Consider the following 110,963-nt stretch of genomic DNA (forward strand, 5'->3'; position numbering starts at 1 on the left):
GCTTTAAATAACGTCATGACTCTAGGGTTCCTAATGTCTTTTTTGAAAAAAAAAAAAAAAATCGTTTCATGTTTTGTATAATTTCCGGTTGTCAGTTGCCAAGACTGACAGATTGTCAGTGTAATCAAAACATAACCTGAATTCATCGCGTGTCACGATTGACACACAATTACTTCCGTTATGCCAACATAAACGCAAGAAAAGTTCACATTTTTGTTTAAAAAGTACTGCCAATAGATTTGATCATTTCTGTTCACGCGGTATTCAGACCTTAAGAATGAATAAGATGCCCTATTTTGAAGAATGCGAAAATGTAGGGTGACAAGGCGTGAAAAAAACAACTCTGTATTTATATAGGTATTTATAATGCAAGTCAGTCATAATGCACATTAATATTATGAGTTTAGCCGAATTTCACATAGACACGGATCTGCGGACTTTTAAGGACAATGACGACCAACAACAAGCTTAACTTAAGTGATATGGCGACAACACGTAAATATTAAAATACTCTGTTGATGATGAGGTTGATATGACTTAAGTCACCAGCTGCCACCGCGGCACTAGCACCAAACAGCTCCTTAAATATGAGATGTAGAAACTCTAAACTCGCCGTCCTTAAAAATCCAACTTGAGTGATCTTCCCACAGAAACGGAACGATGGAATATGTAGCACAAGTATTTGAGTAAATTAAAGAAATCACAACTATGTATGTAAATAGTAGACGATAACGTTAACTATTCTGTGACGAAAGTCTGATGTAATTAAAAAAAGTTATAAAATTACAACTAACTGTTTATATTACAATTTAATCTAAATTGTTCTCACAGCGAGCTATATTAGTGTATGAGCATATATACAAGTAACTAGAAGGCAACATCGCCGCGCCGAATTTACAAAAATAAAAAATTAAATAGTAGAAAAGCGGCAGCAACGTCACCCGACTTATTGTGCTAAGCAAACTTAAACAACTGAAAATTGCAGAAAGCAACAATATATATGGACGTTATACTTAGTATGAGTTCTTGTGTGTAGGTGTTCACGACTAACTTAATACATATACAAAAAAAAAATAAGTAGAACATAAATAATGAATATTTCAGAACATAAATAAAATATAAAAATATATAAATTTTGTAACTATTCACACAAGAGCGATTATTTGTCGAACAGAGTCGTTTCTATGTATGAAGTCGGCACGAAACCCTCCTCCAACTCCCCGTGCATCCTCCTGACCCGAGTCCACCCGTCTCCTTGGTCCTCCTCGATCAAGTGCAGCTCCTCGTCTTGCGCCATGGGTATACTACCCTCGCTAGTGGCTGCAGAAAAAAAATCGTCACCACAGAGAGCGATAAAGTGTGATTATCTACCTTCAAACGGATATAGCGCTTTACACACTCCCATCGGAGCCAGAAGGTCGGCCTCGTAATACTCGCTTTCCGGATCCGCCGTATGCCCGTCATACTGGTCAGGATCCGAGTCCACCCCTGGCAGAGACGTGTGCGACGTACCCAATCCACTTTCAGGACTGTTTGAACAACTATGTCAAAATGTAAAGTGACATATAAATAAAACAAACTAAGTCGAGGAATTTCGTGTGAATAACTACTACAAGCTAGCGGTGCTTTTCACATTCATTGACAAATTATATTAAATTGCACCATACACAGGTCATTGTTTTCACTAATACGATTATCGCGATTGGCGGCGCCGACTAAAACCGTCGGTTTTAGTCCGCGCCGTGTGAGTTAAGCAACGATTACACTTAAGTCCAACACCCACCCATGATTAAGCTGAGGCGTGCCCGGTGCGGACTGCTTATTATGATTAATAGTAGGATTAGTGACGCTGCTATCGCTCGCAGACCTGCTGAGGGACTCCTCTTCGGCCGCGCTTCCTCCAGAGTTCCGATGGTGTCGGGAGCCGTTGACCATCCGCGGCGAATTCGTCAACGAATTGTTCTGTCCGGATTGAATACCCTTGATGGCGTCCTCCAGGTAGCCCTGATACCTCTTGAGCTCGCCTTGGAGTTTGTCCAGTCTGTGGCTGCATTCGTTCAATTGACCTGGAATTATCGGATTGGTCAGTCGTTCGGAGAAGATTAATCGACACCGCAATTTCCTAATTAAAATTGTGGCGGGAAAACCGCTACGACTTGATTGGAGTACGTTTAGCGGCAGATGACTGTGATTGGGTTTCCGGTCTTTCTAAATGTTTGTGTTCATTGTAGTCTAGCAATTTAATGTTAATAAAATTATGTTGGCAACACTGGCGTTTTTTTTAAATTACGGTTAAATAACTGTCAAACATCATTATTTTAAAAATGAACTGCTGACTTGATGCCCAAATGACAAAAAATTACTAAAATTAAGTCTCTCGTTATACCGCGTCATCAGAAACAACTGATACTGTTGCCAAGCCTGGATTTTTAGTTGAAACTGGTATCATATTTTCTATTATTTCCGATTGTCAGCTATCAAGATTGACAGATTGTTGACATTTTTAATGTACAAAATGTATCCAAAACATAACCTAAATTTATCGCATGTCACGATTGACACATCTGTCAGACAATTACTTCCGTTATGCCAACATAAACGCAAGAAAAGTTCATATTTTTGTTTCGATTTGACAATCAGGCACACCACCACAAAATTTTAAAATGTCACCAACCTTGCAAAAATCACTAATAATATGTCACCCGTTATAAAAAAAGAAACTAGTAAAACTATTTTTCGATTTTTCTACGAAACTCGATGTTTTTCAAGTCCCCAGACGCCATTTCAAAATCAAAGTACGAGTGACAGCTTGTGACTTTTCAAAAGTGCGTAACAAACATGATGAGAAGATAGCCACTGCCGACTTGACGCCAAAAATTTCAATTTGACAATCAGGCATGCCATCACAAAATTTTAAACGTTACTTAAATTGACACAAAAACACTGAAATTAAGTCACTAGTTATTAAAAATGAAACTCACAGAATCAAATTTTACCATTTTTCTAGAAAATTGAATGTTCTTCCAAAACCCCCTTTTCAAAACAGGAATAATACGACTCTGGGCAAAGCCTGAATGATAGTAAGTGACTTTTCAAAAGCGCGTAATGAACGTGATGAAATGGCCGCTACTGACTTGGCCTCAAAAATTTCAATCCGACAATCAGGGATGCAATCACAATATTTTTAAATGTTACCAACCTCACAAAAATCACTAATAATATGTCACTCGTTATAAAAAAAAGAAACTCGTAGAACTATTTTTCGATTTTTCTACGAAACTCGATGTTTTTCAAGTCCCCAGACCCCATTTCAAAATCAAAGTCCGAGTGACAGCTTGTAAATTAAAATTGCGTAATAAACATGATGAGAAGATAGCCACTACCGACTTGGCGCCAAAAATTTCAATCTAACAATCAGGGATGCCATTACAAAATTTTAAAATGTTACTTAAATTGACAAAAAAAACACTGAAATTAAGTCACTAGTTATTAAAAATGGAACTCACAGAATCAAATTTTACTATTTTTCTACAAAATTGAGTATTCTTCCAAAGCCCCCTTTTTAAAACACGAATAATACGCCTCTGGGCAAACCCTGAATGATAGTTAGTGACTTTTCACAAAAGCGCGTAACGAACGTGATGAGATGGCCGCTACTGACTTGGCGCCAAAAATTTCAATCCGACAATCAGGGATGCCATCACAAAATTTGAAAATGTTACCAATCTATCAAAAATCACTAATAATATGTCGCTAGTTATAAAAAAAGAAACTCGTAGAACTATTTTTTGATTTTTCTACGAAACTCGATGTTTTTCAAGTCCCCATACCCCATTTCAAAATCAAAGTCCGAGTGACAGCTTGTAACTTTTCAAAAGTGCGTAACAAACATGATGAGAAGATAGCCACTGCCGACTTGGCGCAAAAAATTTCAATTTGACAATCAGGCATGCCATCACAAAATTTTAAAATGTTACTAAAATTGACAAAAAAACACCGAAATTAAGTCACTAGTTATTAAAAATGGAACGCACAGAATCAAATTTTACAATTTTTCTACACAATTGAATTTTCTTCCAAAGCCCCCCTTTTCAAAACACGAATAATACGCCTCTGGGCAAAGCCTGAATGATAGTTTGTGACTTTTCAGAAGCGCGTAACGAACGTGATGAGATGGCCGCCACTGACCTGGCGCCAAAAATTTCAATCTGACAATCAGGGATCCCATTACAAAGTTTTAAAATGTTGCCAATCTAACAAAAATCACTAATATGTCACTCGTTACAAAAATTAAACGCGTAGAACTATTTTTCGATTTTTCTACGAAACTCGATGTTTTTCAAGTCCCCAGACCCCATTTCAAAATCAAAGTCCGAGTGACAGCTTGTGACTTTTCAAAAGTGAGTAACAAATATGATGAAAAGATAGCCACTACAGACTTGGCGCCAAAAATTTCAATCTGACAATCAGGGATACCACTACAAAATTTTAAAATGTTACCAACCTACCAAAAATCACTAATAATATATCGCTAGTTATAAAAAAAAGAAACTCGTAGAACTATTTTTCGATTTTTCAACGAAACTCTATGTTTTTCAAGTCCCCAGACCCCATTTCAAAATCAAAGCCCGAGTGACAGCTTGCAACTTTTCAAAAGTGCGTAACAAACATGATGAGAAGATAGCCACTGCCGACTTGGCGCCAAAAATTTCAATTTGACAGTCAGGCATGCCATCACAAAATTTTAAAATGTTACTAAAATTGAAAAAAAAAAAACACTGAAATTAAGTCACTAGTAGTTAAAAATTGAACTCACAGAATCAAATTTTACAATTTTTCTACAAAATTGAATGTTCTTCCAAAGCTCCCTTTTCAAAACACGAATAATACGCCTCTGGGCAAAGCCTGAATGATAGTTTGCGACTTTTCAAAAGCGCGTAACGAACGTGACGAGATGGCCGCTACTGACTTGGCGCCAAAAATTTCAATCTAACAATCAGGGATGCCATTACAAAATTTTAAAATGTTACCAATCCAATATAAATCACTAATAATATGTCACTCGTTATATAAAAAAAAAAACTCGTAGAAATAGTTTTCGATTTTTCTACGAAATTCTATGTTTTTCAAGTCCCCAGACCCCATTTCAGAATCAAAGTCCGAGTGACAGCTTGTAACTTTTCAAAAGTGCGTAACAAACATGATGAGAAGATAGCCACTGCCGACTTGGCGCCAAAAATTTCAATTTGACAGTCAGGCATGCCATCACAAAATTTTAAAATGTTACTAAAATTGAAAAAAAAAAAAAACACTGAAATTAAGTCACTAGTAGTTAAAAATTGAACTCACAGAATCAAATTTTACAATTTTTCTACAAAATTGAATGTTCTTCCAAAGCTCCCTTTTCAAAACACGAATAATACGCCTCTGGGCAAAGCCTGAATGATAGTTTGCGACTTTTCAAAAGCGCGTAACGAACGTGACGAGATGGCCGCTACTGACTTGGCGCCAAAAATTTCAATCTAACAATCAGGGATGCCATTACAAAATTTTAAAATGTTACCAATCTAATATAAATCACTAATAATATGTCACTCGTTATATAAAAAAAAAACTCGTAGAAATAGTTTTCGATTTTTCTACGAAATTCTATGTTTTTCAAGTCCCCAGACCCCATTTCAGAATCAAAGTCCGAGTGACAGCTTGTAACTTTTCAAAAGTGCGTAACAAACATGATGAGAAGATAGCCACTGCCGACTTGGCGCCAAAAATTTCAATTTGACAATCACACATGCCATCACAAAGTTTTAAAATGTTACTAAAATTGACAAAAAAACACTGAAATTAAGTCACTAGTTATTAAGAATGGAACTCACAGAATCAAATTTTACAATTTTTCTACAAAATTGAATGTTCTACCAAAGCCCCCTTTTCAAAACACGAATAATACGCCTCTGGGCAAAGCCTGAATGATGGTTTGTGACTTTTCAAAAGCACGTTACGAACGCAATGAGATGGCCGCTACTGACTTGACGCCAAAAATTTCAATCTGACAATCAGGGATGCCATTACAAAATTTTAAAATGTTACCAATCTACCAAAAATCACTAATAATATGTCACTCGTTATAAAAAAAGAAACTCGTAGAACTATTTTTCGATTTTTCTACGAAACTCGATGTTTTTCAAGTCTACAGACCCCATTTCAAAATCAAAGTCCGAGTGACAGCTTGTGACTTTTCAAAAGTGAGTAACAAATATGATGAAAAGATAGCCACTACAGACTTGGCGCCAAAAATTTCAATCTGACAATCAGGGATACCACTACAAAATTTTAAAATGTTACCAATCTAACAAAAATCACTAATAATATGTCACTCGTTATATAAAAAAAAAACTCGTAGAAATATTTTTCAATTTTTCTACGAAATTCAATGTTTTTCAAGTCTCCAGACCCCGTTTCAAAATCAAAGTCCGAGTGACAGCTTGTAACTTAAAAGTGCATAACAAACATGATGAGAAGATAGCCACTACCGACTTGGCGCCAAAAATTTCAATTTGACAATCAGGCATGCCATCACAAAATTTTAAAATGTTACTTAAATTGACAAAAAAACACTGAAATTAAGTCACTAGTTATTAAAAATGGAACTCACAGAATCAAATTTTACTATTTTTCTACAAAATTGAGTATTCTTATAAAGCCCCCTTTTTAAAACACGAATAATACGCCTCTGGGCAAACCCTAAATGATAGTTAGTGACTTTTCTCAAAAGCGCGTAACGAACGTGATGAGATGGCCGCTACTAACTTGGCGCCAAAAATTTCAATCTGACAATCAGGGATGCCATTACAAAATTTTAAAATGTTACCAACCTAACAAAAATCACTAATAATATGTCACTCGTAATAGAAAAAAGAAACTCTTAGAACTATTTTTCGATTTTTCTACGAAATTCTATGTTTTTCAAGTCCCCAGATCCCATTTCAGAATCAAAGTCCGAGTGACAGCTTGTAACTTTTCAAGAGTGCGTAACAAACATGATGAGAAGATAGCCACTACCGACTTGGCGCCAAAAATTTCAATTTGACAATCAGGCATGCCATCACAAAATTTTAAAATGTTACTAAAATTGACAAAAACACTGAAATTAAGTCACTCTAGTTATTAAAAATGGAACTCACAGAATCAAATTTTACAATTTTTCTACAGAATTGAATGTTCTACCCTTTTCAAAACACGAATAATACACCTCTGGGCAAAGCCTGAATGATAGTGACTTTCCAAAAGCGCGTAACGAACGTGATGAGAGGGCCGCTACTGACTTGGTGCCAAAAATTTCGTTTTGACAATCAGGGATGCCATCACAAAATTCTAAAATGTTGCTAACCTGACAAAAATTACAAAAATTAAGTCACCCATGACAAAAAATGAAACTCGTAGAATCAATTTTGGACCAGCCATCTTCTCATCAAGCAAAATATCAATTTGACAGTCAGGGATGCCATCACAAAATTATTAAATGTTGCCGACTGGGAAAAAAAAAATCACTCGTTATCTTGCATTATCAATTTTACAATTTTCTATGGAACTAGATATTTTTCCAACGCCCCTATTTCAAAATGTGAATATTACGCCTCTGGTCAAAGTCCGAGTGACAACTTGTGACTTTTCAAAAGCACGTCCAAACGTGATGAAAAGATTGCCGCTACGGACTTGGCGCCAAAAAATTTCAATTTGACAATCAGATGTGCCATCATAAAATTTTAAGATGTTGCTAACCTAACAAAAAAAATCACTAAAATTAAGTCACTAGTTTCTAAAAATGAAACTCGTACAATTAAATTTAGCAGTTTTTCAACAAAACTTTTTATTTTTTTTCAATCCCTCTATTTCAAACTTCAAACAATACGCCTCTGGTCAAGCCCCAATGACAAAATGTGATTTTTCCAGAACACGCAACAAACGTGATGAGAAGATGGCCGCTGCAGACTTGGCAAGCAAAATTTCAATTTGACAGTCAGGCATGCCATCACAAAATTATTAAATGTTGCCGACTGAAAAAAAAAATTAAATCACTCGTTATCTTGCAGTATCAATTTTACAATTTTCTATGGAACTAGATATTTTTCCAACGCCCCCATTTCAAAATGTGAATAATACGCCTCTGGCAAAGTCCGAATGACAATTTATAACTTTTCAAAAGCACGTACCAAACCTGATGAGAAGATTGCCGCTACTGACTTGGCGCCAAAAACATTCAATTTGACAATCAGATGTGCCATCATAAAATTTTAAGATGTTGCCAACCTAACAAAAAAATCACTAATATTAAGTCACTAGTTATAAAAGATGAAACTCGTACAATCAAATTTAGTAGTTTTTTCAACAAAACTTTTTTTTTCAATCCCTCTATTTCAAACTTCAAATAATACGCCTCTGGTCAAGCCCGAATGATAAAATGTGATTTTTCCAAAATACGCAATAAACGTGATGAGAAGATGGCCGCTGCACATTTGGCACGCAAAATTTCAATTTGACAGTCAGGCATGCCATCACAAAATTATTAATTGTTACCGTCTGGGGAAAAAAAAAATCACTCGATATCTTGCAGTATCAATTTTACAATTTTCTATGAAACTAGATGTTTTTCCAACGCCCCCATTTCAAAATGTGAATAATACGCCTCTGGTCAAAGTCCGAGTGACAACTTGTGACTTTTCAAAAGCACGTACCAAACGTGATGAGAAGATTGCCGCTACTGACTTGGCACCAAAAAATTTCAATTTGACAACCAGATGTGCCATCATAAAATTTTAAGATGTTGCCAACCTAACAAAAAAATCACTAAAATTAAGTCACTAGTTATAAAAAATGAAACTCGTACAATTAAATTTAGTAGTTTTTCAACAAAACTTTTTATTTATTTTTTCAATCCCTCTATTTCAAACTTCAAATAATACGCCTCTGGTCAAGCCCGAATGACAAAATGTGATTTTTCCAGAACACGCAACAAATGTGATGAGAAGATGGCAGCTGCAGACTTGGGACGCAAAATTTCAATTTGACAGTCAGGCATGCCATCACAAAATTATTAAATGTTGCCGACTGGAAAAAAAAAATTAAGTCACTCGTTATCTTGCATTATCAATTTTACAATTTTCTATGGAACTAGATATTTTTCCAACGCCTCCATTTCAAAATGTGAATAATACGCCTCTGGCAAAGTCCGAATGACAATTTATAACTTTTCAAAAGCACGTACCAAACCTGATGAGAAGATTGCCGCTACTGACTTGGCGCCAAAAACATTCAATTTGACAATCAGATGTGCCATCATAAAATTTTAAGATGTTGCCAACCTAACAAAAAAATCACTAATATTAAGTCACTAGTTATAAAAGATGAAACTCGTACAATCAAATTTAGTAGTTTTTTCAACAAAACTTTTTTTTTTCAATCCCTCTATTTCAAACTTCAAATAATTAATACGCCTCTGGTCAAGCCCGAATGATAAAATGTGATTTTTCCAAAATACGCAATAAACGTGATGAGAAGATGGCCGCTGCACATTTGGCACGCAAAATTTCAATTTGACAGTCAGGCATGCCATCACAAAATTATTAATTGTTACCGTCTGGGGAAAAAAAAAATCACTCGATATCTTGCAGTATCAATTTTACAATTTTCTATGAAACTAGATGTTTTTCCAACGCCCCCATTTCAAAATGTGAATAATACGCCTCTGGTCAAGGTCCGAGTGACAACTTGTGACTTTTCAAAAGCACGTACCAAACGTGATGAGAAGATTGCCGCTACTGACTTGGCGCCAAAAAATTTCAATTTGACAATCAGATGTGCCATCATAAAATTTTAAGATGTTGCCAACCTAACAAAAAAAAAATCACTAAAATTAAGTCACTAGTTACAAAAAATGAAACTCGCACAATTAAGTTTAGTAACTTTTCAACTAAACTTTTAATTTTTTTTTTAATCCCTCTATTTCGAACTTCAAATAATACGCCTCTGGTCAAGCCCGAATGATAAAATGTGATTTTTCCAAAACACGCAACAAACGTGATGAGAAGATGGCCGCTGCACATTTGACACGCAAAATTTCAATTTGACAGTCAGGCATGCCATCACAAAATTATTAAATGTTGCCGACTGGAAAAAAAAATTAAATCACTCGTTATCTTGCATTATCAATTTTACAATTTTCTATGGAACTAGATGTTTTTCCAACGTCCCCATTTCAAAATGTGAATAATACGCCTCTGCTCAAAGTCCGAGTGACAACTTGTGACTTTTCAAAAGCACGTACCAAACGTGATGAGAAGATTGCCGCTACTGACTTGGCGCCAAAAAATTTCAATTTGACAACCAGATGTGCCATCATAAAATTTTAAGATGTTGCCAACCTAACAAAAAAATCACTAAAATTAAGTCACTAGTTATAAAAAATGAAACTCGTACAATTAAATTTAGTAGTTTTTCAACAAAACTTTTTATTTATTTTTTCAATCCCTCTATTTCAAACTTCAAATAATACGCCTCTGGTCAAGCCCGAATGACAAAATGTGATTTTTCCAGAACACGCAACAAACGTGATGAGAAGATGGCAGCTGCAGACTTGGCACGCAAAATTTCAATTTGACAGTCAGGTATGCCATCACAAAATTATTAAATGTTGCCGACTGGGAAAAAAAATTAAATCACTCGTTATCTTGCAGCATCAATTTTACAATTTTCAATGGAACTAGATGTTTTTCTAACGTCCCCATTTCAAAATGTGAATAATACGCCTCTGGTCAAAGTCCGAATGACAATTTATAACTTTTCAAAAGCACGTACCAAACGTGATGAGAAGATTGCCGCTACTGAGTTGGCGCCAAAAAATTTCAATTTGACAATCAGATGTGCCATCATAAAATTTTAAGATGTTGCCAACCTAACAAAAAAATCACTAAAATTAAGTCACTAGTTACAAAAAATGAAACTCGTACAATTAAGTTTAGTAACTTTTCAACTAAACTTTTTATTTTTTTTTAATCCCTCTATTTCAAACTTCAAATTATACGCCTCTCGTCAAGCCAGAATAACAAAATGTGATTTTTCCAAAACATGCAACAAACGTAATGAGAAGATGGCCGCTGCAGACTTGGCACGCAAAATTTCAATTTGACAGTCAGGTATGCCATCACAAAATTATTAAATGTTGCCGTCTGGGGAAAAAAAAATAAATCACTTGTTATCTTGCAGTATCAATTTTACAATTTTCTATGAAACTAGATGTTTTTCCAACGTCCCCATTTCAAAATGTGATTAATACGCCTCTGGTCAAAGTCCGAATGACAATTTATAACTTTTCAAAAGCACGTACCAAACCTGATGAGAAGATTGCCGCTAAAAAATTTCAATTTGACAATCAGATGTGCCATCATAAAATTTTAAGATGTTGCCAACCTAACAAAAAAAATCACTAATATTAAGTCACTAGTTATAAAAGATGAAACTCGTACAATCAAGTTTGGTAGCTTTTCAACAAAACTGTTTATTATTTTTTTCAATCCTTCTATTTTAAACTTCAAATAATACACCTCTGGTCAAGCCCGAATGATAAAATGTGATTTTTCCAGAACACGCAACAAACGTGATGAGCAGATGACAGCTGCACATTTGGCACGCAAAATTTCAATTTGACAGTCAGGCATGCCATCAAAAAATTATTAAATGTTGCGGACTGGAAAAAAAAATTAAATCATTCGTTATCTTGCAGCATCAATTTTACAATTTTCTATGGAACTAGATGTTTTTCCAACGTCCCCATTTCAAAATGTGATTAATACACCTCTGGTCAAAGTCCGAGTGACAACTTGTGACTTTTCAAAAGCACGTACCAAACGTGATGAGAAGATTGCCGCTACTGACTTGGCGCCAAAAAAATTCAATTTGACAATCAGATGTGCCACCATAAAATTTTAAAATGTTGCTAACCTAACAAAAAAATCACTAAAATTAAGTCACTAGTTACAAAAAATGAAACTCGCACAATTAAGTTTAGTAACTTTTCAACTAAACTTTTTATTTTTTTTTAATCCCTCTATTTCAAACTTCAAATAATACGCCTCTGGTCAAGCCCGAATGACAAAATGTGATTTTTCCAGAACACGCAACAAACGTGATGAAAAGATGGCAGCTGCACATTTGGCACGCAAAATTTCAATTTGACAGTCAGGCATGCCATCACAAAATTATTAAATGTTGCGGACTGGAAAAAAAAAATTAAATCATTCGTTATCTTGCAGCATCAATTTTACAATTTTCTATGGAACTAGATGTTTTTCCAACGTCCTCATTTCAAAATGTGATTAATACGCCTCTGGTCAAAGTCCGAGTGACAACTTGTGACTTTTCAAAAGCACGTACCAAACGTGATGAGAAGATTGCCGCTACTGACTTGGCGCCAAAAAATTTCAATTTGACAATCAGATGTGCCATCATAAAATTTTAAGATGTTGCCAACCTAACAAAAAAATCACTAAAATTAAGTCACTAGTTACAAAAAATGAAACTCGTACAATTAAGTTTATTAACTTTTCAACTGAACTTTTTATTTTTTTTTTAATCCCTCTATTTCAAACTTCAAATAATACGCCTCTGATCAAGCCCCAATGACAAAATGTGATTTTCCCAAAACACGCAACAAACGTGATGAGAAGATGGCCGCTGCACATTTGACACGCAAAATTTCAATTTGACAGTTAGGCATGCCATCACAAAATTATTAAGTGTTGCCGACTGGAAAAAAAAATAAATCACTCGTTATCTTGCATTATCAGTTTTACAATTTTCTATGGAACTAGATATTCTTCCAACGCCCCCATTTCAAAATGTGAACAATACGCCTCTGGTCAAAGTCCGAGTGACAACTTGTGACTTTTCAAAAGCACGTACCAAACGTGATGAGAAGATTGCCGCTACTGACTTGGCACCAAAAAATTTCAATTTGACAACCAGATGTGCCATCATAAAATTTTAAGATGTTGCCAACCTACCAAAAAATTACAAAAATTAAGTCACTAGTTATAAAGAATGAAACTCGTACAATTAAATTTAGTAGCTTGTCAACAAAACTTTTAATTTTTTTTTCAATCCCTCAATTTCAAACTTCAAATAATACGCCTCTGGTCAAGCCCGAATGACATAATGTGATGAGAAGATGGCAGCTGCAGACTTGGCACGCAAAATTTCAATTTGACAGTCAGGCATGCCATCACAAAATTATTAAATGTTGCCGACTGGAAAGAAAAAATAAATCACTCGTTATCTTGCAGTACCAATTTTACAATTTTCTATGGAACTAAATATTTTTCCAACACCCCCATTTCAAAATGTGAATAATACGCCTCTGCTCAAAGTCCGAGTGACAACTTGTGACTTTTCTAAAGCACGTACCAAATGTGATGAGAAGATTGCCGCTACTGACTTGGCGCCAAAAAATTTCAATTGGACAATCCACCATAAAATTTTAAAATGTTGCTAACCTAACAAAAAAATCACTAAAATTAAGTCACTAGTTATAAAAAAAATTATACCTAACTGGATATTTTTCAAAGCCCCCTTTTCATAACATGAATAATACGCCTCTGGTCACATTTTGAGTGACAGCTTGAAACGTGATAAAATTTCAATTTGACAATCAGGCATGCCATCATACAATTTTAACCACAAAATCACTAATATTAAGTCACTGGTTGTACAATTTTATGGAGCTGTCATTTTTCAAAAGTGCCAACCTAACCAGCACGCATCCCCTCCCTTACCTTCAATCGTCATCGGATCGCCCAACGCCGGATTCGCCTCGTACACCCCCTTCATCTTCATGAGCCCGTCTTTAGCGGCGGTTTCTTGAGCAACTTTGCTTTTGAGCTCTTCGACTTTCTGCATCAGCTTTTTCCGCCTCTGGTTGGGAGGTAAGTCGCTGAGGTCCTCCTTTCCGTCCGCAATTGCAGCGTTCTGTAACCACAACAGCCGACTTAAATTTTTCCCAAAGCTACTAAACGCCAACTCGCACATTTACAGCAAGTCTACGTCACATTCTGAGCAGAAAAAGGAAACGTTAACGACACTGTGTGGAGATGTTGTCTTTAAAATAGAGCACTCATTTAAATCCTTACGCAACAATTTCGTTTTCAGTTCAGTGACTTGCAACTTTCCCTTGAAAACAGGATCGTTGCAATGTGGGAACTCAAAGCGATAAAATTGCACACCCACGTGAATATTGATTGTCGTTTGGTTTGATGACACTTAAGTCAGTTTAAGTGTGGGAGTGTCGGCAACTTAAATTAGGTTAAGTGAAGTAAAGTAAAGCAAAGCAACATACCTTGATGGCCATACAGACTTCTGTAAGCTTCTGTACGCATGAAAACATAAAAGCATTAGCACATGCCCTTGTATGAAATGTGTTTACTCAACTTAAGTAATTACGTGGAAACGTAAGCTCGCGTGAAAAACAAAGCAAGGTTTCCACAGTTAAGCAAAAACCGAATTTCTGTGTCGGGTGTCATTGAAGGAGTGTAAGCTTTTAAAAACATGCGACGTTAAATCGCGATGTTATTATATTTACACATGAAACGTTAACATCCATGCATGTTTGTAATTAAGAAAATTACTTACTATAATAATGTAATGGTAACAAATAGCCCACACATCGAGGTCACCATCACCAAATAGAAGGATAACAATACAAAAGTGTTACAAAATGCATATAAAATAGAAATATAAAAAGAAATCGAACTTAAGTTAAGTAAAGAAAAAGTTGTTGCACAATAGTACGTGGTCTCGGTTGACATCTAGGTAAAAAGTCAATTTCTAAACCCAACCAAAGAAGCGTAAACTTCAATCGGGAGATAATTATACAAATTTTATGCAAAAAGACTAATCAGTGTTCAGAGTTTACTGTTTTCGGAAATTTAAAAAGATGCTGGAAAAAGACAATTTCACGCAGCTTAAGTGATCGGTTATAGCGAGTTTGGGCAATTACACGGATTTTAAGCCGATTTTTCTTTAGTTGAGTTGTCGTTCCATAACTTCAAGACGACACGAAAACATTTTACGTAAAATCTTTTCATTCCCAGTAATTATTTTCAAACAAAAACTTTCACTAAAACGTTAAAATAAATCACACGAATTACTTTCTTCCAACTAATGGAAATGGATCAACAAACAAAAGAATTTTCCCACGTAATTGAGCGCCAATAAACTGTGAACACGTCTTCATGCATTTCTACCAACGTCTAGACCAAAAAAACCCAACATACCCCTCTGCTTCCAAAAATGTGGAAAATCCCGGCCCGTTTCTTCATCGCTTTCCCCGTAATAGTCCCTTTCACTGTGTAACCACCTTCTTTCAACTTGCCACTAATTTGAATATTGTTAATATTATTAGCACTACCCGAATCACTACACCCCTTCGATAAATCTTCAAACGGAATATCGTCCGGCGGCAAAAACCCTGACTTATACCTCTCTATAACGAGCATAGTGTCCTGGAACAGAACCCAAATCACACCAGAAAAATCACCAAACGGCGCTACCAACCTCCTTCTCGTTAATAACGTCGGCGGCCTTCAAGATCCCGTCTAGGCATTTATTGATAATAGGAAACACGTTACGTTCGATATCTACAGAGCTACGTATAAAATTCTTTATGTTCTTGATCCTCTTCTCGTCGAGCTCCTGCAACTGCCGGAAGACCTCGGGTAGTCCAGATCTAAAGTGCTGCCGCTGCAGCTCGTTCGTCCTCTGCAGCTGCATGGCGTATTCGTTCTTCGCCGTATCACAAACTTGAGTTTTATATGCTAGATTCGCGCGCTGCTTCTCGACCTCGGCTCGGGATAAGTGCAGGTCGGCGTCGGCTTTTTGGAAGTTCTCGAGCGCTTTCTCGTTGTCGCGGAAGGCCTTGTCGTAGGCTTTCTTCGACCGCTGGAGGTTCTCGAGCTGGGTTTGGAGGGTCTGGGTGAGGCGGTTGCCCTCTTGGAGCTGTTTCTAAAATACGACATAAAATGTCAAATTTCGATCAAGAGGATAGGCAAACAGTGACGCCAACTGGTTTTTCGATGTCACCAGATATGGTGACTTTGGTGATTTTCGAAACCAAAATTCAGGTCAGGATCAGGTCAATTTGATGACGTCGTTTCAAAACTTGGCTTTGTAAAAGCTATTAAAATTTTTATAAAAATAACATGTGGTTTATGAATCCGCCTTGATTTTAATCGCAAGCATTGCACATCGTTAATAAGAAAAAATCTGTTTATATATCTGATTTTCACAAATTTTAAGGACCCCAAGTGTCCGTTTCTTAAAAGTGCAAAGGCCCTGACACGAAAAAGTCACGAGGGTAATAATTCTAAGGATCTCCAGTGTTTTTTTTCAAAGAATTTTTAATAATTCGAAGGATTTTCAATCATTCTACAGGTACTTGAAGACCCCTTGTGCATTTTTTTGATAATTCAAAAGACGCTCAAGGACCCTTGGTGTCATTTTTTAAGAATTTGTAAGAATTCAAAAGGATCTCTGGGTCCTTAGTGTCATTTTTAAGAATTTGTAAGAATGCTAAAGAACTTCTGGGTCCCTAGTGGCATTTTTAAAAAACTTGTAAGAATTCAAAAGAATGTCTGGGTTCCTAGTGTCATTTTTTAAGAATTTGTAAGAATTAAAAAGAATTTCCGGGTCCCTAGTGTCATTTTTTAAATGATTCTCTAGGATCTCGGGCACCCTTAGTGTCTAATAAAGAATTTGTAAGAACTTAAAACGGTCTCTGGGCGCCTAGTGTCATTTTTTGAGCATTTATAGGAATTCAAAAGAATTTCTGGGTACGTAGTATCATTTTTTTCAATGATTTCCGATGAACCCGAAGGCTGCTAGTGTCATTTTTTTAAAGAATTTATAAGAATACAAAAGAATCTCTGAGCCCCTAGTGTCATTTTTTAAGAACTTGTAAAAATTCAAAAGGATTTCTGGGTCCCTAGTGTCCATTTTTTAAGAACACATATATAAGAATTCTAGAATGTCTGCGATCTCAAGTGCCATTTTTTAAACGATTCTTAAATATTTAGGAAGCCCATAGTGTATGTTTTTAAAGAAGTTATAAGAATTCTAAATAATGTCGAAGGTCCATAGTGTCACTTTTTTTAAAGAATTTGTAAGAATTAAAAGGAATCTCTGGGTCTGTAGTGTAATTTTTTTTAAGATTTATTGGGATTCAAAAGGATCTCGGAGGCACCTAGTATCTTTTTTTAAAGAATTTTAAGAATTCAAGAGAATTTCGGAGGCCTCTGTCTTTTTTAAAGAATTTATAAGAATTCTAAAGAATGTCGGAGTCCCTAGTCTCATTTTTTTAATAATTCTCTAGGACCTCGGACACCACTGGTCTTGTTTTAAAGAATTTTTAAAAATTTAAAAGCATCTCTGGACCTCTCGTGTTATTTTTTCAATGATTTTCATTAATCTCGACGGCTCCTATTGTCATTTTTTCAATGATTCTCTAGGATTTCGGAGACCCTTTGTGTTTTTTTTAGAATATGTAGGAATTTAAGAGAATTTCCGGGTCCCTAATGTCATTTATTAAAGAACTTATAAAAATTCAAAAGGATCTCTGGGTCCCTAGTGTCATCTTTTAAAAATTTGTAGGAATTCAGAAAAATCTCTTTGCCCCTAGTGTAATTTTTTAAGAATTTGTAGGAATCCTAAAGATTTTCGGAAGTCCCTAGTGTCATTTTTTTAAAGAATTTGTAAGAATTCTAAAGAATTTCTGTGTCCTAGCGTCATTTTTCAATGATTTTTGTTGATTTCGGAGGCTCCTAATGTTATTTTTGAAGAATTTGTAAGGATCCAAAACAATCTCTAGGTCCCTAGTGTCATTTTTTCAATGATTCTGTAGGATCTCGGAGACTCTTAGTGTTAACTCAAAAGAATTTCTGGGTCCCTAGTGTCATTTTTTTCAATGATTATCGATGATCTCGGAGGCTCTTAGTGTCATTTTATTAAGAATTTGTAAGAATTAAAAGGAATCTCTGAGCCGCTACTGTCATTTTTTAAAAAGTTATATGAATTCTAAAGATCGAGTATCTGTGTTCTAGTGTCGTGATTTTTGTTGATCTCGGAGGCTCCTAGTGTCATTTTTTCAATGATTCTGTAGGATCTCGGGGAACCTTAGTGTTAATTCAAAGGAATTTCTGGGTCCCAAGTGTCTTTTTTAAGAATTTGTAGGAATTCTAAGGAATTTCTAGGTCCCTAGTGTCACATTTTTAAGAATTTGTAGGAATTCTAAAGAATTTCTGGGTCCCTAGTGTCATTTTTCAATAATTCTCGATGATCTCGGAGGCTCTTAGTGTCATTATTTAAAGAATTTATAAGAATTCAAAAGGATCTCTGGGTCCCTAGTGTCATTTTTTAAGAATTTGTAAGAATTCAAAAGGATCTCTGGATCCCTAGTGTCTTTTTAAGAATTTGTAAGAATGAAAAGGCACTCTGAGCCGCTACTGTCATTTTTTAAGAATTTGTAAAAATTCTAAAGAATCTCTAGATCCTTGTTGTCATTTTTTCAATGATTCTCTAGGATCTCGGAGAGCCTTAGTCTCTTTTTAAAGAATTTATGGGAATTTTAAAGAATGTCTAGGTCCCAAGTGTCTTTTTTAAGAATTTGTAGGAATTATAAAGAATTTCTAGGTCCCTAGTGTCAATTTTTAAGAATTTGTAGGAATTCTAAAAAATTTCTGGGTCCCTAGTGTCCATTTTTTAAGAATACATACATAAGAATTCTAGAATGTCTGGGATTTCAAGTGCCGTTTTTTAAATGATTCTTAAAAGATTTAGGAAGCTCCTAGTGTATGTTTTTAAAGAAGTTATAAGAATTCTAAATAATGTCGAAGGTCCCTAGTGTCATTTTTTTTTAAAGAATTTGTAAGAATTAAAAGGAATCTCTGGGTCTGTAGTGTAATTTTTTTAAAGATGTATAGGGATTCAAAAGGATCTCGGAGGCCCCTAGTATCTTTTTTTTTAAAGAATTTTAAGAATTCTAAAGAATGTCGGGGTCCCTAGTCTCATTTTTTTAATAATTCTGAAGAATCCTGAATCCTTGGTGTCTTTTTTTTTAAATTTGTGAGGATTTAAAATAATTTCTAGGTCCCTAGTGTCATTTTTTCAATGATTCTCTAGGATCTCGGGAACCCTTAGTGTCTAATAAAGAATTTGTAAGAACTCAAAACAATCTCTGAGCCCCTAATGTAATTTTTTAAGAAATTGTAGGAATTCCAAAGAATTTCTGGGTTCCAAGTATCATTTTTTAAGAATTTATAAGAATTCAAAAGAATCTTTGGGTTCCTAGTGTCATTTTTTCAAATTTTCTCTAGGACCTCGGAGACCACTGGTCTTTTTTTTTAAGAATTTTTAAAAATTTGAAAGGATCTCTGGACCTCTAGTGTCATTTTTTCAATGATTTTCATTAATCTCGGAGGCTCCTAGTGTCATTTTTTTCAATGATTCTCTAGGATTTCGGAGACTCTTTGTGTTTTTTTTTAGAATTTGCAAGAATTCAAGAGAATTTACGGGTCCCTAATGTCATTTTTAAAAGAATTTATAGGAATTCAAAAGGATCTCTGGGTCCCTACTGTCATCATTTAAGAATGTGTAGGAATTTAGAAAAATCTCTTTGCCCCTAGTGTCAGTTTTTATGAATTTGTAGGAATCTTAAAGATTTTCTGAAGTCCCTAGTGTCATTTTTAAGAATTTGTAAGAATTCAAAAGGATCTCTGGATTCCTTGTGTCATTTTTTTAGAATTTGTAAGAATTCTAAAGAATGTCTGAGTCCTAGCGTCATTTTTCAATGATTTTTGTTGATCTCGGAGGCTCCTAGTGTCATTTTTGAAGAATTTGTAAGGATTCAAAAGAATCTCTGGGTTCCTAGTGTCATTTTTTCAATGATTCTCTAGGGCCTCGGAGACCACTGGTCTTTATTAAAGAATTTTTAAAAATTTAAAAAGGATCTCTGGACCTCTAGTGTCATTTTTTCAATGATTCTCTAGGATTTCGGAGGCCCTTTGTGTTTTTTTTTGAATTTGTAGGAATTCAAGAGAATTTCCGGGTCCCTAATGTCATTTTTTAAAGAATTTATAAGAATTCAAAAGGATCTCTGGGTCCCCACTGTCATTTTTTAAGAATGTATAGGAATTTAGAAAAATCTCTTTGCCTCTAGTGTCATTTTTTAAAGAATTTGTAAGAATTCAAAATGATCTCTGGATCCCTTGTCATTTTTTTAGAATTTGTAAGAATTCTAAAGAATATCTGTGTCCTAGCGTCATTTTTCAATGATTTTTGTTGATCTCGGAGGCTCCTAGTGTCATTTTTGAAGAATTTGTAAGGATTCAAAACAATCTCTAGGTCCCTAGTGTCATTTTTTCAATGATTCTGTAGGATCTCGGAGAGTCTTAGTGTTAATTCTCAAGAATTTCTGGGTCCCAAGTGTCTTTTTTAAAAATTTGTAAGAATTAAAAGGAATATCTGGGTCCCTAGTGTCATTTTTTTTTCAATTATTTTCCATGATCTCGGAGGCTCTTAGTGTCATTTTTTAAAGAATTTGTAAGAATTCAAAAGGATCTCTGGGTCCAGTCTTTTTTAAAAAGTTATATGAATTCTAAAGAATGAATATCTGTGTCCTAATGTCATGATTTTTGTTGATCACGGAGGCTCCTAGTGTCATTTTTTCAATGATTCTCTAGGAATCTGGGAGACCCTTAGTGTTAATTCAAAGGAATTTCTGGGTCCCTAGTATCTTTTTTAAGAATTTGTAGGAATTCTAAAGAATTTCTGGGTCCCTAGTGTCATTTATCAACGATTCTCGATGATCTCGAAGGCTTTTAGTGTCATTGTTTAAATAATTTATAACAACTCAAAAGGATCTCTGGGTCCCTAGTGTAATTTTTTAAGAATTTGTAAGAATTCAAAGGAATTCTAAAGAATTTCTGGGTTCCAAGTATCATTTTTTAAGAATTTATAAGAATTCAAAAGAATTTTTGGGTTCCTAGTGTCATTTTTTCAAATATTCTCTACGACCTCGGAGACCACTGGTCTTTTTTTTTTAAAGAATTTTTAAAAATTTGAAAGGATCTCTGGACCTCTAGTGCCATTTTTTCAATGATTTTCATTAATCTCGGAGGCTCCTAGTGTCATTTTTTCAATGATTCTCTAGGATTTCGAAGACCCTTTGTGTTTTTTTTTACAATTTGCAGGAATTCAAGAGAATTTCCGGGTCCCTAATGTCATTTTTAAAAGAATTTATAAGAATTCAAAAGGATCTCTGGGTCCCTACTGTCATTTTTTAAGAATGTATAGGAATTTAGAAAAATTTCTTTGCCCCTAGTGTCATTTTTTAAGAATTTGTAGGAATCCTAAAGATTTTCGGAAGTCCCTAGTGTCATTTTTTTAAGAATTTGTAAGAATTCAAAAGGATCTCTGGATCCCTTGTGTCATTTTTTTAGAATTTGTAAGAATTCTAAAGAATGTCTGAGTCCTAGCGTCATTTTTCAATGATTTTTGTTGATCTCGGAGGCTCCTAGTGTCATTTTTGAAGAATTTGTAAGGATTCAAAAGAATCTCTGGGTTCCTAGTGTCATTTTTTCAATGATTCTCTAGGGCCTCGGAGACCACTGGTCTTTTTTAAAGAATTTTTAAAAATTTAAAAAGGATCTCTGGACCTCTAGTATCATTTTTTCAATGATTCTCTAGGATTTCGGAGGCCCTTTGTGTTTTTTTTTGAATTTGTAGGAATTCAAGAGAATTTCCGGGTCCCTAATGTCATTTTTTAAAGAATTTATAAGAATTCAAAAGGATCTCTGGGTCCCTACTGTCATTTTTTAAGAATGTATAGGAATTTAGAAAAATCTCTTTGCCTCTAGTGTCATTTTTTAAAGAATTTGTAAGAATTCAAAATGATCTCTGGATCCCTTGTCATTTTTTTTAGAATTTGTAAGAATTCTAAAGAATATCTGTGTCCTAGCGTCATTTTTCAATGATTTTTGTTGATCTCGGAAGCTCCTAGTGTCATTTTTGAAGAATTTGTAAGGATTCAAAACAATCTCTAGGTCCCTAGTGTCATTTTTTCAATGATTTTGTAGGATCTCGGAGAGTCTTAGTGTTAATTCACAAGAATTTCTGGGTCCCAAGTGTCTTTTTTAAAAACTTGTAAGAATTAAAAGGAATATCTAGGTCCCTAGTGTCATTTTTTCAATAATTTTCCATGATATCGGAGGCACTTAATGTCATTTTTTAAAGAATTTGTAAGAATTCAAAAGGATCTCTGGGTCCATAGTGTCTTTTTTGAGAATTTGTAAGAATTAAAAGGAATCTCTGGTTCCCTAGTGTCATTTTTTAAAAAGTTATATGAATTCTAAAGAATGAATATCTGTGTCCTAGTGTCATGATTTTTGTTGATCTCGGAGGCTCCTAGTGTCATTTTTCAATGATTCTCTAGGAATTTGGGAGACCCTTAGTGTTATTTCAAAGGAATTTCTGGGTCCCTAGTATCTTTTTTAAGAATTTGTAGGAATTCTAAAGAATTTCTGGGTCCCTAGTGTCATTTTTCAACGATTCTCGATGATTTCGGAGGCTTTTAGTGTCATTGTTTAAATAATTTATAACAACTCAAAAGGATCTCTGGGTCCCTAGTGTATTTTTTTAAGAATTTGTAAGAATTCAAAGGATCTCTGGATCCCTAGTGTTTTTTTAAAGAATTTGTAGGAATTCTAAAGAATTTCTATGTCCGAAGTGCACTTTTTCAATGATCCTCGACGATCTCGGAGGCTCTTAGTATCACTTTTTCAAAAATTTGTAAGTCTAAAGAATTTCTGGGTCCCTAGTGTCATTTTTTAAGAATTTATAAGAATTCAAAAGAATTCTGTGTCTCTAGTTGGTGTCATTTTTTTCAATGATCATCAAGGCGCTCGGAGACCCTAAGTGTCATTTCTTCAATCATTTTCGATAATCTCGGAGGCTCTTAGTGTCATTTTAAGAATTTGTAGGAATTCTAAAGAATTTCTGGGTCCCTAGTGTCATTTTTCAACGATTCTCGATGATTTTGGAGGCTTTTAGTGTCATTGTTTAAATAATGTATAACAACTCAAAAGGATCTCTGGGTCCCTAGTGTCATTTTTTAAGAATTTATAAGAATTCAAAAGAATTCTGTGTCTCTAGTTGGTGTCATTTTTTTCAATGATCATCAAGGCGCTCGGAGACCCTAAGTGTCATTTCTTCAATCATTTTCGATAATCTCGGAGGCTCTTAGTGTCATTTTAAGAATTTGTAGGAATTCTAAAGAATTTCTGGGTCCCTAGTGTCATTTTTCAACGATTCTCGATGATTTTGGAGGCTTTTAGTGTCATTGTTTAAATAATGTATAACAACTCAAAAGGATCTCTGGGTCCCTAGTGTAATTTTTTAAGAATTTGTAAGAATTCAAAGGATCTCTGAATCCCTAGTGTCTTTTTAAAGAATTTGTAGGAATTCTAAAGAATTTCTATGTCCGAAGTGTCACTTTTTTAATGATCCTCGACGATCTCGGAGGCTCTTAGTATCACCTTTTCAAAAATTTGTAAGGATTCTAAAGAATTTCTGGGTCCCTAGTGTCATTTTTTTAAGAATTTATAAGAATTCAAAAGAATTCTGTGTCTCTAGTTGGTGTCATTTTTTTCAATGATCATCAAGGCTCTCGGAGACCCAAAGTGTCATTTCTTCAATGATTTTTAGATAATCTCGGAGGCTCTTAGTGTCTTTTTAAGAATTTGTAGGAATTCTAAAGAATTTCTGGGTCCCTAGTGTCATTTTTCAACGATTCTCGATGATTTCGGAGGCTTTTAGTGTCATTATTTAAATAATTTATAACAACTCAAAAGGATCTCTGGGTCCCTAGTGTATTTTTTTAAGAATTTGTAAGAATTCAAAGGATCTCTGGATCCCTAGTGTCTTTTTAAAGAATTTGTAGGAATTCTAAAGAATTTCTATGTCCGAAGTGTCACTTTTTTAATGATCCTCGACGATCTCGGAGGCTCTTAGTATCACTTTTTCAAAAATTTGTAAGGATTCTAAAGAATTTCTGGGTCCCTAGTGTCATTTTTTAAGAATTTATAAGAACTCAAAAGAATTCTGTGTCCCTAGTTAGTGTAATTTTTTTCAATGATCATCAAGGCTCTCGGAGACCCTAAGTGTCATTTCTTCAATGATTTTCGATAATCTCGGAGGCTCTTAGTGTTTTTTTTTTAAGAATTTGTAGGAATTCTAAAGAATTTCTGGGTCACTAGTGTCATTTTTCAACGATTCTCGATGATTTTGGAGGCTTTTAGTGTCATTGTTTAAATAATGTATAACAACTCAAAAGGATCTCTGGGTCCCTAGTGTAATTTTTTAAGAATTTGTAAGAATTCAAAGGATCTCTGAATCCCTAGTATCTTTTTAAAGAATTTGTAGGAATTCTAAAGAATTTCTATGTCCGAAGTGTCACTTTTTTAATGATCCTCGACGATCTCGGAGGCTCTTAGTATCACCTTTTCAAAAATTTGTAAGGATTCTAAAGAATTTCTGGGTCCCTAATGTCATTTTTTAAGAATTTATAAGAATTCAAAAGAATTCTGTGTCTCTAGTTGGTGTAATTTTTTTCAATGATCATCAAGGCGCTCGGAGACCCTAAGTGTCATTTCTTCAATCATTTTCGATAATCTCGGAGGCTCTTAGTGTCATTTTAAGAATTTGTAGGAATTCCAAAGAATTTCTGGGTCCCTAGTGTCATTTTTCAACGATTCTCGATGATTTTGGAGGTTTTTAGTGTCATTGTTTAAATAATGTATAACAATTCAAAAGGATCTCTGGGTCCCTAGTGTAATTTTTTAAGAATTTGTAAGAATTCAAAGGATCTCTGAATCCCTAGTATCTTTTTAAAGAATTTGTAGGAATTCTAAAGAATTTCTATGTCCGAAGTGTCACTTTTTTAATGATCCTCGACGATCTCGGAGGCTCTTAGTATCACCTTTTCAAAAATTTGTAAGGATTCTAAAGAATTTCTGGGTCCCTAATGTCATTTTTTAAGAATTTATAAGAATTCAAAAGAATTCTGTGTCTCTAGTTGGTGTAATTTTTTTCAATGATCATCAAGGCGCTCGGAGACCCTAAGTGTCATTTCTTCAATCATTTTCGATAATCTCGGAGGCTCTTAGTGTCATTTTAAGAATTTGTAGGAATTCCAAAGAATTTCTGGGTCCCTAGTGTCATTTTTCAACGATTCTCGATGATTTTGGAGGCTTTTAGTGTCATTGTTTAAATAATGTATAACAACTCAAAAGGATCTCTGGGTCCCTAGTGTAATTTTTTAAGAATTTGTAAGAATTCAAAGGATCTCTGAATCCCTAGTGTCTTTTTAAAGAATTTGTAGGAATTCTAAAGAATTTCTATGTCCGAAGTGTCACTTTTTTAATGATCCTCGACGATCTCGGAGGCTCTTAGTATCACTTTTTCAAAAATTTGTAAGTCTAAAGAATTTCTGGGTCCCTAGTGTCATTTTTTAAGAATTTATAAGAATTCAAAAGAATTCTGTGTCTCTAGTTGGTGTCATTTTTTTCAATGATCATCAAGGCGCTCGGAGACCCTAAGTGTCATTTCTTCAATCATTTTCGATAATCTCGGAGGCTCTTAGTGTCATTTTAAAAATTTGTAGGAATTCTAAAGAATTTCTGGGTCCCTAGTGTCATTTTTCAACGATTCTCGATGATTTTGGAGGCTTTTAGTGTCATTGTTTAAATAATGTATAACAACTCAAAAGGATCTCTGGGTCCCTAGTGTAATTTTTTAAGCATTTGTAAAAATTGAAAAGAATCACTGAGGCCCTTAGTGTCACTTTTTTCCATGATTCTCAAGGATCTAGAGATCCCTAGTGTATTTTTTTTTTAAGAATTTGTGAAAACTCAAAAGAATCTCTGGGTTTCTGGGTCATTTTTTCAATGAGTCTCGAGGATCTTGGAAGCCCCTAGTGTCTTTTTTTAAAGAATTTGTAAAATCTTTAAAGAATCTCGGAGTTCCTTGGTGTCATTTTTTCAATAATTCTCAACGATATTGGAGGCCCCTAGTGTATTTTTTCTCTGGGGTTCCTAGTGTCATTTTTTCGACCATTTTCAAGGATTTCGGGGGTCCTTGGTGTTTTTTTTAAGAAATTATAAGAATTCAAAAGAATCTCTGGTGTCCCTAGTGTAATTTTTTTATAATTTCAAAGGATCTCGATGTTTTTTGTTTATAATTTATAGGGCCACTTTGTCTTTTTAATAAAAACGCGAAAAATCAAGGCGGCTCCAAGTTTTCTTGTTTATTTTTTAAGTAACTTTTTTTAATCATTTTAAAGATAGTGGGGGACTCTCTAGTGTCTCTTTTTGTCTTTTTAAAGACACAAATGTCAGTTTGATAATCAATTATGCCATCATAAAATTTTAAATATATTGCCAACATGACAAAAAAAAAACACACAAATGGGTCGGATTTCCCTAGCAAAATTTTGACATGACAAACAAATTTTTTTTTAGGTACCTAAAAAATCGCCAACAGACAGACACCGGAAATAGAAGACCCACTTTCCCATATTCTAGAACTAACGAAAAGAAAAAGTTGCACAATAATATCACACCATAAAAATGCATCTACTGATAACACACCCACATCCACACGTATTCAATTCGATCCCACATTTACACAACGCCACACACGATTTAAGCACTTTTTCAATCAAACCAACCAAATAATTTCACATTCTTTTCGTGCCACGCACGCTTAACTCTGATTCGTCACTGTCATAATTGGATGCATATGCACCATGTCAGTCACAAAAACCCGAATTTTTGCAACACCTGTTTCAAAACACCATTTTTCATTCAAATATCGTAATCTTATCAGACGCGAGGTATTAAACACGGATAAAGTGAAATCCCACTATTAAAATCTTTTATAGCTCGCTAACTAAACAAAGGTGCGGGGACGTCTTTTTTTAATACGATTAACACGGAGTGTCGCAGGGGTCCGACCCCGCTCAGTTATTCTTTCCGTCTTTCGCCAACGATCTACTCACTTTTCGTTCTTCTCGGATGTCTTTGACCAAAGCGTTCAATTCCTTTATAACGTTCGCTTGTAAGTTTTCAGCAACCACCTCATGTTGTCCCGCAAGGTCGTTGATTTCGTTCATTAGTATTTTGAACGCTTTACACGACGTGAACCTGAAAGAAACAAAGTCGCCGTTACTAAGACATCTAAAGGCATTTTCCATAAATCAGACCGTTTCAATTCCAACCTTGAAGGAATAATTATTACATACCTTCAGATATCTGTAATGTTGCAGTAGAACGAAATGAGTAATTGAGTACTTACTAAAGCCTTCCGAGTAATGGAAATGAATCAGTCGAGTGTAAAAATATACAAAAATACAGTTACGACAAAATGGTAACGATTATAGTTTTAAGAATGAAATTAGTAATTTGTTTCGCTAAACGCATCACGTGAGGGCCAAGAACCTCTTTATAGATTAAGATCGATGAATAAACAACCGAGAAAAAATAATCTAAGTAAGTAAATAAACACGAGGGACATTTTTCATAGAGCGATAACGTGTTGTGTAATCGGTCTACAACCAATTGTACCAATTATGACACAATCACGATGAGTGTTTTTTAGGAGTCGTTCGCTTTCTCCTCGAACCATACACCAACAATTAATATCGATGCAGTTATGGAAATAGAGCTATTAAAAGCGAAAGGAAAACGTGTGAAAATTTTTATGCAGCTCGACGGGGTCACGAATGCCGACCTTAAGTACCACTGGAATTCAACAAACATCTCGTTAAAAAATAATTAGAAAGATGCGGGTCTAAAACGCAAAATTTTTACTCGATTTACACGCCGAATAGTTGCGAACGCTATCGAAAATTCGTATTAACGTATTACTACTTACTGGTAGTCCTCTTCATCCTTTTTCTTCGGTTGGTAAGTCTTGACTAATCTCCTGAAATAAATAACTTGCGGTTAGTAACGGTAAACAAAATAAACCTCTTATTATAGCTAAATTGCCAGCTTCGACCGGTCAGACTTGGCTGAAAAGGAAAGCATTGGGTCTTTGTTCTGGCTAGACGGCATTGTCGGATTCACAATGCTGGGAGTCGGTATTCTGATCGAATGTTTTAGTGATTTTCTAACAGAGTTACAAACTCATTCCAGTTATGAGTAAACAAACAGGAATAACTGGTGAAGGGATAACAGTTTATCCTCGACATCAGGGAACTAATTACACGTCGTGGATATTTTATGGTTAATTAGTTGCATGTTATTCACAAAACCTAGCTAAAAACTGTAATTTTCTTGCAGGGACGATAATGATAATCAATACAATGTTAATCGATTCTGAGTACATCATACACGTCAGGAAATGTCAAATTATTATAATGTAAAAATAATTAAAGAGTGAAGTCCGTTGCACTCGATCTTCGGTGTCGAGTTTTTTGGATTTCTGTAATAAGTTTCTTCATTTACTTTTACAAAAAAAGAAGAGGTCGGTTTTTTCTACCGAAATATGGCATTCGTAAGTTATCTCCGCCTCTGGTGTCATACAATAGAATAAAACAACTTCATTGGGTAATGGGAAGGGTAGGCGGAGCTTACAACTTTTTTGTCACGAATCAGCTTTTTAAATCGTGTTTGAGGCGTTTTGTTTTTAACACAACTCATTGGAAATTAAGCTCCCCTTCCCGTTTTGCGATTACGCTTATTGTAAGCAGCTTCAAAAAGCAAATCCTCGTATAGAAATATTTATTTTCCATCTAAATTTCACCCTTTTTACACGACGAATCAAAAGGCTCACTATGGCGGGTAGGCGGAGCATTTTTAGAACTTGTTTCAAGTGTTTTGTTTACTTTTGAAATTACGCCCCGCCTCTCATTTCATGACGAATAAAGAAACTCATTTATGCCTAGAAGGGGCGAATAGGCGTAGCTTATTTGTTTAATGTTTTTCTCAGGATAGTATGACCTCAAGAAAAGGTTAATTAAAGCGGAGTCTCGGGTGGGTGGGCGGGCATCTCTTTCTATCAAAACAATCAACTGTTTCAAGAGTTTTATCTACAAAAATATCTCATTTCAAATTAAGCTCCGCCCCTTATTTTACGATGAATAAAGAAACTCATGAAGTCCAAGAAGGAGTGAGTGGGTGGAGCTTATCCGTTTAATGCGTTTCTCAGAATAGTCTGTTTTCAACAATGTTTTGTGTAACATAAATGTCAAAAGACAAATTTTCATACAAAAATATTTTAACTTCATGAAAGTTTCACCTTCGTTTCATGAAGAAAAAAAGATTCATTAAGGCGGAGGCTCGGGCGGGTGGGTGGGGCATCTTTTTTAGTCAAAATGCTCAGTTGTTGCCCGCAAAAACATCTCATTTCAAATTAAACTCCGCCTCTCATTTCACAATGAATAAAGAAACTCATTAATTCCAAGAAGGGGTGGATGGGTGGGGTTTATTTGTTTAATGTTTTTCTCAGAATAGTCTTCTTTTAACAAAATATTGCTTAAAATTAGATTCAAAAGACAATTTTTTCTACAAATGTTTTATCTGTATCTAGGTTTCGCCGTAGTTTCATGAGGAAGAAAAGGTTCATTAAGGCGGAGTCTCGGGCGGGTGGGCGGGGCATCGTTTTCCATCAAAATAATCAGGTGTTTCAAAAGAGTTTTGTCTACAAAAATATCTGATTTCAAATTAAACTCCGCCTCTCATTTCATGATGAATAAAGAAATTAATTTATTCCAAGAAGGGGTCGGTGGACCGGGTTTCTTTGTGGAATGTTTTTCTCAGAATAGTCTTCTTTCAACAAAATATTGCTTAAAACTAGTTTCAAAAGACTATTTTTTCTACAAATGTTTTATCTGTATCTAGGTTTCGCCGTAGTTTCATGAGGAAGAAAAGGTTCATTAAGGCGGAGTCTCGGGCGGGTGGGCGGGGCATCTTTTTCCATCAAAATAATCAGGTGTTTCAAAAGAGTTTTGTCTACAAAAATATCTGATTTCAAATTAAACTCCGCCTCTCATTTCATGATGAATAAAGAAATTAATTTATTCCAAGAAGGGCTCGGTGGACTGGGCTTCTTTGTGGAATGTTTTTCTCAGAATAGTCTTCTTTCAACAAAATATTGCTTAAAATTAGTTTCGAAAGACAATTTTTTCTACAAATGTTTTATCTGTATCTAGGTTTCGCCGTAGTTTCATGAGGAAGAAAAGGTTCATTAAGGCGGAGTCTCGGGCGGGTGGGCGGGGCATCGTTTTCCATCAAAATAATCAGGTGTTTCAAAAGAGTTTTGTCTACAAAAATATCTGATTTCAAATTAAACTCCGCCTCTCATTTCATGATGAATAAAGAAATTAATTTATTCCAAGAAGGGGTCGGTGGACCGGGTTTCTTTGTGGAATGTTTTTCTCAGAATAGTCTTCTTTCAACAAAATATTGCTTAAAACTAGTTTCAAAAGACTATTTTTTCTACAAATGTTTTATCTGTATCTAGGTTTCGCCGTAGTTTCATGAGGAAGAAAAGGTTCATTAAGGCGGAGTCTCGGGCGGGTGGGCGGGGCATCTTTTTCCATCAAAATAATCAGGTGTTTCAAAAGAGTTTTGTCTACAAAAATATCTGATTTCAAATTAAACTCCGCCTCTCATTTCATGATGAATAAAGAAATTAATTTATTCCAAGAAGGGCTCGGTGGACTGGGCTTCTTTGTGGAATGTTTTTCTCAGAATAGTCTTCTTTCAACAAAATATTGCTTAAAATTAGTTTCGAAAGACAATTTTTTCTACAAATGTTTTATCTGTATCTAGGTTTCGCCGTAGTTTCATGAGGAAGAAAAGGTTCATTAAGGGGGAGTCTCGGGCGGGTGGGCGGGGCATCGTTTTCCATCAAAATAATCAGGTGTTTCAAAAGAGTTTTGTCTACAAAAATATCTGATTTCAAATTAAACTCCGCCTCTCATTTCATGATGAATAAAGAAATTAATTTATTCCAAGAAGGGGTCGGTGGACCGGGTTTCTTTGTGGAATGTTTTTCTCAGAATAGTCTTCTTTCAACAAAATATTGCTTAAAACTAGTTTCAAAAGACTATTTTTTCTACAAATGTTTTATCTGTATCTAGGTTTCGCCGTAGTTTCATGAGGAAGAAAAGGTTCATTAAGGCGGAGTCTCGGGCGGGTGGGCGGGGCATCTTTTTCCATCAAAATAATCAGGTGTTTCAAAAGAGTTTTGTCTACAAAAATATCTGATTTCAAATTAAACTCCGCCTCTCATTTCATGATGAATAAAGAAATTAATTTATTCCAAGAAGGGCTCGGTGGACTGGGCTTCTTTGTGGAATGTTTTTCTCAGAATAGTCTTCTTTCAACAAAATATTGCTTAAAATTAGTTTCGAAAGACAATTTTTTCTACAAATGTTTTATCTGTATCTAGGTTTCGCCGTAGTTTCATGAGGAAGAAAAGGTTCATTAAGGCGGAGTCTCGGGCGGGTGGGCGGGGCATCGTTTTCCATCAAAATAATCAGGTGTTTCAAAAGAGTTTTGTCTACAAAAATATCTGATTTCAAATTAAACTCCGCCTCTCATTTCATGATGAATAAAGAAATTAATTTATTCCAAGAAGGGGTCGGTGGACCGGGTTTCTTTGTGGAATGTTTTTCTCAGAATAGTCTTCTTTCAACAAAATATTGCTTAAAACTAGTTTCAAAAGACTATTTTTTCTACAAATGTTTTATCTGTATCTAGGTTTCGCCGTAGTTTCATGAGGAAGAAAAGGTTCATTAAGGCGGAGTCTCGGGCGGGTGGGCGGGGCATCTTTTTCCATCAAAATAATCAGGTGTTTCAAAAGAGTTTTGTCTACAAAAATATCTGATTTCAAATTAAACTCCGCCTCTCATTTCATGATGAATAAAGAAATTAATTTATTCCAAGAAGGGCTCGGTGGACTGGGCTTCTTTGTGGAATGTTTTTCTCAGAATAGTCTTCTTTCAACAAAATATTGCTTAAAATTAGTTTCGAAAGACAATTTTTTCTACAAATGTTTTATCTGTATCTAGGTTTCGCCGTAGTTTCATGAGGAAGAAAAGGTTCATTAAGGCGGAGTCTCGGGCGGGTGGGCGGGGCATCGTTTTCCATCAAAATAATCAGGTGTTTCAAAAGAGTTTTGTCTACAAAAATATCTGATTTCAAATTAAACTCCGCCTCTCATTTCATGATGAATAAAGAAATTAATTTATTCCAAGAAGGGCTCGGTGGACTGGGCTTCTTTGTGTAATGTTTTTCTCAGAATAGTCTTCTTTCCACAAAATATTGCTTAAAACTAGTTTCAAAAGACTATTTTTTCTACAAATGTTTTATCTGTATCTAGGTTTCGTCGTAGTTTCATGAGGAAGAAAAGGTTCATTAAGGCGGAGTCTCGGGCGGGTGGGCGGGGTATCTTTTTCCATCAAAATAATCAGGTGTTTCAAAAGCGTTTTGTCTACAAAAATATCTGATTTCAAATTAAACTCCGCCTCTCATTTCATGATGAATAAAGAAATTAATTTATTCCAAGAAGGGCTCGGTGGACTGGGCTTCTTTGTGTAATGTTTTTCTCAGAATAGTCTTCTTTCAACAAAATATTGCTTAAAACTAGTTTCAAAAGACTATTTTTTCTACAAATGTTTTATCTGTATCTAGGTTTCGCCGTAGTTTCATGAGGAAGAAAAGGTTCATTAAGGCGGAGTCTCGGGCGGGTGGGCGGGGCATCTTTTTCCATCAAAATAATCAGGTGTTTCAAAAGAGTTTTGTCTACAAAAATATCTGATTTCAAATTAAACTCCGCCTCTCATTTCATGATGAATAAAGAAATTAATTTATTCCAAGAAGGGCTCGGTGGACTGGGCTTCTTTGTGGAATGTTTTTCTCAGAATAGTCTTCTTTCAACAAAATATTGCTTAAAATTAGTTTCGAAAGACAATTTTTTCTACAAATGTTTTATCTGTATCTAGGTTTCGCCGTAGTTTCATGAGGAAGAAAAGGTTCATTAAGGCGGAGTCTCGGGCGGGTGGGCGGGGCATCGTTTTCCATCAAAATAATCAGGTGTTTCAAAAGAGTTTTGTCTACAAAAATATCTGATTTCAAATTAAACTCCGCCTCTCATTTCATGATGAATAAAGAAATTAATTTATTCCAAGAAGGGGTCGGTGGACCGGGTTTCTTTGTGGAATGTTTTTCTCAGAATAGTCTTCTTTCAACAAAATATTGCTTAAAACTAGTTTCAAAAGACTATTTTTTCTACAAATGTTTTATCTGTATCTAGGTTTCGCCGTAGTTTCATGAGGAAGAAAAGGTTCATTAAGGCGGAGTCTCGGGCGGGTGGGCGGGGCATCTTTTTCCATCAAAATAATCAGGTGTTTCAAAAGAGTTTTGTCTACAAAAATATCTGATTTCAAATTAAACTCCGCCTCTCATTTCATGATGAATAAAGAAATTAATTTATTCCAAGAAGGGCTCGGTGGACTGGGCTTCTTTGTGGAATGTTTTTCTCAGAATAGTCTTCTTTCAACAAAATATTGCTTAAAATTAGTTTCGAAAGACAATTTTTTCTACAAATGTTTTATCTGTATCTAGGTTTCGCCGTAGTTTCATGAGGAAGAAAAGGTTCATTAAGGCGGAGTCTCGGGCGGGTGGGCGGGGCATCGTTTTCCATCAAAATAATCAGGTGTTTCAAAAGAGTTTTGTCTACAAAAATATCTGATTTCAAATTAAACTCCGCCTCTCATTTCATGATGAATAAAGAAATTAATTTATTCCAAGAAGGGCTCGGTGGACTGGGCTTCTTTGTGTAATGTTTTTCTCAGAATAGTCTTCTTTCCACAAAATATTGCTTAAAACTAGTTTCAAAAGACTATTTTTTCTACAAATGTTTTATCTGTATCTAGGTTTCGTCGTAGTTTCATGAGGAAGAAAAGGTTCATTAAGGCGGAGTCTCGGGCGGGTGGGCGGGGTATCTTTTTCCATCAAAATAATCAGGTGTTTCAAAAGCGTTTTGTCTACAAAAATATCTGATTTCAAATTAAACTCCGCCTCTCATTTCATGATGAATAAAGAAATTAATTTATTCCAAGAAGGGCTCGGTGGACTGGGCTTCTTTGTGTAATGTTTTTCTCAGAATAGTCTTCTTTCAACAAAATATTGCTTAAAACTAGTTTCAAAAGACTATTTTTTCTACAAATGTTTTATCTGTATCTAGGTTTCGCCGTAGTTTCATGAGGAAGAAAAGGTTCATTAAGGCGGAGTCTCGGGCGGGTGGGCGGGGCATCTTTTTCCATCAAAATAATCAGGTGTTTCAAAAGAGTTTTGTCTAAAAAAATATCTGATTTCAAATTAAACTCCGCCTCTCATTTCATGATGAATAAAGAAATTAATTTATTCCAAGAAGGGCTCGGTGGACCGGGTTTCTTTGTGTAATGTTTTTCTCAGAATAGTCTTCTTTCAACAAAATATTGTTTAAAATTAGATTCAAAAGACAATTTTTTCTACAAATGTTTTATCTGTATCTAGGTTTCGCCGTAGTTTCATGAGGAAGAAAAGGTTCATTAAGGTGGAGTCTCGGGCGGGTGGGCGGGGCATCTTTTTCCATCAAAATAATCAGGTGTTTCAAAAGAGTTTTGTCTACAAAAATATCTGATTTCAAATTAAACTCCGCCTCTCATTTCATGATGAATAAAGAAATTAATTTATTCCAAGAAGGGATCGGTGGACTGGGCTTCTTTGTGGAATGTTTTTCTCAGAATAGTCTTCTTTCAACAAAATATTGCTTAAAATTAGTTTCAGAAGACAATTTTTTCTACAAATATTTTATCTGTATCTAGGTTTCGCCGTAGTTTCATGAGGAAGAAAAGGTTCATTAAGGAGGAGTCTCGAGCGGGTGGGCGGGGCATCTTTTTCCAAGGTGGCCCATAGACTGTCAATTTTAAAATAATTATGACACAATTTCGGAGGCACCAATAAGTATCGTGTTGTTGAAAGAAAATTATAACCCCATTAAGAGAAAGAAACCTTGATTAATTAAGCCCCACCCACCCGCCCTTCTCAATTGTGACGAATTTTTCATTTGCTGTCAGATCGAGGGGCGGAGTTTAATTGCAAAATTCATATTTGTTTGATTCTATAAAAAGATTATTAAGGAATCTCTAGGGTCCTGAGTATCTTTTTTAAGATGATTATGAAGGAATCTCGAAGGCCACAAGTCTATTTTAAATGATTTTGACACAATCTCGAGGGGTAAGTGTGTCAATTTTGAATAATTATGACACAATTTGAAGGCCACGTGTGTCAGTTTTAAATTATTATGACATAATTTCGGGGCCCCAATGCTGTAAGTATCGTGTTGTGGAAAGAAAATTAAAACCACATTAAGAGAAAGAAACCTTGACTAATTAAGCCCCACCCACCCGCCCTTCTCAATTGTGACGAATTTTTCATTTGTTGCCAGACCGAGGGGCGGAGTTTAATTGCAAAATTCATATTTGTTTGATTCTATAAAAAGATTATTAAGGAATCTCTGGGGTCCTGAGTATCTTTTTTAAGATGATTATGAAGGAATCTCGAGGGCCACAAGTCTATTTTAAATGATTTTGACACAATCTCGAGGGGTAAGTGTGTCAATTTTGAATAATTATGACACAATTTGAAGGCCACGTATGTCAGTTTTAAATTATTCTGACACAATTTCGGGGCCCCAATGCTTTAAGTATCGTGTTGGTGAAAGAAAATTATAACCACATTAAGAGAAAGAAACCTTGATTAATTAAGCCCCACCCACCCGCCCTCTTCCATTGTGAGGAACTTTTCATTTGTTGTTAGATCGAGGGGCGGAGTTTAATTGCAAAATTCATATTTGTTTGATTCTATAAAAAGATTATTAAGGAATCTCTGGGGTCCTGAGTATCTTTTTTAAGATGATTATGAAGGAATCTCGAAGGCCACAAGTCTATTTTAAATGATTTTGACACAATCTCGAGGGGTAAGTGTGTCAATTTTGAATAATTATGACACAATTTGAAGGCCACGTGTGTCAGTTTTAAATTATTATGACACAATTTCGGGGCCCCAATGCTGTAAGTATCGTGTTGTGGAAAGAAAATTAAAACCACATTAAGAGAAAGAAACCTTGACTAATTAAGCCCCACCCACCCGCCCTTCTCAATTGTGACGAATTTTTCATTTGTTGTCAGATCGAGGGGCGGAGTTTAATTGCAAAATTCATATTTATTTGATTCTATAAAAAGATTACTAAGGAATCTCTGGAGTCCTGAGTATCTCTTTTAAGATGATTATGAAGGAATCTCGAAGGCCACAAGTCTATTTTAAATGATTTTGACACAATCTCGAGGGGTAAGTGTGTCAATTTTGAATAATTATGACACAATTTTGAAGCTCACGTGTGTCAGTTTTAAATAATTGACACAATTTCGGGCCCCAATGCTTTAAGTATCGTGTTGTTGAACGAAAAATATAACCATATTAAGAGAAAGAAATCTAGATTAATTAAGCCCCACCCACTCGCCCTTCTCAATTGTGACGAATTTTTCATTTGTTGTCAGATCGAGGGGCGGAGTTTAATTGCAAAATTCATATTTGTTTGATTCTATAAAAAGATTATTAAGGAATCTCTGGGGTCCTGAGTATCTTTTTTAAGATGATTATGAAAGAATCTGGAAGGCCACAAGTCTATTTTAAATGATTTTGACACAATTTGAAGGCCACGTGTGTCGGTTTTAAATTATTATGACACAATTTCGGGCCCCAATGCTTTAAGTATCCTGTAGTATCTCTAGTAGTTTATCAATAACAGTGCTTAAAAGAAAAATCAAGTGTTTTTTTTGCTACCTCGAAATATTTTCCATATTCAACTCATGGAGGCGGAGATATGGGGCCGGTGGGCGGAGCATAATCGCGTATTGTTAAGTCAACATGTCCAAGGATAATCGACAATTTAAGAATGTTTTAGGATTTTTTTACATAAATATGTTGTTTACATCTACTTTCCATTTTTCGTCACAGGGCCAATAAAAACTAAGTAAGGTAAGAATCGGGCGGGTGGGCGGGGCACCTACATAAATATGTCTACGATTCCAACGGTAACGTTTTTAGAACAGATTTAGAATCACGTGATAATGACAACCCTGTATTCACATTGATTTGAATAAAATTGCATGACTTCACGCTGCTCACCTGTAATGCATATTTACACCGGATGTCGCAGTTTTTCGAAAATTAATTCAGTGTCAGTTGAGTTTTGTTTGTGAATTTAACACCGATTACCGGCTACATTATAATTATTCTCAACCATACATGGTTCTTTGAATTAATAGCCTAGATTGTATGATTCAATTTACCATATTTAGATACGGTGTCTTAGATTGTGACAGCGCTGTAGGCCATTTATTTTCAATTATGTATACACTCACAGAATTATTTTATTCGAAAATTGTATCGATATATTTTTCTGAAAGACAAGTGAGCGTAGGCCAAAAACCATAATTAACATGTTGGCTGCCTTAAATATTTCCTGAATAATTTTCCAATTGCTTTACGTAGGACGCATTTATCGATACAAGTGTCATTTCCGCGTCTACGAGTTCTTGCAACTGAACCAATAGTGGTTTCCTGAAGTGTCATTTTGCAGTGCAGTACACTAATTTTAAAATCTGTGATATCACGTCCATTACATCACTGTTATTAAACTGTACCTATTTTCCTCCCACCACAAACCACATCCCATAAACTCTTTTATTTCCTAAACAATATTTTTGTCAGTGTTTTCATGCTAGCGTACCTTATAATCAAACAAAAATTTAACTGGCCTCCGGATATTTCTATATTTCCTCTGACTTCGTAGACGACTCCGCATCGAAATTGTTCCAACTAGTAACAAAACGAAATTTTCCCACTCACCTCCACGCCACTATAAAATGCATTTTAGTGTTATTACCTCCTCTAACCTTGACGACGTATTCGCAGGTCATGTTTTACAACATTTTCATGGAACATAGAACAAAAGTGAAGTTCCAAGCCGACGACGGCGACCGTTGCCAGTTTTAGTAGTCGCTCGGGTTGGTGTTGGTATGTTATGCAGCCGTACGTAGGCGCCAACGGTCGCTGATCTTTTATAAATCCGGCGTAGCAAGTTTGCGAAATGTCCCAGCTTTTCCCCACACTTCAAAATGTAATGCGACGGCTTACATACACGTGACGTAACGCCAAAACATGCTTGTCATGGAATTTGTCGAATACGGAAACCTTGAAAGTTACTGAGTTTGAGTGAATCCGCCCGAGCGGCGCTCGAGGGCCGTTGCCGCAAACCAGAGGTTCCCAACAATTTTAAATATACAATAAATTATTATCCGTACATATCAAGAAGTCTTGCAATTAGCATTTGATGAACCTCAAAAAGTTACCGTTGGAATTGTGGAATTATTTATGTAAATGCCCCGCCCACCCGCCCAATTCTTACCTTACTTAGTTTTTATTGGTGGTGCGACGAAAAATGGAAAGTCGAGGTAAACAACATATTTATGTAAAAAAGTATTCTAAGACATTCGTAAAGTATTGGTTCTTGGAAACGTAAGACTTAAAAAGTACAGTGTATATGCTCCGCCCCTCGACTCCAGAACTCCGCCTTCATGAGTTAAGCATGGAAAATATTTCTACACAGAAAAAAAAAGCCTTAAAAGTTACTTATTCGTCGCAAAACAAAGGCTGTATAATGTAGATTTTAAGTAATATTTTGAACACATTTTAGGTTTAGTAATTATTGTGATAGAAACAAATGACCCGCCAACCCACCCACTCGTAAACTCCGCCCCAATAATCCGAGAGTGAAGTTTATATGCATATGAATTTTCTGTAGAAGAAATTACCTTTAAATCTTGTGTTAAATAATTCATTACTGAAAACAGACCAATCTGAAAAAAATATTTAACGAATAAGCCCCCCCCCCCCCCCCACTCACCTCCTTTCAGCCTAAATGAAGATTTTTTGTAGAAATACCTAGATTTTGAAGACGTTTTAATTACCTATTCATTGAAAATGAGTGATTTTAAGAAAAAAATAAATAAATAAATAAAAAAAAATAAAAAAAAAAGTCCGTTTATTGATTACTATAGAAAAAAATGCCCCGCCCACCCGCCCTAGACTCCGCCTTAATGAACTGTTTCATTTGTCATAAGCAGAAGAGAACAGTTTAAATGCCAACCAATTATTTTTGTAAAGAAATTATCTTATAAATCGTTATTTTTAGTAACGTATTTTGGAAAACAAACTATTCTGATAAAAACCTTTAACAAATAAGTCCCGCCCACACACCCCTGCTCATGAGTTTCGCTCATCAAACTCATGAAGAATGAAAAGGATCCATAAGGCACAGTAATCAACAAACAGGCACACATTTTTTCTTAAAATTATCAATTTTCAATGAACAGTACTTAAATCGTGTTCAAAATATACAAAAAATCGTCATCTGAAAATTAAGCTCCGCCTCTGGTTTCACGATTAATAAACAAACTCATTTAGGTTAGAAGAGATGAGTGGGCGGGGCTAATTCGTTTAATGTTTTCCTCAGAATAGTCTGCTTTCAGAAAAGAATGATTTAAAATAAGTTTCAAAGGTAATTACTTCAACAGAAATATTTCAGCCGCATCGAAGCTTCGCTGGCCCTGAGTTCAAGAGGAATAAGAAGGATCGTTAAGGCGGAGCCAGGGCGGGTGGGCGGGGCATCTTTTTTCTACCACATGAATCAATAAACAGGCACATTTTTTTTTTAAATCATAAATTTTCAATTAACAGTACTTAAATCGTGTTAAGCTCCGCCTTTAGTTTCATGATTAATAAACAAACTCATTTAGGCTAGAAGAGATGAGTGGGCGAGGATAATTTGTTTAATGTTTTCCTCAGAATAGTTTTCTTTCGGAAAATAATTATCTAAAATAAGTTTCAAAGGTAATTACTTCAACAGAAATATTTCAGCCGCATCGAAGCTTCGCTAGCCCTGAGCTCAAGAGGAATAAGAAGGATCTTTAAGGCGGAGTCAGGGCGGGTGGGCGGGGCATCTTTTTTCAACCACATGAATCAATAAACAGGCACACCTTTTTTTTTAAATCATGAATTTTCAATCAATAGTACTTAAATCGTGTTAAGCTCCGCCTTTAGTTTCACGATTAATAAACAAACTCATTTAGGCTAGAAGAGAAGAGTGGCCGGGGATAATTTGTTTAATATTTTCCTCAAAATAGTTTTCTTTCGGAAAATAATTATCTAAAATAAGTTTCAAAGGTAATTACTTCAACAGAAATATTTCAGCCGCATCGAAGCTTCGCTGGCCCTGAGTTCAAGAGGAATAAGAAGGACCGTTAAGGCGGAGCCAGGGCGGGGCATCTTTTTTCTGCCACATGAATCAATAAACAGGCACATTTTTTTTTTTAAATCATAAATTTTCAATTAACAGTACTTAAATCGTGTTAAGCTCCGCCTTTAGTTTCATGATTAATAAACAAACTCATTTAGGCTAGAAGAGATGAGTGGGCGAGGATAATTTGTTTAATGTTTTCCTCAGAATAGTTTTCTTTCGGAAAATAATTATCTAAAATAAGTTTCAAAGGTAATTACTTCAACAGAAATATTTCAGCCGCATCGAAGCTTCGCTAGCCCTGAGCTCAAGAGGAATAAGAAGGATCTTTAAGGCGGAGTCGGGGCGGGTGGGCGGGGCATCTTTTTTCAACCACATGAATCAATAAACAGGCACACCTTTTTTTTTAAATCATGAATTTTCAATCAATAGTACTTAAATCGTGTTAAGCTCCGCCTTTAGTTTCACGATTAATAAACAAACTCATTTAGGCTAGAAGAGAAGAGTGGCCGGGGATAATTTGTTTAATATTTTCCTCAAAATAGTTTTCTTTCGGAAAATAATTATCTAAAATAAGTTTCAAAGGTAATTACTTCAACAGAAATATTTCAGCCGCATCGAAGCTTCGCTGGCCCTGAGTTCAAGAGGAATAAGAAGGACCGTTAAGGCGGAGCCAGGGCGGGGCATCTTTTTTCTGCCACATGAATCAATAAACAGGCACACCTTTTTTTTAAATCATAAATTTTCAATTAACAGTACTTAAATCGTGTTAAGCTCCGCCTTTAGTTTCACGATTAATAAACAAACTCATTTAGGCTAGAAGAGATGAGTGGGCGAGGATAATTTGTTTAATGTTTTCCTCAGAATAGTTTTCTTTCGGAAAATAATAATCTAAAATAAGTTTCAAAGGTAATTACTTCAACAGAAATATTTCAGCCGCATCGAAGCTTCGCTAGCCCTGAGTTCAAGAGGAATAAGAAGGATCGTTAAGGCGGAGTCAGGGCGGGTGGGCGGGGCATCTTTTTTCTACCACATGAATCAATAAACAGGCACACCTTTTTTTTTTTAATCATAAATTTTTAATTAACATTACTTAAATCGTGTTAAGCTCCGCCTTTAGTTTCACGATTAATAAACAAACTCATTTAGGCTAGAAGAGATGAGTGACCGGCGATAATTTGTTAAATGTTTTCCTCAGAATAGTTTTCTTTCGGAAAATAATTATTTAAAATAAGTTTCAAAGGTAATTTACTTCAACAGAAATATTTCAGCCGCATCGAAGCTTCGCTAGCCCTGAGTTCAAGAGGAATAAGAAGGATCGTTAAGGCGGAGTTAGGGCTGGTGGGCGGGGCATCTTTTTTCTACCCCACGAATCAATAAACGGGCACACTTTTTTCTTAAAATCATCAATTTTCAATGCGCAGGTACTTAAAAAAGCCTCATTTGTAAGTGGGCTCCGCCTGTATTTTGAACACGTATCAAGTACCTGTTAATAATTTTGAAAATATTGAAAATTGATAATTTTACGGAAAAAGGTGTGCCAGTTTATTAATTAGTGTGGTAGAAAAAAGATGCTCCACCCACCCGCCCGCCTTAGACTCCGCCATAATGAACTGTTTTATTTGTTCAAAGTCCAAAGCAAAGTTTAAATGCAAACCAATTATTTTTGTAAAAGAAATTGTCTTTTAAAGCGTATTTTTGGTATGTATTTTGGACAACAAACTATTATGATAACAACCTTTAAGAAATAAGCCCCGCCCACACACCCCTGCTCATTTAAATGAGTTTCTTATTAATCGTGAAAGGAGAGGAGGAGCTTACATTCAAATGAGGATTTTTTGTGGGAATTCCTAGATTTTGAACACGTTTTAAGTACCTACCTGTTCATTGAAAATGGATGATTGTAAAAAGATCAAGAAGGCGGAGCTTCGGACGGGTGGGTGGGGAATCTTTTTTCTACTACAGTAATCAATAAACAGGCTTTCTTTTTCTTTCACGATGAATAAACAAAGTCATTTGGGCTAATGGTGAGTGGGCGGAGCTAATTTGTTTAATGTTTTTCTCAGAATAGTTCGCTCAGAAAATAATTATTTAAAATAAGTTTAACAGGCAATTTCTTGTACAAAAATATTTCAGTTGCATCTAAGCTTCGCTCACCCTGAAATCATGAGGCATAAAAAGGATCATCGAGGCGGAGTTCAGGGCGGGTGGGCGGGGCATCCATTTTCTACCACATGAATCAATAAACGGGCACACCTTTTTTCTTAAAATCATCAATTTTCAATAAAAAATACTTAAATCGTGTTCAAAATATACAAAAAAAAACATTATTTGAAATTACGCTCCGCCTTTGCCTTCACCATTAATAAACAAACACATTTAGGCTAGAAGAGATGAGTGGGCGGGGCTAATTCATTTAATGTTTTCTCAGAACAGAAAAGAATTATTTAAATTTAGTTTCCAAGGTAGTAATTTTTCAACAGAAATATTTCAGCTGCATTTAAGTTTCGCTCGCCCTGAGCTCATGAGGAATAAGAGGGATCGTTAAGGCGGGGTTAGGGCGGGTGGGCGGGGCATCTTTTTTGTACCACGTGAATCAATAAACGGGCTCACCTTTTTTTCTTAAAATCATCAATTTTCAATGAGGTACCTAAAACGTGTTCAAAATATAAACATTTCCAGACAAAATCTTTTTCTTTAAGTGGGCTTTGCCTATATTTAAAATACGTGTCAAGTACCTGTTAATAAATTTGAAAATCTTGAAAATTCATGATTTTAAGGAAAAAAGTGTGCCCGTTTATTGATTAGTGTGGTAGAAAAAAAAAGCCCCACCCACCCGCCCGCCCTAGACTCCACCTTAATGAACTGTTTTATTTGTTCCAAGTACAGAGCAAAGTTTAAATGCAAACCAATTATTTTAGTAAAAGAAATTGTCTTTTAAAGCATATTTTTAGTATGTATTTTGGACAACAAACTATTATGATAACAACCTTTAAGAAATAAGCCCCGCCCACACACCCCTGCTCATTTAAATGAACTTCTTATTAATCGTGAAAGGAGAGGAGGAGCTTACATTCAAATGAGGATTTTTTGTGGGAATTCCTAGATTTTGAACACGTTTTAAGTACCTACCTGTTCATTGAAAATGGATGATTGTAAAAAGAAAAGGTTTGTCCGTTTATTGACTCATTTTGTACAAAAAAGATGTCCCGCCCACCCGCCCGAACTCACGAGGGATAAAAAAATCAAGAAGGCGGAGCTTCGGACGAGTGGGTGGGGCATCCTTTTTCTACTACAGTAATCAATAAATGGGCTTTCTTTTTTTTTTCTGGAAGCTCCGCCTTTGGTTTCACGATGAATAAACAAAATCATTTAGGCTAAAGGTGAGTGGGCGGAGCTAATTCGTTTAATGTTTTTCTCAGAATAGTTCGCTTTCAGAAAATAATTATTTAAAATAAGTTTAACAGGCAATAAAAAGTACTTAAATTGTGTTCAAAATATACAAAAAAAATCATCATTTGAAATTAAGCTCCGCCTTTGCCTTCAGCATTAATAAACAAACTCATTTACGCTAGAAGAAATGAGTGGGCGGGGCTAATTCATTTAATGTTTTCTCAGAACTGTCTGCTTTCAGAAAAGAATTATTTAAAATAAGTTTCCAAGGTAATAATTCTTCAACAGAAATATTTCAGCTGCATTTAAGTTTCGCTCGCCCTGAGCTCATGAGGAATAAGAAGGTTCATTAAGGCGGAGTTAGGGCGGGTGGGCGGGGCATCTTTTTTCTACCCCACGAATCAATAAACGGGCACACTTTTTTGTTAAAATCATCAATTTTCAATACGCAGGTACTTAAAAAATCCTCATTTGTAAGTGGACTCCGCCTGTATTTTGAACAAGTTTCAAGTACCTGTTAATAATTTTGAAAATATTGAAAATTGATGATTTTACGGAAAAAGGTGTGCCCGTTTATTAATTAGTGTGGTAGAAAAAACATGCCCCACCCACCCGCCCGCCCTAAACTACGCCTTAATAAACGGTTTTATTTGTCACAAGCAAGAGAAGAGTGGGCGGAGCTAATTCGTTTAATTTCTCAGAATAATTCGCTTTCAGAAAATTATTATCATTTAAAGTAAGTTTCAAAGGTAATTTCTTCAATAAAAATATTTCAGCTGCATATTTCAGGATCATTAAGGCGGAGTTGGGGCGGGTGGGCGGGGCATCTTTTTTCAATAAGTTTTCAATGCGCAGGTATTTAAAAAACCCTCATTTGTAAATGGACTCCGCCTATATTTTGAACACGTTTCAATTACCTGTTAATTATTTTGAAAATATTGAAAATTGATGTTTTTAAGAAAAAGAAGTGTGTTGATTAATTGATTACTGTCGTAGAAAAAAAATGCCCCACCCACCCGCCCTAGACTCCGCCTTAATGATACTTTTCATTCGTCATGAGCTGAGGGCAAAGCTTACATGCAAACAAATTATTATTTAATTTGCATTTATTTATTTATTTAGTAGTATTTGTTCATTGCAAATTGATGATTTTCAGAAAAAACAATGTGGCCGTTTATTGCTCATCGTGAAAGAAAAACATGCCCTGCCCACCCGCCCTTAACTCCGCCTTGATGATCCTTTCATCCTTCATTAGGTCAAGGAGCGCGAAACTTACCTACAAATGAAATATTTCTCTAGAAGAAATTGCCTTTGGAACTCATTTTGAATACATAATTTATTACTGAAAATACGACTATTCAAACAAAAACATCAAACCTTCTAGGCTAAATGAGTGTTTACTTATCCTGAAACGATAGGCGGGGCTTAATTTCTAATGAACTATTTTTGCGGGAAAAACACCTGAAAATGTTCCAGAATCCTGATTATTGCGAGTTTATAGCATATAAAAAAAAATATTGTATTATATGTGACGAGAGGCGGAGTTTACTTAAAATAAGATATTTCAGTGGAAAAGTTATGTCGATTTTCTTTTTTTTTGTGAAAATGAATGAAGAAACCAAATTCTGAGAATCAAAAATGAATAGACACAATGTTGTTGTATGGTAGGGATTCTGGTTGACATTTTGGCGCGAATATTTGAAAAAGTTTGGGAACCACTGCTGCAAAAAATACACCCGAACCGCATCAATGGAACCTCGTGGTGCCCCCACACCTAACCCAAAAATAGCGCCTTCGACATAAATATTTTCAATGGAGTTCAAATTCAAGTGCTCAAACGTAATCGTCCTCTAGTACCTCTACGACTCCCAGATTTGTAAACACACAATCACGACCTAACATTTAACGAGAGGTCACGGTTAAATTCCTAATTCTTACCTCAATTTCGCTGCGTATTCGTACTCTATCGTCGCCCTATCCTTAACAAAATGCCCGTACTTCTCCAAAAAATCGATTCCTTTCAACGTGTGAGCCGACAAATTGTCGTACTGGTCCTGCAACAAGAAAAACATCCTTTAGCGCGTTCTATTTCTAGATCCAGTTTAAAAAGGAAGTGAACATCATTAGCGATTTGTAGCACACGCTGTGAATTATCAAGTGAATTCGTTCAAAATTCTCCTCGACGGAGAAAATGAGGAAAGCGTTTTCTAAAAAATCGGGGAAAACTGGCGTTCGTAGTGGAAGTAAGTAAGACGAAGGTTGGAGTCAGCCGAAGGCGATAAACAAACTAGTTGCAGCACACCTAGTTTGAATCTTTGATTGAATTATGTATTCGTGTTTGGTTCACGATTTACGCCGAATTTGCGGTCAAGATTAGACAAAGATTGATTCGAAGTTCGGGGGTTTTCGCAACAATGGAACAGTGCGGGGTTTCGAAATGGTCGTTGGCACGTGTGGCTTGAAAAGTCGTTGCGGGCCGAAAAAATCTTAACGATGTTTTAATGAAAAGTCATTTTAGAGGAATTCGGTGTGCTCGTAGTCGCACAGAAAAAGCGGCGAAAGGTCGAGATGATTTCATTGGATTTTTGACCGGACTTCGGGGGCGAGGGAAGTTCTGTCGAAATAACCTATAAACATTAAAAAAAAAAAACGTTTGAATTTTCAATCTTCAGTTTTCCGTTTTTCAACTTTTGTCAGTTTAGTTTTTACTTTTACAGGTTTTGTTTTGAAATTTCTCCAGTTAAATTTTCGAATTTACGGTTTGTTGTTTTTTTGGTTTTTCAGTTTCTAGATTTTTAATTTTCCGTTTTTTCAATTTTACGTTCTCATTTTTGAATTTTTCATTTTCCGACTTGCAATTTTTCAGTTTTAGAACTTTGTGATTTTTCACTTTGTCTTTTTTTGAATGTTTCAATTTTTTAATTTTTCAAATTTTGAATTTACAGTCCTTCAGTTACTCGATTTTTTTAAATGTTTGTTTTTCCAATTCGTTTCTTCAATTCTACCTTTTTGCAATTTTTGAATTTTCCTAATTTTCGTTCTCCATTTTTAGGATTTTCAGTTTTATCCATTTTTATTTTTCGATTTGTAATTTTTTGAGTTTTAGATTTTTCAAGTTTCGAATGTTTTGATTTTTTAAATTTTCGAGTTTTCAATTTTAAATTTTCATTTTTCAGCTTTCGAATTTTTCAGTTTTTCGTTTCTTCAAGTTTACGATTTTCCAATTTTTTGATATTTCAATTTTTCCATTTTTCGAGTAATCAATTTTATAGGCTGCGATTGTTCACCTTTTGAATTGTTAATTTTTTTTTTCTCAATTTTTCGTTTCTTCAGTTTTACGGTCTCATTTTTGAATTTTTCAGATTTTCGATTGGCAATTTTTCAGCTTTGGTATTTTTAGATTTTTCAGTTTGTTGATTTTTAAAAATTTTTAAAACAAGAAATTGATAAATAAAAACGCCAATTCGTTTCTTCAATTCCACCTTTTTGAAATTTTTGAATTTTCCAAATTTTCGTTCTGCAATTTTTAGGGTTTGCAACTTTGAATGTTTCCATTTCTCAACTTTTGAATTTTTCAGTTTTCCATTTCTTCAAGTTTACGATTTTGCGATTTTCTGATATTTCTATTTTCCGTTTTTTTCAATTTTTGTTCTTTTGTGTTTCCATTTATGGATTTTTATCTCTTCTATTTTAAGATTTTACAATTTTTCAACTTTCCAACTTGGTGATTTTTCAATTTTCTTGACTTGAAAGATTGAAGAGACGGAAATTTTAAAACTTCAGAAAGTTAAAAAGCGAAAAATCAAAAAATATAAGCATTCAAAAATCGAAAAATTAACTTTTCGCTTTTTAGATTTTTCGACTTATAACTTTTGAATTTTACGATTTTCGCAATTTGACAATTGCGTTACTTTTCGATTTTACATTTCAGAATTTTAAAATTTTTCGATTTATTTTTTCGAGTTTTCGGCTTTTCGATCTGCAATTTCTCAGTTTTGCAGTTTCTTTGTTTTTCAAATTCTTGGTTTAAATTTTTCGAATTTTCCTGTTTTCAATTGTGAATTTTTCAATTTTTTTGTTTTACAATTTTACTATTTTGCAGTTTTTGGACTTTTAAATTTTAGAATTTAAAAATATTTGGGGTTTTTCGGTTTTCCAAGTTTTCGTTCCTTTGAATCGATCGATTTGCAACTTCTTGATTTCGAATTTTCGAGTTTTCAAATTCAAAATTTTTTATTTTTCAAGTGTTGAATTCTGCAATTTTTCGTTTCTTCAATTTGAAGACTACGTTATTTTTCGATCTTTACACTTCGAAATTTTTAAATTTTTTGAGTTTTCGATTTGTAGCTTTTGTAGAGTTTTCAATTTTAAATTTTCGAATTTTGTTATTTTTGGAACATTTATTTGTTGGAGTTTTCATCTTTTCGTTTCTCCAAGTTTTCGATCTGCAAATTTTCCGGTTTCGTAGTTCTTTTACTTATCAATTTCTTGTTTTTCCAATTTTCCTGTTTCAAACTTTAAATTTTTCAAGTTTTCATTTCTTCAATTTAACTATTTTGCAGTTTTTGGACTTTTAAAATTTTGAATTGTTAAATTTTTCCATTTTTTTTACTTTTTTTCACGATTGTGCACTTTTTCGATTCTTGAATTTTACGACTTTTAGATTTTTGAAAAATATCGATTTTGTATTGATCGATTTGCAACTCTTCAATTTCGGAACTTTTGGAATCTTTATTTAATTGTTGAATTTTGTGAATTTTGGAAATTTACAAGTCAAGAAAATTGAAAAATAAAAACATTCAAAAGTTGAAAAACTAAAATACCCAGAAAAATCGAAAAAATGAAAAAGTTAAAATTGGAAATCAGGAAAAAATTAGATTTAGATTAGACACTCTTTAAATTGAAGCATATATTTTTTTTTAATAATAATTATAGCGAAAAAACGGATGTAGTGTAAAAGCTAATAAAAAAGAACATTAAGCAAAAAAAACGAATATTAGAGGAAACTTCGATTTTTCAGGTTTTCGATTGTTCAGGTCAAAAAAATTGAAAAATCGAAAAGCTGAAAGGTAGGAAAATTGTAAAATTTATAAACTCAAAAAATGAAAAATTGAAAGATTCAAAAGTTCAAGATTGATAACTCAAGAAATGTAAAATCGAAAAAAAAAACACAAATTGAGAAAACGATTTTTCAATTTTTCGTTCCTTCAATCGTTTGTTTTGCAAGTTCTCGATTTCGACTTTTCGAGTTTGTTTTTCCAATTCGTTTCTTCAATTCTACCTTTTTGCAATTTTTGAATTTTCCAAATTTTCGTTCTGCAATTTTTTTAGGATCTTCAGTTTTATCCATTTTTATTTTCTTATTTTTCGATGTTTTGATTTTTCAAACTTTCGAGTTTTCAATTTTAAATTTTCTTTCGAATTTTTCAGTTTTTCGTTTCTCCAGGTTTACGATTTTCCAATTTTTTGATATTTCAATTTTTCCATTTTTCGAGTAATCAATTTTATAGATTGCGATTGATCACCTTTTGAATTGTTAATTTTTTTTTCTCAATTTTTCGTTTTTTCAGTTTTACGGTCTCATTTTTTAATTTTTCAGATTTTCGATTAGCAATTTTTCAGCTTTGGTACTTTTAGATTTTTCAGTTTGTCGATTTTTAAAAATCTTTGTTTTACCAATTCGTTTCTTCAATTCCACCTTTTTGAAATTTTTGAATTTTCCAAATTTTCGTTCTGCAATTTTTTGGATTTTCAGTTTCTCGATTTTTATTTTCCTATTTTTCGATTTTTCAATTTTTGGGGTTTTCAACTTTGAATGTTTTCATTTTTCAACTTTTGAATTATTCAGTTTTTCATTTCTTCAAGTTAACGATTTTGCAATTTTCTGATTTTTCAATTTTTCGTTTTTTTCAATTTTTTTTCTTTTGTGTTTCCATTTATGGATTTTTATCTCTTCTATTTTTAGATTTTACAATTTTCCAACTTTCCAACTTGGTGATTTTTCAATTTTCTTGACTTGAAAGATTGAAGAGACGGAAATTTCAAAACTTCAGAAAGTCAAAAAGCGAAAAATCAAAAAATATAAGCATTCAAAAATCGAAAAATTAATTTTTCGCTTTTTAGATTTTTCGACTTTTAACTTTTGAATTTTTCAATTTTACGATGTTCGCAATGTGACAATTGCGTTACTTTTCGATTTTACACTTCAGAATTTTAAAATTTTTCGAATATTTATTTTTTCGAGTTTTCGGCTTTTCGATCTGCAATTTCTCAGTTTTGCAGTTTCTTTGTTTTTCAAATTCTTGGTTTAAATTTTTCGAATTTTCCTGTTTTCAACTTTTAATTTTTACGATTGTGCAATTTTTTGATTTTTTTGTTTTACAATTTTACTATTTTGCAGTTTTTGGACTTTTAAATTTTAAAATTTAAAAATGTTTCGGGTTTTTCGGTTTTTCAAGTTACCTCGAATCGATTGATTTGCAACTTCTTGATTTCGAATTTTCGAGTTTTCAAATTCAAAATTTTCGATTTTTCAAGTGTTGAATTCTCCAATTTTACGATTTTGCAATTTTCCGTTTCGTCAATTTGAAGACTGCGTTATTTTTCGATCTTTACACATTATTTGCAATTTTTCAGTTTTACAATTTTTAGATTTCCAAAAATCGATTTGTAGCTTTCCAATTTCCATATTTCGAGTTTTCAATTTTAAATTTTCGAATTTTGTAATTTTTGGAACTTTTATTTTCATCTTTTCATTTCTCCAGGTTTTCGATCTGCAATTTTTTCAGTTTCGTAGTTTTTTTATTTATCAATTTCTTGGTTTAACTTTTTTTCAATTTTTCATTTCTTCAACTGTTACGATTGTGTAGTTTTTTGAGTTTTTGGTTTTACAATTTAACTATTTTGCAATTTTTGGACTTTTAAATTTTTGAATTGTTAAATTTTTCGATTTTTTTTACTTTTTTTTTCACGATTGTGCACTTTTTCGATTCTTGAATTTTACGACTTTTAGATTTTTGAAAAATAGCTATTTGGTATTATCGATATGCAACTCTTTAAATTCGGAATTTTTTGAATTTTTATTTAGTTTTTGAATTTTGCGATTTTTGCTTTTTTCGATGTTAAGATTTTTTTATATTTTTCGAATTTTAACAAGTCAAGAAACTTGAAAAATAGAAACATTCAAAAGTTGAAATACCGAAAATTGTAAAATCGAAAAGTTCAAAATTCGAAAAACTAAAATAAACTAAAAATCGAAAAAATGAAAAAGTTAAAATTGGAAATCTGGAAAAAATTAGATTTAGATTAGACACTCTTTAAATTGAAGCATATATATTTTTTTTAATAATAAATATAGCGAAAAAACGGATGTAGTGTAAAAGCTAATAAAAAAGAACATTAAGCAAAAGAAAAAACGAATATTAGAGGAAACTTCGATTTTTCAGGTTTTCGATTGTTCAAGTCAAGAAAAATGAAAAATCGAAAAGCTGAAAGGTAGGAAAATTGTAAAATTTATAAACTCAAAAAATGAAAAATTGAAAGATTCAAAAGTTCAAGATTGATAACTCAAGAAATTCAAAATCGAAAAAAAAACAGAAATTGAGAAAACGTCAAGTTTTTGACTTTTCGTTCCTTCAGTTTTTTGACTTGCAGTTTTCCAGACTTAACATTGTACGATTTATATTTAATTGAGGGACAAAATTTAATTTGACAAAACGCTAACATTTCATTAGTATACAAGAAATAGATGAAGTATCTCCTGAAATACTTTACAACTGAATCACACATCACCAGAACACATTTCCCAGATAAGTAATTCAACGAAACCCGGCGACGGAACTCGACATTTCTGAGTGAAATCGCGCATCCGTCGCTAATAATAAATGAAGTAATTTGAAGTACAATTAATCAAAACGAAGAAATTGCTCTTCACAATTCACAAATTGTAAAAAAAAACTAAACGATGAGAAACTTTCGATGTTCAATTCAACAACACAACCCGAGGAGAAAGTCGAGGTTTTTTTCAAGCCGAGAAAAAATCCGCCGACGTAATTAACGTAATGTGACAACCGAAGAGTGAACGCAAAGTGAACGAATTTAACACTAATTATGCAAATTAAAAAGCGGAATCTGAAACCGCCGACTATATAAAAAAGCAATAGACACGTTGTCCTTTAAATTAATTTTCCGCTCGCCCTTTTCGTTCTGGCTAATCACGCATTCCAAATATTGACCACAAACATCGAGAACGTCCGTTCAACCATAATTTTGATTAGCTCTCTCGGGTTTTATTAAAAACCGATAATCCACAACGCGCGCAGCCCGACGGAATCGTCGATATCGCCCCATAAACCCGGCTTTATGGAAAGTCGGTGCCAGGCAAAATTCCAGTACTGTCTCCCGGAAAATCTGCCCCCTTCACAATAATATCAGATTATTTACGCCTTACGGTCGCGGATTTACCGTAAACCGAGTACAAAGCGCGATTAAATCTCATGCGTGAACATCGGTGCGAATATGTGACAGGTGTCGTGCGTTTACCTTAAATCACTTTCTACGTAAAACTGTCGCAACCGTGTGGGTGCAAGTAAAAGCACTTCCACACTTTCTTCGAAATAATTCAATTACGCCAGGTTGTTTTAAAAACGCGAGTTGTGCAAACCGCCTTATTATGCAAATGTTCACAATAAAGCCGCAACTACTTGATAACGCTACTTTGTGTCGAAACACTTTTCCAATTTCAATTTCACTATCTTTTGTTGTTTACTTTTCAATCACTGACCCCTGTATTCCATTTTTGCATAAACGAGTTCATTGCCGCCGAGGAAAGTATTACAATGGTGATGGGAATTCGACGGTTAGATTAGAACCATCAGATCTACAGCACCTAGGATTGTTCGTTGTGACAGGTCGCGAAGAATTTTAACTCGGTTGTGGAGCGTTGAGGAATGTGCCCATGGAAATGGGTTTTCATTATGCGGAACGCATCGATTCGACGATTGATCTGCATGATGGAACGTTCATTGTTTTCTTATAGTCATTACGAGATGTTTATGGGTTAATAGGCAAGTCTAATATTGATCAGTAAACAATCACCGACGGGTTACCAGTCGAGTCGGCCCGGTTCGATATCTCCAATTAATAAACTAGGTAATGTAAAGAAAAATGTTGCTCGTTGCTGGTAATCGCGCTAATTATAGCTCAAATTAATGTGAGCTGCCTCAGGTCTTTTAAATCATTATTTCATAACAGCGCTATTTCTTGTTACGATAAAATGCAAATATTGTTCGATAAGTGTTTGAAAGTAAATTTGCTTCGTGGCGGTCCTAATTGGAGATGTTTTTGCTTTTAAGGTTGGATTTGGCCTTCTTTTTTTGGTCGCAGGATTTATCTCAATCAATTAGCTAAAGATCCGAAATTTGACTCCTGAGAAGTAACGTGATATTGATTAGATATCGAGACGTGGAATATCAAATGGCATAAGCAAACTGTCGTCGTATTTCAAGAGCGATTTTGTCTTCGATTTTCGTTAGAAAAATGGTTGCGTTATATAATATGTCTGTTTTTATTGTTATACACAATGCGTGAAAATAATGCATTAAGACATTTATGAACACATTAGAAATTTCATGTTCCGCTTCCTCTAATATTCGTTTTTTCTTTTTCTTAATGTTCTTAATCTCTTATTTCCCTTTCACACTATATCCTTGATTTTTCTCTCTAAAATTGGTCGAAAGTTATACATCGTACATAAACTACAATTTAAAACCCATTTACAATGTACAATTTTGAAGTGACGTCATCACATTAGTAGTGGGGATGATTAGACAAATTTTGGTTAGCGTTTTACCATGTTTTATATTCCTAACATAAATATAAAATTTGACAACAATCGGCCCAGTAGTTTCGGAGATTATCTGTCTAATAAAAATCGGGGACGGCAGACAGACGGACAAACAGACAGACAGACAAACGGAAACGGGAAATAAAACCGAAAAATTGTTAATCTAAATTGTAAAGGTCCTATTTTCCATTTCTAGATACACATTTTAATTTTTCCATTTAAAAATCTCTCGAAATTCTCATTTTTTAATTTTTCGTTTATTCAATTTAGCGATTAAATGATTTTCCGATTTTTTCAGCTTCTCAAATTTTCAATTTTTTGACAAAATCGTAAAACCAGAAAATCGAAGCCTCAAAATCGAGTAGTCGAAAAATCGCAAAATTGAAGAAGCAAACATTTCAAAAATTAAAAGTTTAAAAATTGGTAACTTTAAAATCAAAATCTGAAAAATACCAAATCGAAAATTTACAGGTTCTATTTTTCCATTTCTAGACATTTTAATTTTTCGAATTTACAATTTCATCTTCATTATTTTATTTTTTCGATTTTGCAATTTTTCTAGTTTTAAATGTTTAAATTTTTTTATTTTTCGTTTTTTAAATTAATAGATTTTACATTTTCCCGATATTTCAGTTTGTTTTTTTCAATTTTCTTGCTTGAAAAATCAAAAAACTGGAAAATCGAAATCTCAAAGTTGAGAAATAGAAAAATTGTAAATCGAAAATTTACAAATTCTATTTTTCCATTTATAGACATTTTAATTTTTCGATTTTACAAATTCTCCATAATTATTTAATTTTTTAGATTTTTCAATTTTTCGTTTTTTAAATTTATAGATTATTCAATTTCCCGATATTTCAGCTTCTGGTATTTTCAATTTTCTTACTCGAAAAATCAAAAAACTGGAAAATTGGACTCTCAAAATCGCAAAAATGTAGAACAAAAATCGAAAAATTGAAATTTCAAAAATTACAAAATTGTAAAACGAAGAAAGGAAAAAGCGAAAATTTCAAAAATTCAAGAGTTTCAAAATTGGAAGATTGTGAAAATTGAAAATCGCAAAATTCCAAAATCAAAATTCGAAAAATTGCAAAATTGCAAAAATCTCCTTTTCAGCTTCTCGTTTTTTCATTTTCTTGATTAAAAAAATTAAAAAAACTGGAAAACCGAAACCTGAAGTTGAGAAATCGAAAAATCACGAAAGTGTGAAATGAAACGAAAAATCGAAGCATTTAAATGCGAAAACTCGAAATCGAGAAGTTGCAAATCGAATAACTGAAGAAACGAAAAACTGAAAAATCGTACAATGTTAAAACTTAAAATTGCAAAAATTTCTTTTTCAGCTTCCGGTTTCTTCAATTTTCTTGCTTGAAAAATCAAAAAACTGGAAAATCGAAGTCTCAAAGTTGAGAAATCGAAAAATCGCACAATTGTAGAACAAAAATCGAAAAATCGAAAATTCGAAAAATTGAAAATTCGAAAAATTACAAAATTGAAGAACGAAAAAGCGAAAATTTCAAAAATTCAAAACTTTAAAATTAAAATACGAAAAATTGCAAATCGAAAATTTACAAATTCTATTTTTTCATTTCTAGATATTTTAATTTTTCGATTTTACAAATTCTCCATATTTTGTTTTCGATTTTTCAATTTTTCGTTGTTTAAATTTGAAGATTTTACAATTTCCCGATATTTCAGCTTCTGGTTTTTTCATTTTTTTTGCTCGAAAAATCAAAAATCTGGAAAATCGAAGTCTCAAAGGTGAGAAATCAAAAAATCGCAAAATTGTAGAAGAAAAATCGAAAAATCGCAAAATTGTAGAACAAAAATCGAAAAATTGAAAATTCGAAAAATTACAAAATTGCAAAATTGGAGCACGAAAAAGCGAAAATTTCAAAAATTCAAAAGTTTGAAAATCGAAAACTTTAAAATTAAAATTCGAAAAATTGAGAATCGATGATTTACAAATTCTTCATAATTATTTTATTTTTTCGTTTTTTAAATTTTTCGTCTTTTAAATTGATAGATTTTACAATTTCCCCATATTTCAGCTTCTGGGTTTTTTGAGAAATCGAAAAATTACAAAATTGTAGAACAAAAATCGAAAAATTGAAAATTCGAAAAATTAGAAAATTGCAAAATTGAACGAAAAAGCGAAAATTTGCAAATTGATAATTTACAAATTCTATTTTTTCATTTATAGACATTTTAATTCTTCGATTTTACAAATTCTCCATGATTATTTTATTTTTTCGATTTTTCAACTTTTGAATGAATCAATTTTTCAAATTTTCGTTTTTTAAATTTATAGATAATGCAATTTCTCGATATTTCAGCTTGTTTTTTTCTTAATTTACTTACTCGAAAAATAAAAAAACTGGAAAATCGGACTCTCAAAATCACGAAATTGTAAAACTGAAGAAACGAAAAAGCGAAAATTTCAAAAATTCGAAAGTTAAAAATGGAAAAATTGTGAAATTGAAAAATCGGAGTCTCAAAGTTGGGAAATCGAAAAATCGCAAAATTATAGAAGATAAATCGAAAATTAGATATTCGGAAAATATAAAATTGTAAAACTGAAGAAACGAAAAGGCGAACATTTGAAAAATTCAAGAGTTTAAAAACGGAAAAATTGTGAAATTGAAAAATCGGAAAATTCCAAAATTTTTCAACTTTTGAATGTTTCAATTTTTCATTTTTTAAATTTATAGTTTTTATAATTTTCCGATATTTCAACTTCTCGTTTTTTCAATGTTCTTGCTTGAAAAATAAAAAGAAGTGGAAAATCGAAGTCTCAAAGTTGAGATATCTAAAAAATCAAATTCGAAAAAGTACAAAATTATAAAATTTCAAAAATTCAAGCGTTTCAAAATTGAAAAATCGTAAAATTCCAAAATAAAAATTCAAAAAATTGCAAAATTGAAACATTTAAATGAGAAAACTCGAAAAATCGACATCGAGAAGCAAATCGAAGAACTGAAAGAACAGAAAATTGAAAAATCGTATAATGTTAAAGCCGAAAAATTGCAAAAACTGGAAAATCAAAGTCTCAAAATTGAGAAATCGAAAAATCGCTAAATTGTAGAACAAAAATCGAAAAATTGAAAAATCGCAAAATTCCAAAATGAAATTGTCAAAAAATTTCAAAATTGGACATTTAAATGTGAAAACTCGAAAAATGGAAATCGAGAAGTTGCAAATCGAATAACTGAAGAAATAGAAAACTGAAAAATTGCAAGTCTCCTTTTCAGCTTCTCGTTTTTCAATTTTCTTGCTTGAAAAATCAAAAAACTGGAAAATCGAAGTCTCAAGGCTGAGAAATCGAAAAATCGCCAAATTGTAGAACAAAAATCGAAAATTTCAAAAATTCAAGAGTTTAAAAATGGAAAAATTCTGAAATTGAAAAATTGCAAAATTCCAAAATACAATTGTCAAATAATTTCAAAATTGAAACATTTAAATGTGAAAACTCGAAAAATGGAAATCGAGAAGTTGCAAATCGAATAACTGAAGAAATAGAAAACTGAAAAATTGCAAAAATCCCCTTTCCAGCTTCTCGTTTTTTCAATTTTCTTGGTTGAAAAATGAAAAAACTGGAAAATCGAAGCCTCAAAGTTGAGAAATCGAAAAATCGCCAAATTGTAGAACAAAAATCGAAAATTTCAAAAATTCAAGAGTTTAAAAATGGAAAAATTCTGAAATTGAAAAATTGCAAAATTCCAAAATGAAATTGTCAAAAAATTTCAAAATAGAAACATTTAAATGTGAAAACTCGAAAAATGGAAATCGAGAAGTTGCAAATCGAATAACTGAAGAAATAGAAAACTGAAAAATTGCAAAAATCTCCTTTTCAGCTTCTCGTTTTTTCAATGTTCTTGCTTGAAAAATAAAAAGAACTCGAAAATCGAAGTCTCAAATTTGAGATATCTAAAAAATCAAATTCGAAACAGTACAAAACTATAAAATTTCAAAAATTCAAGCGTTTCAAAATTGAAAATTTGTGAAATTGAAAAATCGTAAAATTCCAAAATAAACATTCAAAAATTGCAAAATTGAAACATTTAAATGAGAAAACTCGAAAAATCGTCATCGAGAAGCAAATCGAAGAACTGAAGGAACAGAAAATTGAAAAATCGTATAATGTTAAAGCCAAAAAATTGCAAAAACTGGAAAATCAAGTCTCAAAATTGAGAAATCGAAAAATCGAAAAATTGTAGAACAAAAATCGAAAAATTGAAAATTCGAAAAATTACAAAATGGAAAACTTCTGAAATTGAAAAATCGCAAGATTCCAAAATGAAACTATCAAAAAATTTCAAAATTAAACATTTAAATGTGAAAACTCGAAAAACGGAAATCGAGAAGTTGCAAATCGAATAACTGAAGAAATAGAAAACTGAAATATTGCAAAAATCTCCTTTTCGGCTTCTCGTTTTCCAGTTTTCTTGCTTGAAAAATCAAAAGAACTGGAAAATCGAAGTCTCGAATTTGAGATATCTAAAAAATCAAATTCGAAAAAGTACAAAATTATAAAATTGCAAAAATTCAAGAGTTTCAAAATTGAAAAATTGTGAAATTGAAAAATCGTAAAATTCCAAAATAAACATTAAAAAAATTGCAAAATTGAAACATTTGAATGAGAAAACTCGAAAAATCAACATCGAGAAGCAAATCGAAGAACTGAAGGAACAGAAAATTGAAAAATCGTATAATGTTAAAGCCGAAAAATTGCAAAAACTGGAAAATCAAAGTCTCAAAATTGAGAAATCGAAAAATCGCTAAATTGTAGAACAAAAATCGAAAAATTGAAAATTCGAAAAATTACAAAATGGAAAACTGAAATTGAAAATTCGAAAAATTACAAAATGGAAAACTTCTGAAATTGAAAAATCGCAAGATTCCAAAATGAAATTTGCAAAAAATTTCAAAATAGAAACATTTAAATGTGAAAACTCGAAAAACGGAAATCGAGAAGTTGCAAATCGAATAACTGAAGAAATAGAAAACTGAAATATTGCAAAAATCTCCTTTTCAGCTTCTCGTTTTTCAGTTTTCTTGCTTGAAAAATCAAAAGAACTGGAAAATCGAAGTCTCAAATTTGAGATATCTAAAAAATCGAATTCGAAAAAGTACAAAATTATAAAATTTCAAAAATTCAAGAGTTTCAAAATTGAAAAATTGTGAAATTTTTGAGAAGTTAGTTGCAAATCGAATAGCTGAAAAAACGGAAAAACGGAAAATTGTACAATGTTATTAGAACTGAAAAACTGCAAAAATCTCCGTTTCAAATTCTCGTTGTTTCGATTTTCTTGTTTGAAAAATCAAAAAACTGGAAACTCGAAGCCTTAAAGAAAAATTCCAAAATTGTGAAAATTGAAGAAACGAAAAATCGAAAATTTCAAAAATTCAAGAGTTTAAAAATGGAAAAATTGGAAAATTCCAAAATGAAATTGTCAAAAAAATGCAAAATTGAAACATTTAAATATTTATGTGTCAAAGATGTAACAGCTACTAAATCTCCACTCGAACGGAAAACCAAAAAATAAATATTTGTGTAAATAAATCATCTCCGACATTTTCACTGTTTGCGAAATCCCACTTTAACACAAATAAATAAACCCGCTCGAACATAAACATGCGTCTTTTATGACTTTATTATCCCGAAACCGAAAACCTTCACTCGACCCAGACCAAACCCATGATCTGCAGCGAAGGTAAATAATGCAACCAAAACAAACCCATTAACTCCGATAATTGGGTGTTTATTACGCAAAAAATCCCCACAATGGCGCCACTTTAACGTTTTCCCACATCTGGAAACCTCAAACCAAACCATGAATTAACTCGAAAACGCAGCGAAATGAATCACGTATTTTCTCAAACCTTTCCACAGATGAATCAAACCCAATATAGTACAAAACCTCTCAATGAAGCCTTTTGCAAGTCAACCTTGAAGTGTAAACAATCGTTTAGAAAAAGCCTCACCAACAACAAAGCACTCTTTCATAAAAACCACATCAGACCCGACAAACCCATGGTGGAATGAATCACCGAATCCGCGCTTCTGCTACCTTTGACACCATCGAGACTTTATTTTTAGAGCCTGTTCGTGGCAACAAGACCTGTTTTTGTCAGGAAAAGGCAGACTGCGTTTTGCAATCGCCCATTTCGGTGGGTTTCGAAGGCTGATGCACGCGAATGAAAGTCGCTACGAAACCTGTACTTCTCATTTGAATATTCCATAGATTGAATGGACCTTAAAATGGTAGAGTAGTAATGGTGCTGACAATGAAATGTCAACTGGCGACGCATAAATTTAGAATACCTCAACGCGATTATTGTTATTGATTGAGCGAATGTTTGGATTCGGGATCGTGTGCTGGAATTCCGAGGGGTTAATGGTTGAAGGCCGGAAACTACCTGGAGTTTTGTCAACGAAGGTCAGAGTCGCCTTCGACCTTTTGCAGGAGGCTTTGTCTTGTTTCCAAGAGGAATTCTTCGCGCGGCTGAGAGCGGCATTCTGAACGACCGGCTCAAAGAAAAATAAAGCTTCTGGCTTTTGCAGGATGGCGTTTTAAGTCTTGTTGGATTAGCCCGGTTTCGGAATACATTTGTCTTTAAAATGGGCGTAAAATTGGAAGAACGCCAGAAATCCACAGAATTCAATAAAAAGGAATTTTTTACCCTACTTTGATAAGGAATTTGTTTTGAATGATATCGTAGACAAGTACACAAATATTAAATAAATTCGTCTGATATTGCATTCCAATTTCTTATCAGTCAAAACCAATACGAAAATAGATAACCAGATAGAATCGTGGGGTTTTATTATCTTAAAAATCGACTGCATAACAAATGTTCTTGTTGACCTCTTTGGCAAATAAGTCGATAGTTTCAAAATCGCAGCCACTCAACGAGAAATAAAAAAGATAGAAAAAAATTCTGGCCTGAATTATTTTTGCTATTTACAGCAATTTTTCGATTTTTTAAATTTTAAAATTTTCCTCAAGAATTTTTCCTCCCATTTTCCAAGATCAGTTGGACGCACGTCAAACTTCGTATTTTCTTGACGTTTATAACAGCTTGTAGAATACGAAAAGAGCGGCTTGTATATCTGTTTTGGGAAGAGAATTTTCAAAATGATCGAATTTCAAGTTTTTTTTTCAAGTTTCCGCATTTATCGCGAGCTAATGAAAAACTATTTTGACAAACTTTAATGACATTTGGAATTATTTCCAAACATACAGCGTGTTCCATTTAATTAACACATAGCTACACACCAAAGTCGTATTTTTTGAAAGGAACACCGTGTATATTTTCATACAAAATGTATATTCTCTTTGAGAAAAGTAAAATCTGCATTTATTTATTTATTTATTAACTATTGAAAAAATATTTCAGTGAATCTTTACCGAATTTTTAATTATTTTCAAATGTAGTGTGTTTCATTGAACAGCTACACACTAAAGCTGTATGTATTTTTCAATGAAACATCCGATATATTTTTATATATTAGCAGCCTTTATAGAAACAGGGAAAACCCTCGTTTATACTGAGCTGTTGAGAAAACATTTTGGCCAAGTTTAATAGAACTGAAAATTATTTTCAAATATACAGTGTGTTTCATTTAACAATGTGTTTCAATGAAACACCCTGTATCTTTTAATAGATTTTTATTCTTCATGAAAAAAGGAAAATTCGTATTTATCGTGAGCTCTTGATGAAAGTTGTTTCAACAGAACTTCCCTTGCTCCTGAGGTAGAATGAAAAAATAAATAAATAAACACCCAATCAGATTTAGGAATTCAACTGGTTACTACAGAAATTTGCAAACCTTTTAAATTTAACAAGGTTTTACAAGATTAATAGAGCTAAAATCAGTCTTATCTTAACAAGTACTAGCCCCGCCCACCCGCCCCTTATTTTCTCAGAGGATGCCATTTGTCAAAGTAAGTCCTATCTTAACAAGTACTAGCCCCGCCCACCCGCCCCCTATTTTCTCAGAGGATATGTCATTTGCCAAAATAAATCTTATCTTAGCAAGTACTGGCCCCGTTCATCTGCCCTCTATTTTCTTAAAAGTATGTAATTTGCCAAAATGCTAGTATTTGCCACGATAACACTGATTTTGGCAAATGGCATACCCTCTAAGAAAATACAGGGCGGGTGGGCGGGGCTAGTCTTCACAAAGACAAAACTAATTTTGGCAAATGATATATCCTCTGAGAAAATAAGGGGTGGGTGGGCGGGGCTAGTACTTGCTAAGATAAAACTGATTTTGGCAAATGCCATATCCTCTAAGAAATAGAGGGAGGGTGGGCGGAGCTAGTCCATGCTACGATAAGACTAATTTGGGCAAATGACATATCCTGTGAGAAAATAGGAGGGAAATTCAAAAAAATATGTATGCAATGATAAATCACAAGTAAAAACTCATATCAAGCTTAACCGAATTTAGAATTATTTTCAAATATACAGTGTGTTTCATTCAACAGCTACACATTAAAAATGTATTTTTTCAACGAAACATCCTATATATTTTTATTATATTTGCAGGGAAAATCCTCGCTTATCGTGAGCTATTGAGAAAATATTATGGCGAGTTTAACAGAACTGAAAATTATTTTCAAATATACAGTGTGTTTCAATTAATAGCTACAAACCAACGTGTTTTTTTCAATGTAACACCCTATATATTTTTATTCTTTATGAAAAAACAAAAATCCGTATTTATCGTGGCTATTGAAAAAATATTTTCACAAACTTTAATGACATTTGAAATTATTTCCAAACATACAGCGTGTTTCATTTAATTTAATACATAGCTACACACTAAAGTCGCATTTTTTTGAATGGAACACCGTGTATATTTTCATACAAAATGTATATTCCCTTTGAGAAAAGTAAATTCAGCATTTATTTATCTACTATTGAAAAAATATTTCGGCGAAAGCTGTATTTTTTTCAATGAAATATCCTATATATTTTTATATATGTGCAGCCTTTGTAGAAACAGGGAAAACCCTCGTTTATTGTGAGCTATTGAGAAAACATTTTGGCGAAGTTTAATAGAATTGAAAATTATTTTCAAATATACAGTGTTTCAATGAACAGCTACACACCAACGTGATTTTTTTTTTTCAATGTAGCACCCTACATATTTTCAGATTTTTATTCTTTATGAAAAAATTGGTCGAAAGTTGTTTCAACAGAACTTCCCTCGCCCCTGAAGTAGAATGAAACATAAAAAATAAACACCCAATCAGATTTAGGAATTTAACTAGTTACTACGGAAATTTGCAATTTAACACCTTTTAAATTTAACAAGTTCTTACAAGATTAATAGAGCCATAATCAGTCTTATGTAAGCAAGTACTAGCCCCGCCCACCCGCCCCCTGTTTTCTCAGAGGGTATGTTATTTGCCAAAATAAGTCTTATCTTAGCAAGTACTAGCCCCGCCCACCCGCCCTCTATTTTCATTAAAGCTATGTAATTTGCCAAAGTGTTTGTATTTACCAAGATAAGACTGATTTTGGCAAAATGCATAATCCTCTGAGAAAATAGGGGGCGGGTGGGCGGGGTAGCACTTGCTAAGATAAAACTGATTTTGGCAAATGCCATACCCTCTAAGAAAATACAGGGAGGGTGGGCGGGGCTAGTCCTTGCTATGACAGGACTAATTTAGGTACATGTCACATCCTCTAAGCAAATAGGAGGCAAATCTAAAAAATATGAATGCAATCTTAAATCACAAGTCATCATATTTTGCACATTTTGGGTAGAATTTTTTCGGCAAAATTTTGAGCTGCCGTCATCCATGTTTTGGAGGGGGCAAGTATATATATTTTGATTAAAAATTTGTTATGCTTATCATAACTTTAAAATATTTGCAAGATTTCAAAGCATTCAGTTTTGCAGATTCAAAATTAAATTGCAAAATTTTTGATTTGTTTTTTCCAAAAATCTGGAAGTTTCGGGTAAAAACTCAAGACGGAGTCAAACTACATGTGTAGGACTATGTTATTTTATACAATTTAAAACCGTTTACTATGTACGATTTTGAAGTGACGTTATCACGTTATTGGTGGTGTTTTTGTTTTCAATGTAACACCCTATATATTTTTACAGATTTTTATTCTTTATGAAAAAACGAAAATCCGTGTTAATCCTTTGAGCTCGTGGAAAAATATTTTGGCGAAGATGTTTTAGCGAAGCTTAACTGAATTTAGAGTTATTTTCAAATGTACAGTGTGTTTCATTCAACAGCTATACTTTTTTCAATTAAACATCTTATATATTTTTATATATTTGCAGCCCTTATAGAAACAGGGAAAACTCTCGTTTATCATGAGCTATTGAGAAAACATTCTGGCGAAGTTTTAATAGAATCGAAAATTATTTTCAAATATACAGCGTGTTTCAATTAATAGCTACATACTAACGTGATTTTTTTTCAATGTAGCACTCTATGTATTTTTTCAATTTTTATTTTTTATAAAAAAAGGAAAATTCGTATTTATCGTGAGCTACTGAAAACATTGGTCGAAAGTTGTTTCAACAGAACTTCCCTCGCTCCTGAAGTAGAATGAAACATAAAAAATAAATCCCCAATCCGATTTAGGAATTTAACTCGTTACAATGGAAATTTGCAATTCAACACGTTTTAAATTTAACAAGTTTTTACAGATTAATAGAGCCAAAATCAGTCTTATCTTAGCAACTGCTATTATTGTAAAATATACATTGTGTTTCAATTAATAGCTACACACCAGCACTGTTTTTTTTTATTATTGTAACACCCTATAATTTTTTTTCAGATTTTTATTCTTTGTGAAAAAAAATCCGGATTTATCGTCAGCTGGTGACCCCATATTTTAGCAAAATTTAGTAATATCTGGAATAATTTTCAACATACAATGTGTTCCTTTTAATTGCTACACACCAAACTCGATTATTTTAATGGAACACCGTGTATATTTTTACAAAAAATGTATATTCTTTATGAGAAAAATAAAGTCCGCATTTATCGGGAGCTATTGAAAAATATTTTAGCCAAGTTTAACAGAATTTAGAATGATTTTCAAATGTACAGTGTCTTTTATTCAAATACACCAAAGGTGATTTTTTTCCAATGAAATATCCTATATAATTTTTGAGATTTGCAATCTTTATAAAAACAAGTAACAAAACCTCGTTTATCATGAGCTACTGAAGAAAGGTTTTTTCAAAGTTATTGAGAATTGAGAATTATTGTAAAATATACATTGTGTTTCAATTAATAGCTATACACCAGCACTGTTTTTTTTTTTTAATTATTGTAACACCCTATAAATTTTTTTCAGATTTTTATTCTTTGTGAAAAAAAATCCGGATTTATCGTCAGCTGGTGACCACATATTTTAGCAAAATTTAGTAATATCTGGAATAATTTTCAACATACAATGTGTTCCTTTTAATTGCTACACACCAAACTCGATTATTTTAATGGAACACCGTGTATATTTTTACAAAAAATTTATATTCTTTGTGAGAAAAATAAAATCGGCATTTATCGAGAGCTATTGGAAAATATTTTAGCCAAGTTTAACAGAATTTAGAATTATTTTCAAATGTACAGTGTCTTTTATTCAAATACACCAAAGGTGATTTTTTTCCAATGAAATATCCTATAGAATTTTTGAGATTTGCAATGTTTATAAAAACAAGGAAAAAACTCGTTTATCGTGAGCTACTGAAGAAAGGTTTTTTCAAAGTTATTGAGAATTGAGAATTATTGTAAAATATACATTGTGTTTCAATTAATAGCTACACACCAGAACTGTTTTTTTTTTGATTATTGTAACACCCTATAAATTTTTTTAAGATTTTTATTCTTTGTGAAAAAAAATCCGGATTTATCGTCAGCTGGTGACCACATATTTTAGCAAAATTTAGTAATATCTGGAATAATTTTCAACATACAAAATGTTCCTTTTAATTGCTACACTCCAAAGTCGATTAATTTAATGGAACACCGTGTATATTTTTACAAAAAATTTATATTCTTTATGAGAAAAATAAAATCCGCATTTATCGGGAGCTATTGAAAAATATTTTAGCCAAGTTTAACAGAATTTAGAATTATTTTCAAATGTACAGCGTGTTTCATCCAATATCAACACACCAAAGTTGTATTTTTTTCAATGAAACATTCTGTATATTTTTTTCATAATTGCAATCTATACACCATTTTTGTTTTTTTAAATATTATTTTTGACATTTCCAAATAAATAAATTCACCTGGGATGCATAGTTTCGGAGATAATTAAATAGCGAAATTGGTTACATTATTAGGGGAAAAAAACATATTTGGTGAACGATGGAAACTTTTTGATCATCTCATCTTCCAAACACCGAGCTTCAAATTCACCGAATTCGTAGTACAATGACAAACATGCCTGAATCATTACATTAACACCACGATAATAACTTTACACCATTCGCAAAAAATGTAAACATCTAATCTCCACATACACACTATCCACCTTATCACTCTGATAAAATCCACTACCAAATAAAACTCCGGACTGCATTATCAGTTGCAACATATCACCATCACACCAAACTTTTCCTCGATCCATCAAACCCAACCTGCTCCCTTCGCTCCCCCAAATTAAACAAACCACACAATTGAGCTATCAAAACACACAAAGCCTATAAATAAATCAAACCCGCCGTAATGTCAGTCTGTAAAACAGTCAGTCAATTCAATCCATAAAATTGCTCCAACCAGACGTTTGTCTGACCGTGACCTCCGAGTTCTGTGACCCACAAACTCTTACCCACGAAGAATTCAGCATTCCGCGTCAACTGCCTGCAAAAGTCACTTACACGCAGGTGTTTCATATCATTAAACATCCGATTTAGCGAGATTTCTTGAAATTTTACCAGATGCAACAACAACGAAATGAAACACTAGTATGCACTATCAGCTTTTATAGTGACAGTTAACCTAATGACCTATGACTTGGACACAGTGAACGAGTTGAGTGACACTAGAAGGAAGTAGTGTGAGCTTCCAATTCACTGTTTCGCAGGCGTCTATTAATATCCGATCCTTCCGCCACAATGGTGGTTAGTGTTTAAAATAAACACCTTGTGTGTAATGGAACTGCCACCAGACGAGGTTGCTCTCCAACGTTTTTATGGCATAATTCATTAACCGAACGAGTTGGGTGGTTAAGTGGAAGAGTGTAAAGCTACTGGATTGAGTAAATATTTAGACAAGACGTAAAGGAAATTCGAAGTTGGATTATTAAATCTGGTTGGATGATCAAAGAGGCGAGGAAATCGCGTAATTGTGGAGTTTTCACGTCACACCATCGAAATTGCGTTCCAAAATTAAGTTAAACCTGATTTATTTTAAGCGTGTTACATGTTCCGTGAGAACAGCATCAATCAAAGATTTCACTCGAACTCACTTTTTCTTGTTTTTTTTCAAGCGAATCGCACGTTTTGATGAAAATGTTAGTTTTCGATAAACATCCAAGCGCTACTTTGATAAACTTCGGAAGTTTTGACGGTTTTAAAAAAATTATATATGTATAATCGCATTCCTAGCAAAGTCACTTTTTCCAACTATAATTGTACCAGCTCATTGCTATACGTATCAATCACGGTAATAGCACCGGTTATCTAATTTATTACGAGTCAGTTTTCATAAAAGGTATGCAAGGATATCGGAATATGCAAATCACTATGAGAATACATACGATTAAAGTTAATTGGCGCCTAGAAGAACCACGTTTTTTGTGTAAGAATGATTTTTTGTTGTTCGTAACATTATCGCAGTGTCGCAACCAAAAAACAACATTATAATTGTTAATGTCGTCCCAGTTATCGATAAACGCATGGAACTGCAATAAACGTTGGTAATTGTTTCAAAAAAATAGTAGTTTTGAAAATCGGACATACAGACGGAAACCGAAAAAAACCGGTGAAAGTCTTCTGACTCAGCACCGTCGTAACTAATAAAAATAATTAACCAATGACTAACTAATGCAATGAAACGTGCATAATATTGTCTTCCGAGTATCAGCTATGCAACGTCAGTGTGATTTATGAAAATAGTCCTACGGTATATTTTTCTTTTACACTCAATTAACGTTCGGTTCGCTATTTCAAACCAGACGCTTCCCGTCGAAAAAACCCCATCAATCCCACTTAAAAGGGCTTCGAATCCACCCCTCGCTCCGAATAATTGGATTGTAAAAGTTTCCTTCCACCTGCATGTAAAACTGCACAATAAATCAACTCCAGCCGGAAAGGATCATGTTGCTTTACATTTATTATCTCCTTACTCAAGGATTCCGCTTGAGCCCGTGATTCTTCTCCGACTTAGTCAACGATATTAAAACCGCGTGGGTGCACGCAAATCAACTCTTTTATTATTCTTTCGTCCTTGTTTTTGTTTATCTAGACCTCGTACGCTCTTATCTTCGTATCTCATCCTTCCACTGATAGTCGTACCCACGCTTTTGATGCATTTGAGGAATCGACCGGATGGTTCAGCTAGACCAGAGTGCATTTTCTGGGGTCAATGGTCATGTACCACGCCTTTGCTTTGCACAGAAATGGATGCTAATTCGAGTTACCACCGAGAATTGCGACGTTGAAGGTTGATTCCCACATTACGTGAGAGTTTATGTCTTCCAGTTCAAATGTCGAGGAAACCGCGTTTTTAATTTTCGTGTTATGTGGATTCTGGTTGTCATGATGTTTGGAATGGTAATTTTTTGGTGAATTGAGCGGAGTTGGGCCGGAGGGAGACGAGTTTGTGTAATCGATAGCCACGGTTTAAGAGTTGAGTTTGGTCGTTTCTGTAGTAGCAGAAATACAAACAAATTTCAAACGGGGATGTTGGAAAAGGGGGATGGATCGGGTTATTTTTAGGTTGGAAACTGAAAGAAGTTTGTTGGTTTCGATTGGGATTTTATTCATTTCGATTCGGTGGCATCCAGAACTGTTTCATTAGTTAGATTCGACTCTAATCACGACTAATTTCTAATTAATTAGATTGTTCCCAGTACCTCGACGAGCTTTCAGGCTTTCCCTACGTTCTTTACAAAAAATTGGTACTGGAGAAATTAGCAAAATTAGTCGTAATCTCGATAGATCAATTAATAACAAGACATTAGTAAAAGTAATTTACTCCAACTGAACCAAATGCAAGACTTGGCTCTAATTACGGCTGATTTCTGCCGACTTAATTAATTAATTCATTACAATTTGGGATATAACAATGTTCGCAATCATTTCTTCGACAAGTTTTCACGTTCTTTAAAAAAACTGAATAATGAAATTAGCAAAATTTGTCGTAATTAATTGGTGCTTACGAAATATTCGACCAAAGACAAGATTTGACTCACGCCTAATTTATAACTAATTAATGAATTAATTAAAATGTCGGTTGTGACCGCGTTTGTTATAATTTTTTTTGTCCTTTAATTACGTACTAATTTCTACTTAATTAATTGATTACCGAGTGGATGAAGAATGGATATTAGTGAAATTAGCAAAATTTACGATAACTAATATCCCTGCCATATTATTTAATAAATAATTAAGTTTAATTAAAATTTAAGCGGCAACGGAAGATTCGTTGACGCTAGTAAAAATAATACAGTCTAAACACAACCAAATATAGTATTTGACTTTAATTAAGGCTAATTTCGACTACTTAATTAATTAAAATGTGGGTTGTGACGCCGTTTGTTGTAATTTCTCGACGCGTTTTCACAATTTCTCTATGTTCTTAAAAACAAATTGGTCCTAGAGAAATTAGCAAAATTAATTGCAATTAGTATGAATACATATAATAAATGATTAAATACACACTGAAAATCAAACGAGCACAAAAATTTACGGTAATCAGTGTCTATTCTACACAAAAAAATAATTTACTCTAATTCAATCGAAATGAAGACTTGCCTCTAACTACTGCTGATTTCTACCCAATTAATTAATTACAATTTCGGTTATAACGATGTTTTTCCTTCGTTTCTTGTCACATTTTCGGTATTTCTCCACGTTTTTTACAAAAATTACGAACAAAATTAGTCGTAATTGACTGAATTTAACAAAAAATAGAACATTTCGATATTTTAAAATTACGTTTTCATCTCAAACAAGTAAAATTCACTACAATTACAACTACAAGATTTCTTAGAAACGTTCTTAGGAGAATTTAGTAAAATTAGTCATAAGAATTCAAATCTGAATTTAGTTTAAATGGTTTCCGTGATTTCTTAGACGAATTGCTTTGAAAAAAATGTAAATAATACTTGAAACTTGTGCACTAGAAGTTTCAACCATTTTTCGACCACCTTCGAAAATTACCAGCAGATTTTTTTTGTTTTTTAATTACATACTAATTTCTACTTAATTCATTAATTCCCGAGTGGATGAAGAATGGATATTAGTGAAATTAGCAAAATTTACGATAATTAATATCCGTTCCATATTATTTAATAAATAATTAAGTAAATAAAATTTAAGCAGCAACGGAAGATTCGTTGACACTAATAAAAATAATACAGTCTAAACAAAACCAAATATAATATTTGACTCTAATTAAGGCTAATTTCGACTACTTAATTAATTAAAATGTGGGTTGTGACGCCGTTTGTTGTAATTTTTCGACGCGTTTTCAGAATTTCTCTACGTTCTTAAAAACAAATTGGTCCTAGAGAAATTAGCAAAATTAATTGTAATTATTGTAATTAGTATGAATACATGTAATAAATGATTAAATACACACTGAAAACAAACGAGCACAAAAATTTACGGTAATCAGTGTCTATTTTACACAAAAAAATAATTTACTCTAATTCAATCGAAATGAAGACTTGCCTCTAACTACTACTAATTTCTTCCCAATTAATTAATTACAATTTCGGTTATAACGATGTTTTTCCTTCGCTTCTTGGCACATTTTCGGCATTTCTCCACGTTTTTTACAAAAATGACTAACAAAATTAGCAAAATTAGTCGCAATTGACTGAATTTAACAAAAAATTGAACATCTCAATATTTTAAAATTACGTTTTCATCTCAAACAAGTAAAATTTACTACAATTACAACTACAAGATTTCTTAGAAACGTTAGGAGAATTTAGTAAAATTGGACGTAAGAAACCAAATCTGAATTTAGTTTAAATGGTTTCCGTGATTTCTTAAACGAATTACTTTGAAAAAAATGCAAATAATACTTGAAACTTGTGCACTAGAAGTTTCAACCATTTTTCGACCACCTTCGACAATTACCAAGAGATTTTTTTGTCCTTTAATTACGTACTAATTTCTACTTAATTAATTAATTACCGATTGGATGAAGAATGGATATTAGTGAAATTAGCAAAATTTACGATAATTAATATCCGTTCCATATTAGTTAATAAATAATTAAGTAAATAAAATTTAAGCAGTAACGGAAGATTCGTTGACGCTAGTAAAAATAATACAGTCTAAACACAACTAAACATAATATTTGACTCTAATTAAGGTTAATTTCGACTACTTAATCAATTAAAATGTGGGTTGTGACGCCATTAGTTGTAATGTCTCGACGCGTTTTCAGAATTTTTCTACGTTCTTAAAAACAAATTGGTCCTACAGAAATTAGCAAAATTAATTGTAATTAGTATGAATACATATAATAAATGATTAAATACACACTGAAAATCAAACGAGCACAAAAATTTACGGCAATCAGTGTCTATTCTACACAAAAAAATAATTTACTCTAATTCAATCAAAATGAAGACTTGCCTCTAACTACTGCCGATTTCTACCCAATTAATTAATTACAATTTCGGTTATAACGATGTTTTTCCTTCGTTTCTTGTCACATTTTCGGTATTTCTCCACGTTTTTTACAAAAATGACTAAAAAAATTAGCAAAATTATTCGTAATTGACTGAATTCAACCAAAAATAGAACATCTCGATATTTTAAAATTACGTTTTCATCTCAAACAAGTAAAATTCACTACAATTACAACTACAAGATTTCTTTGAAACGTTCTCAAGGGAATTTAGTAAAATTAGTCATAAGAAACCAAATCTGAATTTAGCTTAAATGGTTTCCGTGATTTCTTAAACCAATTACTTTGAAAAAAATGTAAATAATACTTGAAACTTGTGCACTAGAAGTTTCAACCATTTTTCGACCACCTTCGACAATTACCAAGAGATTTTTTTGTCCTTTAATTACGTACTAATTTCTACTTAATTAATTAATTACCGATTGGATGAAGAATGGATATTAGTGAAATTAGCAAAATTTACGATAATTAATATCCGTTCCATATTAGTTAATAAATAATTAAGTAAATAAAATTTAAGCAGTAACGGAAGATTCGTTGACGCTAGTAAAAATAATACAGTCTAAACACAACTAAACATAATATTTGACTCTAATTAAGGTTAATTTCGACTACTTAATCAATTAAAATGTGGGTTGTGACGCCATTAGTTGTAATGTCTCGACGCGTTTTCAGAATTTTTCTACGTTCTTAAAAACAAATTGGTCCTACAGAAATTAGCAAAATTAATTGCAATTAGTATGAATACATATAATAAATGTTTAAATACACACTGAAAATCAAACGAACACAAAAATTTGCGGTAATCAGTGTCTATTCTACACAAAAAAATAATTTACTCTAATTCAATCGAAATGAAGACTTGCCTCTAACTACTGCTGATTTCTACCCAATTAATTAATTACAATTTCGGTTATAACGATGTTTTTCCTTCGTTTCTTGTCACATTTTCGGTATTTCTCCACGTTTTTTACAAAAATGACCAACAAAATTAGCAAAATTAGTCGTAATTGACTGAATTTAACAAAAAATAGAACATCTCGATATTTTAAAATCGCGTTTTCAACTCAAACTAGTAAAATTCACTACAATTACAACTACAAGATTTCTTAGAAACGTTCTTAGGAGAATTTAGTAAAATTAGTCATAAGAAACCAAATCTGAATTTAGTTTAAATGGTTTCCGTTATTTTTAAACGAATTATTTTGAAAACAATGTAAATAATACTTGAAACTTGTACACTAGATAGAAGTTTCAACCATTTTTCGACCACCTTCGAAAATTACCAAGAGATTTTTTTGTCCTTTAATTACGTACTAATTTCTACTTAATTAATTAATTACCGAGTGGATGATGAATGGATATTAGTGAAATTAGCAAAATTTACGATAATTAATATCCGTTCCATTTTATTTAATAATTAAGTAATTAAAATTTAAGCAGCAACGGAAGATTCGTTGACGCTAGTAAAAATAATACAGTCTTAACACAACCAAATATAATTTTTGACTGTAATTAAGGCTAATTTCGACTACGTAATTAATTAAAATGTGGGTTGTGACGCCGTTTGTTGTAATGTCTCGACGCGTTTTCAGCATTTCTCTACGTTCTTAAAAACAAATTGGTCCTAGAGAAATTAGCAAAATTAATTGCAATTAGTATGAATACATATAATAAATGATTAAATACACACTGAAAATCAAACGAACACAAAAATTTACGGTAATCAGTGTCTATTCTACACAAAAAAATAATTTACTCTAATTCAATCGAAATGAAGATTTGTCTGTAACTACTGCTAATTTCTACCTAATTAATTAATTACAATTTCGGTTATAACGATGTTTTTCCTTCGTTTCTTGTCACATTTTCGGTATTTCTCCAGGTTTTTTAACAAAAATGACTAACAAAATCAGCAAAATTAGTCGTAATTGACTGAATTTAACAAAAAATAGAACATTTCGATATTTTAAAATCACGTTTTCATCTCAAACAAGTAAAATTCACTACAATTACAACTACAAGATTTCTTAGAAACGTTCTTAGGAGAATTTAGTAAAATTAGTCATAAGAAACCAAATTCTGAATTTAGTTTAAATGGTTTCCGTGATTTCTTAAACGCATTACTTTGAAAAAAATGTAAATAATACTCGAAACTTGTGCACTAGAAGTTTCAACCATTTTTCGACCACCTTCGAAAATTACCGAGATTTTTTTTGTCCTTAAATTTCGTACTAATTTCTACTTAATTAATTAATTACCGAGTGGATGAAGAATGGATATTAGTGAAATTGGCAAAATTTACGATAATTAATATCCGTTCCATATTATTTAATAAATAATTAAGTAATTAAAATTTAAGCAGCAACGGAAGATTCGTTGACGCTAATAAAAATAATACAGTCTAAACAAAACCAAATATAATATTTGACTCTAATTAAGGCTAATTTCGACTACTTAATTAATTAAAATGTGGGTTGTGACGCCGTTTGTTGTAATTTCTCGACGCGTTTTCACAATTTCTCTACGTTCTTAAAAACAAATTGGTCCTAGAGAAATTAGCAAAATTAATTGTAATTAGTATGAATACATATAATAAATGATTAAATACACACTGATAATCAAACGAGCACAAAAATTTACGGTAAACAGTGTCTATTCTACACAAAAAAATAATTTACTCTAATTCAATCAAAATGAAGACTTGCCTCTAACTACTGCTGATTTCTACCCAACTAATTAATTACAATTTCGGTTATAACGATGCTTTTCCTTCGTTTCTTGTCATATTTTCGGTAGTTCTCCACGTTTTTAACAAAAATGACTAACAAAATTAGTCATAATTAACTGAATTTAACAAAAAATAGAACATTTCGATATTTTAAAATTACGTTTTCATCTCAAACTAGTAAAATTCACTACAATTACAACCACAAGATTTCTTAGAAACGTTCTTAGGAGAATTTAGTAAAATTAGTCATAAGACACCAAATCTGAATTTAGTTTAAATGGTTTCCGTTATTTCTTAAACGAATTACTTTGAAAAAAATGTAAATAATACTTGAAATTTGTGCACTAGAAGTTTCAACCATTTTTCGACCACCTTCGACAATTACCAAGAGATTTTTTTGCACTTTAATTACGTACTAATTTCTACTTCATTAATTAATTACCGAGTGGATGAAAAATGGATATTAGGGAAATTAGCAAATTAACGATAATTAATATCCGTTCCATATTAAGTTTAGTTAAAATTTAAGCGGCAACGGAAGATTCGTTGACGCTAGTAAAAATAATACAGTCTAAACACAACCAAATATAATATTTGACTCTAATTAAGGCTAATTTCGACTACTTAATTAATGAAAATGTGGGTTGTGACGCCGTTTGTTGTAATTTCTCGACGCGTTTTCAGAACTTCTCTACGTTCTCAAAAAACAAGTTGGTCCTAGAAAAATTAGCAAAATTAATTGTAATTAGTATGAATTAATATAATAATTAATAACATACACACTGAATATCAAACGAGCACGACAATTTACGTTAATCAGTGTCTATTCTACATTAAAAAATAATTTACTCTAATTCAATCAAAATGAAGACTTGCCTCTAACTACTGCTAATTTCTACCTAATTAATTGATTACAATTTAGGTTATAACGATGTTTTTCATTAGTTTCTTGTACAGATTTTCGGTATTTCTTCACATTCTTTAAAAAATGAGTAATAAAATTAGCAAAATTAGTCGTAATTAATTGAAATTAAAAAAAATTAGGGCGACCTGGGTTAATTAAAATTACATTTTCTTCTCAAACAAGTAAAATTTACTATAATTAGTGTCTATTTTCTAATTGTGATTAATTTTGGCAAACACAAACCAACCACATTTTCAATTATTCTGCAATTCCAATCCAGTTCGACTCGATCGAAACGTCCAGCAATAACGAGCGATTTTGCTTTGACGTAAATCGTTAAAATTAGCGTACGGCCTTGTAGGAAACTACTGACCTTGCGATAATTTTCTACGAAATTACCATTTTCGACATTTTCACGATATCCAACAAAAAATCGTATTCGGGGTCACACGGGGGTGCTCACGCCCGCGCTATTTCAGCAATTCAACAACGACATCAGAAAAGTGACCCATTGAAAGTCAAGACGACACCGACACGCTAGGTTAGCTCGTGTGAAACAAACATGTTTTTAAACGAGGATCGTATTCAGCATAGTGGATTGTAATGCACACGTGTTAAATCTTGCAATACTGCGGAATAACGTGGAATCCATAACACGATTAGTCATCGGGTAAAATCTTACGAATTAACTTAAATGTGATAAAAATAACTGGAGAATGAATAAGAATTTGGGTTCCGTTTTCATACATTAACAAAAAATTGTTGATGAGACATCATCACCATATCAGGAATTACGATATAAACATTCGCTTGTCAGAACAGTGATTTATGTTTATATTTTGGTTTTTCACCAAACTCGGAGCCAACTGTGAGTCAAAATTTTTTCGACCGTACACAAAAACCTCCGAAACACGTTTTTTGTAAGTTGGAGCTCTCCTTAAACACTCTCCCATAAATTTAAATTTACGTCCGGAACAAGTTCCCGACACACGACCCTGTAATTACGAAACTGTTACACCCTCCGCCATAACTCGTTAACATCTGGACTGTTTTAAAGACGCATGTTCATGCTAGAGAAACATTGAATAGATGGGAAACATGCACGTGCCGCACCGTTGCTCCCGTCGGGTTAAATTTCTGCTTTTTTGAAAGAATTGTGTATTGATCGTGGACAAGCAACGCCGGATTGTCATAGGTAGGAGGAAAAAGGCAGACGTGACATGTCTTGCATTTTTCGCGTCTTTTGTGGAAGTGATTCATTCGTCAGAAGTGTACGGCTTTCGAGTATCAATCTGTTATCGTGTGCGGTGTGGAAACGTTCGGTGATGTACGATGTCCGAGGGAGTTGGAAATTTTTCTAATTACTGGAGGTTTTATCGCGGGAGGAAATGGGAAATCGGCATGGACTAAATTACTCATGGGTTTTGCAGTCCGTGTGAGTTTGTTCCAGATTACGCAAAAAATTTAGTATATGTATAATGTATATATTTCTCCCAAAACTATCACAATCGCAAATATTTACAGCTTGCACAAACTGTGAAAATCAACATTTACATCGAACAGTGCGATTTTGTCAACAAAGAAACAAGAAAATTTGAATTTTGTTCCATTTGGAGGCGGTTTTTTGATTAATGCTGTGCTCATGAGACATGTGACATTTTAACCCCAACGGAAAATCACAGTTCTAACAGCAAAAAACACGTTTATGTTTGCTTAAAAACCAAAAAGAACTGCAACCTCGCCAAAAAGTGAACAGAGAATTTAAATAAACGAAATTTTCGGAGTCAAACGAATCCAAAAATTTCAAGATTTTAAACTGGTGTAAAATTAAATGTGTACTTCAATCACTTTTAACTACGCATTTTCAGAATGTCAATGTATGCAGCAAAAATAATATACATATATACATTTTTACGAACAAGAGTAGACAAAACTTTGAGCTGACGTCATCCATTTTTTGGGAGGGTACAATAGACAAATTTTGGTTCAAGTTTTACCATCTGCACGATAATCCTCAAGTACACATAAATTTCAAATAATGTAGGATCACGTAGGCCTTTACGTTTAGCTAGTATTTGTTAAAATAAGATTGATTTTGGTAAATTACTGAACAATATTAAGAGTAATCACTGGAATGAAGAGGGGGTGGGCGGGGTTATTGCTTGAATATAAAGGATTCGCTAAGAAAAAGTTAAACTTAGCCCCGCCCACCCGCCCGTTCTCTCATTTTTTTCTTCAGAAATAAGAAATAAATGTTATAGCAAATAAAAAGTGGTAAATGATATATCCTCTAAGAAAATAAGGGCGGGTGGGCGAAGTTAGTACTTGTTAAGATAAGATTGATTTTGGTAAATGACATATCTTCTAAGAAAAAAAAGGGTGTGTGGGCGGGGCTAAAACTTGCCAAGGTAGGACTGAACAATATTAAGAGTAGCCACTGGAACGAGGAAGGGGTGGGTGGGTAGTGCTACTGCTTACTCATGAAACTAGAAAAAAGCTAAATTTAGCCCCACCCACCTTCTTTCTCCATTTCACCGACTTATTTTATTTAGTGTAAAGTGGAAATTGAAAAATAACAGTATTGTATTGTAATGATAAGTAAATTTTGGATAGAAAGTATTCGGAAAAATTTTGAGATGACGTCATCAATTTTTTGGGGGGAATAAAAACATATTTTGATTAAAAATTTTCCACGCTTACAATAGCTTTAAAACGTCCGCAAGTTGTCAATATTCAGTTTTTTGATTTAGTGAATTTGACTGATTCATTAATTTTTTTGAGTGACCTGTATAAGCAGATCTAAAAAATGAGGATATTAATTTGATCAATTAAAAATTAATTTATTTTTCTAGTTTTTTGATGTTTCATTATTTAGATTTTGCAATTTTTTGCACTTTCACGAATTTGCAATTTTAATATGAGTGATTTTAGCAAATGACACCCCTTCAGAAAAATAGAGGGAGGGTGGGCGGGCCTAGTACTTGCTAGGATAACACTAATTTTGGCAAATGACATACCCCCTAAGAAAATACAGGGCGGGTGGGCGGGGCTGGCACTTGCCAATTTAAGACTAATTTTGGCAAATGATATACCGTCTGTGCGAATAGAGGGCGGGTGTGCGGGGCTAGGTAAACTCTGCTCCGCCCACCTTTTTTCTCTGTTTCATTGTCTTATTTTAGTTTCTGTAAAAAGGGAATTGTATTCTATTTTGACAAGTGGCAGAATATAAGATTTAATTTTTTTGTTAAAATAAGATTGATTTTGGTAAATGACTGAACAATATTAAGAGTAATCACTGGAATGAAGAGGGGGTGGGTGGGCGGGGCTATTGCTTGATAATAAAGGATTCGCTAATTCCGCCCACCCACCCGTTCTCACTTTTTTCTTCAGAAATAAAAAATAAATGTTATAGCAAATAAGAAGTGGTAAATGATATATCCTCTAAGAAAATAAGGGCGGGTGGGCGAGGGTAGTACTTGTCAAGATAAGATTGATTTTGGTAAATCACATATCTTGTAAGAAAAAAAGGGGTGGGTGGGCGGGGCTAAAACTTGCTAAGGTAGGACTGAACAATATTAAGAGTAGCCACTGGAACGAAGAAGGGGTGGGTGGGTGGTTCTACTGCTTGCTCATGACTTATTTTATTTAGTGTAAAATGGAAATTAAAAAATAACAGTATTGTATTCCCAAAATTTTCTGGGAAAATGGAGTGAGCCGTTCCTGATTTAATCAATAAAATAAATTGACTCATTCATTAATCTGGCCACCTGTTTAACTAAATCGAAAAAATATTAATGCAATGATAAATAAATTTTGGGTAGAATTTATTCGGCAAAATTTTGACATGACGTCATTAACTTTCTGGGAGGTTATAAACAGATATAGTTTGATTAAAAATTTACCATGCTTACAATAACTTTAAAACGTCTGCAAAATTTCAAAGTATTCAGTTCAATTGTTGATTTATTCAATAAAATAAATTGACTGATTGATTAATTTCTTTGAGTGACCCTGTATAAGCAAATCTAAAAAATGAGGTTCTTGATTTGATTAATAAAAAATTGGTCGAAGGCTATTAGTTTGTATAATAAATCCAGATGTTGAAAAAAGTTATAAAATTTGCTTTTATGATTTTCGTTTGTGATAAATAAAAACCAGAGGCATAAATAACACGCCTTGTCCGTCAGCAGTAGGTAATAGCAATCTAAAGCCCAAGTGTTTATTTATGTTTATACATCGAAAGAATGTCACGTAAGAACAGGCAAAATTTTCAACTTTTGATTAAAGTTTTACCATCTACACGATAATCCTCAAGTATACAAAAATTTCAAAAAATTTAGGATCACGTACACCGAATGTCCTGAACATGCTCTCTGCGCTCGCATTATACACGTGCTACTCTCCAGATAAAATCAGTTCTAAAATTCGCCCAAAAAATAGAGACAAATAAAAAAAATTTGCACTTGTTTACATCGAACTTTCCTGATTTTTAATATACTACTCCAGAAATATGAGAATGGCAACAAAATTTATTAAATTAGGACATTACATTAACATTTTTGGATGACGTCACCAAATCTTTGCAGGAGATAACCGCAATGACTGGTACAATCAGCACCAAAACAAATTTTCGTTTAACCATGGCAACAAAGGTCCAAAACAAGTCATTAAACAAGAAATGAAGTAAAAGTTCATTTAAAAGCAACTGATAAATCGGCGCACGAGGACGTAAACAATATAATTACTTTGTGTCTTGAAAACTCGATTAAACCTGCCTTCGCAACAAAGCCCACACCACAACGCACAAATCTCGAAAGTATGCTACCATTGAAAAAATTTAAAACCTTGCGAAGTCGAAACAATGAAGAAAGTTGACGTTTATCTGCACTAACACGACACGCACATTAACATTTCTCTTGTTTGTTTTTTTCCGTTTGGTTTCGCCACAGGCTGTGTTAAGCATCGTGGTGCACCCTTAAGGAATGACTAAACCCCCTTAACCTTATCAATTATTTACCCGGTGAGTCACCAAAACAATGACCCAACCTGCGCGCTGCACCCCGGTCGGAGGCGGCTGTGACCCCTCATTCCGCCAATTTCCGCCAACTTTGCCAATCGCCGCCAATTTGCAACAAATAGCTGCGAACGACTGCATAACAGCACAATAATTCGCTTTCTATTCATGTCTGCGTTACACAATTAACGTAAACGTCCACACAAGCGGGCGCTGATGGTACATGGAAGGTGGATGGTACACGGCCACCTGAGATCCACGACCAAAATGACACACCTGCGACTGGTTCTCACCTGAGACCTGAGTCACGCAGGTTGGAGGATGACCGTTTTGGTCCAACCGCGAACTGGTTGACCGTTTTCCTCCGGGGAAAAAATTCGCCTCACCAGATGGTCGCGCGGATGGTTTTCCCGGACGTGGGGCTTTGTCTGCCGGGACGAGGGACGGTTTTATCGCGAAAGTGGTTCGATGGGCGACGGTGGGCGATCGGGGTCGCAGGAGCGATGGTTTGGAGGACTTACCCAGAGCTCGGTGCCCCAGTTCATGCTGTCGGTTGCGGTCGTCATTAATCCAACAATGGAACACTCAACAACACATTAAACAATTTACTTTTAACCGACACTGGTATTTTTCAACCGTCACTACCCAACATGGCTGTTTTACTAAAGACAGTTCGCTGCGATGTCTGGACTGGAGGAATGAGTGGAGTGAGGCGGGAGCGAGACGGAGGGAGGTGAAAATGACGTGATTGGCGGCGAAGCGATGCAAGCGCCAGCTGCTGGCGAGTAGCAGAAGCTACGTGAAGATTTCTACATCGGGAATAAAATTGAGCTTTTCTATCGCTGCCCCCAAGAAGCTAAATTAACAATATTGTTGTCACTATTTTAAAAATGTGAATTTAAAGATTGTCAGTGATCATTACAATGTCTCTGGGATTGAAACATCCTTTACGTGCTCGCTGCGCTCACATTTTTTTTAAGTAATAAGTGTGAGATTTATTATTACGATAAAATCTAGACAGCTTCGCTGCACACTTTCTAGGGCATTCTCAAAAAAATCCACAAGCCCCTCCCAAGATTCTTGGGCATTCTCAGAGAGACTAGAGCCCTGCGTGAATCTAGGGCATTCTAAAAAAACATAAGGGACCCTCAAGTTTTTTAGACATTCTCAAAGAGACTCTAGGACCTTCAGTGATTCTAAGGCATTCTCAAAAAAAATCCACAAGCCCCCCCAAGATTCTTAGGCATTCTCAGGGAGACTAGAGCCTTCCATGAATCTAGGGCATTCTCAAAAAAAACACAAGGGATCCTCAATTTTCTTGGGCATTCCCAAAGACAAAATAGGGCCTTCCGTGATTCTTGCGCATTCTCAAAAAAGACACTAGGGCTGTCCATGATTCTAGGGCATTCTCAAAATAAACCACAAAGGGCGCTCAAGATTCTTGGGCATTCTCAAAAAATTGGTCTAAAGAGTTTAGACAGTACTTCCCTCGCTGTCGGAAACTTGACGACTGCATGCCTATTGTGTTTTTTTTTCTCATTACATTTTTGTAGTGGGAATTTAAAAAAAAATGTGATGACGTCATCAACATTTTTGCAAGGACACGTATATCAGTTGGGATAGATGTAGTGTAATACTAAGAATAAAATTATTGTATTCCCACATTTTCGGGAAAATGAATTGGGTCGTTTTGAATATTGATTTCTTATAATCAATAAAATAACGAAACAATTTACTCAGGTATACGGCGCCTTTTTTTGAACCACCTCTTAAGAAAATCTAAAAAATATGAATGGAATGATATATCACAAGTACAAACTCATCATATTTTTTGCATTTTAGATAGGATTTAATCAGCAAAATTTAAGGGTGACGTCATCAATTTTTTTAGGAGGGATGAACAAATACATTTTGAACAAAAGTTTACCATGCTTATAATAACTTTAAAATATTCCCAAGATTTCAAAGCATTCGGTTTTGTAATTCCTGATTAAATCGATAAAATAAATTCACGCTTTCATTAATTTTTTTGAGTCACCCTGCATATGCAAATCAAAAAATATGAATGGAATGATAAATCACAAGTACAGACTCATCATATTTTGTACAATTTAGATACGATTTATTCGGCAAACTTTTGAGCTGACGTCATCAGTTTTTTGTAGAAGATAACCAAATATATTTTGACTAAAAATTTATTATGCTCTTTATAACCTTAAAACATCTGCAAGATTTCAAAGCATTTGGTTTTGTAGTTCCTGATTAAATCAATAAAATAAATTTACGCATTCATTAATTTTTTTGAGTCACCCTGTATATGCAAATCGAAAAAATTTGAATGGAATGATAAATCACAAGAAGAGACTCACCATATTTTGTACATTTTAGATAGGATTTATTCAGCAAAATTTTGTGGTGACGTCATAAATTTTTTAGGGAGGACGACCAAATACATTTTGATCAAAAATTTACCATGCTTATGATAATTTTAAAATATCTTCAAGATTTCGAAGCATTCGGTTTTGTAGTTCCTGAGTAAATCAGTAAAATAAATTTACGCTTTCATTTATTTTTTTGAATCACCCTGTATGTGCAAATCCAAAAAATATGAATAGAGTGATAGATCACAAGTACAGACTGATCATATTTTGTACATTTTAGATATGATTTATTCGGCAAATTTTCGAGCTGACGTCATCAAGTTTTTGGAGGGGATAAGAAAATATATTTTGACTAAACATTTATTATGCTCTTTATAACCTTAAAACATCTGCAAGATGTCAGAGCATTCCGTTTTGTAGTTCCTGATTAAATCAATAAAATATATTTACGCATTCATTAATTTTTTTGAGTCACTCTGTATATGCAAATCCAAAAAATATGAATGTCATGATAAATGACAAGTACAGACTCATCATATTTTGTAGATTTTTGATATGATTTATTCGGCAAACTTTCGAGCTGACGTCATCAAGTTTTTGGAGGGGATAAGCAAATATATTTTGACTAAACATTTATTATGCTCTTTATGACCTTAAAACATCTGCAAGATTTCAGAGCATTCGGTTGTGTAGTTCCTGATTAAATCAATAAAATATATTTACGCATTCATTAATTTTTTTGAGTCACCCTGTATATGCAAATCCAAAAAATATGAATGGAGTGATAAATTACAAGTACAGACTCATCATATTTTTACAGTTTAGATAGGATTTATTCGGCAAACTTTCGAGCTGACGTCATCAATTTTTTGGAGGGGATAAGCAAATATATTTTGACTAAACATTTATTATGCTCTTTATAACCTTAAAACATCTGCAAGATTTCAAAGCATTCGGTTTTGTAGTTTCTGAGTAAATCAGTAAAATAAATTTACGCATTCATTAATTTTTTTGAGTCACCCTGTATATGCAAATCCAAAAAATATGAATGGAGTGATAGATCACAAGTACAGACTCATCATATTTTGTACATTTTAGATATGATTTATTCCACAAACTTTTGAGCTGAGGTCATCAAGTTTTTGGAGGGGATAAGCAAATATTTTTTGACTAAAAATTTATTATGCTCTTTATAGCCTTAAAACATCTGCAACATTTCAAAGCATTCTGGTTAGCAGATTAAAAATTAAATTTCAAAATGTTGTTTTATAATTTTGATTTTTTTCCCAAAAATCTGGACGTTTCGGGTGAAAAGTCGATTCAGAGTTGTAAACTACATGTGTAGGACTATGTTATTTTATACAATTGAAAACCCATTTACTATGTACAATTTTGAAGTGACGTCATCGCATTAGTGGTGGGGATGATTAGACAAATTTTGGTTAGCGTTTTACCATCTACATGATATTCTTAATATAAGTACAAAATTTCACAACAATCGGTCGAGTACTTTCGGAGATTATCTGTCTAATAAAAATCCGGGACGGCAGACGGACAGACGGACAGACGGACGGACAGACGGACGGACAGACGGACGGACAGACGGACGGACAGACGGACAGACGGACAGACGGACATACAGACGGAAATGGGAGACCTATTTCTTCGTTTTCTAGGGGTCATGAAAGATCGAGAAAACGTAAAACTAGAGAGTCGACCGACGGACTCGATTACAATACTTCCTTTGCTTACGCTCGGGAAGTAAAAAGGACAGATTCTTGGGCATTCTCAAAAAAAAAGATACTAAGGGTCTCCGAAATTTTTTTAGCATTTTTAAAAAAGTCACAAAGCTTCCCCAAGATTCTCGGGCATTTTCAAAAAAGACACAGATTCTTGGGCATTCTGATAAAAAGCTATAAGGCGCCTCCAAGATTCTTGGGCAGACACCAGGACCCTCCATTATTGTAGGACATTCACAAAAACACACATTTTCGAAGAGACACTAGGGCCTTCCGTGATTCTTGGGCATTCTCAAAAAAGACACTAAGGCCCTTCTTGTTTCTAGGGCATTCTCAAAAAAATCCACAAGGCCCCCCCAAGATTCTAGGGCATTCTCAGCGAGACTAGAGCCCTCCGTGAATCTAGGGGATTCTAAAAAAAACATAAGGGACCCTTAAGTTTTTTAGACATTTTCAAAGAGACTCTATGACCTTCAGTGATTCTAGAGCGTTCTCAAAAAAAGCCGCTAGGGGTTCCCCCAATTCTTGGGCATTCTCAGGGAGACTAGAGCCTTCCATGAATCTAGGGCATTCTCAAAAAAACCACAAGGGATCCTCAACTTTCTTGAGCATTCTTAAAGAGACACTACGGCCTTCCGTGATTCTTGGGTATTCTCAAAACAGACACTAGGGCTGTCCATGATTCTAGAGCATTCTCAAAATAAGCTAGAAGGGGCTCTTAAGAATCTTGGGCATTTTCAAAAAAGACACAGATACTGGGCATTCTGTGAAATAGCTACAAGCCGCCTCCAAGATTCTTGGGCATTCTCAAAGACACCAGGGTGCTTCATGATTCTAGGGTATTCTAAAAAACACATTTTCAAAGAGACACTAGGGCCTTCCGTGATTCTTGGGCATTCTCAAAAAAAACACTAAGGCCCTTCTTGTTTCTAGGGCATTCTCAAAAAAATCCACAAGGCCCCCCCAAGATTCTTGGGCATTCTCAGAGAGACTAGAGCCCTCCGTGAATCTAGGGTATTCTAAAAAAAACATAAGGAACCCTCAAGTTTTTTAGACATTCTCAAAGAGACTTTAGGACCTTCAGTGATTCTAGAGCATTCTCGAAAAAAGCCACTAGGGGTCCCCACAATTCTTGGGCATTCTCAGGGAGACTCGAGTCTTCCATGAATCTAGGGCATTCTCAAAAAAACCACAAGGGATCCCCAATTTTCTTGGGCATTCTCAAAGAGACACTAGGGCCTTCCATGATCCTAGGGCATTCTCAAAATAAGCTACAAGCGGCGCTCAAGATTTTTGGGCATTCTCAAGAAAAGACAGATTCTTGGGCATTGTCAAAAAAAAAGATACTAAGGGTCTCCGAAATTTTTTTGGCATTTTTAAAAAAGTCACAAAGCTTCCCCAAGATTCTTGGGCATTTTCAAAAAATACACAGATTCTGGGCATTCTGTTAAATAGCTACAAGGTGCCTCCAAGATTTTTGGGCATTCTCAAAGACGCCAGGACCCTTCATGATTCTAGGGCATTCTAAAAAAACACATTTTCAAAGAGACACTAGGGCCTTCCGTGATTTTTGGGCATTCTCAAAGAAGAAACTAGAGCATTTTCAAAAAATCTACAAGGGCCCTCCGATATTCTTGGGCATTCTCAGAAACACTAGAGCGTGAATCTAGTGCATTCTCAAAAATGCCACAAGGGGTCTCAAGATTCTTGAGCATTCTCTATGACACAAGGGCCCTCCGTGATTCTTGGGCATTCCCAGAGAGACTAGAGCCCTCCGCGGAAAAATAAAGGCGAAAAATCAAGTATAAGATGCGAGCACAGCGAGCACGTACAGGTGCAATTAAAAAAAAATTTTTATTGGTGTCCCTGAGAAGCTAAATTATTAAGAACAACCTTGTTATTGAAACATATTGAAAATGCTCGCTACGCTCGCCCTTTAGAAGTTGATGTTGATCAGAATAATTTTCCTCCATAGAGAGAACTCGAAAATTATTATACAGTAGACGCCGCTTAATATGATCACGGTTAATGTTATCAACCGCTTAGTGTGATCAAAATGGCTTGGAACGGCCCCATGTAATACCAATGCATTACAGTTTTTTCGTTTATTGTGATCAGTATTTCGCCTTATTGTGATCAATCTCGCAATTTTTATACAAGCGGGAATTGCTTTTTACTTCCCGAGCGTAAGCAAAGGAAGTATTGTAATCGAGTCCGTCGGCCGACTCTCTACTTTTACGTTTTCTCGATCTTTCATGACCCCTAGAAGACGAAGAAATAGGTCTCCCATTTCCGTCTGTCTGTCCGTCTGTCCGTCTGTCCGTCTGTCCGTCTGTCCGTCCGTCTGTCCGTCTGTCCGTCTGTCCGTCTGTTGTCCCGGATTTTTATTAGACAGATAATCTCCGAAAGTACTCGACCGATTGTTGTGAAATTTTGTACTTATATTAAGAATATCATGTAGATGGTAAAACGCTAACCAAAATTTGTCTAATCATCCCCACCACTAATGCGATGACGTCACTTCAAAATTGTACATAGTAAATGGGTTTTCAATTGTATAAAATAACATAGTCCTACACATGTAGTTTACAACTCTAAATCGACTTTTCACCCGAAACGTCCAGATTTTTGAAAAAAAAATCAAAATTATAAAACAACATTTTGAAATTTAATTTTTAATCTGCTAACCAGAATGCTTTGAAATGTTGCAGATGTTTTAAGGCTATAAAGAGCATAATAAATCTTTAGTCAAAAAATATTTGCTTATCCCCTCCAAAAACTTGATGACGTCAGCTCAAAAGTTTGTGGAATAAATCATATCTAAAATGTACAAAATATGATGAGTCTGTACTTGTGATCTATCACTCCATTCATATTTTTTGGATTTGCATATACAGGGTGACTCAAAAAAATTAATGAATGCGTAAATATATTTTATTGATTTAATCAGGAACTACAAAACCGAATGCTCTGAAATCTTGCAGATGTTTTAAGGTCATAAAGAGCATAATAAATGTTTAGTCAAAATATATTTGCTTATCCCCTCCAAAGACTTGATGACGTCAGCTCGAAAGTTTGCCGAATAAATCATATCTAAAATGTACAAAATATGATGAGGCTGTACTTGTCATTTATCACTCCATTCATATTTTTTGGATTTGCATATACAAAGTGACTCAAAAAAATTAATGAATGCGTAAATATATTTTATTGATTTAATCAGGAACTACAAAACGGAATGCTCTGACATCTTGCAGATGTTTTAAGGTTATAAAGAGCATAATAAATGTTTAGTCAAAATATATTTGCTTATCCCCTCCAAAAACTTGATGACGTCAGCTCGAAAATTTGCCGAATAAATCATATCTAAAATGTACAAAATATGATCAGTCTGTACTTGTGATCTATCACTCCATTAATATTTTTTGGATTTGCATATACAGGGTGATTCAAGAAAATAAATGAAAGCGTAAATTTATTTTACTGATTTACTCAGGAACTACAAAACCGAATGCTTCGAAATCTTGAAGATATTTTAAAATTATCATAAGCATGGTAAATTTTTGATCAAAACGTATTTGGTCTGCCCCCCTAAAAAATTTATGACGTCACCACAAAATTTTGCTCAATAAATCCTATCTAAAATGTACAAAATATGGTGAGTCTCTTCTTGTGATTTATCATTCCATTCAAATTTTTTCGATTTGAATATACAGGGTGACTCAAAAAAATTAATGAATGCGTAAATTTATTTTATTGATTTAATCAGGAACTACAAAACCGAATGCTTTGAAATCTTGCAGATGTTTTAAGGTTATAAAGAACATAATAAATTTTTAGTCAAAATATATTTGGTTATCTTCTACAAAAAACTGATGACGTCAGCTCAAAAGTTTGCCGAATAAATCGTATCTAAAATGTACAAAATATGATGAGTCTGTACTTGTGATTTATCATTCCATTCATATTTTTGATTTGCATATGCAGGGTGACTCAAAAAAATTAATGAAGGCGTGAATTTATTTTATCGATTTAACCAGGAATTACAAAACCGAATGCTTTGAAATCTTGGGAATATTTTAAAGTTATTATAAGCATGGTAAACTTTTGTTCAAAATGTATTTGTTCATCCCTCCTAAAAAAATTGATGACGTCACCCTTAAATTTTGCTGAATAAATTCTATCTAAAATGCAAAAATTATGATGAGTTTGTACTTGTGATTTATCATTCCATTCATATTTTTTAGATTTTCTTAAGAGGTGGTTCAAAAAAATTAATGAAGTCAATTTATTTTATTGATTAAATTAAAGGCAACACTTATTATTAGTATTACACCCCAACCAACCCAATTTGGTAGACACAAAATTTGTTAAAGGAAAAATTCGGTTGAAACATAAGGGTAGCACGCTTATTTAACATTACAGACCTGCATTTGTTTTATGCGCTCACTTGGTTCCGCGAATGTGAAATAGACATATTTATAATCAACCAATTGTGAATTTCACCGTCAAGAATTAAAATAAAACCCAATGTTTTATATAATAAGCGGAAGTCGAAGCAATAAAACCGATGGTCGTTTTGTTTACAGTTTCTCTGTTTGACTCTCACGTATGCTGTTACGCCTGTCATCTTAAATTAAGAATGTTTATACATACACGATTTTCAGTTGCCTCTGATACGTATACGTGAGTAAATTGTTTCGTTATTTTATTGATTATTACAAATCAATATTCAAAACGACCCAATTCATTTTCCCGAAAATTTGAGAATATAATAATTTTATTCTTAGTATTACACTACATCTATCCCAATTGATATACGTGTCCTTGCAAAAATGTTGATGACGTCATCGCAATTTTTTTTTAAATTCCCACTACAAAAATGTAATGAGAAAAAAAACACAATAGCCATGCAGTCGTCAAGTTTCCGACAGCGAGGGAAGTACTGTCTAAACTCTTTAGACCAATTTTTTTTTGGTTTATTTATTAAAAAAAAATAACAGCTTGTTTTATTAATAATAATACACAACGATTAAGGGGACTTGTTAGACGAGGTATAATATTTTTTTGGTTTTTTGTATGAAAAAATGATATTAATATAGATGTATCATAGATCAAACTGCAGCTTTTTTCATATTGTAGAGCGCAGAGACCAGTTCAATCAATTAAAAAAATATGGCTGAGAAATATCGTAAAAAAGCACCATTGTATGTTTTCTTTTCAAGTTTTTTGAGTCATAACCATCATAGAATCGCTTGAAAATTCACACATGGACAAAGCATCACTTTTTACAGGCCGCAGAGGCATTAAATGTTTGTTAGTGGTACTATTTGTTTAAATAGTAATGTGTTTATATAAAAATATACCACAAATTAATGCAAAATACATCGAATAATTTTAACAGGAATATCAGAGGAAAATTAATGATCTATTGGTTAGCACAGTTTTTAACAAAAACTAACAATTATTGAAAAAAATGGGTATCAATTCGACAGATTTTGAGCCGTTAGTTCAGTACTTTGCCGATAGGAGCGCAACTAAAATTTACGGAAGCGACTTTCCAGGTAAAACCCTTATCGCCTGCTCTACCATAAGCTGATTGTTAGAGTTCTCGGCTGATTTTTCTAATTTATGGCAAGGAACTCAGTTTTATAACAAGCTGCCAGGACCGGCCCTAGTAATCTATTGTTAAGGAAATTAACTTTTATGCAATGAGTTACTATCATAAAACCGAATTAAAACTGGGGAACTATAATATTTTTACTCCAATCAGGATCCTGAATTCAATACACATGATTACTAAAAATTCATTGTAATATTATTGTTAATATATGTTTTGCTTAAACTAATTAATAAAACTAATAAACATATTTATAATAATATTAAAAAATATATAAAATACAGCTTTTGTTTAACACGTATAAGTAGCTAAGTGTATCTACTACTTATCCCAGAAAGGAGGTGTTTTAAAAAAGCCCTACGCCCAGTAACTTCTCCCTTCATTGTTTACTCGAAAAAAGTGCTCGTATATGTTTTCATTTGCCGAGAGATCATTTTCAAAATATATTTATAATAAAAATATGCAAGTCTTTGTGATGAAAAATGTACTCCTAATAAATTATTAAAGTACATAAAAAAATAGAAACAAATTTTATTTATTTTAAAAAAATCTCTCGCAAAGGCGGGTTCCTCTTTCTTCTTGAATCAATTATTTCGGGCAATAATGCGGCAAAGTAAAATCTGCCAAGTTTATCTGCCATCTTTTTACATATTTCTTCGTTTTTTTTTTATATTAGTTCCTTTGGGTGTCCACACAACAAAATAAACTTGTAAAATACCCGTAACAAGCATTTGTCCCTGGACTTGAAAGTAGTAATCATGATTTTTTTTTTTAATTTCAATTCTCTGTCTGTCAGTGTACAAAATTTGATTATTTTTTTCTAACCGCTTCTTCGGGAGACAAATCTTGCGATTTTGAAGGGCATTTGATTTCGACTAATGCACTCCTATCCTCTAGAACCCTGTCGGGACTAGCAGCCAAGTAAGGAAATTGTTTTGAAATAAAGAAGCCACACCGTTCAGTTTTTATATTTTTATTTATTTCAAAACACTTGACAGCTTTTTCCTCACTTTGCTGTCCATAGTATGTATGACTATTACCCCGACCTTGAAAGTTCCGTCAGATTTGATCCGCATTCGGTATTCAACGATTGTATATCGCGTTTCACGTGATCAATCACGAAAAAGCAAAATTTAGCATTAGAAAAAAAGTATTGGAAATTAAAAATGAAACAAGTAGGTACACCTATAAATAAATACAGAGAGATCGAAAAAAAAATTAGTCAAAGTTGGCCATGCACGAAAAGGCGTTTGTCTTAGTTTAAAATAATTTTTGATTAATCGTCACGTTGACAAAAGTAATTTGCACTGTTATCAAACGAAATTAAAGCTTTTTTGTTATTAGAATCTTCAGAAATCGGATAAATTTTAGACAAAATTGGAAAACGGTGATTTTAATTCATTCTTATGTGTTTTAAAAGTAGGCGTCATAATTCTAATCTCTAAACTGTCAATTTGACATTTAATAAAAAAAATTAAATTACCCTACCACCGTGATTACGACAAACGGCTTGTCGTGCATGACCTACTTCGATTAATTTCTTTTTCGATCTCGCGGTATTATTAGATAGGTTTTTAATTTTTGGTACCCACATTAGACCTGGAAAATAATCAGCTAATAATAAGTGTTTTTCTCATCTTTTCTCTGTCAATTTGTTGCACAACATAAGTCCTCATCAAAATATTGTTAAATTCATAACAGATTTATTTGGATTTGTTAGGTTATGTTGTCACTAACTGGCGGATAACGTTTTAACTGACAGTTTGAACTGTCAGTTAATTTATCAGGCACTTTGACCACCAGTTTTGAGCTAGCGGGTAATGATAAACAGGTTAACTGACAGACAAGCTTTAACTGCCAGTTACTTTAACTTAACTGCGCATTGATAAACCGGCCCTAAATGTACTGTACAACACAGACTCCACAGTTTTAGCTATTGCTGTAGTTGATCTAAGTTTGTAAATACGTCCAAAATTTGAAGCCGTAACCCTAATTTCTCTTTGTTTTGCCCAAATGTGCCTGTTGCCTAGTGTCTATTTCAATTTGGTCTAAATTCAAAGATAATTTTCTCAAAAAACCTCTTTGGCTATCACAAATGTTTCTACATCGATGTCAGAATTATCTAAAAAATATTTAAACCATAATCGCAGCCGGAACCAGCATACGTACATTTTTTACGACATATTTTTTTTACGAACACTTGGTCTAAGACGAGCTTGTTTCATAGACGAACAATATTTTTTTGTTATTAAACCAGGACCGTTTAAATCACTATATATTTACTTATCCCCTCTAAAAATTGATGACGTCACCTCAAAATTTCGCTGAATAAATCCTATCTAAAATGTACAAAATATGATGAGTCTCTTCTTGTAATTTATCATCCCACTCATATTTTTTGGATTCGGATATACAGGGTGACTCAAAAAATTTAATGAATGCGCAAATTTAGTTTATTGATTTAATCAGGAACTACAAAACCGAATGCTTTGAAATCTAATGTAAAAAAAAACATAATAGGAATGCGGTCGTCACGTTTCCGATAGCGAGGGAAGTACTTTCTAAACTCTTTAGACCAATTTTTTTGATTTTCCCATTTTTCTATTTCTCAATTTTTCAATGTTTCAGTTTGGGATTTTTTCACTGTTTCGATTCTTTAATTTTCCTTCCATTTTTAGGTTTTTCAATATCTCAGCTTTGGAATTTTGCAATATTTCGTTTCTTCAATTTTTCAAATTTTTGATATTGTGTTTTCTCGGTTTTTAAATTTTTCGATATTTTAATTTTTCAGTTTTTAAAGTTTTAGGTTTTTAGATTTCTCACTATCTCGACTTTTCATGATTTTTCAATTTGTCGAGTTTTTAAATTTTAGATTTTTTGTTTTCTTTGATATTTTGAGTTCTCGATCATTCGATTTTCTGAGTTTTCAGGCTTAGATTTTTTTTATTGTTCAATTCTTGGATTTTTAAAATTATTGTTGTTTAAATTTTCCTATTTATCAACTTACTGGGATTTCAATGTTTTGATTTTTTGATTGTTCAATTTCTCGATTTTTTGAATTTTTAGTTTTTGATACGATTTTTTTTTTCAAAAATTTTCAGTTTTTCAATTTATTAACATTACGATACTTCAGTTTTGCTCGATTTCGATTTCTCAATTTTTGGACATATTACTGTTGGGATTTTTTAATTTATCGATTCTTCGTTTTCTCGATTTTTCATATTTTCGGTTTCTCGAATTTCTTCATTGTTCGATTTCTCAATTTTCCGATGTTTCAGTTTTACGATTTTAAATTTTTTTCATTTTTCAGTTTTCAATTTTTGACGTTTCTAAATTTTTCGATTTCTCAATTTTTCGATTAACTGATTTTTTGATTTTCCCATTTCTCTATTTCTCGATTTTTCAATTCTTTCTTCAATTGTGATTTTTCAATTTTTCGATTTCTGCATTTTTCAATGTTTCAGTTTTGGATTTTTTCACTTTTCCGATTCTTCAATTTTCTTTCCATTTTTCAGTTTTTCAAGATTTCAGTTTTGAATTTTTTCACTTTTTCGACTTTTCAATTTTCCTTCCATTTTTCAGTTTTTCAGTATTTCAGTTCTGGGATTTTGCAATGTTTCAATTCAATTTTTCCATTTTTTGATGTTTCAATTTCTCGGTTTTTCAATTTTTCGATAGGTATTTTAATTTTTCAATTTTTAAGTTCTAGATTTTCCCTTATTTTTTTTGTTTTCCTTGATGTTTTGATTTCTCGATTATTCGATTTTTCAAGTTCTCGGTTCAGATTTTTTGGTTTTCCAATTCTTCGACTTTTAAATTGTTTAATTTTTAGATTGTTCAATTTCTCGATTTATAGATTTTTCAATTTTTCGGTTTACCGATTTTTTTCATCTAAAAAGTTTCAATTTTTCAATTATTAAGTTTTCGATTTTTCACTTTTGATGTAATTTGAAAACGGTATCATTTAGGCGAATAAACTAATAGACGGGCTTGATAAGCCTTGTTTGCTCTACAGTGTCTAAATTGTGTTTGAATAATATAATAATTATCTCGAATATTAAAATTAATATGTTAAAAGAATACGAGAAATGATTATTCTGTGCTGAAGGTATGTTGTGGGCCGCCTGTCATAAATAAAATGGCGCCCAATTCAAACTTCTCTCGTCTAACGTTCCCCCTTAAACTTTTTCGATGGACCAGACCAGTAGATTTTCTTCGGATGTTTCTGGTTTAGGACTCAACAGCCAAAGCACTTCATACTTCTGTTACACGAAAATCTACTCATATACTTGTAGTATACGAATCCATTTTCAGTTTTTTCACTAAACGTTCAAATTTTCGCAAAAATATTTAAATCAAACTAATTTCTACGTGACATTCTTGAAATGTATAAATTTAAATAAACACTTGAGCCTCTTCAGATTGCTATTACCTGATGCTGAACGACAAGAGTGTTATTTATGTCTCTGGTTTTTACATTACAGAGATTATCACAAAACGAAAATCGTAAAATCAAATTGACCCTTTTCCTGTAAGCAAAGTGAGTAGACATTATATAAATTCCAATGATACAGAGTGAGACAACATCGCGCAGGCGAAGTCAGATTTTTGGAGCGCCAAGTTAAAATTAAGCAATGAGCGATAGATTACGCATGTGTAGCTGGTTGCATTCTGTCAAAGAGGTTTGTTGTCACAGGCCTTTGCTCTGCTGCCGGAGTGCCGGATACGTGGTTTTGAACATGCGTGCGCACGGAAAGTCACTATGGAAGTTTTACGATCTTACAGGAAAAGGGTCAATTGTTAAATTATGTAGGTATTTTAAAGAGCTGGATTTAGTCACTGAAATGAAGAGAGGAAAAAAAGCTAAAATAGGAATTAAATTTCTAGTTTGACAAGGGGTAGAATCTAATTTTTATTATTATTAAAACAAAATAAAAAGTAACACTTGTCCTTTTTTCTTAATATACATAGCCATCTTTTCACAATAAGAAACTTAAAACATGGTTAAAATGGTACATTGTTGTAAGGAAATACGGATTTTGCAATTATGGAGCGGAGCCTAATTGCAAAATCGATATTTCCTTAGACAAATTTTCAATTTTAAACATGTTTTAAGTTTCGTGTTGTCGAAATAAGTCTACACATATTAAGAAAACCAAGGGAAAATGTAGCCCCGCCCACCCGCCCTGTCTCAATTGTGATGATTTTTTTTATTCGCAGTGAAGCAAGAGGGCGGAGTTTAACTGCAAAATATTTATTTCTTTACAAGAAATTAAAAACATGTTTTTGAGTATCGTGTCGTTCAAAGAATTGTATGTATATTAAGAAAAACAAGCAAAATATAAACCCCGCCCACCCACCCCATCTCAATTGTGATGACTTTTTTATTCTTACAAACTTAAAACACGTTTAAAATGGTAAATGTTGAATTTGCAATTATGCTCCGCCCCTAGGGCTGCCAATGAATGAAAACTTCAGTACTATGTAGATCGAGCCAGGTATGGGTGGGGTTTAATTTTTTCTTAATATACATAGCATTCTTTGACCAACACGATACTGAAAAACATGTTTTTATAATAACTCGTAGAAAAATAAGGATTTTGCAGTTAAGCCCCGCCCCCTTGATTCACGACGAATAAAAAAATCATCACAATTGAGACAGGGCGGGTGGGCGGGCTTTCATTTTGCCTGTATTTTTCTTAACATACATGGCCATATTTCACAACAAGAAACTTAAAACATGGTTAAAATGGTACATTTTTGCAAGGAAAAGGAAATCGATATTTCCGTATACAAATTTAAAATTTTAAACATATTTTAAGTTTCATGTTGTGAAAAGAAATCTACACATATTAAAACAAAAAGACAAAATGTAAGCCCGCCCACCCGCCCTATCTCAATTGTGATGATTTTTTTTATTCGCAGTGAAGCAAGAGGGCGGAGTTTAACTGCAAAATATTTATTTTTTTACAAGAAATTGAAAACATGTTTTTGAGTTTCGTGTGATTCAAAGGATTCGATGTATACATTAAGAAAAAAAGACAAAATGTAAGCCCGCCCACCCACCCCATCTCAATTGTGATGATTTTTTATTCATAGAAACTTAAAACACGTTTAAATTGATAAATGTGGATTTTGCAATTAAGCTCCACCCCTAGGTTTGCCAGCGAATGAAAACTTCATTACTATTTAGATCAGGGCAGGTATGGGTGGGGCTTCACATTTGGTTTTAATATTTTCTTAAGATACATGGTATCTATGAATAACATGATACTCAAAAACATGTTTTTAATTTCTCATAGAGAAATAAGGATTTTGCAGTTAAGCCCCGCCCCCTTGATTCACGACGAATAAAAAAATCATCACAATAGAGACAGGGCGGGTGGGCGGGCTTTCATTTTGCAGTTAAGCTCCGCCCTCGTGCTTCACTGCGAATAAAAAAATCATTCCCTGTCTCAATTGTGATGATTTTTTTATTCGCAGTGAAGCAAGAGGGCGGAGCTTAACTGCAAAATACTTATTTCTTTAAAGAAATTGAAAACATGTTTTTGAGTATCGTGTGATTCAAAGGATTCGATGTACACATTAAGAAAAAAAGACAAAATGTAAGCCCGCCCACCCACCCCATCTCAGTTGTGATGATTTCTTATTCATAGAAACTTAAAACACGTTTAAAATGGTATATGTGGATTTTGCAATTAAGCTCCACCCCTAGATCTGCCAGCGAATGAAAACTTCATTACTATTTAGATCAGGGCAGGTATGGGTGGGGCTTAACATTTGGTTTTAATATTTTCTTAATATACATGGTATCTATGAATAACATGATACTCAAAAACATGTTCTTAATTTCTCATAGAGAAATAAGGATTTTGCAGTTAAGCCCCGCCCCTTTGATTCACGACGAACAAAAAAATCATCACAATTGAGACAGGGCGGGTGGGCGGGCTTTCATTTTGCCTTTTTTTCCTTAATATTTATATATATATTTTCACAACAAGAAACTTAAAACATGGTTAAAATGGTACATTTTAGCAAGGAAAAGGTAATTGATATTTCCGTATAAAATAAAAAATAAATACAAATTTTCCATTTTAAACATGTTTTAAGTTTCATGTGGTGAAAAGAAGTCTACACACATTAAAACAAAAAGACAAAATGTACCCCGCCCACCAGCCCTGCCTCAATTGTGATGATTTTTTTTATTCGCACTGAAGCATGAGGGCGGAGTTTAACTGCAAAATATTTATTTCTTCACAAGAAATTAAAAACATGTTTTTGAGTATCGTGTCATTCAAAGAATTTTATGTATATTAAAAAAAAAGGAAACATATTAGCCCCGCCCACCCACCCCATCTCAATTGTGATGATTTTTTATTGTTACAAACTTAAAGCACGTTTAAAATGGTAAATGTGGATTTTGCAATTAGGCTCCGCCCCCAGGTCTGCCAGCGAATGAAAACTTCATTACTATTTTAGATCAAACCAGGTATGGGTGGGGTTTAAATTTTTCTTAATATACATAGCATTCTTTGACCAACACGATACTGAAAAACATGTTTTTATGATAACTCGTAGAGAAATAAGGATTTTGCAGTTAAGCCCCGCCCCCTTGATTCACGACGATTAAAAAAATCATCACAATAGAGACAGGGCGGGTGGGCGGGCTTTCATTTTGCAATTAAGCTCCGCCCTCTTGCTTCACTGCGAATAAAAAAAATCATTCCCTGTCTCAATTGTGATGATTTTTTATTCATAGAAACTTAAAACACGTTTAAAATGGTAAATGTGGATTTTGCAATTAAGCTCCACCCCTTGGCTCACGACGAATAAAAACATCATCACAATTGAGACAGGGTGGGTGGGCGGGGCTTATATTTTGTCTTTTTTTCTTAATATGTGTAGATTTATTTCGACAACAAGAAACTTAAAACATGTCTAAAATGGTAATAATCAACTTAAATCCTGCACTTAATACTTACTTAAAAACCTGCACAATAAGCAGTTTTTTTTTATTTATATAGAAATAATAATAATAATAATAATAATACATATGGAAATGTTCCTTACGTAGTGGACAAACGCCTAAACACGTCAAAATTGACACAGTCCAAACCAGGAAAACGTCTTTCTGGTACAACTTGATTTACAAAAACCCTCCAATTTGTTATAGTTTGGCGACGGAAGTTACTTAAAAATTGATTGCTGTATCGCAACAAATGCTGAACTGCATGCCACTAACTACAGAGAATAGTTTCAATGGATCAGTCAATCTCTTCTAAACCAATAACAAAAATTAAGAAGCCAGTAACAAATTTTAATAACAAGTTTTCACAACAAAGATAATAATAAACCGTTTAAGCTTTTTGCCAACTAATTTTGGCACGTGGCCAAGTTCTATCTGATCGAACTGTGACAAATTAAGCACTTCTTCTGCATTAGAATCAATTAAACTAATAAAAAATTAGTCGAAGGCTTGTAGCCTTCTTTGAAAAATTATTAAATTTTACCATGCTTCGATAACCCTAAAATCTTTCAAAACCCAGTTGTAAAATGTCGTTACACCAATTTAAAATCAGCTAAATAATAATTTTTCTAAAAATCTGGATTTATTGTACTTAAGGGGCGAGGGAAGTTCTGTCGAAAGTTTCGATATTACAATTTTTCGTTTTTCATTTTCTTTCATTTTTCAGTGTTTCGGTTTCATAATTTTCGTCTTTCCAACTTTAATTTTTCAATTTCTCCACTCCAAAATTTTTAGTTTTTGTTAAAAATTTGCAAATTTTCTACATATCAATTTTTCATTTTTTGATTTTTCCAGTTCTTGATGTTTATTTTTCATTGTCAGGATTTTTTTATTTTCGTTCTCGATTTTATATCAGAATTTTTGTTTTTCATTTCCCTTATTTTTTCAAAATTTCTATCAGACTTGTAATTTTTCGTTTATTCAGTTTTTCAAATCTCAAAATTTGATTTTCCTGGATTGTTCAATTTTTGGTTTCAATTTGTCCGATTTCTTAAATTTTTAATACATAAATATTTGGATTTTACAATACCATTTTTCGATTTTGAACTTCGATTTTTAAGTTTTTCGTTTCTTCTATTTTTTTAAGTTCTTGATTTCCAGTTTTTAGATTTTTCAAAGTTTTGATTTTATTCTTTCTCGTTTTTTTATTTTGATTTTTCAATTTCACAATTTTGCTATTTTCCATTTTTTTGATTCGAAAGTTTGAGAAATTGAAAAATGAAAAATCGAAAAATTAAAAAATCTGAAACAAGTGGAAAACCGGAAAATCGCAAAATCGATGAAGTTGAAAATCAAAAAACTAAAATTCAAGAAATTTAAAAATAAAAAAAATCGGAAAATTGGAAAACCCAAAAATTGCAAAATCGATAAACTGGAACACTGAAAGATTAAAAAGTTGAAAAATCAAATATCGAGAGCTGAAAAATTAAAAATCGTAAAATTGAAAAAGTGTTATCATTTTAAAAATTATGATTACATATTCAAAATGAAAACTAGAAAAATCGCAAATCAAAATTGAAAAATCTAAAAATTGAAAGTTTTTTCTATTCTTTATCAACATAAAATCCAACTATCGTTATTCAGATAAAATAAGAATAAAGGAACAAAATGGAATAGGGAAGGGTGGGCGGGGCTACTGTTACTTTGTTTTAAATCTTAGATTCTGCCGCTTGTCAAAATAGAATACAATTCCCTTTTTACAGTAACTAAAATAAGACAATGAAATAGAGAAAAAAGGTGGGCGGAGCAGAGTTTACTTTTTTCTAAAGCGTCTTATAAGTAAACACTAGCCCCGCCCACTCACACTTTCTTTATTCCAGTGACTATTCTTAATACTGTTCAGTCGTATCTTAGCAAGTAGTAGCCCCGCCCACCCGCCCTCTGTTCTCATAGACGGTATATCATTTGCCAAAATTAGTCTTAACTTGGCAAGTGCTAGCCCCGCCCACCCGCCCTCTATTTTTCTGAAGGTGTCATTTGCTAAAATCACTCTTATCTCAGCAAACAAACAAAAATAAAAACCTAAAAAATTGAAAATTGGTAAAACTGCAAAAAATTGCAAAATCTAAATAATGAAACATCAAAAAGTTGGAAAATCGAAAAACTAGCAAAATTAATTAATTTTTAATTGATCAAATTAAAGACCTCATTTTTTAGATCTGCTTATACAGAGTCACTCAAAAAAATTAATGAATCAGTCAATTAATTTTATTCAGTAAGCATGGTAAATTGTTAATCAAAATATGTTTTATATTCCCCCCAAAAAATTGATGACGTCACTCAAAATTTTTCCGAGTACATTCTACCCAAAATGTATTTATCATTACAATACAATACTGTTATTATTCAATTTCCATTGTACAATACAAAAAATAAGTCAATGAAATGGAGAAGGAAGGTGGGCAGGGCTAAATTCAGCTTTTTTCTAGTTAGCCCCGCCCACCCACCCCCATCTTCGTTCCAGTGACTATTCTTAATTTTTTTTTCTTAGAAAATATGTAATTTACTAAAATCAATTTTACCTTAACAAGTACTAGCCCCTCCCACCCACCCGTTTATTTTATTAGAGGGTATGTCATTTGCCAATTTCAGCCTTATCTTGGCAAGCACTAGCTAAGTACCTGCTAAGATAAGAGTGATTTTGGCAAATGACATATCTTCTGAGAAAATACAGGGTGGGTGGGCGGGGCTAGTATTTGCTAAGATAAAACTGATTTTGGCAGATGAGATACCCTCTAAGAAAAGAGAGGGTGGGTGGGCGGGGCTAGTACCTGCTAAGATAAAAGTGATTTTGGCAAATGACATACCCTCTAAGTAAAGAAAGGGTGGATGGGCGGGGCTAAGTTTAAGTTTTTCCTACGGAACCTTAGTATTGTTTAGTCATTTACCAAAATCAATCTTATCTTAACAAGTATTAGCCCCGCCCACCCGCCCTCTATTTTCTTCGGGGGTATGCAATTTGCCACAATCAGTTTTATCTTAACAAGTACTATACTGCACCAAGCCAAGGTCATATACGTGTCCTTGCAAAAATGTTGAAATTTTCCATCTTCTTCTTGTACATTTCAATATTCATTCAAACATTACTTCACAAAAGTTATAACACCGAACTAACTATAAGTAATTTGTTTATTTTTGGGTTTTAAATTATTAATGAATTTGCTAAAGCACCCCGCTTTGTTAAAGTTTACAAGCGATAATTAAACATTAGCGAGTTTTATAAAGTTTATTTATTATTCACACTGTAAGCACAGAACAAAAAGTGTGACACTTATTTATCTTTAAAAAAAGTTATAGGTTATACTTATTACTGTCATCTCAGTTCAGTCGAGAAAACAAGACAAAAAACGCATTGAAATGTCAAGTCGCGTCTGAATAAGTTCCATCCTTGTAATACGCTTTGCATCCTCGCACGTCCCAAATGGACTTTTCTTGTTATAATATACATAAAACGACTTTAGTTGATAATTATTTGAAATGCGAGATTTATTTATGCGGTTCGTCTGTAGTAGGTATGGATTTTCTAGACAGTGTCATTAATAAAATGAAACCAATATAAAAGGTGTACATTTTTTATTAAACCGTGACAACGATAACAATACATCACATAAAACATGTCTCAGAATAAATTTTCTGATGTAAAGATACATATATAAAGTGAAAATTGGCATAGTATATAGGTACATTAAAAAATGGTGTAGGATTACCAAGTTTGAGCAGTGTGATTAAATATTACGACGGGTCACAATTATGGTATAATTAACACCGAAAATTCACATTGTCGACGTTCAGTGGTGCCAACTCAAAGCCAACTCTGACTCAAAACGTTAATCACACTCTTGAATTACAAATGCGTTTCAAGGAAAAACTTTCCACTGACCATTCGTTAAGAGTCGCTGATTTGGCTTCGATTTTCGCTGGTACCCTATAAAAAACAATCCTTATTTTAATTATCGCAGACGTCATACTCACGTGCACCCGAAGATCCTTTCCCTGATGAGCAACCCAAAATTCTTCCGAAACATCCTGTTCATGAAACAATATAAAATGAAATTGATGGCCCCGCTGACCAGCGCTAGAATATCCATCACAGCCCCGTACTGTTGGTAACAATCCAGGAACAAATTCTTCCCTTTGATACCAATAAAGAAGGCAAAAATTCCCTGTGGAAACTCAGTTATGAGAAACAAAACCAAAACCGCGATTAACATCTTCGTAGTGCGTTCCGCTCGGCGCTCCGTCTTCAAAGGTTTCGTCGCTTTAGAGTGACCATCTTCCCTGAAGACGTAGCAGACGTAGCTGCGTAGCACTTGCTTGCGTCGTTTAGCGATGAAGAGGGTGCGAATGAGCCAGGAACTTATGACGGTGAGGATACAACAAGGAAGTAGTTTGATGAAGACGGCGTAGATCCAGAAGTTGATTTTGAGTAGAGTCTTGTCAGTTCTGAAGGTCTCGCTAAGATCGGTGTGGTAGAGGGTATACTTGGTGGTGTTTTCAATGATGGGTTCACTGGTGATGGAAATAGTGACGTAGGTGGGAGTGCACAGGATTAAAGGAAGAATGGTACTGATGGTAATGCCAAGAGTGCACCTGGAGTGGGAGCAGAAGATGTGTTGTCGGGCAGGGTAGCTACAATTCACAGTTAAAAAATCACCCTTGTGGATTTCTTTAACTATACCGTAAGGCTAAAAATCTCCACACTGCTAACATCAGTGTTAAGCAAATTGACGTTGTGTGAAGAGTTTGGGCGAAGTGGATATGGAACAAGATGTAGATGGCCCCCAGAAGAGGAAAGTCGAGGTTTTTGGGCAACACTATATAGTAGTAGTAGACGTAAGGGACATATTCCAGCATTACTAACACGTCTGTTACGGCTAAAGCCGTCAAGATTCGGTTAATCGGTGCGTTGATCATCTCCTTCTGGCTTAAAACAATCACGTTTAGAATGTTGGCAATACTTCCAAGGATGCAGACAGTCAGTGCGATGAACGGGTGGTAAGTTCGGGCGTAGGTTTCGGCGTAGTAGCGCAAGGTGTCGCCACAGTCGACGTTCTCATTGGTTAGATTATCCCCTTCTAGGTGATTTTCGTTACTCTTGTTAATATAATGTAGAAAAATTTGGATGTCGATTTCGCTGACGTTGTGGGTGGTGTTGACAAGATAGCCACGAATTATAGTCATTACTTGTTGAAGCGCACTCTTCTTAGAAAGTGCCGCCATTTTGTGTCCCACCTTCGCACAAGTTTCAAAAATTGTAGTGTCTACGTGTTTTTTATAAATCGAAGCTTCTAAAAATAAACCACAACAAAACCACCAAAAAAACTGTGTTCGGCCTAAGAGAATAACGAAATAGAAAAAAAACAATAAGATAAACAAACCCTGATGAACTAAATAAAACTGTCTAATAACGTCAACAAAGAAAATTATTAAATAACAACCTGAAATTACCTCCAAGCGCTGCAGAAAAAACGGTGCGTGAATTCGAGCGCACGAGGATAAAATCCGAGCTTTCGGGGCAAAAGTCGCGAACTTACTGACAATTTCTGTGCTTTGGTTTGTGGACAGACTGAGCGCATGTCTCGTAAAATCGCGTCTAATAAAATCACAGATTTGTTGGTTTTTTGTTTATTAAATTGATTTGCGTATTAATGAGTTCCGTTTCCTGAAGTTATTGCAGTTTCCGTTGTTTGGTTTAATTACTCGGAGAAAAAATCTGCTTCATTATTTTTTGTGCGTTGCATAAGCAATATTTATGTGAGCTTTTAATACCGGGAGCTTTTAAAGTCTTTAATTAGGGGAACGTGCCATTAAGGGTATGTACCTAATGCATTTTTTGTGATTAAGATCATACGTTATATTTCAATAAATGTGTAGATTTAGTTAGAACAAAGAAGTTCACCGGAAATGCTTACCTATACTGAAATTTGTCTCTTAACTTAATGAAGGAAATTCCAGCCTGAAATAACAGAGAAACAATGTATTACATCTGCCTTCGTTATATTTTATTTAATTATTGAAATTACTGCTTCTAAGAAACGACGCAGTTTCATGTTTAATTGCAAAATTGCAATTGCATCACTAACTACCATTTAATTGAAATTTTATGAACTTGTTTTATTATTTCTTCAGTTACTGTAATTAAGTGATGTAATAACGTAATATTAATTTCGTCCTTTGTCCACGATTTATAGAATTGAATTTTGAAAATGGTCGAAAATGGTTTAAATTGACAAATTTTGTTTTTACTCGGTTTGAAATACAAATTTTTTTCAACCTCTTGTCGCGAAAAGAAAACTACGTGTATTAAGAAAAAAAAGGCAAAATATAAATCCCGCCCACCCACCCCTGTCTCATTTGTGGCGTTTTTTTCATATTCATCGTGAGTCGGGGGGCGGAGTTTAATAGTAAAATCGAAAATATGATAATACTTAAACCATGTTTTCGTAATTTCTTGTACACAAATATGAACTTTGCATTTAAGCTCCGCCCTCGGCTTGACAACGAATGAAAAATGCATTACAACTGAGATTAGGGCGGGTGGGTGGGGCTCTTTTTTCCCTTAATATATAATACTTCTACTTAAAACATGTTTAAAATGGTAAGTTTTTGTCGAGAAACATCGATTTTGCAATTAAGCTCCACCCCTCGGTCTGACAACAAATGAAAAATTTGTCACGATTGTGGTTGGGGCGGGCGGGCGGGGTTAATATTGTCTCTTTTTTTTCTTAATGTAAGTAGGTTTTACTTTCACGACAAGAAACTGAGAATGTGTAATAAATAAAAAAAGAAAAAGAGTAAGCCCCACCCACTCACCCGCATGTCGATTGTGATGATTTTCTCATTAGTTGTCAAACCGAGGGGCGGAGCAAAAGTGCAAGTTGCTCATTTCTGTGCAGGAATTACTAATAAGTACTAAAACATGTTTTAAGTACTATCATATTGTTAAATAGACTATTTTGAGAAAAAAGCGGGTGAATCCTTCCATCGTGATAAGTTGAGAAATCGAAAAATCGCAAATTTTAAGGGTCAAAAATTGAAAAATTTAATAAAAAAGTTGAAAAATTGTAACACTCAAATATCGGAAAGTTGAAAAATCGAGACACAGAGAAGTCGAAAAATCGTCAAGTCAAAAATTTTAAAACCTGAAAAATCGAAAAATTATAAAATCCCAAATCTGAAATATCGAAAAATAGATACATCCATAAACCGAAAAATAGCAAAATCAAAAGAAAAATTAAAAAATCGAAAAATTGAAAAAACTGAAAAATCGAGAAATCAAGAACTGGAAAACTCGAGAATTGGGAAAACTAACAAATCGAAAAATCTAAAAGTCGAAAAATCAAAAAACTGAAAAATCGTAAAACTAAAATAACGGAAAATTGAGAAATCGAAAAATCGAGAAACTGAAAATTTTAAAAGTCAAGAAATGAGGAAATAAAAAAATAGAAAAATCTTAAAAATTGAGAAATCGAAAAATTGCAAATTTAGAAACGCCAACAGTTTAAAAATTGAAAAATCGAAATATTGAAGAATCAAAAAGTTGAAAAATTGTAAAACTGAAATATCGGAAAATTCCAAAATAGAGGAAAAAAATTTAAGGATCGAAAAATTGAAAACCCCACTGAAACATTAAAAAACTGAAAAATGGAAAACTTGAAAACTGAAAAATCGAGAAGTCGAAAACTGGAGGAATGGGAAAATCAAAAATCGAGAAATTGATAGATCAAACAACTGAAAAATAATCGAAAAATCAAAAACCACAAAAATCCAAAAATTGAAAAAGCAGAAAAACCGAGAAATCAAGAAGTCGAAATGAGAAAATTGAAAAGCTGAGAAATTGAAAAATTGAAAAATCGACAAGACTTGAGAAATGGGAAAATCAAAAATCGAGAAAGTGATATAAATAAAAGTGATGAAAAATAATGGAGAAATCGAAGTCAAAAATTGAAAAAACTGAAAAATCGAGAAATCGTCAAGTCAAAAAATTTAAAACCTGAAAAATCGAAAAATTATAAAATCCCAAATCTGAAATATCGAAAACTAGAGACATCCATAAACCGAAAAATAGCAAAATCAAAAGAAAAATTAAAAAATCGAAAAATTGAAAAAACTGAAAAATCGAGAAATCAAGAAGTCGAAAACCTCAGAAATGAGAAAATTGAAAAGCTGAGAAATTGAAAAATTGAAAAATCGACAAGACTTGAGAAATTGGAAAATCAAAAATCGAGAAAGTGATATAAATAAAAGTGATGGAAAATAATGGAGAAAACGAAGTCAAAAATTCAAAAAACTGAAAAATCGAGAAATCAAGAAGTGGAAAACTCGAGAATTGGGAAAACTAACAAATCGAAATATCTACAAGTCGAAAAATCAAAAAATTGAAAAATCGTGAATCTGAAATAACGGAAAACTGAGAAATCGAAAAATCGAGAAACTGAAAATTTTAAAAGTCGAGAAATGAGGAAATCAAAAAATAGAAAAATCTTAAAAGTTGAGAAATCGAAAAATTGCAAATTTAGGAACGCCAAAAATTTAAAAATTGAAAAATCGAAATATTGAAGAATCAAAAAGTTGAAAAATTGTAAAAACTGAAATATCGGAAAATTCCAAAATAGAGGAAAAAAATTAAAGAATCGAAAAATTGAAAACCTCACTGAAACATTAAAAAACTGAAAAATGGAAAACTTGAAAAACTGAAAAACCGAGAAGTCGAAAACTGGAGAAATGGGAAAGTTAAAAATCGAGAAATTGATAGATCAAACAACTGAAAAATAATCGAAAAATCAAAAACCACAAAAATCCAAAAATTGAAAAAGCAGAAAAACCGAGAAATCAAGAAGTCGAAAACCTCAGAAATGAGAAAATTGAAAAGCTGAGAAATTGAAAAATTGAAAAATCGACAAGACTTGAGAAATTGGAAAATCAAAAATCGAGAAAGTGATATAAATAAAAGTGATGAAAAATAATGGAGAAAACGAAGTCAAAAATTGAAAAAACTGAAAAATCGAGAAATCAAGAAGTGGAAAACTCGAGAATTGGGAAAACTAACAAATCGAAATATCTACAAGTCGAAAAATCAAAAAATTGAAAAATCGTGAAACTGAAATAACGGAAAACTGAGAAATCGAAAAATCGAGAAACTGAAAATTTTAAAAGTCGAGAAATGAGGAAATCAAAAAATAGAAAAATCTTACAAGTTGAGAAATCGAAAAATTGCAAATTTAGGAACGCCAAAAATTTAAAAATTGAAAAATCGAAATATTGAAGAATCAAAAAGTTGAAAAATTGTAAAACTGAAATATCGGAAAATTCCAAAATCGACGAAAAAAATTAAAGAATCGAAAAATTGAAAACCCCACTGAAACATTAAAAAACTGAAAAATGGAAAACTTGAAAACTGAAAAATCGAGAAGTCGAAAACTGGAGGACTGGGAAAATCAAAAATCGAGAAATTGATAGATCAAACAACTGAAAAATAATCGAAAAATCAAAAACCACAAAAATCCAAAAATTGAAAAAGCAGAAAAACCGAGAAATCAAGAAGTCGAAAACCTCAGAAATGAGAAAATTGAAAAGCTGAGAAATTGAAAAATTGAAAAATCGACAAGACTTGAGAAATGGGAAAATCAAAAATCGAGAAAGTGATATAAATAAAAGTGATGGAAAATAATGGAGAGAAGTGGAAAACTCGAGAATTGGGAAAACTAACAAATCGAAAAATCTAAAAGTCGAAAAATCAAAAAACTGAAAAATCGTAAAACTAAAATAACGGAAAATTGATAAATCGAAAAATCGAGAAACTGAAAATTTTAAAAGTTTAGAAATGAGGAAATCAAAAAATAGAACAATCTTAAAAGTTGAGAAATCGAAAAATTGCAAATTTAGAAACGCCAAAAGGTTAAAAATTGAAAAATCGAAATATCGAAGAATCAAAAAGTTGAAAAATTGTAAAACTGAAATATCGGAAAATTCCAAAATAGAGGAAAAAAATTAAAGAATCGAAAAATTGAAAACCCCACTGAAACATTAAAAAACTGAAAAATGGAAAACTTGAAAAACTGAAAAATCGAGAAGTCGGAAACTGGAGAAATGGGAAAATCAAAAATCGAGAAATTGATAGATCAAACAACTGAAAAATAATCGAAAAATCAAAAACCACAAAAATCCAAAAATTGAAAAAACAGAAAAACCGAGAAATCAAGAAGTCGAAAACCTCAGAAATGAGAAAATCGAAAAGCTGAGAAATAGAAAAATTGAAAAATCGACAAGACTTGAGAAATGGGAATATCAAAAATCGAGAAAGTGATATAAATAAAAGTGATGGAAAATAATGGAGAAATCGAAGTCAAAAATTGAAAAATCTGAAAAATCGAGAAATCAAGAACTGGAAACCTCGAGAATTGGGAAAACTAACAAATCGAAAAATCTAAAAGTCGAAAAATCAAAAAACTGAAAAATCGTAAAACTAAAACAACGGAAAATTGAGAAATCGAAAAATCGAGAAACTGAAAATTTTAAAAGTCGAGAAATGAGGAAATCAAAAAAAGAAAAATCTTAAAAGTTGTGAAATCGAAAAATTGCAAATTTAGAAACGCCAAAAATTGAAAAATTGAAAAATTGAAATATTGAAGAATCAAAAAGTTGAAAAATTGTAAAACTGAAATATCGGAAAATTGGTCGAAAATGGGTTAAAATTGACAAATTTTGGTTTTACTCGGTTTGAAATACAATTTTTTTCAACCTCTTGTCGCGAAAAGAAAACTACGTGTATTAAGAAAAAAAGACAAAATATAAACCCCGCCCACCCACCCTCGTCTCATTTGTGGTGATTTTTTCTTATTCATCGTGAGTCGGGGGGCGGAGCTTAATAGCAAAATCTTTATTTTTCTACAAGAAATTACTCTCCTTAAGTAAATCGTGTAATATTTCAGTTGTGGTGATTTTATTTTCCTAAAATATGATAATACTTAAACCACGTTTTCGTAATTTCTTGTACACAAATATGAACTTTGCATTTAAGCTCCGCCCTCGGCTTGACAACGAATGAAAAATGCATTACAACTGAGATTAGGGCGGGTGGGTGGGGCTCTTTTTTCCCTTAATATATAATACTTCTACTTAAAACATGTTTAAAATGGTAAGTTTTTGTCGAGAAACATCGATTTTGCAATTAAGCTCCACCCCTCGGTCTGACAACAAATGAAAAATTTGTCACGATTGTGGTTGGGGCGGGCGGGCGGGGTTAATATTGTCTCTTTTTTTTCTTAATGTAAGTAGGTTTTACTTTCACGACAAGAAACTGAGAATGTGTAATAAATAAAAAAAGAAAAAGAGTAAGCCCCACCCACTCACCCGCATGTCGATTGTGATGATTTTCTCATTAGTTGTCAAACCGAGGGGCGGAGCAAAAGTGCAAGTTGCTCATTTCTGTGCAGGAATTACTAATAAGTACTAAAACATGTTTTAAGTACTATCATATTGTTAAATAGACTATTTTGAGAAAAAAGCGGGTGAATCCTTCCATCGTGATAAGTTGAGAAATCGAAAAATCGCAAATTTTAAGGGTCAAAAATTGAAAAATTTAATAAAAAAGTTGAAAAATTGTAACACTCAAATATCGGAAAGTTGAAAAATCGAGACACAGAGAAGTCGAAAAATCGTCAAGTCAAAAATTTTAAAACCTGAAAAATCGAAAAATTATAAAATCCCAAATCTGAAATATCGAAAAATAGATACATCCATAAACCGAAAAATAGCAAAATCAAAAGAAAAATTAAAAAATCGAAAAATTGAAAAAACTGAAAAATCGAGAAATCAAGAACTGGAAAACTCGAGAATTGGGAAAACTAACAAATCGAAAAATCTAAAAGTCGAAAAATCAAAAAACTGAAAAATCGTAAAACTAAAATAACGGAAAATTGAGAAATCGAAAAATCGAGAAACTGAAAATTTTAAAAGTCAAGAAATGAGGAAATAAAAAAATAGAAAAATCTTAAAAATTGAGAAATCGAAAAATTGCAAATTTAGAAACGCCAACAGTTTAAAAATTGAAAAATCGAAATATTGAAGAATCAAAAAGTTGAAAAATTGTAAAACTGAAATATCGGAAAATTCCAAAATAGAGGAAAAAAATTTAAGGATCGAAAAATTGAAAACCCCACTGAAACATTAAAAAACTGAAAAATGGAAAACTTGAAAACTGAAAAATCGAGAAGTCGAAAACTGGAGGAATGGGAAAATCAAAAATCGAGAAATTGATAGATCAAACAACTGAAAAATAATCGAAAAATCAAAAACCACAAAAATCCAAAAATTGAAAAAGCAGAAAAACCGAGAAATCAAGAAGTCGAAATGAGAAAATTGAAAAGCTGAGAAATTGAAAAATTGAAAAATCGACAAGACTTGAGAAATGGGAAAATCAAAAATCGAGAAAGTGATATAAATAAAAGTGATGAAAAATAATGGAGAAATCGAAGTCAAAAATTGAAAAAACTGAAAAATCGAGAAATCGTCAAGTCAAAAAATTTAAAACCTGAAAAATCGAAAAATTATAAAATCCCAAATCTGAAATATCGAAAACTAGAGACATCCATAAACCGAAAAATAGCAAAATCAAAAGAAAAATTAAAAAATCGAAAAATTGAAAAAACTGAAAAATCGAGAAATCAAGAAGTCGAAAACCTCAGAAATGAGAAAATTGAAAAGCTGAGAAATTGAAAAATTGAAAAATCGACAAGACTTGAGAAATTGGAAAATCAAAAATCGAGAAAGTGATATAAATAAAAGTGATGGAAAATAATGGAGAAAACGAAGTCAAAAATTCAAAAAACTGAAAAATCGAGAAATCAAGAAGTGGAAAACTCGAGAATTGGGAAAACTAACAAATCGAAATATCTACAAGTCGAAAAATCAAAAAATTGAAAAATCGTGAATCT

The 110,963-nt window shown here is 33.2% G+C and overlaps 2 protein-coding genes across 6 annotated transcripts; both read right to left on the reverse strand.

The window, feature by feature from the left end:
* Positions 1–346: 346 nt before the first annotated feature.
* Positions 347–80,957, reverse strand: LOC135125308 (formin-binding protein 1 homolog). 5 transcript variants are annotated; one of them, XM_064050790.1, is made up of 10 exons: positions 80,784–80,957; positions 45,844–45,959; positions 28,030–28,080; positions 27,155–27,299; positions 15,604–16,050; positions 15,324–15,551; positions 13,827–13,995; positions 1,784–2,066; positions 1,372–1,541; positions 347–1,320 (listed from the first exon to the last, which is right to left on the reverse strand). In XM_064050790.1, exons 1-10 carry the CDS (start codon positions 80,826–80,828, stop codon positions 1,160–1,162), a joined length of 1,815 nt encoding a protein of 604 aa, XP_063906860.1. In that variant the 5' UTR covers positions 80,829–80,957; the 3' UTR covers positions 347–1,159. The 5 variants fall into 5 exon arrangements, with proteins under 5 accessions (XP_063906860.1, XP_063906862.1, XP_063906861.1 ...); XM_064050792.1 differs by having other exon boundaries at positions 1,372–1,529; positions 1,868–2,066; positions 13,827–14,019; XM_064050791.1 differs by having other exon boundaries at positions 1,868–2,066; positions 13,827–14,019.
* A 20,754-nt stretch (positions 80,958–101,711) lies between these two features.
* Positions 101,712–103,159, reverse strand: LOC135124811 (G-protein coupled receptor dmsr-1-like). The gene is made up of 3 exons (XM_064050033.1): positions 102,707–103,159; positions 102,001–102,657; positions 101,712–101,953 (listed from the first exon to the last, which is right to left on the reverse strand). The coding sequence occupies exons 1-3, from the start codon at positions 102,940–102,942 to the stop codon at positions 101,860–101,862; spliced, it is 987 nt and encodes a 328-aa protein (XP_063906103.1). The 5' UTR covers positions 102,943–103,159; the 3' UTR covers positions 101,712–101,859.
* Between the last annotated feature and the right edge of the window lie 7,804 nt (positions 103,160–110,963).

The sequence above is a fragment of the Zophobas morio genome, unplaced genomic scaffold (assembly GCF_036711695.1).
Source record: "Zophobas morio isolate AGI-343-1 ecotype UQ-CSIRO unplaced genomic scaffold, CSIRO_AGI_Zmor_V1 ptg000008l, whole genome shotgun sequence".
Classification (NCBI taxonomy): Eukaryota; Metazoa; Arthropoda; class Insecta; order Coleoptera; family Tenebrionidae; genus Zophobas; species Zophobas morio.

What these genes read in the sequence shown, in the direction of transcription:
- LOC135124811 (XM_064050033.1), bottom strand. Translation starts at nt 102,942, where the DNA reads ATGATCAACGCACCGATTAACCGAATCTTGACGGCTTTAGCCGTAACA. An exon ending in TGGAGATTTTTAGCCTTACG is followed by an intron (nt 102,658 to 102,706) that starts GTATAGTTAAAG and finishes TGTGAATTGTAG; the next exon opens with CTACCCTGCCCGACAACACA. An exon ending in GAAAGGATCTTCGGGTGCAC is followed by an intron (nt 101,954 to 102,000) that starts GTGAGTATGACG and finishes TGTTTTTTATAG; the next exon opens with GGTACCAGCGAAAATCGAAG.
- LOC135125308 (XM_064050788.1), bottom strand. Translation starts at nt 80,828, where the DNA reads ATGACGACCGCAACCGACAGCATGAACTGGGGCACCGAGCTCTGG. An exon ending in ACGCCTCAGCTTAATCATGG is followed by an intron (nt 1,542 to 1,783) that starts GTGGGTGTTGGA and finishes ATTTTGACATAG; the next exon opens with TTGTTCAAACAGTCCTGAAA. An exon ending in AGCGCTATATCCGTTTGAAG is followed by an intron (nt 1,321 to 1,371) that starts GTAGATAATCAC and finishes TTTTTTCTGCAG; the next exon opens with CCACTAGCGAGGGTAGTATA.